This window comes from Diuraphis noxia, unplaced genomic scaffold (genome assembly GCF_037042655.1).
Source record: "Diuraphis noxia isolate RWA-SAM2 unplaced genomic scaffold, SU_Dnox_SAM2 contig0001, whole genome shotgun sequence".
NCBI classification, from domain to species: domain Eukaryota; kingdom Metazoa; phylum Arthropoda; class Insecta; order Hemiptera; family Aphididae; genus Diuraphis; species Diuraphis noxia.
The window spans coordinates 66,027,060-66,167,654 of NW_028301711.1; the positions used below are offsets into that span (position 1 = coordinate 66,027,060).

General features: G+C 28.3%; 3 protein-coding genes and 1 pseudogene across 4 annotated transcripts; 3 read left to right on the plus strand and 1 right to left on the minus strand.

Annotated features, from left to right (window-relative positions):
• The first annotated feature begins 13,770 nt into the window (after positions 1–13,770).
• On the plus strand, positions 13,771–103,543 carry LOC107168652 (galactosylgalactosylxylosylprotein 3-beta-glucuronosyltransferase P-like). 2 transcript variants are annotated; one of them, XR_016189522.1, is made up of 7 exons: positions 13,771–14,423; positions 70,141–70,724; positions 89,581–89,738; positions 91,781–91,957; positions 96,530–96,643; positions 98,533–98,724; positions 99,142–103,543. XR_016189522.1 is itself a non-coding variant. In XM_089216420.1 (6 exons), the coding sequence occupies exons 2-6, from the start codon at positions 70,187–70,189 to the stop codon at positions 98,638–98,640; spliced, it is 1,095 nt and encodes a 364-aa protein (XP_089072546.1). In that variant the 5' UTR covers positions 13,772–14,423; positions 70,141–70,186; the 3' UTR covers positions 98,641–103,543. The 2 variants fall into 2 exon arrangements, 1 of the variants encoding a protein (XP_089072546.1); XM_089216420.1 differs by having other exon boundaries at positions 13,772–14,423; positions 98,533–103,543.
• On the plus strand, positions 47,927–51,746 carry LOC149061352 (uncharacterized). The gene is made up of 2 exons (XM_089216426.1): positions 47,927–51,134; positions 51,197–51,746. The coding sequence occupies exon 1, from the start codon at positions 48,290–48,292 to the stop codon at positions 50,729–50,731; it is 2,442 nt and encodes an 813-aa protein (XP_089072552.1). The 5' UTR covers positions 47,927–48,289; the 3' UTR covers positions 50,732–51,134; positions 51,197–51,746.
• A 9,259-nt stretch (positions 103,544–112,802) lies between the features above and the next one.
• LOC107171877 (uncharacterized) lies at positions 112,803–113,790 on the plus strand (annotated as a pseudogene).
• Positions 113,791–133,263: 19,473 nt separating this feature from the next.
• LOC149061353 (ubiquitin carboxyl-terminal hydrolase 48-like) lies at positions 133,264–134,759 on the minus strand. The gene is made up of 2 exons (XM_089214954.1): positions 134,216–134,759; positions 133,264–133,457 (listed from the first exon to the last, which is right to left on the minus strand). The coding sequence occupies exons 1-2, from the start codon at positions 134,757–134,759 to the stop codon at positions 133,264–133,266; spliced, it is 738 nt and encodes a 245-aa protein (XP_089071080.1).
• Between the last annotated feature and the right edge of the window lie 5,836 nt (positions 134,760–140,595).

A 140,595-nucleotide genomic window follows, 5' to 3' on the forward strand; every position in this document is an offset into this window, starting at 1 on the left:
AAAAACACTCTTTCCTATAAAAACATATTAAAAAATATATAAATATATATAAATATATTATATATTAAATTATACTCAAAAATAATGAAAAATTTAAAAATGTGTGATGCATCATACAAAACATTTAAAGCCGAGCTAAGTTCCACATACACTTCTTTGTTTAAACCTGTTTATAAGATAGTGACTGGGAGTATATGTCAAGTGTAAGAACACCACACACTTTTAAATTTTTCATTATTTTTTTAAATATGATTTTTTTTAATGTTTTTTAGAAAAGTGTTTTAAAAAAAAAATTTTTTACACACTTTTCTTAAGGTCACTTTCACGTTTGTTTGTCTGTTTGTTTGTCTGTAATCAAATCTTGCACGCTCGATTTGAGGCATTTTCTGACGATGAAAAATTCTGAAAATTGGTATAGACTTTGGTCTTGGATGACAATACTATAATCCGTTGTCATTTTGGGACACGGACCTCCAGGAAGGCGTTGACGAGTGTGCAAAGTCATCTCTGAAGAAGTAAAGGTACGAAGGGTTTCTCTGTGTCAAGGCGGGTTAACCTATAGACAAGGTCTATACCAATTTTCAGAATTTTTCATCGTCAAAAAGTGTCTCAAATCGATCGCGCAAGATTTGATTACAGACAAACAAACAGACGTAACAAAAAAAAAACCTAACCTAACCTAATAATTGCAGTTTAGCACTCAATGTAGTTTTTTTTGAAAAATTGAAACATATGTATTTCAACTAGAAGTTATATCCTTCCAAACTTTGCGATTTTACGTTTTTACATATGCGTGGGATACCTACTATATACTTTAATGTCATGCGGAGGTAGCCACTTTATAATATACTTATGTTACTTTTACAGGCGATTGAGTCTGGCGACCGGTTAGGTTTGGTTAAGGGGTAAGGGCGATTAAGTGAGGGTACCCGCCCACCTAAAGGGTAGATATGCTATCCCCCGTGACCCCGATTAGGTTAGCTATTTTAGTCCCGGGGGGGGATTGGGGGCCGAGCCCTCATCCAACTGGTGACCGGACCTGGTAGGCGAAGAGATCCATCATACTTGATAATTTTGTTATTTAACTGTTAGCTCTGTTTTAAAAAAAGAAAATATGTCAATAGTAAATATCAATAAACTTAAAAATATGGGCAAAAAGTAAAGTTGTAAAGCCGGGTTCACATGGAATCGTAAACTGGTCGAGAATACTACTCGTTCTGGGCATGTCTCACGACTGCTTGATTTTCACGACCGATAATATACGACCTACAGTTCACACGAATCGTGGTCTGAAAGGCGTTGCGACCAGAAACGAACCGCCGCTTAGCATCTAGTTGTTTATGGTACGTTTTTTATTTATTTGTGTTTAATCATGGCTAAACGGGAAAATGCAAAAATTGTGTGTGAACTTATTAATTAATGAATTAAAACGTTTGAAAAATGTTTAAAAAAAAGAAACGTGTGTTACACACGGTGTGTAGGTCCGTGATTGAATAAAAAACGAAGTACTCTTGGTGCCACTAATAATATATGTCGAGAATTATCATTGGAAGATAAAGTGGCTATAGAAACTTTTTTAGAACGGATCTAAGTCTACATTTATGTTTGCTCAGTAAAATAAATAAAGTAAGATAATGTTTTTGACTCCTTTTCGTTTGACAAATTTACTTCGACTTGGTTATTTAAAACACAGCTGTCTTTGTCTTCTAGTTGCTTTGATGTATTGTCACATTGAACTGGTGAATTATAAAGATTAGATATGGTTTCATTCTTTCTGGATTTTGTTTCAGAAATGAATGAACAATCGTAAACCACGGTACCTTAGACTGATAAATATCAATTGAAGATACTCCTGATTTTTTAGAGTTATTTTTTTTTTTAGTTCTTGATAATAAGCTGATCTAATATTTTTAATCTTCTGGGCTACTTCGCGAATACCAAAACCATCGATACTCATTTCATCGCATATTTTCAAGGCTCGCATCGTGACACAACTCAACAAATTGAATTGCTTGTTTTGTATTCATTTTGTACACTGACATTTTTTACGCTGACGAAGGGAATGTTATTAATTATAGTAAATTTTATTATTTCACCCGTACAAAAATCAAAACAATTACGTGTATATACACTAGAAATTTTACATTTGGTGGGTGTTTCATGGCTAAACCGGTCGTGTTCACTCCAATATGCCGGAGTAATTACGACCGATCTATTTTTGGTCGTTGGCGACTCCCACTACCACGACTACCTGTTCACACCAAATAGTGAACACGAATAACTCTCCTAATAGTAGTATTCTCGCCTAGTTTACGACTCAGTGTGAACCCGGCTTAAATGGTTGATTCGAATGCGGGTCTTGATAATCTAGACCCCAATCACCACCACTGCACCACAATTCAATGACGAAAACTTTAATGAAATACTTATGTTTACGTGGGTTATAACTCAAAAACTAATGATTTGCGCTAATTTTTTTTTGGCACCAAATTTTTAAAATGCTTAAAATTGAGGATTTCAAAAAAAAAAAAACGTAAAAAAAAGGGTGCCCGGTAAAGTAAAAATGTTCCAAAAAATCTGGGACCGGTGTTTATAAATTTGCTCGTGTAAACGAAAACTACTTGTAAATGGTTAAAGACTTAGAGACTCCGTGTAGCGTGCATCGTCTACGTGGAAATAAACGTATTAAAAAAAATATATTTTCGGCTTAATTGTTGTAAACAGCAATAATTATAGTACACAAAATATCTTGACAACACGTTATTGTTTAATTAATTTATTAAATTATCATAAGTTTTGTAAAAATTAAAATAACCTAATAAAATGTGTCTTGTATGCTATTTTTCGTTATTTTCCTTCGTGGTTTACCTCGGAGCATCGTTTAATCTGCATAAATATTTTATGAAAGTTGTGAGAACTTTAAAATTCTCTGTCAACTCTATTTTATTTCAAGCACGAAACGATCCAGATGATGTCTGTTTCGCACCACCTCCACGGCGGAGAATACGTTAAAGCTGAATTGTGCACTACCTACATTCCGAAGAAATTATATTTGTCGTTGAAACGGTTGAAATAAACAAGTTGTATGACTGAATGCTTGGACAAAATAATAAAATTGATAAATGTAAAAATCTTCCGGTCAGTTGTTGTTGAATGCACCCTACTTTCCCTACTTCTATAATGTGTTTTTTTTATGATACTCGGTATTAAGAGGAACGCCTTCACCAACTACCTACTGCATACAGAATATCTGTCGTATACAAATAATAATGACAAATAACATTTAAAATGTTTTACATAAATGAAGTATTACCTAATAATATTATGGATATTATAAAACATAAACACACATATAAATAAATTATAGTACGAAATACGCATGTATTTTACAAGGAACTAGTCGGTACGCGATGGGATTGTACTATTAATATCAAAATATAAAAAAATATGATATTATTAGGTAAACCTACGTTTTACCTCACCGGCAATAAAATAACACGACATAAATAGTTTTATATATTATAACCACTTAAATAGCGTTTTTCTTTTTCATCCTAACCTTTAGGTTACTTATTATTCTAAATTATTATATCTATTTTAATATAATTATTCTGAATTACATGAACAAAAAAAATTAATAAATTAATACTTCTCAGTATTCATAATCGGGATAACAGGTATAAAATAGTATTCTCTTATCTCCTAATATTTTGTTGCTAAGACTTATTAGCATGGAGTGCTGACTAAAGGTGGTCCCACACGACTGGTTTACTTGGCCAATGTGGTGAATGGTAGCACTTGACAAATATTGGGCTGGTCGTTGGTTATATCTCCCACACAACTGGTGTTCTTAACAATTGTTATAGACTAGTAGTACTTGGAAAATATTGGGCTGGCCGTTGATCATATCTCCCTCATAGATGGTATAGTATACCAAATAACTTTTTCTATTCATTTTTAATCAGTTCAAAATGGACAGTGCTGTATAGTTTAATTATTTAACTATCGTTTGCGGCGAGCTCGTCGATTAGTAGAAAACGTGTTTGGGATTATGTCATCCGTTATTCGTGTGTTAAGAAAACCGTTGCTAGTAGAACCAAAAAATGCAACAAATATCGTTATGACATGCGTTTAACTTCATAACTTTTTAATAAAAAGTAGGACATCTTCCAAAATTTATTCGTCGCCTGGAGTTTTGGATTATAAAAATGCAGGAGAAATCATCCCAGGTACATGGCGAGGTGAAATAGAGTCGCTAGGAAATCGGCGATCGAGGCAAAACAAATTAGGGACGAATTCGAAAATTATTTTATAACAAATAGTAAGTTACCATGGCAGGATAAATATTGTTAAATAATACTTATTTTTAAAATAAATACATACCTCTGTGTTAATTGTGGTTCTTTTTTCATAAACGTCTCTTAAGAACATGTCCATCTTATTATAAGCAAACTAATTTGATTTGAAATCATTGTCTGGAGCAGTACCGGTTCGCATACTCTCTTTAACCTTTTGATGCAACGGCCGAAATGTTGACATCAGGGTTTCTTTTTTTTTTTTAAACTGTTACATCATATGATAAACTGAGTCCTTAAGAATCCTCTTCCATGCATCGTTTACAAAATTTCGATTGTTATGAGATTTGTTTTTAGGATTCCATATCACACTTTCTTTTTCATACGCATCCAAAAATTCCATCGTCATTTCATTCGACCAATCCATTTTAATTAAATTATATTAAGCATTAACATTCACAACTATATTATATCAATTAAACGAATGTGTACTGCGCAATACACACGTTTTGAACAACATACAAATGTATACTAAATTATTATTTCTCCTTGAGCCTAATATTGTATAACATATTAATATTCAATAATTAATACTATAAATAAATATACTATAGAAGTATTTGGATAATTTTGAGGGCGTATATCGATTCCGCCGATTTTATATCGATTCCGCCGGCTATTGACTCCGCCGGCTACTGTTTATTTATTCCGTACGTATTGCTGTAAATCGTATATTTCCTATATATTACCGACTCTGTATTCTACTATATGAAATACATATACAAGGGTGGGGGATAAACAGTGTCCGGCGGAATCAATATGTAAATAATATTAACAGTAGCCGGCGGAATCGATATGTAGATATTTTAAACAGTAGCCGGCGGAATCGATACAAACCTTTTTTCTAAACAGGTAGTTTCGGCGGAATCAATAATTCTCCAATTTTGAAACCGGAAATATTTTGTAAATACTCCCAAAATAGTTTTATAAAATATAACTATAGGTAGGTACTGCAGGTAAATATTATTTACAGTCAACATTTTTAAAATTTAATTAATACCCATATAACTTGGGTAATATCTATGTAGGTACGTATGTATACGTAGTTTTACCATAATAATAATTTTTATAGGTTTGCCTATATACAATTATTAAGGAACATATTATATCCTTTATTACCTCACACATTGAAACATAATAATACGTCATTATCATTTTCAAATCTTCAATTCAAACGTTTTTAAATAATTTAAATATTCTTTATTAAATTAGCGAAATATTTTATATTAAAGTCCAGTAATCTGAAAGTCACTTGCCAAGTCGTGTGGGAACTGTCACCAATGCACATCATAATTACTGGCCGTTCTTTGACTTGTGCACCATTTACCGTCAATCGACGGGAAACGGCCAGTGACCAACATTAATTGTACCAGCTCAAATTCCCACACGGCTGGTCACTGACCACCAATGACCAACATTGGCCAAGTACACCAGTTGTGTGGGACAGCCTTAAGAAGTAAGGATTAAACATTAAACGAATTTAATGTACCATAACTCATAGGAAAACGTAATATATGTCTTTTTTCTACCCCGAATATGGGTGAAATAATGATCGTACGTATACTTCGACCATAGACCATTTTTGAATTGACGCCAAAATACCAGAAACTCGAGTTTTGTAATGACTGAACGAAAACTCAGTCAAATACTTGCATATTTCTTATGAAGTCTTATGAAACCTTTGACACCGAACAGACCAGCGTCCGCGGCCAAGTGTTACCTACATTTCTCTCGGCCCACAGGTCGGGAATTGCTGCTATACTGCCTATACTCAATGACACATTAGCCGAACCCGAAAATATAGTTTTTTATACATTATAACTTAACTTTATTTTGGAAATCACACTTTTACTAGTACCAACTTTTACTGATGCTGTAATCCTAAAAGTGTTCACAAGCGTTTCATAGATTGTAATTGTAGTTTACATGTTAAAGTATACACAAGTTTAATCCGACATGGCATAAAATTAACAATAGATTTAAGAATTTTGTGTTTAGCTTCAAATCGAATTACAATTGTCAACATTATTAGTCCGTTTTTAAATAATAATCTACCATAATGAGTAAAAATATGAAATTTTGGTTTAAATGGAGTTTCTGAATATTGTTTGTATGATTAATTGTGTTCAGCAATAAAAGAATCAAAATTCAAGCTGCAAACTCAAATATAAACACCATACATTAGTTTCTCTAGGTATCTGATCTCCAATTATAAGTCCGAAATGGCGCACTAGATATTAGCATTTCTGATTTAGAAATAATATTAAAACCATTTTTTAAAAATTATTTTGGCCAACACTGGGAGTAGTATTATGGTTTGCAATTAATTTAATAACATTAAATTAGAAAGAATAAACGTACTTATTGTACAACAAAATAGAAATCAAGATGTAATACACACAAGTGCTAAAAGCATACTAATTTTATTGTATCAAAAATGCTGAATGACCAAACGCGATACTCATATAGTCATATATCATAAGTTATTACAGATAACCATTATTGTAGATACCAAGTATACTACTGTGTAACAGCTCAATTAGTTTGAGAAGATTAGTTGCATCCAACTTGTTTTCATAAATCATGCATTCATGCATATTAATGATTTTGATTGAAAAATGTTCAATTATGTATTTGAGAGTGAAAGATAGGTCTCTATTTGGGATAGTAGTTTCAGATGCTATTTAAAGTTGTTCATCGAATTTATCATTGGAGTTCGTGAAGGGGAAGTAGATCTAGATCGAAGTTTCGGATGAATGTATTGATTTTTATTGATTTTGCGTGTGCGTGTGTATTGTCGAAATAATGTTTCGATTTTAAACTTCAGTAGCTTTTCCGATTGAAAACTGAAACTAGTTGGTGCATTGGGGAGGTAAATATTCCAAATAGTTTTCAAAAACGCCGGAAAAATCTATACAAACACCATTTTAGATTCTGAGCGGAGCGATGAATGTATTGATTTTACCATGATGTGTGTGTTTTTTTTTGTGTGTCTGTCATTATGTTTTGGGGCAGTAAAAGTGCTTCGATTTTTAACTTCAGTACCTCGTTCGATCAGAAAGTGAATCATAAAAGAAAGTTCGATCAGAAAGTCAAAAATAAAAAATTCTTAATACTTTTCAAAATAATCGAAAATAACAAACTAAAAATTAACGGAAAAACGGGAAATTTTACACACAATCAGTTTTCATCAAAATCGATTTTGGTTTTTGATGTAACATTAAAACAAATGACCATAGATACATGACATTTTCACCGAACGTTTATATAAGTATATTCTATCCCTGTGTGCAAAAATCATTCTCAGAGATGTTATATAGCAGTTATTTTGTGTCATGTGAAGTTTAATATTAATGCCTATAGTTATCGCGGAGATGTCTTAGGCACCGTTAATATCTCTACCTGTGAAGTTACTGAATGAGATGTCGCAAAACAATGTTCTATGTTTCATCACAATGTTACTTCCATAAGCAATCAGATTGAGAGACATGAGATTTCCCAATACCAGCACAGTGACTTCGCATAGACTTCACAAAGTGTCAGAAAAAATGAAAAAAAATATTCCACATGCATTAACTCGGAGGGAGCCCCCGGACGGATTTGAATCCTCTACCCCTAACCTATTTGACCTACGCCTAACCTACTGGGACACACCAAACAGATACTCTTGTGACAATAACATAGTGTATTTAGACTTGTATAATAGTCGGTCGTTATTGGTAAGTAATATACTGTATAAGCAACCCTGAGTAATTTGCCAGCCTTGGCTTTTAGAAAAAATCAAATTTTAAAATTCTCACAACTTGTTAAAAAATTAAAATATCAATAAAATGCTAATATGGTGCTATACTGATATGAATTGGCAATTTCACTTTAATATTAAACAACATTCTTTAGAACATAATAATTACAACCTAACAACTATAATTAAGAAGAATGGGTGGGATCCAACATTCAAAAAATATTCCAAATGAATTTAATAATATAAATCTAGTTAAAACTTATACAGAATAATAATAAAATTAATTTTTCTAAGGGCATATTTAACCGCATATTTTTAATTTTTTGACGCATAAGTGCATATTTGATGATTTTTAGTGCATGAAAGTCCTTGCTTTAGTAATAATTATTACCTTACCAAACAACTTTATTTGTTAGTTTGTTATGCAGTCATATAAAGTTTTACTTTATTTCTTTATTTGGTTATTAAAATTAAATTATGTAGGTAGATTTAAACACAAGCAATAAATAAAACAATTTGGTATTCATTTCAATTTTTGACAAAATTAAATTCTTTATTAATAGTTTAACTTAACTATCAACTATCTTATCATTCTTAACTATTAAAAGTACAGAAATTATTAATTATTAGCATTAAAAAAACAAATTATACTTCATGAAGTAAAGCAATATCAATAGATTTGCTACCTGTTGGTATATACAAACATTTACTTTTTAAACAGTCTAAGCCAATTGATTTATAAAAATTATCATTATTATTGTCAATATAAAATGATTTCATTAAACAAGATGAAATGGGATCTTGATACATAATGCTATATAATTTAATGGAGTCACGACACAATGACAAGATTGAGATGTCTATGTGTTATCGCATTTGGCAATTGCATTATTGCTAATTGATAAATCTATACGAAATCGCTTACAAAAACTCACATAGTAATCGAATACTTATTTCTATTCGTTATTACAAAATTAAATTGCATAGAAATCACTTTGTGAAATCTTAGAGAACATACTTTTAAACACTTTTTTTCATAACATCTATTGGAAATCACATTGTAGTAGTTATGTGATGTCACATTTGAGACTTATAAATACAATCGCTGGGATATCAAAATCACATTAATGCACACAGGGATCCATCATGCAATTTTCAAAAATGTTCGACTTAAATTGAACTATTCATAGGTATTTGCAATTTTCGATCATTATTAGTTTTTTTTTAAATTAATATCGATAAAAATGTATTTAAGCTTGAAAATTTAATACAAGGCTCTTAACATATTGTTACATTAGCAATTGAAAAATAAAATAAATTAATAGTCACAATTTTTTTTTTTATAAGCATTCAAAGTTTGAATTTTGACAACATATTATGTAAAAATCACGAAAATTCGTAAATTATTTTATGCTAGAAATTCATAAAAAATTTTCCTTTTATATCTCAGATTTAAAAATTTAATACAAGATTCCTTAAAAGTTTTTCAATTTTTATCACAAATAAAAAGTCCACCGAAAATTCAAATTAAATTTTTATGAGCGATTGAAATTTAAATTTTTACAACATTGGATTTTCACTGGATTTCACATTTAGCGATTTTCTTATTTTGGTGTAACTCTAAATGAGCGCAGATACTTGAAATTTTCACTGAATGTTTATATAGGCATTTTATATATTCCATAAAATTTTCAAAATATTTTGATTTGTTTTGAGCTGTTTACTGACATTTTAATTTTTCAACTTTTTTAGTTTTTTTTTTTCTATAAATATCGATAAAAATTTATTTGTTGGGTAGAAAAGCTTGAAAATTTAATACAAGGCTTCTAACACATTTTAACAATAGCAGTTAAAAAATATTAAAAATACATAGGCACAATTTTTTTTTACAAACAATCAAATTTTAATTTTAACAACATACGTAAAAATCACGAAAATTCGCAAATTATTTTCAACTTCAGTAGCTTTTCCGGTTGGAAAGTGAATCTAGTTGGTGTGTTTGGGAATTCAAATTTTAAATTACAACAAAAAAAAATTAAGGAAAACGGAAATTTTTACGCAAAATAAACTTTCGAGAAAATCGAATTTTGATATTAGTGATCTTTTTAAATCTAAGATTTGAAAATTCAATACAAGATTCTACATGAATTTGGCTAATTTTATCGAATAAAAAATTTCTAACAGAAAGTCAAATTAAATTTTTATGAGCATTTGCATTACAACATTGAATATTCACTTAATTTCTCATATAAGGACCTACCGATATTCTTATTCGTTTGTGAATAACTATTGAAACTTGAAATTCACACCATATCAATTCTTACACTTGATAAAATGTTCAAATATTTCAACAATTTTTAAGTTGTTTATAGATATTTGAAATTTTCCGTTTTTTTAGATTTTTAGTATTTAAACCTCAATAAACTTTTATTCGCTGGATCACAAAACTTAAAAATTTAATTCAAGGTTATTATTTAGGTTCTCCATAAGTTAGTATAATAGCAGTTGGAAAATATTAAAATACATAGGTAATTTTTTTTATATATAACTGTTTATTGTTCAAATGTTGACATGTTTTAATTTTATAGTTAAGAATTGAGTGTAATAAAAAAGTGGTAAATTCTGCTGCGAAAAAAATCTAAAAACTATCAAACATAATTTTATTTTATAATTATTTTAAGTTGAAATTTGGATTAAATTACATATTGAATAATCAAGAATAACAATTTTAGTTATATTGTTATATTACTTGTAATTTAAAAAGATTCGTGGCCCGTGGGTGCTTAAATTTCTGGAGTATACTTTATATTCTAATATTAATATTTAATAACGTTAATGACTTATATTAATACTTTATAGTAAATTGTATATTTACCTACTCGGGTAGGTACCTACATAATGAATTTGATTTGATTAGTTTGGAATTTATTTTAAATGTATATTTACATTTTTTTTTTTTTTTTTATGAAATAATAACAATATAATTATTATTATATAATTAATTAATATTATAAGTATAACATATCCTGGACCAGACTAACAAACTGTCTTCACTCAGAATCGTTTTCCGTATACAATGATACAGGGGGACTTAAGTTCTTTGCTTGGGGGGGATATTTTTTTGTATGTATATATTTACGCTATAATAAAATTAGGCAGAAAGTGTTTATATAATATAGCAATAGCAAGAATTTGTGTATTAAGTACATTATTATTTAGAGTAAAAATTAACAGTGTATTTACTATTTATATAATACATAAAAAAATATATACAAATATTAATATTAATGAAATAAAAAAATAGGTAAGTATCTGGTATATATAGCCTTGAAAATAGGCATATTTTTGGAAAGTTCAAATCCTGAAATAAAATGATTAAGAATTGTAATATTACTATTGCAGTTTTGATTCTAATAAGGTTTATATTAGAAATTTAAATTACCTTTATTGTTGTTACTTATAACTTATAAAACCGTGTTTTAGATTAAAATATTATCACATAATAATTAATATGATACAATAGTTATACATGATTAAATCAATGAAAATATTTGACAAAATAAAGAGTAACATGTCTTGGGGGGGGGGGGGGCATGGGCATAATGGCCCCTGTTAAAAGCAGTCCCTGTAATGATATCATGTAATTGAATTAAAATTTAATACCATCCATTACAGTAAACTACTTGCAACCTACTGTACAGCAGAGCGATATCCTCTTACCCACCATTTTCTTGAATATGTTATGTAGTTATATAGTATTATTCATAAACGTGTGCAGACTTAGTTCTTTAAATCGCAATGGAATAATAATACTACACATATAAGACTTTAAGTTTAATTTTGAGTGATTATTCAAGACGTTCTAAAAACGAGACGAATTGGTTCGAATCGCCTAATGTGTTAAGTAAAAAGTGAGATGGTACTTAATGTATATTAAAACGATGTTTTAATTGAAAACTTTTACATATTCTAATATAAATTATATAAAAGGAAATATTAAAGGAAAAAATAAAAAGTTAAGGTTAAAAAATGATGATTTATTTCACTTGCAATAGCATTTATCTTATTAGTTATTGCTAATAACTTATTAGTTATCACGTGATTAGTTGACGTAGTCAGACCTTATTAGTGAAAAAAACGTCGGTAGTATTAAAAATATACGAGTTTATTGTTTTTCAACCCCAACGAATCATATTTAAATTAAAAAGTGATTGTTATATGCCACTGTGGTGGAATCTACCAAATGTAATTATATACTTACTAGACTAGATAATTACCTATTTGTTTTACATTTAATTGTAAATTATTATAAATATAATATAATATACCTCTATATAAGTCTGAATACAAATTATCACCTATGCTTTTATATAATTTATTATAATTTAATTATTAAATTATTATATTATTTTCATGGGTATTATTTCCACTGGTTTTTTTTTCTACTGAGTATTATTTCCACGGGTATTTTTACCAGTGGGCATTTTTTACAAGGTATTTTTTCAATGGTTATTTTTTCCTCGGGTGTTTTTTCCAATTACCCTGTGGTGTGTATCTTGCACGGATTCTTAATCTTAATTTCTGATTTTCGACTTAAGGATATCTTATTCTTCTCCTCTAAAATATAATATTTAAATCGAGTGTTGTATGTACATATGCATGGGTAGCACCGCCCATTTCGGTTTTGTCCCTATCTATAGTTTTTCTCGCGTTGTTTCCAAAAGCTTAAATACGTAAGGCTGAAAAAAAGTCAGTGAACGGTAATAATAATAATATATGATGTGAATTAACCGGAAATACGGATAAAAAACGTTGGTTTAATCTTTTATGGTCGAAATTCGATTAATCACAAATCGGAGCCGCACATAGTGCACCCACTTACATAATGTATATTATATACATTGTATATATCATACGATTATAGCGCGTCATTTATTCCATTAGTTACACAAATATATAGGTACACACAATACTTTAAGGTGGGAGGGGTGACTTATCGAATGGCAGTCGCTATTGTGTGCTCGGGCAAACGTATAAAAGCTACTATAATACGGTGATGGGGGTGTGGAATTTCGACGAAACGTTTTGTACTGCAAAGGGCGACGTGTGCGAAAAGACTATATAGCGCGGGGATAAAAGACTTGCTGCCGGATAACGTTTGGTCTGCAGGAGCAGGAGCAGTACGAGGCGGCGGCGTGAAGAGAAAATGTGTAGCGAGAGAATAGCGTTTCCGTCTGGCGACGGTGAAAAACGGTTGGACGACGCGCGCACGCGCCCGACACAAAGTCCCGCTGCAGCCGGCGTCGGCGGCGCGCGCGGCGTGTATTTCCGATATACACCGTGAGCGCAACGACGGCGCGTAAATGGCACACCGGTGGTGGCGATTTTTCGGCGCTCTCCGTTTGCTGACGAGCACGCGAGCGCGCGCACGCGTTCACGCACACACACGCACACACGCTTCGCCACACCGTGTAACGCTCTCTAGCCGCCGTTACTGCACATGTATATATAAATAAATACTCATCGGTGGGTGACGAAGGGCGGCAGGTGCTGACTGGCGGTTGGTGGCGGTGGACCCTGCGCGGGGCGAGGCGGCGGACACACCATAATACGCGGGTTAGGGAAACGCGAGCGCGAATCTACGCCACCGCCGCCGCCGGTCGCAACACACGATTTACGGGGCCATACGCGCACGCACACCGGACGCAGCACGACGTGGTACGACCGCGAGACGACGACACCGCGCGACCGACGGTTTCGTTTCGGCGGATTTTCGTCGGGTGAAAAAATTTCCAGTAAAACCGTCACACTCGTGTCGACAACAGGCCGAACACCGTCCCCGGACGACGACGATAACATTAACATTATTTCATCAGACCCACCAACGCCGTCCTTCGGTCGCATTTTCACTGGCACTTTGAGGACCCTCCGCGGTGTATATATACATATATGTACAATATTATATCGGAATAAATTTGATTTTTTATTGAACTACCAAACGGCCGGCACTGGCAGTAAATCGCCGGAAACAAAACAAGCACACCGCGACCCATTATAGTAATAAAATATTTCGAAAAAATATCGATTTTCCAAAACTCGCAGCAACTTTCTTTGCCACTATAATCGCCGTCGACACGTTATAGTGGTGCAGGTGGTGGTCGTCGTTTCAAAATTATAATGTATGCGTAATATCATCCAAAACTTTCGATAATCAGTATCGTTGCTAAGCCGGTCGCGGCTCTGTCCAAAGCGATTGTAATATTCACCACATTGACGATGTTTAAGCGATACAGCCATAACGAGATGTCTGTCGTGATTTTGTGCAGGTAATTTTTATTTTTTATAATTGTAATTATTTTTACTTTTGTTGCGATTGTTGTTTTTATCTTATTAGGTTTTTTGAGAAATTCAAAGAATAGAAATTTGTGTGAGGGGGGTTCACATTAAGCGCCGACGGTGGTTTAAAGTTGTATTAGAATTTTGAAAATCTAATACTTTTAATAATTTAATCAACAAAATGAAAAAAATAAATATTACTCATCGAACATAATACAACATAATTATTATTCCTAACTATAAAATATTATAATATTATCTATTGTTTATATTATAATATTATTGTTGTCAACTGTGTAATAATGTTTTCAAATGCTATTCATTATAACGATAACGATAATTACAATTTATGTAAGCTAATTTATTTACGTATTATTTCAATATAAAACATACATTGTACAATATTAATTAATATAATATCACAATAATTATAGTATTGTGATAATAAACATCTTGCGTTATGATTGCGACAGTGAATTGTCTAAGTGTACATTAAAATGTAAGCACTCCGTTAAATTCAATTCAATTCAATCAAATTATACTATTTTTATATATATATATATATAGTAGGTAAGTAGAAAGCAGGGCATTTTTAGTGACATTTTACTAGGTGTCCACTTTAAAAAAAAAAATTAGCTCACCTTTATTAATTAAAAAACAAACAACAAATTATAAAATAATTATATAATATAAACATATAACAAATATTAATTAAATTATATTATATTATATTACCTAGGTACCTATCAATTATTACAATTTTTAAGGTGATATAAGGTAATAAATGAAGGTAATTATTGGGCATAACATAAATAATGTTTTAAATTTTGTTTTTTTCAATAAATAAATAGATACCTAGGTAGGTCTGTCAAAATATTTCAGTTGGTACTTCAAAATGTATTTTACTTTTTTACAGTAAGTATATGCAATAAATAAATTGTGGAGTATTCATCTTAATATGAATTACTCTATACTTTATACTGATCATAAAAACATAACATGTTGAGATGAAAAATTTACCTCATTACTGCTACTTTCATTTTTATTTGTCTTTGATTTTTTGTTGAAATAAAACAGACAACAGTAAATTCTTTTTTCTTTTTTCCATCGTTAAATTTCAAAATGTATTAATTTTAATATTAAAATTACGACGTGTTTATTCTTTACACTACGTAATTCAAATTTTAAACTTTATAATGTGATAATAAATAATGACAATTAAAACAGATTAGATAGATAATAGTATCACAGAACAGATGAAATTACTTCAAATCGGAACGGATGCTCTCCGAAAAGTCTGATAACCACCTAAAGTGACCAGTTTTGTCTTGCAATAAAACTATTTTTATTTTCCGATGATTAAGTTTAAAAAAATTAAATCTGAAATAAATAATTAATAATATTACCAACTAACAATCGTTAGATACAGGATATCAGGACACCCAGTGGGTGAATTATTTCATTACTGGGTGTCCAACTAGTCTTAACTGGGTGTCCATTTGGACACAGAAAATATACTTTTAAAATGCCCTGGTAGAAAGTACCTACATATTACATTATAAATGCAGTAATTTTACAAGATAATTTTTTCAAACGCTTTTAATTTGAGTGACTTATTTTTTAAATATGATGATAACTATGATACTAATTAATATAATGGATGTTAGGTACATTAGTTACACTTTTGTTTGTATTTTATCATATTATGCTTATTTATCATTTTAGTTGTAAGTAGTTGAACAAACTTGATTAATACTGAAAAAAATCAGTGCTCGAAAATGTCTTTAAAAAGGGGACTAATTTACGAATCAATTTCATCTTGTTAAAAAGTAACAAAAACCTTTCCCGTTCCTAAATATTCGGAATGATTTGAAATATTTTCGTTCAATAATAATTCGTTTATCTATGTATGCAGTAAACAACTAAAGTTTAATCGTACCGAAAAAAAGATATTGCAATATTGAATTAATAGCCACATACTGTTTACATATTAAAAACTTAAAATAATAACAAATAATCAGTTATAATATTGTTAATAAAACATTTTCCTCAACATTTTCGTACTCGGTTTTCTAGTCGCTGACTATGTCCCACCAATAAGACCGCGGCGACTCACTCAATTTTTTGTAAACATCGTCAATAATGATTGGCATAAATCAGAATTTTAAGCAAATTTTAATAATTATAACATATTGAAACCAGTGGCGGTGACGTTGGTGGTTGTATAACGCATTATATATGTATATATATGTTACGGTAAAAGTACGAATACCGGTTAAACCTAGGATTTAGAGGTAAATCCTAGGTTTCGTCGACTACTGTTGGTAAAACCTAGGATACACAACATCGTTTGGTCAAACCCCGAATGATTTTTATAGTTCGGACTTTTACAAACGAGATTTGGTAAATCTTAGGATAAACAATCAGTGTTAGTAAAAGTCCAAAAATTTTTACCAAATTTATTAATTATTATTATTATTTAAGTTTATTAGGTAGGTACCTACTACCTAGGCACTACATGCCTATAATATATTAAATACACACATTTATATTATTGTTATATATTATGACAACTAAACTGCGATCGGCTTTTTTCTTGATTATCATAATTATTATTATTTAAGTATTGACTTTGGGAATTTTCATTTCGATTTTCATATACATCATGATAATGGAAAACCTTGACACGTGTACCTAAATATTCATACAATCAAATCACTATCAATACAATCAATAAATTAGCCAAAAAGGTACCTAGATATGTGATAAGTCGATCGAAGTAAAGTTGATGCCCGCACATTAATGGCTAAGGTGTTACAAGTTGTGGATGGAGATTTTTATCGCCTGAGTACAAAAGCGAGAACACTCTCACGACTGTTCACTCGCAATCAGTTCACCTTATGTGAAGAAAATTTTCTAGAATCGGCAATTATACCAGATAATGTAATTGGTATTCGACAAGCAGTATCGCAACTGTCTTTGACTGGTGGACAAGGACTAATAAGGTGTGACTGTTTGAAAAATATGTGTAACAAACAGATGTAAATGCCGATCCAAAAATGTATTGTGCAATTCGAGATGTCACAGTAGCCAAGCCTGCACAAATAAATAATTTAATAATAAAATAATAATAAATTTAATCATAATAAAAATAATATACTAGTAAAAATGTTCCTAGTGCATTTAATATGTCAATTTTTGCATTAGTATTTAATAATAATAACAACAATAATAATAAACAGCATTACAGCAATAATATTGTGTAATAATTATATAAATTTGTTGTCATAATATATAACAATAATATAAATGTGTGTATTTAATATATTATAGGCATTTATGTAGTACCTACCTAAATAAACTTAAATAATAATATTTTTAACTTATATAAGCTTAAATAATAATAATAATAATAATTAATAAATTTGGTAAAAATGTTTGGACTTTTACTAACACTGATTGTTTATCCTAAGATTTACCAAATCTCGTTTGTAAAAGTCCGAACTATAAAAATCATTCGGGGTTTGACCAAACGATGTTGTGTATCCTAGGTTTTACCAACAGTAGTCGGCAAAACCTAGGATTTACCTCTAAATCCTAGGTTTAACCGGTATTCGTACTTTTACCGTAACATATATATATATTGGAAAAATATCTTAAGAAAAAATATAAAATCTTTTTAAAAGTTATTTAAATTTCCTATTACTAAGAATAAATTAATGAATACAGGAACAAAACAATCATTCATATTCCTCTAAAAATTGAACGACTTTATAATATTTTCCTTCACACGAATTATTTTCCTGATAATGATAATTTACTGATAATTAAACAAAAACAATGAAACGAGTTCCTTCCATGCAATACATAATAATATATGCAAATATGATATTTATATTTCATGGTAATTTTTAATTCTCTATTCATTTAAAACATTTTTTTTAAATGTCAAAAACAATTAAGTAGGTATAGTTAAATTTTTAACAAATTATCAAATGTTGGTTATTTATGGTTATATATTGGTTAATATTTAATATTGCTGAATTTACAAAAACGTATGATTGTTATTTAACAATTTTTTATATTTTCCCACCATAATAAATACGTACAACAATTTTAAATCGAATGAGAGAGTAATAAATCCGAGAATAACAAAGTTATATTTTTAAAAGCCAAATTTGAAATTAAAATGCAATAACTAAAGTACCTAGGTAGGTACATTATTTCCACATATGTTTGATATTACTGTTTAATGATTTTTTTTTTTTTTTTAACAATAAAAGTTTTTACTAAAAGCTTATAAAATAAAATATGACCTATTATACATCATTTAGCATTTGGTTTACGTGATGATACATTATTATTATTTATATTTGCCTACTACCTATAAAATAAAAATCTCGATAAAAATTGATTTGATTTTCTCATTGAGAATATGTATTATTACGTTAACCGTTTGATTATTGGCTGTATTTAAATAATAATGTTTAAGTTAATCAACTATTTATGTTTGAAATTTTATCAACGTAATCTGAAGAAAAAAATAGAATTTAATACATTCGACAATTGTCTACACTTGGCGTACACTAAATTCGAATTTTCCCTGTGTAAAATTGGAAGATTACGTTGTTTAGTAGTTCGATGGTCATTGCCAAAAGGGCTTATTGCCAAACACTTCAGTGAAAAATTATTTTCCAAACACGTTTTCATGTTGAACATTATTATCAACAAGATTTTTATCTATTATTTGTTTAAATATGACAGTCAAAAAATAAACCAAAGAAATAGAGTATGTCGCTATGACAGTGAGGTATTACTGATTTTGAATCAAAAATAAAATGCTATGCTTACTCATATGATATTTTCATTTTATGAAGTATATTAGACAAAGTTATCAAATTGTAAATATGTACATTTTAAAATGCATGAACTATATATAAATTTCTAAAACTAGCTCCATACGACTTATTCAACTAGTAATTTATTAGGCACATTACACACGTAAGTAATATTTATTTTAAATGCATTTTAATTGTTTTAATACTTGCATTCATATTAATTTACCTAATCAATGTTTTACTGTAGTGTAAATGAAAAATTATATTTTTATAGTTTTATATTTTTGATTTTTGATTTTGAATAATTTGCCGTCAGGTGATGAACGATAAATAATTTTAGCCGTTTGCCCATGAACGCGTTATATTAAAATTGTAATCATATTATTTAGCATTTAAAATTGGTGCCTACCTACTTAGTTAACATATAATTTAATATTGACGCAAATACTAACCAGTAATTGTAAAAGGAAATCGCACTGTAATTTTAGTTTAATAAACGTAGCTTTTATTTAACTCGTTGGTTTTTTGTCTTTATTTATAATGCTTACGTGGTGGCATAATGAGTTTACTGCTGTTTGTACGATAGTGTGTCTTAAATGTATACCGAGAGTTTAAAAAGATCTCAATCTGCTACCTGTGTTACAACTTACGGTTTACAAAACAAAACATTTCGTTTTAATGGGGAGTAAAAAAATAAATTTTTCTTTCTGTTTTACAAATGACAATGTAGGAGAAAATTACGTTTGTATAAAATGGTTTACTATTCACTAAAAATGTGAATGTTTAATAATCGAACAAAACAATATGCCTGAAGTTCATAATTTTGTTCATATATTTATGATGTACTAATCATATATAATAGTGTTCGTTTGAAATATAACTTAAGTCCGCTGGCCTTCAGAAAGATAGAAGCAAAAAAAAACTAATGAATTCCATTAAATGAAAGTATTTATTTACTCTGAAATAAATTGATCAGTAAAACATTACGGGTATTAAGCTCAATGTATTAAGGTACCTACCTAAATTATCGAGCGTTAAAAAAGCGAAACACAAAACATGTCAACTCTGTACGAATATACTAAAATCCTTTGAAATCGGTTGTTTAAATCTGGAAAAAATTCCACTTTAGTCGTAATGTAGAAAACCATCAATTGCATGTTTAGGTGCCTGAATAAATCCTGACACTATTGATAATTTTAATCACTGAACGTCAATGTGTCATCATGAAGATCCGTGAACAATGAATTATTTTCTATTCGGTTGAACTTAAAAGCTAACCCAGATGGTCAGAGTTAACCCGAGTGAAAAGCGTTTTAAAATCCTTAAATTAAAAATATACGCTGTATAAATTGTATATGTTAAGTTTTTAATTAACAAAAAAGGAATTTTTGTACTTAACGATTCAAATATAATTTTAAATTAAATAATTCTACTAAAAGCAACAGATAAATTGAAATTTCTTAATAATATATACTTTTCATTAAATTATACATTATCACATAAGACATAATTCACATCCAAATCTATTAAGTAGGTATTCATAAACGTGAATTAAACATTAGTACTTACCCAATTATTTTCACGTGGCACTTAGTAATTGTATATTAATTTTTTTAAAGTTATGTCGAGTGTTAAATTGTTTTAATATACACCTAATACCTACCATGATTTTATTGTTTGTCAATTTATTTATTTTTATTTTTGATTCATTTTTCCAATGGAATTATTGGGTAAGTTATAGTGGCTAAATCATTTTTTACGTACTTATTTGTATATATATATATATATATAGTTTTCAAAATCAATCGGTATTTTCGAGGAAAAAGAATTTTCCTGTGTGGAGTAATCCTGTGATTATCTTTTGTAAGCTTTCATAAACTTTATGTATATCTATATGTCTATAAACACATGTTTTCGTCTTCAATTTTTATGTTGAGGAATGATTTTTTTTTGATAAAATTTCAATAATATTTTATGTTTATCACGCTATGACATTATCATCGATATTTATAACAAACTCTGTATGAAATTATATTTATGTAAATGAAATGTGATAAATGATAAATTCTATCCTAACAAAATGTAATACTTCAACTATAGATTATGGAAATACATTTACTTTACGTTTAACTCTATCGAGTTTGGTATTTAATATATTTAAAGTTTGGGATCTCATTCTGTATGCAAAATTTTAGGACGGGCATTATATTATAGATCAAGATATTTCATGACGTAACTTCTCCTTCTCCTACTCAATGACCACCATAGCTGTTATTTAATGTATAAGTAAGTAGGTTACCTGACATTTTAATAAATATTAAACAGTGCATTTTTATACATACCTACTTCAAATTAAGAGAATAATAATGTTATTATAATATTCGTTGTGTTGAGAGAAATCTAACGTTATTTATTGTAATTTAAAACCTTAGTGATGGATTATTCTTACCCAACATCATTAAATAAACTGTATAAATGTATAATAAAAAACCTTTCAAGAAACATTATAGATTTTGAGCGGAATGAGTGTGTACATTATTTTCATTTTATATTCATTTTCTAGTGTTCTATAAATGCGTCATGTTTGAATTAATTTTCAATCTTTAAAAAGCTACTGAGGGTATCTATATATTTTGTAATTTATTACTCAGGTTTATTAAAACAATATAACTATTCAAAATAACTACATTAACAATTATATCCTACCTATTTATGCAGTTATCGAGTTGTACAGTTCTTAGTTTTTTTACACTTAAAAAACTAATTACTTTTTATGAAAAAATAATTTATGTCCATATAAGTATTACCTAATAGTTATTTAACAAATTATATTAATTTATCAATTCGTTAACATATCTTGTTATTATCTATTTTACTCATATTAAAATACAACCAATTTCATGATTCAAATAAATTAAGCAAATTTAAAAATTCAAATTTGTTAATCTTTTACGTTCATATTACCTATTTATAGGTAATACTGATTGGTTTTATAATAATGTATTAGTTTTCGCGCACTTTTTCATTGACAATTTTTAGCGCATCTTAAGTACCTACATAAGATGCTTCGTAAAGTATTTTTAGATAAGTATTTAAAATGAACCATGCATTTCGCACTTGACGCATATAATTTTAAAAATATAACAAAGCTGAAAAATGTAATAAGCTATCGTTAAAAAAAATATATTGACCATATTGGGTAAATCAAATTCTAATTTCAATAATTTTTTTAAAGCCACATAAATAATTGTTTATTTCTAAATGCTTGAAATGTTAAAACGATCGTTCAAACCACTGCACTTTTATACCTAGCTTTTTTTTTTGGATCTTTGCTCGTTATTTTTGTAGAGCTCGTAGGTCGATGATAAATCATATATAATTTGTTTAGTCAGGTGTAATTTATCTGTGTTATGCATTTACATAATTTTATACTTTTAGTAATAAAACTTATATCATGATTATAACATTAGACTGTATCCTGATTATTTGTTCTATTTAATTATCGTTAAATCCACAGATAACCAATTATATTATTTTTTCACCTACTTATGTGCGCATCACGTAACTAAAATGAGTTGATGTGATATAGTTTTCTTTTTTTTTCTATAAACATTTTTATTTCATCAAAATGTTAAAAGTGAGCAATGAAATTGGTTAAATATAATGAATTTATTAATATGGAAACATTCCAATTTCATTTTCTCAAAACACTCGTACATTTTTATAATAAAATAAAAAAATAGGTTTTTTTTGCGAACGAATCAGTATTTGTTGGCTTTTTGTCGCTTTTTTTGGATGGTATCCAAAAATCTAAACTTAGTTGATCTATTCAATGAAGTCATTATTACAACCTGCATTAACAAGAAAATATTGCACTCTTAATAGATTTCGTCCATTTAAACTTTATTTGTTTAAAGGTAATGTAAAATTTATTTAAAAAAACAATAATTCCGATATTTATTGTTTAACTTTTAAATGCACTGTTATTTATTGTTATGTTTAAATCCAATGAGACGTGACTATGCGTTTTTTTAATACAAAAAAAAAAAATGATTTTACTACCTTTCAAATATAATCCATATTATTTGGAATTTTAAATGATTGTTAATTTATAAAAGAAATTATATGAATTTTGAAATAGCACTGTCAATCGACAAAATAATATGTTGACATTTAAATATATTGTGATGTATTCGGCGTAGTACCATATCATAGGTATTTCTATATTAATACTATATCAAATATAATATTGCTGTAAATAAAAAAATCATTCAGATAATAAAAGCTGTATCTCGACAAGCATTGTATTTTTACAAACCTACAGCTTATATGAGTAAGGCCGTGTTAAAAAGCGAGTAAGTCGGGGATGTCGCTGTGCTGTACAGTAGGTTACAAATGGGTTACTGTAATGGATGAAATTAAATTTGAATCAAATGATATTATATAATTGTATACGAAACATGATTCTGAGCGGAGACGGTTTATCTGCCTAGCTAGGATATATTATAGATTATTAAAATTTTCAAATCTTAGATTTAAAAATAAAAACTTTTGTGAATAATTCCTATCTAAGATAATTTGAAAATTGCCGTAATTTTTACGTATTTAGTTAAAATTTGAATTTTAAATGCTTATAAAAAAAATTACCTCTCAAAGTACCAGCTCAAGAACATTACCGTTCAGAATAGATGCTACACTTGATACTTTTGAGCAAGTTTAGTGGGAAAAAAGTGTTTACAGAATAAAGAAAAAGAAATAAACATCATTGTAAAACTAATAAATTCCTCGCTCCGCTCAGAATCTAAAATTTAACATTTGTGTAATGCGTATCGATTAAACGTTTAATATAATACATTATTATGGTAGTACTTAAATTTGAAATTTTTTGTATAAACAATTTAATAAATCCATTAAATGAGATTAAAATGTTTTTAGATATATAATTAATTTATAAATGTATTATCATTAATTTTTTTTTACGTGCATACGTTATATATTTTAAATTTTTAATATTTCTGGTTTGTAGATCGACCAATTTATTGTTGATACATATTTATTAATAATTGAATATTTATGCATGATAGGTATGCATATTTAAGCTTAGTTTTTATTTTAATTTATGATTAATTCTTCTGTTTGTGCATTCCTAAACACTACGATGGAAGTTTTAGAAAATATTAAGAAAATCTAGTTACAAAACAATTAAAAGTGTTTTTATTTAGTAGTATAAAATATCAAGTTTAAATTAAAATTTTTTTTCTCTATTTTAATTATATAATAGGTAGTATATATTTAAGTGGTATAAAAAAATTATTTATTTACTACAATTTCCTTAAGAAACTAATTTATATTATAATTTGGATTGAATTTAATTACTTAAGTTTAGTTATGAATTAAAATGATTCGTCTCATCAACTTTAATAGTTCCTCAAATTAGTTAATTTTTTTCATACACTCATTCAGCATGACTTGATCGATGCTTGAATATTTCAGTTGTTCTTTTTTGGAACCAGAGATAAATTTCAAAAGACAAGAATGGGTATAGTGAGTAGTTGGTGACATCTCATTGTGCCACCCTCCAGCAGTATTTGATGTCCTTGGCATTTCATTTAATATCCTCGACTGAACTGTCAACATTTCAATAGAATATATATATATATATATATATATATATATATATATATATATGTATATGTATATATACAGGAGAGTTTTGCTTGATTACAATGTTCTTACAAAGTCTTCATTTTTCCCAGATATAAAATCAAGTTTTATTCTTCCCTTTTCAAACAAAACAGTGATTTTTTTAAACTTGAATTGCCCAATAAGTAGGTTTTTAAAGAGGAAAAAAATCACTTTTGTTATATATTTTTTAGTTTATCACCTTGCAAAATTGAATCCATGTAAATTTAAATCGTCATATTATCACTAGACTATTTAATTTATTTGTGAACAATAAAAACTGGACACAATTAAAAGTTTAATCCATTTTTCAAAAGTCCAAATTTTAAATAATTCATTGTTTTTTCATATTTACGAATGGTATTTCTAAATATTTGATAAATTGAAGTAGACATTTAGTTTCTATTGATTAGTTTTTATAAATAATGTTAAATTTATTAATTTCACTAACTAATTACTACAGTACTTACATTTTGATGAGGTATGATCACTTTAATAAATATTTTTATTAATATTTAAATTTTCAGATGTCTTGCATGTAACAAAAAAACCTGTTATGTTACTTTAAAGTTTAAAATTAAAATATAAAAAAAACCTAGAAGTAGTATTAATAATGTTGTTACCTCTAAATTTGGCAAATGGTCAATTCGCTCTTAACATCGAAACAAATGAAACTGTACGTGAACTTTTAATTGTAAAGTATGCAATTTGTTGTTCCGCGTTCGAAATACAGATACGATTCCATCCTATTTATTTATTTTTATTAAATTAGTTATAAATTATTAGTCGATAACAGTTCCGGTAGAACCAATGTAATACCAAGCTTAACTCGGTATATTTTAATGGATTAATTTTTAAACAGATTTTGGGCTAGTAAAAGTTGTAAAATTTAGAGGCTTAATATTATATCTAGCGCTATTCGATAAGTAATAAATTATAATAGATATCCGTATATCATAATCCACGGGCACCACTATTATATTGCAGTCGTGAAATAGTGTACTTCGAGTGGGCGATTCCACCACTCCATCCGTTCTCTTAGATCTGATTTTTAAAAGACAATGTAATGTAAGATGTTATAAAATCCAAATGTTTGAAATCGTTTCATTTTCAAAGAAAAATAATGTAGATATTATAAAAATTATTATTAACTATTTATTAAAATATCGACGTGTGATAATTATAAATTTCATTTTAGATTGGATGTTAAAATTTAAGTATTACATTTTTTTTTACATAAACTATTTAAATCTTGTCATATAAAAAAAAATTATAATGTTTATCTATGGAGATTTAAAAATTATAATTGATTGACTTTATTCAACACAATTCGCAATAATAAATAACTGCTTTATATATTTGTTATTTTTTTATAACAGTTTTAAATATAAAATAATGTCCATTGATAAATCAATAATAACATTCTTTTTGCAAAAAATTGTGTCCTTCATAAAAATTAAAATTAATCACCTTAAAATATAAAATCTATTTTTTCATATTGCATATTTGTACTATAATGTGTACAAAATAATTAAAAACCACATAAATAATTCAAGTTAATGACTATATTAACAGCAAAAAATAAGCAAATTTACCATGGAACTTATTATTATAACAATTTAATAAATAACATAAATTTGTATTAAAGGCGTAATTTATAATTATATTCTATTTAAATTATTCCACTCTTACGTATTATTAAATGGCTTTAACATCTTTGTACACATTATGTGATTATTACTCATAGATTAAATAAGACTTACCGATTTGGTACTTATAAATATTTATCATGAGATTACTATCGATAATGATCATAGACATAATATAATATAATATAATATCTATATTATGTCTATGATAATGATAAAGTTATTAATTGTTTTTATAAGTTTAAAATAAATTTTGATCGTCAATTTTGTAAACAAGTCAATTTTTTAGAGTTAGGTTTCCTTTCACTTATTTCTTTATTTCTTATAAAAAATTTTGTATAAAATAAATTAAACAAATTATAATTGTGAAATTTAATAGAAAGCATAAGGTACAACCAGGTTTATTATAAAAATAATATTACCAAACAAACATCTTGGTTATTTTTTTTTTCATGCAATCGCCAACAAATTCAATATTGGCAAATAAAAATTAAGTAGTTATAATAATATAAACGTGCCCGATCCTAATGTACCTGTATGAACTACCACTTAAAAATGTAACCATATTGTAAGGATATATATATGTATTATAATATTTTTAATGCAATGATAGACTCTTTGATTGTGAAGTTGTAATCCCTTAACGTTGTGAATGTGTCATTTTATTTAAAAACAAATCCAGACTTAAAGTAGTTAAACGCTTTGTTGAAATAAATCATGTATTAATGAACTGTAATATCGATTGATAATATTTTTTTTAAATTATTTCTATAAGAAAAAAAATTCTTATAATCAACCAAAGTCAAGGATACCTAACCATTATTGGTGCTTCAAAAGGAGGTAGGTGGCACTTATAAATGTTGAGACCCACTTATATGGATATTATACAAACTGCGAAGAGTGCGTATAACATACGTAATATATTATATTTACCAATCAAAAGCAAATAAAGAAAAAACTGCGTCAACAAGACCGGAAGTGTATCCCCTTGGCGTTATAGTGACTGACAGTAAATAAAATAACCATCGCAGAATATACCTACATATCATTGACACTGTATACGACCGCGCCGTGATTGTGCCAGATGTAGTTTTTACAATATATGCATTATCAGTGTTTGGTAAGTTAATTTGAAAGAGTACCTTTTACTGTGGTCTGTGGTTGTACTATACCATTGAAGTGAAATTACTTTTATAAAAAGATTTGATATTGTTATTATTTGTTGTGCTGACTTAATTAGGTATAAATTAAATAACTATACCGACCTAATATAATCATCGAAGTTTAAACTTGACGTCAGTTGTGAAATGAATCAAAAATTATTTACAATTTTAACTTGCTTATAAATTAAAATATAAATTTTTTTTATTAGGTTCATTTGATAATATGTTAATTCGTTCCAATATTAATCATGGCCGTGTTTGATCAATTATTCAGAACGTACCTACAATTTTCCATGTTACGCGTTTGTTAAATGGAGACCACATATACGGGTGTGGTGTTATAAAGAACTACCTATTATTATTTTTATTGTTATTATATTTTTCAATAAAATATAAAATTAAATATTGAACGCATATAATTTGGTTGAATATTGTTTTTCCTATTCCACTTGATTCTTAAATGACGTGATTCCTCGCATGTTTAAGAATGGCGTAAATGGGGATCCAATCATAAATACATTTTCCCAATGATTTTTAATATAGAAGACTAACAAAAATGTATAAGAAAACATTATGTGAGATATAATTATAATTTTATATAAACATCAGAATAACATATAACTTTTCAACCACATCACAAGCGTCTAACTTATATCCGGATTTACATTTATTTGTTTTAAGTTCTAACTACAATAGAAACTGTTTAAATTGACACTGGTTGTAGTGACGTAGGTATTAGATTTGAAAATTGATTCCTATATTGTATATTCTAATAATTATTGTATCGATTATTACGACGACTGTTAATGATAATCTACCTATATGGATATATTATGAGGTAACGGTCATTTTTTGAAAAATCTTTTGTCTAAAAATATCACACATTGATTATAATACAATATTGTGTTCGTCTATTTAATTTAAAACAATATAATTAATATTCTTTATATACTTTAGGAAAAAATTTTAATTAATAAAATAATTATCAACTAATGAGTATTGGCAGATATCGAAGATGTTTATTAGATCAATAAAAAAAAATGTATATTATGTGTTCATATTAATATTAAATTTATAAATGCAAACAAGTTTTTAAATTTAACTTGAGCCTCGACAACTAAGGTTATTGGCATACATTAATACAATATTACGATATGATTTGTTAATTAGAGAAAAAATAAGAATTTAACAAAAGAAAAAAGAAAATTGAATTAGATAAGGTTTTAACAGTTTTATTTGAGTTTTCATGATTAGATCCTAGTAAATTATTGTAGGTGATTCCGTATAGACAATTGATTAAATTATAACTAATAATACCAATGAACCAGAGTTGACATTTTTAAAACATCAAGTTTAAAACACATGTTTTAAACGTTTAAAACATATATTTTAAACAGATAAATAAAATCATTCGTTTAAAACATTTTTTTTTTTAATAAATAAAAAGAAACTTATAAAAATTAATTTTACAATCATTACCAAGGGAATTAATTGATTTCATAAAATCATTGATATCGTAGGGTTGATGGTTAAATTCTGAACATTATGTCAATATGTCATAATATACTACCATATTCCTACGTGGCTAGGTTCTAAAATACTAATATTTTATCAATTAATAAGTTGAAAAACAATTAAAATAATTATGCACAAAATAAGAATGAATACAATGAACACGTTACACGACTGAACAAAGATAGGTAATAATAATTGCGGGAATACGAAATACGAATAAAGAATAAAAATAAACGTCAAACGTGAAAGTGAAACGGTCAAACATTCGAACGTTATCACTTACCAGTAATCAGTTATTAGTGTTACTGTGATACTGTGATATCAAATTGATTATTATTTATTTGGAGGTAATGTACTTCCATAGATAACAAAACCAATGAATTGGACATCAGGTTGGTTGATTAATCGGTTGGTTAGATGTAAAACGAGTTTTAACTTTCATTTAATATTAAACAATAAAACAAGAGTTTTAAACAGTTTAAAACAGTTAAAAACATTTAAAAAAACATTTAACAACAAACATGTTTAAAACATAAAAATCATGTTTAAAACATAAAAAACTGTTTTTTTGTTTATTTAAAAACAACATGTTTTTTACCAACGCTGCTATGAACCAATAAAATTATGATATATTATCAGAAACATTACTTTCTGGTTTTGGGCGACATTGATAAAACGTATTAATTTGTTGAGTCAAACAATGTTTCATAATAATACATTTATATAACATTATAATATAATAAAATTACTAATGTATGTTACTTCAAATTAACATCAAAGGTAACAACTATATCAAGTAACTTAGGTACGTTATGTCATTATAGTTACAACTTACTAGTTACTTTCTGCCGCTCGTTCTGAAGCTCGGAGATAGATCAAAAACAGTAATTATAGGTGCTTGGAAATAAAATATTAATAGTACGTTTCATTTACATTTATTGTCTGCGTCTTTCAAGTTGTTCACGTTTAGTTCGTAAGTTTTTAGATTAGAGAGACGAGCACTTACGCCGTGTTGAATTTTTTTAGGAATATTAATTAAAAGTAATATTTTTTAGTGTACATTCACTTATTAACAGGTATGTGAATTTATTGAAATATTTAATTATTATTAAATCTTCAACTTCTTCAAAAAATCTTATATTTTATCTGTTTAAGTTAAATAACTTATGTTTATTAATAGTAAACACCTATCCAAATAAATTAAATATTTTTTAGATATTTTTAAATAAAAATAATTTAAAAGCAAAGTTTTTTCTTTTCAATAAACAAAATTTTAATTTTGTAGCTTTTTTCATAGTTTCATAATTAGTTCCAACACTTAAGTAATGATATCATTTTTTTAATATTATTATTACTCTATAATATATTTATAATCTACAAACATAATATTACAATAAGTATATAATTATTATGATGGCATTACTGCATTAGTACTAGACGTGACAAGCGTGAGGGAAGGAACATCTAGTGACACTACTTCCACTAGTAATGAAATCATGATATTTTTTTCATATTTATTGCCTATTAACTAAAAAGTCTCACATACGTATATTCAATTTAATATTTACATCTAAAATGTAAAAATATTTTTCTTGGGTATATTTAATGACATATTAAATTTAACTCGAAGTAACTCGCATATATTTGTCGTTTTTTATAAACTTAATAACTTAATAAGAGCTAGTAACAAAATAAAGCATATTTTTAATTGTTATATAATATTATAGGTAAGCGATGTTTTCGGGAAAAAATAATTGAACATATACGTACCAATTATTATTGATAAGTACGGTATTAGTAATACAAAAATAAATTACTACGAAGGCGGGCTGATAAATGTATTGTAAATTAAATTATCTTTATTTACATACTATTATTTTTCAACATAACTACCTTTTAGACTTTCTATAGTGATATTATATTTCTGTAAACAATTTATAGGTTGAGAAATTCCGTTCAAATACAATTCTTTGGCTTGAACATTGAACTATTGTTTAACTTCAGCTATACATTTCTGGTAAGAATTGTTTTTTTTATCATTGGGAAATCGAAAAAAAATCACATGTAGCCAAATCTAGGCTGTACTTAGGGTGGATTTGGAATGACTTGAAATCCCAGTGATTCAATTATTGCTGTCATTGTGTCACGACATTTACAATAACCTATCCTAACTATTCGTTGTCGTTTTAGTCGATAAATTAACCATCCAAGATATGTTTGACTTGTTTATGAAGAATAAAATTGCACTTGTCTACAATATCTTTTAAACTCATAAATAATGTAAACGAAGTTTTGAATATCACACCCTCGAAATTTATATTGTTGATTTTGATATTTTCTTTTTCGTGTAAACATACCTGGACTGTCAACTTGCACGAGAATGTTATGTTTCAAATGCCTGTGGTACATTTTGAATGAAGAAGATTGATGTACTATTTTTATTTTTTTTTACTCACTTAATAACCTAAAGTTTTGCTTTCAATTAATTTACTTAAGTTTTTTATTTATTAATTCATTAAATTGTATAGGTAGTTGAATTGTTTACCAGTAAATGGTCTTCTATATTTATTGTGAAATGTCCATTTTTTGTATCATTGTACGTAGCATTTCAATAGTTATGTTTGTATGCCGTACATTGTGAAACTCGCGTATTACACGCAATTATTTTTGCAGCCTACTTAAAAATGTTTTTAATTTATTTTTATTTGTAGCGTATTAATCATTTTACTTTCATTGTTGTATTTTCTCAACGTAAGTATTTTTGTTGTTTACCTAAATACCTGTGTTTGACAATTTTCCTATCCTTTTTTCTCCCTAAGAATGGGTTGCGAAATATGTCTTTGTATTGCAATATTGGATGGAAAATATTTTTTAAGTTTCCTAAATAAAAAATAAATATAATAAAATATTGCTAAATAAATTATAAAAAAAATCCAATAAGTAGTATCAAAGGTATTGATTCGAACTATTGACAGTATAATATTCAAATATTATTATTGAAGTAAAAAATTATTTATATTCGTGGAGTGTCAGACAAGCAGTAAGTATTAACAATTAGATACTAAAAAGCAATACAATGTTTGTATTAGAAATTTTTTGTAAAGATTTCATTTTGAATAATGTGATTTCTATATAATGTTGATACGGGATCGATTTTTCAGGTTGATTACTTGTACAATCCGCGTACTCAGGCAATTTTTAATTTGGGTCGTATATGAGTGTTATTGGTGTACCTACAAACGGATATCAAAAATATTAATTTTAGTACTTTTTGAGAATTGCATTTTTTCGGCTTGAACGTTCAAAGAGAAATTACCGTTAAAAGAATCTTCAAACATATACGAAAAGTCTTTGTAAGACTATTCGAAAGCCTCCGGTTGGTAGAAACTTTGGCCTTCGTTTGAAAGTTCCAAGGAATATTCTCATATCGATGACATAGAGGCTAATGTCATGGACTACGACTCATACCGGCTTTCGCTACGTGCTAGATTACTTTTGAAATACGCCGGTTGCAATTACGTAAAATTAAGATATTGATTTTAGCCCCTCTTGACGTACGCTTTTTATCAAAGAATCCTATAGAGATGACCTCGGACAGAATTTTTAATCCTGAGGTAGGGTGTTGAAAAATCGACACGCTTTTTGATTTATATCGTATTTCCGTGATTATTTTTATAATATGCACTTGTCTTTTAAAAATTGTAATAAATCAAGTATTGATCCGAGAGCTTTGCAAATTATATGAAAAGATTCTTCGTGTTAGGTTTGTGCTATTGTGTCAAAATCATAACCCGTCCCTCAAAAGGATATTTCAAAAGATTTTTAGTTTTTGTTCCATGTATCATCTAAAACTTGAGAAAATGGTAGTATGGAGGTCAGTGATCAAATTTGGCGTCCAGTATCGATACTGTATGAGCAGTTTTTCTTCCTCTATTTGGGCTTTTAAAATTTAAAATTTGCATTTATCTCGCCCGGAGCCTTTGTTTTTTTTTTATCGGATAATATTTTAATGTCATATCCCCCCCCCCCCACATGAACTTTTTTATGCGTAATTTATAGTTCTTCGATAGTTTTGGTTTACTCAGAAAAAAAAATGTAGTGTGTAATGTGTACCTACCTAATTAGTTTTAATTTAATTTAATTTTTTAGCTATGTTAAATATTATCATGACAAAATAAATAATTATTTTGTCGTGCATATATTATTATAAAGTATGTATAATTCATAGACCTAAGGCACTAGTATGAGGTCTATTGTATAATTATGTTTACAGCATGATAACACAGTCTTTAATAATGATAACACGTTTCCTAATCTAAAAATTAACGAATTGCCGTTGTGTAGAGTGTAGACTAAAATAACTCAAAGCGTAATCGTGCACGACAGTGTAAGTGTCTATCGAATTCGAATTTTCCATATTTACTGTTGATAGTTCATGTTGAATAACAATTTTTACAATTATGTCAAAACGTACTCTCGGTGATTATTTTTCTTGTTGGCAGTAAATATCAATGTTACACCAGATGAAGTCTGAGGTGAAATGTCCAAAAAGCCAAGAAAACTTGAAATAGTACTTTAGGTTAGGTAATTGTAACATCTCTGAAATCTTAATTTACATTCTATAAAATGTTAATTTTGAATAATATGTTACCTGTATTATGTATATAATATAACATTGTGATTTGTACCTCATTATCCATTCCTAATTCCTAAACGGAGTGTTAGATAAGATGGCCAAGAAGCCAAGGAAAATAGAAATTTTTTTTTAGTAAATAAAAATTATATAGTTAATATACAGTAAATATTATATAGTAAACTATATAGTTAAAATAATATATTAAACTTACATGTATATTATGTATTTACGAACGGCAAACATTTATTTATTAATATTTCAATTTGAAAGTCTAAATTTATTAAAAAGTTTGAAGTTTAAAGTTGAAGATTAAAATGTTTATCCTAAGTTGTTCAGGGGGATAACGTAAATTAAAATATAAATCCAGTGGAAGGAGGGGGTGTGAGAGGGCGAAGTCCCCCACGGGTCTGTGACAAGTCAAAACTGAATATCCCCCTCCTTTCGAAAAAGCTGAGCACGCCACTGTTCTTGGCACCCACATTACGTATATATTTTTCGATATTCTGCAAGTTTACAAAGTGTGTTGGACTTGTTCTTTAGATATTCTTCCCAAAGCTACTGCTATTTCTGATTATTTAATTCTCCAATTTCCATGGATCAAATCATCGACATGTTGTTTAAGGGTCTCATCAGTACTCGCCACTGGGCGCTCACTTCGATCCTGATCGGTAATAATCGTCTTTCTGACTTAAAAATTTTCAACAAGGAGAAAGGCTTATTATATCGAGAGTTTAGTTTCAATAAACCACTAACAGACGTATATAAATATTGACTGGTTTCATATTTCTTGCAACAAGAAATTCAATATCAGCAGCAAGCTTTTTGAACCACACATCTAAAAAACTGTCATAATAGATTGCGTAAATAATAAAATTATAACATAACACTTTCATAGTTTCATGTTTTCACACACACTAAACCAACGACATTAGCTATTAAAATATTAAATCCACAGCTAATTCAAATCGTTTTGTAAATCTTACAATGGATAACATTGAGTTGAGTTCCAAATATTGAATTGAGTCCCTCAAATACTTTTGGGTTATGAGTCCGACCAATATTTTTAGGTTGTTTGAGTTGAGTCCCTTCAGCTTTTTAGCGTTACCCAGAAGACACATCACGTTGGCTGAGTAATCTCCCAAATATGTGTGTGATTGTATTTTTTAATCATAATAATAATAAAAAGTATATGGTCACCCTAGTGCTCTAAAGTTACGTAATAAATAATACACAGTAATAGTAACTCGTATAATATTAACTTTATTAAAGGTGACACATATATTGAAAATAATACACAATATTAATATAACAAGTTCGCACGATATACACATAAGAATTCACAGTAGATATAAGTATAAAATAATAAAACGAACACTCGTATAATTTGCGTTAACCACACGACAGTTAACGCGGGACAACTGACTTAAAAACTAATTAATACGAAAATATAAATATTATAGTTAATACCGCACCGTCTTTACGATAATCGTGACGAGCGACGGTCGCGGTCCGCGACAATCTTATTCTTATTAATATTTATACATAATACGAACATTGAAAATTATGCAATGAAGACGTTAATAACGTTACCTAACCAAAACTTAATAATTAGCACGAAATATAAAATAAATGATAATAATAATTATATTAATGGCAATATTTCCCCACAAGTATAAAGAGTTAATTAATTAAAAAATATTAAAAATAATAATTATTTTTTTTTTTATTAGAAATAAGGGCGTATGTAATTTGCGACAAAATCAACCCCCCAAAAAAAATATATGTAATTTGCGCCACATCGAAAAATGTATTTTGGTAATTTGTGCCAAATAAAATTAAATAAAAAGGAATTATGTAATCTGTGCCCTAGAGTACCTACTAAAATTGTAATTTGCGCTTTTTTCCATCTTATTAAAATAGTAATTTGCGCCACTTATAATAATATAAATAACTCCATATATATTAAATATGTAAATTATCGTTAAGTAATAAAACATATTATAAAAATCAGTCATATTAAACTCGTAATTATAAATAAATGTATATAAAAAATCAAACTCCATGCATATTAAACATCTAAATTGTTGTTAATTAATAAAACATATAAAAATCAGTCATAATTATAAATTAATAATTCGACGATATTGAGACGATATGTGACACGCGTCGGACGCATCAGAACGTATTATTTTATATCTTATGCGATATCGCTAAATTTATCTGATGGTAAATTCCAACTGCTATTAAGGTTGAAAGTGTGGCGCAAATTACATATTCGATTTTGTTTTCTTTAGTGGTGCAAAATACCAAAATTAATTAGTATGTGTGGTGCAAAATACATGTTATATTTTTATATTTTGGCGCAAATTACATACGTACTTAAATGTACCTATTCGTGGTGCAAATTACAAGTAGGTAATAAAAGTGGCGCAAAATACCATCTCCCAGAAATAAGGCTTCGACATCGCCGGTCATTAGCCTGGAGTAGGTTTACAGTATAAAAGAGATATAAGTTAGTTGAGTTAGAACAGGAAAAAAAAAGAAAAGAAAAAAGGTTCATTACAATTATTACAAATTTTAGGGTCTTAAAAATACGGAGCAGGATTTATACAATGTTAAAATTTATTTATAAGGTTTTAGTATTGGTTAGAAATAGGATAATTTTATTGATATTTTTTTTCATTAAGCGCTTCTTCAATATTCGGTGGTATTACCAGGTGGTTTCTTATGCGGCAGTATTTTGTGCAATGTAATATGATGTGTTGGACAGTGAGGTTAGCGTGGCATTCATCACAGGTGGGTGGGGGAATTTTGTTGATGAGGAAGGAATGAGTAGAGAATGTGTAATTATATAATAATAAATAATTATTATTATGTATGATTGTATAAATACACTGTTTTTTTTTTTTTTTTTTTTTTTTTTTAATCATATAGATAATAAATAATAATAAGTACTTATAAAGAGTGAGTTAGAAATAATAATAATTATGTGTAATTAAATAATGTTAATAATTAAATAGTTGCTGGTAAAATTTAAATGATACATATTTTAAAAAGTCAAATCTGCCAATTTGCATATTTATATATTTGTTTGTCTGCTCTCGTAAAAATTTTCTTTTTCTAATGGTTTTTTACATGGTGTCTTTGTTAAGCTTAGTGATTTACAATAGTTAATATGTTGAAATACTTTTACATAAATATTCGACTCTTTCACGGGCAACAACAAAAACACAAGAGGGACACATGAATCTTTATAGTAACCACAAATTGTAAAAATTTGGGTAAAGTATTTAGGATAGCTCTTAAACGTTCCGTCAATATATATATTTTTACATCACACAAAACATCTAAATTAATTTTTATTGAAAATCTTAATATCGAATTTTCGAAATCATTCTAAAACATAAAGTTTTCGTCATTTTTTGTTATAATATTCATTGATTTTAATGCATTTTGAGTCTCATGGGTACCTTTAGGTAATTTTGGATGAAGCCGCGAACAAGCATGGTGAATTTTTGTTTGATTAAAATAACGTCGTTTGTCGTGAAAGTTGAAATGTCACAATTTTTTAACTCATTATATAAAATCTTCGATGGCCGGACAGAAATATCATCCACAGGTTTTTCTTTTTATCAGTGTTAATAATTTTCTGTGTAGTAAGTACATTTTCGTCACACTTATCATGTCTATGTTCATTGAAGATTTCTGACATAACATTATCTGCAGTGGTTAATTTAAAAAAAAAACACACACGAGTTTTTACAACATGTCCATCGTTGAACCTCGCATTGCAACATTTTATGGAATCAAAACTTAAAACCTTTAATAATTTTTATTGTTTTTTGTTTTCCACCTAACATACACTCCATTTTTCACTCGTAATAATTTGATAATTATAATGAAAGTATTATCTGATTGTGTGTTTACGAAGTATTTGGCACGGCTGATTGATTTTTAACGAGTACCTTTATACCACCGGGCCGTTTATGAATAGCCGTTATTGTTGCGTATCAGGTATAATATGATGTGCAAGGTTCAAGGTCGCCAGCTTAGGAAGTAGTTATGACATTTTATCAATACGGACTCAATTCAAAGATATAAAGATTTTAAGATAATACGCTGGACTCAATTCAAACACATAAAAGTAGCTAGGAGTCAATTCAATATCATCGCTTAAAATAACTATGATATAAGAGACATTACTTATCAGCCTGCCCTCCTGTATCAAGGATAGGTCAGTATTTTTCTTAGAATATTTTAAAAGATCCTTAGAAATATATGCAACTCCACCATTTCACTCAGACTCGTTTTCTACGTATTCAATAATTGATGATAGATTTAAATTTTATTTAATTCCTATACTAACGAAACGCACTCAAAACCTACTGTAGGTATTAGAATTGACTTCCACAATTACTTTTCACTTGAAAAAATTTTATTATTTTTTTCCTATGATTTATAGTACCTATACAGTTTTCGTCTTCATGTATTTTGTAATAACATTCATTTTTGATAACGCGTCATGTATTAATCGTATTAATTTAGGAACTTCCAGTAGAATTTGATCAATTGATTAGTTATAGTGAATGAAGAATTATCGTTATTATTTTTTTTACATATTTATATTTTTGCTAGCTTATCTTTTTGGAATTAGATAATATTGGTCATTATCGTATTTATACGATTTTACTGCATGGGCTGTTATGATTTTTAGAATTATGTTCAATAATGGATATAATATTGTACATTAAAACAAAACAAAAAAATGTGCCACTTTTTACGGATAGTTATTTACATCGTATAATAAAATTTCATAATTCTTTATGTCCACAAAATGCAACCATCTTTGATCTAAGGGTTGGTCGAACTGTTTGAAGGACATGTAGTCGATTATTATATTTTTTTTTATTCTAGCTTTTAGATGAGAGACCTAGGCTAGCCTTTATCAAAAGTAATAACTAAATATTTTACTCCTGAGGAAGAAGGAATATGTATTCTTTCATAATAGAAAGGGGGGCATTCTATTCATTCGGTCTTTTTAAAGTGAAAATGAAATGTACCGATTTTTGGGATTGATTTTTATTCACCATTTAAATATTTTATTTTACTTTTTTTTTCGTTCTCTTCGACATCCAGTGTTGTAAAAAATACTTTTTAAAAAGTATTTAAAATACCACCCAAATACTATCTATAGTAAAGTATTTGACATAATTTTCAAATACTAAACAAAAAAATCAATTTAATTCTGAATCATTCATAATATATTAATATATAATATTAATCGAACATTTGTGTGTTGCATTTTAAGAACATAATTTGTTCGAAATGCTTATCAGTCATATTAGTTCTTTTTTTGGTGATTGTTGCACCACCAACACTAAACACTCTCTCTGCTGACGCACTGCTAGATAGCAGGTACACCGATAACGTACCGTTGCGAATTGCGATCGTCGTCGACGATAAACAGACGGTTTCTCGGAGTAAAACATATTTAGTTAGGCTATTAATAGACGAAAACTAAAACCGATATCGAATTGTTCATAAATGATAAAATAATATTATTATGACATTATTATTATTTGACAATGAATAAAGAATCAAAGGAATAAAAAAAGTATTCAATAAAATAGTATTCAATACTAAAAAAATGTATTTAAAATACCGTTCAAACACTTCAAAAATAAAAGTATTTTAAAAAGTATTCAATACGTAAAAAAGTATTTGAATACTTTTATTCAAATACTTTTACTCAAATACTTTACAACACTGTCGACATCCAATACATTTCCGATTCCTTGATTTTTCAAAACATATACACACATATTTTACATCCATTAAATATATACAAGAATATTAAAAAAAAACCAATAAGCTTCACTCAATTAAGTAATCGTAAAGGTTACTGATAAAGTTTAAACCGTAAAACTAAGAAAACACGCTCGAATAGAACTGCGAATTGCAACATTCGTTATCTATTTCTAAAAAAAAAAAAAACTAATAATAATATTACACCTCGTGTATTGATAGTGTATTTGTCTGAGAACCTATGCGTTTATAGCCGTCTTGAAAGTTGCTCCACTCAAGAACGAAATGATAATCAAAATTACCGTGAAAATAATAAGTAAAAGAACCATTACGGGGAAACATATTGAAACTTCTAGCGGGAAACAATGGGTGAGAGTAAAAATGCTGATTAAGTATACCCTACAGGTATAGCTGGTTATCCGTGTATACGCTATAAACACGTCGATAATTATGTTCGCATCAAACTTTATTATAGAGCGATGTTTTGCTTTTTGAACTTAGTGTGTATCAACAGTGTAATATTATCGAACTCAATTTGTCACGAGTCTCGACTAATAAATTATAAATTATTGTCGTGCGTTATTATTTCTACAACTACACGAAATGTGATAAAATAATAGTCTACATCGGCGTGTGTGACGTTTACAGGTAACAAATTGCATTAGCAATAAAAGCTAGTGAAGCGTAGGATTGAATTCGTATTCGTATCGATCAAGTATCAAAGCGAACTCTAATTTATAAAGTATTTAAAGTTATTTCAAGCGGACTATCCAAATAAGAATTAAATAGCATTCTTTATTTTCATATTATATGTATTGGATACACGTCAATTGATCGCAAACAATTTACCGCACGACAATTTACCGCAAATTATTGATCGCAAGCCAATTGATCGCAATTGCAATTTACCGCACATCAATTGATCGAAAAATAACATTTTCAGTAATATAAAAATATTTTGAATATATATTTAATTTTAATAAATTTGGCACAACTCTGGTTACATGTATGGTTAAAAATATATTTTTCGTCTTAGATTAAAAATGTTTAAAAAATATTGTTCAGTATATAAAAATGAGAAAAATTTAACTTTTAAAATTATAATCTGCAATATAACGACCTTTACAGTGATTTTTTTTGTATTCAGAACATTTCCAGTATGTTTTATTGTCATGTTCTCGTTCTTTTACGTGTAAGAAACCTTGATAAATAAGCATATACTTATTTTTTTCGCTTAATACGTACTCTAAAGCCATATTCTATGTACAGTACTTTCAGCTCAAGTTATTAGTATATACCGATTGACGATTGTGTCAGTACTGATATATTTTCATAGTGTTTCATGGTGATCTATATTCTATAGATAGATAGGGAAAAATACGGACTGATAAAATAGGGTACGAGTATAATGTTAGATAAGACTTAATCGTTAACAATCGAATAAAGTTACAAAAAAATAATATTGGCCTTGCGATCAATTATCGTGCGATAAATTGCAATTGCGATAAATTGGTTTGCGATCAATTGTTTACGGTCAATTGTCGCGCGGTAAATTGTTTACGATAAATTGACGGTACACCATGTAGTATGAATTATACAGTGTCGATAAACTAAAATTGTTGCTATGATATTAATCGCATTGAATTGAAAATACTTTGAAGTCTAAAGTTAAAACATTCTAAAAAAAATCGAAGTTTTAGAATTAAACATAGATAAATAATGTATTCCTTACTATAACCGTTTATAGTGTTTATATTGTTTATAGTGTTTATACCTATTAAGTAATAAAGAGTTTTGTGAAATGCGAAAAAAGTATATTTTTTATACAATGTGGGCTGTTTGGTTTGCAGGAATGAAAAAATGTTCACCATCATGTTAAAAAAAATCTATTCATGCCATGACATTTTATTTGCGTGGTGTATGTAAAAAAAAAAACTAGAGTTTGTCCACAGTGTATATTTTATGAAGTGGATAAAAATGATATGCAATATATGTTTTAAAAAAGCTCCGTCAATGGCACAACATCCGTTCATTTCACAAAAAGAGCGATTTCGCTAAAAGGATGTGAACACACAAAAAGAGTTTTTATGGCCTACAATGAGTTGTAGATCAAGACAGAATATTTATTTGAACAAATAAACCATTTAGAAATATTATTTAAACATATTACATGATGTATGTTTATGTAATAAATATATACATAGATACATTTTAAGGGGTTTATCGTTTATCTTTATTTTATTTATTTATTTATTCAACTAAATTGAATTTTACGTAAATGTATACAATATTAAGTATAAAATATTGTTATCGTATAAACAGATTATATCCAACAGGGTGGATTCGTTGTTGAAAAAATATGTTTGTAGAAAACATTCACGTCATATCATGTCACAAACAAAAATGGAAATGTGAAATTGGATATGTATGCAATATACGTATTATACCAAATGGCATGACACAAGTATTTTATTACAACATTATTCGTAATAACTAATAACTATAAATAATTCTCTCTGTGCATACAATATTAGCACAAGATTAATGTTAATTAATCTTAATCGAGCAATCATAAACACTCCACCATTACGGTATATAATATATAGCTATTTATAGGTACTGACTATAAAAAATAACAGTTTAAATATAAACAGATTATAATTAGTATAAATATACGTATGAATTATCTTCTCATAAATATTCATATTTTGTACGTTAAACTACGAGTGAAATGAGGTTTAAGGAGAGAACACCTCTCTACAAAATATAACAACCTAAAATAATTTCCTTTGAATTAAGTAATTAGTGACGTGCCCTAGTAGAATCCTTTAATTTCGATTTGAAAGATGAGGTTTAAATTACGCACAGTGTGCGATAATATGCAGTATATGTTAAGAATCTATACATTTGAAAATTACTAGGTACTTTGTAGCACACGAGCATAATGAACGATATTTATTTGTTCACTCAAAGAAATATACAAGTTATTTCAATAAAAATGTAGGTTGGTTTGACAAAATATTCGTTAATATACAGTTAATAAAACAGTTATTGATTGAGAAGTAGAAACTTGGTTAATTCAACAAATTAATATTTTAAAATTATTAATTGGTTTGTTGATTTTACAATACTCATTATTAATTGTTTCATTGTGAATTAAAACAAATTAACTAATATTTTGTTGATTTAAAAATATATATTGTTGTAAGAACAACATTACTTTATTAAATCTATTAATTTATATTATTAATTTAAACATACATTGTATCATACCAATAAACCTTTTGTTAAATCCACATTCCATTTAAAAAATACAAAATAGATTTTTGAACATAGGATTTTGTTATTTTTACAAATTATATTTGTCAATAAAATAAAACAAAAAAAATTTAGTAAATCGAAATATTTTTTAATTTTTTATTAAACACCAATTAGGTTGTACAATATTATCACTAAAAAATAATACCTACATACAAATTATGTCTGTTATTTAAATATTAATACATTTAAAACAACAAATAATACATAATACTTATTGAAATTACATAAAAATATTACACATATGAAATAAAAATATATACAGATAGTAATAAATAATATGTTATTGAAATTATTATTTAATCATAAATTTTTCATTAATCAATAATTCATTAATCATTTTTTTTTAATTTTTAAAGTATTAACTTTTATAATTAATCCTAAATACCTATTCATATTAGGTAGGTACCTTGTTAAAGGCTTATTTTGATTAAAATGTTTAAATAAATAAACTGGTGGTCCACTACATTACCTAGGACTTAATATATTTTTTTAAATAATATTTTTGGTTTTATTTATCTGGTATGATTTTAAATGAGAGTTATATAAATCTATTTCAATTTGTTGAACAATTAATTTAACTTTATAGTTTTCTTATATTAGTAATATTTCTAAAATTTCATACAGACACAATTCATTAATAAAATTTGTTAAAAAGTATCCTACTTTATATGTTGTACCCTTAAATTCTATTTGTGAATAACATAAAAACTGGTCACTAGTTAAATTTAAAATTCTTAAAATAAGTTGAGTATAATTACTAGAACTAACATGTATTTTATTTGTAATTATTTCAGTGTTAAATGAGGATTGTAGAATGCTGTATGAAAATTTATATTGACATTTTTTAGCCAACGATAGAGTTATATTTTTACGGGATGTTATTGCATGGACATATAATTTCATTTCTTTATGCTTTGCTTCGTATCTGAAACACTAAAAATGTTTTGGAGGCCCAGAGTATCTTATTACTGTTGGATAATGTATCAATAAAATAATAAATCAATTTTGGTTTTAAATTATCATTGAATAATAAGACATATTCTGAATTATGCTTTTCTATAATTTGTTGAATATGGAAAATATAGCCATCAGATATTTGGTCAGATAACAAATTTTGAATAATTTCTAAAAAAATTAAGAAAAACAACCAAACAGTGTCATCTTCGGGAACCAAGTCTCCTACCATTAACGGAAAATAATAAACAAAAGTCATCATTTCTCGTGCTGACATTTTTAAATGCAATTTGTTTAAATGAACTGATTTAATAGGTAATAGGTAAGATAGTTCCTATTGCAATTGAACCATAATTGAAATGCTGTTTTCTATAGTTTAATAAATCAAGTGAGAAAATATTGACTACATCGGTATAGTAGTTAATATGACACATGTTATAATGACAAATGCCTTCGAATATATCATGCATCTTGTCTACGCTATAGTTAGTTGTAACGTGAAAAGAAACAATTTTATTTAAAATTGATTCTTTTGAAATCCCAGTTAACTTTAAATCATTAATTGCAACATCTTCAGCATAATTAACTAAATTACGAAGTAATAAATTATTTTCTTTGCATTGTTTATTTATTACTGTTTTATGAGCTTTACAAAACCTACAAAAAAAATTGGAAGACAATGATCGGCTAAATTGCGTTTATTCCTAAATTGTCATCAATAAACAGTCCTAAAATAAAATGAACTTTTTTAACACCATTTTAAGTTGTTAATAGCACTAACCTCAATATCATTTAATATATGTATCAATTTATTAAAACATAAATCATTACCAAAATCTTTTACATCAGCAGCTAAATGAATGTTTAGTGATTTTGATTGGTCAGGTAAAGGAAAAATATAGTATACAGCCAAAATGCAATGAACTGATGCATGGGACCCTAACGAGTTATTAATTTCGAAGTCATCTATGTACATAAAATAAGGGATTGTTATTTTACCATGGTAGGGTAAAATTTTTTCTTGCCACAATTTTCCTTGTACAAAATGTTTTATTTGTGTTGCTTGTCAATTGTTCATAGATTGTTAAAGTTTTATCTAATTGGTTATCATGTTCAAAGAATTATTTTAACTGAAAATGTAATGGCAATAATACACCCTTGATAATTTAATTATTATACATAGTTCTACCTGAGTTAGATACTAAGTCAATCTCTCCATTAATAGTAAATTGTTGAATGTTTTCAAATAGGTGGTTTTCAATTAACCAATTGTTTGAAGAATATTCAGTATTACAAAAATTAAACGAATTAGAAATTGCTGTTGTAATTGTTTGAAATGTTACTAATAAAATTGGTTCTTTAATTGTTTCTTTGGTAAAATTAGTAAATAAACTCACAATTGGTTCCAATAAACTTATTTTCATGTTTGGCTGGATAACAAAAACATCTTTTTTAGTGAAGTTATTTTTATTAAGTAATGATAAAGTAAATGTAACTGCAGAAATATGAAATGAGTTAATAATACGGGGTTTTATCGACTCCGCCGTTTTAATATTAATTCCGCCGGCTATCGATTCCGCCGGTTATTTATTTATATTGATGCCGCCGGTTATTTATTTATGTTGATTCGTTGATTCCGCTGACTGTTTATTAAACAATTTTTTTTTTTTTAATTAACAGTATAGGTTATGGTACACTTAGTATGCCATAATAGTATAAAGTAAGTTTTATTTAAATAAAAACAATTCAAACATTGTCAAATTAAAGTAATAAAAATATACAATGTCGTCAAAAACGTTTTCCGTATTATGGTATGGTAAAAAAAAAAAATAAACAATAAAAATTTATATAAAGTGGTCATTTATTTAAATAGTGGTTTGAAGCTAATTTTATATAGGTGAATCTATCGATTATTTATTTATATAATCGTCAAAAATGTTCTATATATATTTTTTTTTCATAATTTTTTTTTTTTTTTGCTTATTTTATTGTTGTTTAGCCCCTTATTATTATATACGAATCAGTTTGTATTTTTAAATTCAATAAATGTGAAAACAAAAATATATTTGGATGGGCTTTTGTGAATTGCGTGTTAAGTTTAGAATGAAACGATCACAACTATTAGTTGTTCGTTCTGAAAAAATTGAAGACGACGCCCATATTTTTGGATTAAATTTTGATGTTTCACCAATGTAATAATCACATAGATAATCACAGAATTGTTTTAACCTCGCGTCATCAGGAACGACTGACATAAAATTTTCAATAAAGCTTTCGCTTACCTCTTCTGCATTTAATAATGGCAAACCGAATATCCATTTTAACCACTGTCCAATTTCACTGTTGGCATCCTTCATCCTTGTATTCAATTGATAAACCTATAATATAGTTAATGTATATACTATGTAATGTATATGCAATAATGTAATAATTAGTAATTACCAAAGTTTTGTATATGCCACCACCAACTTTGAGTAAGGTGAAATCTACATCCAATGATTTTCATTTGTGGCTATACAAACTTTGCTCCAACATGTATAGCTTCTTCAAAATCAGCAACAAGTGTAGTTGGATTGAATTATAAATTTTGGACTGAGCATTTTTCTACAATACATCTAAATGCACTAGCATATGTATTTGCACATTTGTCCGGCAGTAAAAAGTACGATAATGGAATATAATGTCCATTTTTAAAAATGTGAACAGTAAATAGTTGATAAAAATATTTAGGGCAACTATAAAATGTGCCATCTACAAATATTCTGTCACACGAACAAAGCAATTTCAAATTCGAAATTGTAGAGTAAAATAATATATTGTTTGTAGAGTCTACATCGAGGTGAAAATCTTCGTTTTCTATGGTTGTAATCTTCCGATTTTTCATTAATTCGATGACTTCGGAAATGCTTTTTGGTAACGCTGGATAAAATGATCGACGAGACCGATACAAACATTGATATCATATATATGATTTATATCAGTACCATTAAATAATTGAGCTTGTTCAAGATTTTTTTGGATTTTTAGGATTTCTGTATTGATTATTTTTGATGGTCTTTCCAATTCATCTTCACATTTTCGTTTCAATTGATTTGAAAATAATTTTTTGTTTCTTACAGAATCGGTTTCATTTTCGTGATTATGTGAACTTTCATCTTTTACAATCATCTTCATGTCACGATCAACATAATTTTTGCGGTACACTTTTTATCGACACTACGCCATTTATTAGCGTCCAAGTATTTCACATAGCTTTATTATAAAATTTACATTTTTCATATAAGATTAATTGATTTTTGAATTTTTCCGTTCACTAAAAACAATTTCAAAATTCATTTTAATATGGTGTAACACAAGACGCGCACAAGACTACAACGGTCACTAAATGTCGATTATTTGAACACAGAACATAGTGATCAATTTTTACAGGTAAAAAGGTAATTTCGACGCAATCGATATATACGCCCGTCACCCAATAATACTACTTAAGTCAATGGAATTATCTGGACTTTCTGGATGGGGTGGTTAATTATAGTTGGGTATATCATGGCTACAGACAGTATCAATCGGAGTCGGTAAATTGCGTCCCCCAAAAAAGGTCATAGTTATATACTACGTAATTTGCGGCCCATGTACTTTTAAAATATACGTAAATTGCGTTCCGGGTATATTTGAAATGTACGTAAATTGCGGCCTGGAATATTCCGATTTCCGATGTACAATTTAAAGATAAGTATTAATCTTTGTGTGGGCGCGGCAAGTGCCTAAATACAAATAATAGGCTGGCTTGTTCGCCTTAAATGAAAATAAATAAATGAGCCTTATAATAATAAAATGTAATAAAAACAATGATTTATAGAAAAATGATAATAAATATAATAATAATAATTTATGCAATAAGAAATATTTGTGCAATAACAATAATAATAAGTATAATAAGTATAAGACTGTTATCTACAACGAATAGTTTATCGCTCGCATCCTGATGAATCTTTGAAACATTTCAACTTAAAAACTGTGACCTACGGTACAAAGTCTGCTTCCTTTTTGGCAACACGTTGCCTATTCCAACTTGGTTATGAACATCGTGATACTGCAATTGGTCAAACTATTTGTAATGATTTTTATGTAGATGACCTCATTAGTGGAGGTGACTCTGATCAGGATTGTTTTTCAATATATGAACAGCTTCAATCCATTTTGGGCTCTGCTGGTTTTCCTCTACGAAAATGGTGCTCAAGTTCTAAAGATCTCCTCAATCGCCTGCCTCATGCGCAGGATGATCCAAACTTTATGGTCAAATTAAGTGAGGACGATGTAGTGAGTGCCTTGGGACTGTTGTGGCAGCCATCTATTGACAGTTTTCGGTTTTTAATGAAGAAATGGACGCCACCTCAGTTCATTACCAAGCGCAGTCTTTTATCAAATATAAATAGTGTGTATGATCCTATCGGCTTCATTTCTTGTGTGCTAATCAAAGGCAAAATTTTTATGCAACAAGTGTGGAGTTTTAAAATGGATTGGGATGAACCATTGCCTGGAGAATTATATTCAAAGTGGATCAAGTTTTATTCGAGTTTGGGTAACCTTGATAAATTGATCATACCAAGATTAGCACTAGCACATTGTTCTACCAGATATACACTTCATGGCTTCTGTGATGCCTCACAGAATGCATTTGGTGCTTGTGTCTATATCCGTTCAGAGACCAGCGACAATGTTTTTGTTGTAAATTTATATACATCCAGATCTCGAGTTGCACCAATCAAGGCCACTACCATTCCACGCCTTGAATTATGTGGTGCTTTACTATTGGCTGAATTAATTACTGAGGTTAAGGACGAACTCAAAAAATCAAATATTACCGTGACGTCAAATAATACTTATTTATGGACGGACTCAACTATCGTCCTTGCATGGATCAATAGTTTATCTCTCTTTCAAGTCTACGTTGCCAATCGCATTGCTCGAATAAATGATCTAACGCATGCATCACAATGGCATCATACCCCGACTTCTGAAAATCCTGCAGACCTAATCTCCAGAGGTGTAGATGCAGACTCAGTAAGCACTTGTTACATTTGGTGGCACGGTCCAAAATGGTTGAGTAAAGATAAACAAAGTTGGCCCAAAAATCCTACCTTACCATCAGAATTACCAGAAATTCGGCCTATCAATATGGTATTGTCGGCCATAGCAGAAGAAAATTTCTGGATTTTGAATAAATATTCAAGTTGGATTATGCTCATAAGAATCACTGCTTTGGTACGCCGATTTGTCTCCAATTGCAAGGATTCCCTATCAAAACACCCTGAGAGACGTGTTTTTGATTCTATCACACTAAATGAGTTACTGCTAGCTGAACGTTTTTGGTTAATCAAGGCTCAAAGTTCTGCATTTCATGATGAATTGGTGTGCTTGAAGGCTAAAAAAAATGTGCATCGCAAAAGTGCATTGACTTCGCTAAGTCCGTTCATTGACGACGAAGGCTTAATCAGGGTTGGTGGTCGACTTACAAATGCGCATATGCATTGCAGCAGCAAGCATCCAATCGTTCTTCCTTCCCGAGCCACAATAACTAAATTAATATTTCGTTACGAACATTGTCGCCTCATGCATGTAGGCCCTCAAGCTTTACTGGCTCATATATCTATAAAATATTGGGCTATTCGAGGCAGAATTGTAGCCAGAAAGGTTGTCCAGCAATGTGTACAATGTTTTCGAGCGAATCCTAGATTTTCAGCCCCACCAATGGCTCCGTTACCAAAGGAGCGTGTGACAATTGACAGAGCTTTTAATCGCACTGGAGTAGACTTCTGCGGACCAGTTTTAATTAGGAGTGGTATTAGACGAGTCACTGCTATTAAATGTTACATCGCCGTCTTTGTATGCTTTGTTACCAGAGCGGTGCACCTGGAGCTAGTTACTGACCTGACAGCCGATGCATTTATTGCTGCTCTATCAAGGTTCATGTCCAGGAGGGGAATGTGCTCGCATTTGTACAGTGACAATGCTACAAATTTTGTAGGAGCTCACAAGGTGTTGAAACAGTACTTCTCACAAAGTAGCAAAAACCAGCGAGTCACGGATCTGATGGCTAACCAGGGAATACAGTGGCATTTTATTCCTCCTTCTGCACCCCATTTTGGCGGCCTCTGGGAGGCAGCTGTAAAGTCCGCCAAACGGCTTATGCTAAAGATCACAAAGGGTGCACTACTTACTGCGGAAGAGCTGAATACTTTGTTGTGTAAGATCGAAGCTGTTTTAAATTCACGTCCTATGACATCGTTGTCTGATGACCCCAGTGAATATAAGGCCCTTACTCCAAGTCATTTCATTATTGGAGGGAATCTCATGTTGCCACAAGAGCCGGATTTATCGGCCGTTCCTATGAACAGATTGCGTAGATTTCAATTAATGCAAGCACAGCTACAAAGATTCTGGACCCGTTGGAGCATGGAATATTTACCACAGATGCAAAAACGCGGTAGGTGGACTTCTCCAAGCAGAGCTATTCAAGTCGGTGATCTGGCAATACTTAAGGAAGACAATGTCCCCATTCTACAGTGGAAGTTAGTCAGAATCAGTGCCGTGCACCCCGGGGCAGACGGAATCATTCGAGTTGTGACCATCAAACAGAGTGCTGGTGCTGAAATGAAGAGACCTGTCGTCAAACTTGCACTCTTACCCAGTACTGTCGACATTGCAGATTCCGAAGACCCCATTCCTTCTTAATTTCATTGAATTCATTTATTTGTTATCATATTCTTTTTTGGATTACCATTATTTATTTGTTATTATATTTTTTTTTTTTTGGATTGCTATTATCTATTTATTTTTTTTGTTTTCTTTTTTAAATGTTTATAATCTATTTATATTGTTAGCTAATCGAATGTTTATGTTATACTATATCATATTTAATTTGTGTTGAATTGAAACTCCTGCGTCCTTTCAAGGCGGGGAGAATGTTCGCGTTTATATGTCATGGTGTTGCATTCGTTGTTGTTTTCGTTTTAGTATTTTCGCTTACTTCTCGTAGTGTACACATCAATTCGTTTATGTTCCTGTGTCTGCAGCCATTTGTTCTTTTGAAAAACACGTTTTTGTCACCTCTTCGTTTTTGTGAATCGGCCGTCTGGTAAAGTATCGTTCGAGGCAATTTAATATTGTCCAACGTCTAAACCTTTCTTTGTTTTTTAGCTTGCCAGCGGTCGCCTGTGAATAACGTTGTTTTGTCAATTGTGTGATCGTTCTTGGTCTGCAGAGCACAGCAATTTGTATTTTGTCTTCGTTGGTGATTGTGGCTTGGTGGTCGCACGTACTGGACTGTGATCGTTACTTTATAATACTGCTGTGTGCCGTCTTAGGCAGGTCATTACAGTTCTGGTACGGTCGCGTTGGGATTAAATCCGCCATCAATCACAATCACATGTAAGTATTGGTCGACCATATTTGTTTGTTTTTTCATTGTTTAAGGCCGACGGGCCTAGCCGCAAAGGCTATTTATTATTATTATACTTATAAAAATAGTGTTCCTATTAATTATTTATTGTGTGCCGTATGGGCCACATATTTTTCTTGTAATATTTTTATTGCATTATTTTATTGTAGTCATTGTGCAGCTATAAGGCCAGTATTATTATTGTTATTACTCGAATTATTGTTATTATACTTATTATTATTGTTATTGCACAAATATTTCTTATTGCATAAATTATTATTATTATATTTATTATCATTTTTCTATAAATCATTGTTTTTATTACATTTTATTATTATAAGGCTCATTTATTTATTTTCATTTAAGGCGAACAAGCCAGCCTATTATTTGTATTTAGGCACTTGCCGCGCCCACACTTTGAATGATCGATTTAGATGATAATAATAATATGTTCACTAATATAATATATTACTAGCAGTCTGTGTGCATTTGATCGAATACCTTATTTAATAACACATTTTTACTGACACATTATTACTAATTGCTAATAATATATTTTTTAATTAAAAACAAAAAAAAAAAACAGCAAAACCAATATTCTTAATCATACCAATATTGATACAATTATATTGGCAGCTCTAAGTCTGAAAAATGAGAAGGAAAATACTGATTTTAATATTATTGATAAAAAATATTTGGGTAGGTAATAAAAATTATACTCAGGCCGCAATTTACGTATGTGCAAAATATGCCCGGGCCGCAATTTGCATAAAAAATTAAAAATAGGCCGCAATTTACAGCGACCCGTATCAATAGGGGTTTAAGTTATAGTGCTTGTGTTAATATTATTAGAATTATTAAGTGTTGATGTAGGTAAACTAAAGTATTTTTTAAGTGCTTTATTGTAACGTGTCTTTTATAACTACTTAAATTGGGAACAATTTGAGTGCATTGATTTTCTACGCATTCATATGAACTTGAAGACTTTAATAAAGTAATTATTTTTAAATGAACTACCGGTGCTGAAAAATTTGAAAAATTTGTTATTAATGTTGAATAAAATAATCATAAAAATAGGTAATAATAAGTTGTTTAGTGATCTACATGCATACACAACATAAACTGAAAATAACGTTTATAATTGATATTAAGGTATTTACTTTTTTGTAGACTGTAAACTAATTAAATATAGGTAAGTAAAAAACTTAAACCGCATACGAGCAATACTACAATGCTACGTTTCACAAGTTCACAACACGAATGAGAAAAATCAATTGATCAATTGAACTTTTTGTGTATAAATAATCATGATATGTAATCAAATTAATGATACCTATATATTATCGAAACAATAATTATTATTTTTGATTTGCTACAAATTAAGATATAAATAGAATACGAATTTCAAATTTTCCGGAGACCAGTTAATAATAGCATTTATCAATCAAAAGTCTGCTTATTGTTAAAATTATAATGCATTTATTAATTTAATATAACGTAATGTTATTTTAAATACATAACTTTTAAAATCAACAATGAAATTATTTATCAACACATTATTTAAATAATCATGATTGTTAAAATATGAAAATACGTATTAATGTATTATTAATTTCAATTAATCCATTTGTTGTTTTTAACTAATGATTTATTCATATTTGTAATAAAAATAATAAAAAAAGAATTGATTCAATAAATGTCAAATTGTTAAAAATTGATAATTGTTTATTATTATTAATTTTACTCATAATATTTGGTCCAGTGTTATTTATTTTATACGTATCAACATTAAATCAATATATTATTTGACAACTCGTAATAGAAACTACTCTAAATTATTTATACGTAACGAATTATCTACTAAAAATATTGTAGGACATACAGATACGTACAATGATTCATCGTATAAATGTTCCACAAAATATTGCATATTATATTATTTAATATTTTATTATATAATATTAATACTAAACTTTGTTAATATTTTTAAGTCACACTACACACTTCTTTAAACGGAATATTTGTTTAGCTTGTAACTGTGACCAAATAACGAATTATCATAACGTTATGTCAGAAAATTTTCAACCAGGAACCGAATTTAAATAATGCGATGTCATAATATACATATTTAATTTTAACATGAAAGACAAAAAGCTGATTCGAAAAATTATTATATAGATTTGTAATATAATATAATGTCGGTAGCCGGTAGGTACAACATAATCTACAAGGTTAGTGAAATACATAAGAAATTATTTGGTATGTTAGTTTTGTCATTTCCATCGCACGTCAGCAAAATGTAGCGCAAAAAAAACCGTAGTGGCGTACAGTGGCATGGGATTTGAATAAAATATATACGATTCAAAGCGAGAACTCGTGTGTATGTATTGTTTTTATTTACATTCGTACAAAGCCGCTTGGTGTCTATTGATTGACGGTAAATACGTATTTTTGGATTTAAATGTCTATGGTGGTTCTGTTATTGCTTTACTATACGATATATTATGAATTTCGGAATTACTTCCGACGGCGTACGATTGATATATTCTATTACACTCGTAGTAGCAACATACGCTTGTATGTTATATACCTATTAATATTAATGTGAACAGTTGGTAAGTAACCTAGGAGATAGCTCCATACCACAGTTTATTATGATTATCAGATATTGGAAAAAAATATTATGCGTCCTCATTTTTCGTAACTATAATGCATTTTGTCGGAACGCCTAATGATTATATGGTTATATTATCTGGGCATTATGTTATTATACTTTCACGTTTAATAAACATTTAATTAAATATTACCTGAACTAAAACGTGTATTGTCACGTTACCAACTGCAAGCTCTTCTCGGATAGGAGTTGATGTACATTACTCTGCTCATCTAAACGTTATGACTACTCATTGAAAAATTTGATTCATTTAAATTAAAAATTTTAGAGTAATTCTGCTTTGGAACAAAATATATATATATATATATATATGTTACAGTTAAAACCCAAAAACCGTCACAAATCTCTTTAGTAACTTCTGGTTTTAACTAGTTAAAACTATAATAACTAAGACCATCGCCATCAAAACTAGTTTTAACTTATTTTTGTTTAGTTAGAACTAGTTGTGTCTAAAATATATTGGCGAAAACTAGAATTATCTAGTAAAAATCCGTAATGTTTATAATGATAGACTAAATTAGTTTTAACTAGGGAAAAGTAGAAATAAATACATAATAATAAATATTATATTATTTATTTTGACATGAAAAACTGTCATGGCATTTAGAATTTCATATACTCGTAGTATTTTTTTTTTTTTGCATATTAAACAACGATTTGTTCCACAGAATTTTTTGCATGTGCATCTTACAAAGCCTTGCCCTGAACCTGTCGATGCTATTGTTGCAAGCTGCACGGAGCGAAATGTATTGGTTTGGAACTTGATTTTCTCTGATTGAATTTTCTTCACAAGTATTAAATTCAGATCTGAAATAATTTTTTCTAATTACTAATTAATAAATAAATTAGTTTATTTTATTTGGTGAATGAAAAAGTGATAATATCGACAATAAAGTTTTTCTAGAATTCCATCCTTACTACCGATTCTATATGTTTTTTCTAGCGCCAATCCGATGAGATTGGTATGTTCTGTTTTGCCTTTGTCAACAACTGGAATGCGGATTACGTTGACACCAAGGATCAACCGCGGGAAATTTGTTTTCGAATCGAGTCATCATTCAGGCTGCCTGTTTTTCCATATTTGAATGAGCTTCTTTTCTAATTGTATCTATAAAAGAGGTTTCTGAAACATATCAAAAAAATAAATCTATTTGATAGGACGCATAATAGGCTGTAGGACACATTATTCAAACTGCGGCAATTTATTTTATATATAATATATATATATATATATTTTACTTAACCTAATCTAACCTACCCAAGTTATTATACTAATAATAACATATTATATACCTATGTACCTAACCTATCGATGTATATCGTTTAATTAATTATGTTATGTTATTATTGTTTTATTTTTGAATAACATTCTTTTTTAGATTCAGAGCGGAGCGATGAAAGTATTGGTTTTACAATGATGTGTGTGTGTTTTTTTTATTTTTTTTGTATCTGTCATCAAGGTTTTAGGTAGTAGGACTGCTTCGATTTTCTTCAACAGTATCTTGTTTGATGGCAAAGTGAATCGATTTGGTGCTTTAGGGAAGTCATTTTTAAATTTCCCAATATTTTCAAAAGCGGGGGAAAAACAAACAAAATATTAAGGAAAACGGGAATTTATAAAACCGATTTCGGTTTTTAGTATAACTCAAAAACAAATGACCGTAGACATATGACATTTTCACAGGTTGTTTATATTAGCGTTTTATATTTACGATAAAGTTTTCAAAATATTATGATTTATTTTGAACTGTTTAGGAACTTTTTTTATAAGCATTTCAATTTCGAATTTTGAAAAAATATTTAAAAATCACGAAAATGTGTAGATTATTTTGTGTAAGAAATTCATAAAAAAAATGTAGTTTTAAATCTAAGATTTGAAAATTTAATACAAGATTTCTCATAAGTTTGTCTAATTTTATCCAAAAAAAAAATGAATATTGAATATTATATAATCATTTTCTATTTACTATACAATTGTGAAAATATTTTAACTTAGTTTAAGCTGTTTAGGCACATTTAAAATTTAAAATTTTGTTTAGTTTTTGTCCTTATTAATGTCAATAAAATGTTATTAGTTGGGTCGAAAAGCGTGAAAATTAAATTAAAGACTCCTGATACATTTTTAAAATATCAATTAAAAAATATTAAAAATACATAAGTATAGGGACGATTTTTTTTTTTATAAGCTTTTAATGTTCGAACTCTGACTAAATTTATCGAAATAGAAATTAAAAAATGATTTTGTAGTTAAAAATGTAGGTATAAAATGTTCAACTTTTATAGCTAAGGATTGAAAATTTAAAATAATGTTCCACGTATAAGTTGTCAATTATATAACCAAAAAATCTAAAAAATATATTAACGGGATTTTTTTATTTTTATTTTTTTTAAATCTGAACGAAGTTATATACCAACACAAAGAATAACGATTTTAATAATTTTATGGATACTTAAAAATATCATTCATTGGTATATGAATTTTTTAAAGTATATTTTATACACTTAATGACATTTGGAAAAACTAATTTAACCTATTATAGAATACATGACTAATAAGTAATAATCAATAATAATCAAAAGATGTGGATTTGGGAATATTAAAATAAATTTGAATATCAAATGTAATATAATTTTTAATAAAAATAATAAAAATATTTATCTGCAGTTTCTTGGTGCTCAATCCTATTTTCACGTCCAGTTTGTAGTTGGAGCCTTGTATTAAATGTTCATGATTTTTTACCCAACAAATAAAATTTTATTGTTATTTAAAAAAAAAAAAACAAAAATTGGAAAATGAAAATGAAAATGTCTGTAAACAGTCCAAAAAAATGTACTTACATTTATAGTAGTCCTGATGACATTTTCAAAAACAAAGTTTTTAGCCTCATCTTCGTAAACACTATTTTAAAATTATGTATAGCCTAGGATGTCTAAGATTTTCATTTCGAGGAAATAGATCTGGTATGGACACAAAACAAAATTATCAGCGAACGGGTTTCCAAAAATCTGTGGTGCTGTCTCTATGGATTAGGTGTTCCGAGTATCTGTAGAAACAGTATAATAGCGTAATTGTATTATTCTACGTATTCTATGTACGGTGTATTTGGACGGGGAAGTTTTGTTTGGGGGGGTTCAGGAATATAACGTAAATTATTAATCGGTTTTAAGTATTTATGAAAAACTTTATGTAAAATTACTTTAAATCCAATAATGGCATTTTAACTCCTCGTGACAGTATTCAGACAGGGTCTGTAGAAACAGAGCTACACAGTTATAAAATAATGTATGTATATATGTAGAATATTCAATAACGGTGTAGCCTTGTTTCTACCTACCTCCGAAAGTGGAGGGTCATTTTTCCTGCAATACTATGCAATTTAACAAATCAATTCTGTAGTGCACGAGCCATTGATCAGTTTGCCGTTTTCAAATTTTTGCGGACAAGAAAACCGTGGAAGTATTTGGGCGGGGAAATTTGACGCGCGCGGGGGAATTTCAATCAAAAAAAAATTTTTTCTATCGATTTCTCGACACCCTACCTGAGGACCAAAAATGCTCCCCGGATCATGTTCTATGAGATAAGTTGATAAAACCCGTAGATCACGAGGGGTTAAAATTCCATTATTAGATTTTAAGTAATTTTACGTAAGTTTTTCATAAATACTTGTGTTTAGGAAACCGTAGTAAGTTGAGTTTTGTACTTAGAGCTCTGCACGTAGTATGGTCGCATTCGGGAGGATCTAAGGTATCTGGGAATTTCAATTTCTAATTAAGTAATAACTCGAAAATTTAAGAGGACGCCACACCCGCATGTGTTGTCTCCGTCTTACAAACTTATAACATTATAGCAAAATCTGTTTAGCGCGGGACAACTTTACTCCCTTTGTATTTATAGTAGAATTACCAAAATTCCACAACGCATAGGTAAAAACTTTATCTGTGTCATAGCGTCGTTATTTTTTTTAAAACATAAATACAATTAATGTTATAAGCTTAAGAAAATACATTTATTTTTTATTTTTTCATTAAATTACTTAAAACTATTGGTTTGTGCTATCAAAAAAATAACGACGTTATGACACAGATAAAGTTCTTACCTATGCGTTGTGAAATTTTGAAAATTCCATTATAAATATTGAGGGAGAAAAGTTGTCCCGCAGATTTTGCTATGTTCTACGTTTGTAAGACGGAGACAACACATACGGGTGTGGCGTCCTCTTAAGAGGAATTATTAAATCATTTTTGTGAAAAAAAATAATGAAAGTTAATTCTATTTTATGATTCTAAATTAAAATATAATAATCAGAATGCCGAGGGTATTCATTTTAAATTTTAAATATAAAAATCGGAGGAAATGATTTTGATCTCTTCCGAGATTTTTAGTTGCATAAAAGTTATTTGAGTATCAAATAAGAAATATTATATAAGTACTTTAATTGAGATCTGACAAATTCGAATTACACTTTTCTCATAGCACTGAAATTATTAATATCTGAATACATACCTACGTATAATCTTATCTTAGATTTAAAAAAGCTCAACTTACTTATAATCTTTTTGTTATGAGTTTATGACATAGCTTTGATTAAAAAGTAATTCCTAAGTTAAATAATTAATGCTCTGGCTATGGAAACATTGGCTTCAAATCAAAAATAATACTAGATTTTTTTGTAACATTAAATATTAAAAATTGAATTTTTCCATATTAAAACATAATCTGTTTTAATAAATCCAGCTATCAAAATTACTTATATCTTCCTGTTAAGTACAACAATGAATTGAGTCTATTGTTTTGAATAATTTAGCGTTATCGGTGAACAATAAAATGTTGGACTCGTTTTAAAGTTAATACCGATTGAATGTCATGTAAAAAAAAAGCACATTGTTTTTGAATTATTGATAGTTTGTAGACTGAAAGAATACAGATATAGGCTCCGATAGAAAATGTTTGTTTTGTTGCTGCGTAGTTTTATGAAAACTGTTAACCCATTTCTGTTCAGAGGTTCAAATAAAATAATGAAATGTTCTTATTTATTATGTTTTTAATATGGGTTAAAATGACGTAAATTAAATACTTATGACTAGGGCTAGGATTTAGGTATATGCATTTGCATGTTTTTTTCCTTTAGTCCAAATTGATTGGTTATCAGATTTGTCCATGATTTGGCTTATTCTCGTTTAAATCGGACCAATTTTTTTTTGCATATTTTTGCATATTTTGGACATAATGCATATAATTGCATATTCATAATTTTTTTAGAATTCGATATTTTTTAACTAACATTTTTTAATTTTTATAAGTTATTGTTAATTTTAAATGGTACTTCACGAAACCGACAGTTTTTGGTTTAAAATTTTTGTAAATATATAGCATAAATACTACCTATTTTATCTTAGGTCAGATGATATCCGTTTGTTACCTTATCGTTGGTTGGACGGCCGGTAGAATTATGTAGTTACACATTGTTATACAGTGAGATAGCACAGAAAAATTGTATTAGTGTGTTGCGTAAATGTGCTGACGTTTCTACTTAATAATTTGAATGGTTTTAATAACAGTGCCCAGTATGTCGAAAGTTCAAAGTGAAAGTGCCAAGTTACGTCTAATAAAACTAATATTTAATGTAATAATATGAGCTAATAATAAGTAATAATAATAAATAATAATAAAAATTTGTTTTTGCATATTTTGGTAAATAAAATGCATATTTTACAATTGTTTATTGCATATAAATCCTAGCCCTACTTATGACAAAAGTGAAATTTGCAAACAAATCAAATTATATTATTTTACGATTAAGGTTATTGTTACCTATTATGCAATGGGATCCAACAAATTCTTAATAACGATATTTAACTGATGGTTTTTAAAATGAATAATGTAATTTATTTGAATTAGTATAGGTAGGACAGGTAGGTATATCATAATTGATTATTTATGTATAATCAAGTTACAATAAAAATTTATATTGGTATCCAAGTACAAAACATCAATTTATTATCCATAAAAAAACTCCATGCAAAATGTCCATACAAAAATGTCTTTATTACTCATCGACTATGAACTGCAATAATGTTATCATTCTATCACAACAATGGGTTTCAAATACAACAATAACTAGACAATAATGTATGTATTATTTGAACTCAATTCAGTATAGTAATACGCATTTTTCATCAATTAACACAAAGATAACAGTTAAACTGACATTTGATTAACTTCGATGAACATTTCGAAAAAAATAATAGCGATATTTCAGGTACCTACAATTAAATATAATAATAAATATAATCAAATAAATCAAAAAACTAGGAAGTCTTTCTGCTCTAGTGTAGGTTTCAAGTATACCGCACCAATGAGTAGGTCACTAGATATCAACCTATATACACAATACATCCTGTTAACTACCATTAACCACTCTCAAAGTTGAAGACTGAAATAGTTTTCGTTCTTCAATACGCAAGATACCTAACCTAACCAGAGAAGTGGTTGTGCTGTATAGTAGGTATGGTATTTATCATCGTCAAGATATCACTGAGTGATGTGTTATATTTTAATTTTATATAAAAAGCAATATTCTAAATAGAGATTGTCAGCTTATACTTCTAAGGATATTTCAAAATGTATTTATATTGTTATTATTAATAAATTATTCTGCAATCATTAGTAGGTACTTAGTATGTTGAACTAAGTTTTTCCAAAAGCATCGCATAGATTTTATTTATATAACCTACCTAATACGTATAATATCATAAATAATTTACTATAAATTGTTACGTGTTAACTCATATCGTTATGAAAATTGTTTGATTTAGGTTCATCATATTCATTAAATTGGTTATTTTTCGTTAAGATATCCAAGGTCGTCAAATATCTAACTTCTATAAAAATTTGAATATTTTGATGTGGTGTCAAAGTTTTTAGAATATTTTAATTTAAACCTATGGTATGAAAATCTTTGTATTAAATGTTCAAACATGAGCTATTAATTTAAAGCCGTTAGTTTCATTTTTATCCAATATTTAACATTTTTGTTTATCTGTTTTCAGGAATCAGGTTTAAAATACAATGATTATTTTTGTTATGAATTTGATTTTCCTGAATGGAAGTTTTTGTAAAATTTCAGTGCTATGAGTTCAACCACCCAAAATATTTTAATTAAATATCAAAAATATTGTTCAATAACCTAATCTACTACATATCGTAAACAGTTTTTGACACTTATATATTTAATTTTGAGATTAGAATTTAATCTATGTAAGAATAAAATCTTAAAGCATTTAATTTTGGAGTCAATATTTAAATATATTAAAAACGAAAAATGCAGATAAAATAGTAAAAGTTGAAAATAAAAAAACAAAAGTACCTACTTAATTTAATATCATAATATATATATATATATATATATAATATTTCAACATCTATACACTGAATAAAACCCAATATTATATGTATAAATTAGTATAACAAATTATCTAAAATAATATAAATATATATATATATATATATATGTATTTAGGCTTTACATATTTTCAAGAACTTACTTTCTTTAAATATAATTCTTAAAAATGTTCAATGATATAATAGGTATTTCGAATATTTGATATTTTTTTCCATCCAATACCCGTTTATTCAAACGTAAAAAATATTCACGTTTTTTTCTGAAAATGTGCAATTGACAGTTTTATGATTTTATTGAAATTAAATAAGACAAAAATTAAGGTAAAAGTATAATATTTTATATCATGACTATTTTTAATCAAATTAAATGTCAAAATCTAGCTGTCATCATTTCGTTTACGTATAGTCTGAATGCCTTTTATAACATGACATAGGTACGTTTCGATAATTATATATGATAGTTTCTAATTTAATCAAATATTCTGACAACTGATCGTTGGGCAAACTCAAAGTAGTGGTCTACGCGTGTGGTGAATGATATAAGTTAGTATTTATTGAATATAAATTTATAATTAAACTTTTACTTGAGTTCTAAAGTTTAAATTAAAAAGTGTCGTTAATATTCAAATTTCGATAGTTTATAAAAAACGATTGGTGATAAAAAATATTATATATTTAATTATACTAGTGATAATTGCAATTTAGGTCAGCTCTGCATTAATGTAAAAATGTCTAAATTGAAAAACTGCGTATAGTCAAATATAATAACCTAAGAATTCCAAGGGCGTTTAAATACCTATATAATTATTTCATACCTTCGATAACTACTGTTATAAATATAGCTTAATTTTTTTTGACGATTGTATTTCCGGTATACGTGTGCAAAAACACGGTGGAAATATCCGTTTATGAAATTTGATACTTTTTTATTGCGCATTCATTCGCATATAAAAATAAACAAGTACTCGAAATAAAATCAAACGAAACTTTATTTAAAAACATTTACTTTTTATTGTTAATCAATCACAAATTCGTAGATATTATATTTTAGTATCAGTACCTAATTGAAGTAGGGACCTACTTAATAGATTGTCAGCTTATTAAAAAGCGAAAATCGGCATTTAAGTACCTTTGAATGAAATGAAATATACTAAGCAGGAATACTTAACGATGTGAAAGTATGATATTTTTTATTGTCTAAAACTTATTTTAAACGTGTATTAAATTATTATGGTAGATAAACTAGACACAGTTACTTTTTGTATAATACCTATAAAACTTAATTTATTTTACAGATTACATAAATTACATAAACATTGTTGAAAATGCATTAACATTTAACAATGATAAAATTAAATTAAAGAAGACTTGTGTTCTGTATATAATATTAAGATTGCCAGATAGATACAGTTACTTTTTTTAATGTGTAATAATTTCACTTTGGTTAGTCCGGTCACTATTTGAAGCTTTTCAAATTGCCCATATCAAAACAAGAAGATCACCAACTTGACTGTGTAATCCGCATTATGTCACCCTACCGACCCATGCATCTCATTAATTCTTTCGTAGCAATAGCTGTTTCCATAGTTATTATGTGCATATTTTAGATAACCCCTTGTTTTTTGCATAGGACTGCCTAAAAAATGTTCCGATCACTCACAATAACTTTATCAGCAATATTCAAGAATTCAAGTAATTCATTAAAGGATATTTGGCAATACAATAGAAATGCTCAAAAGACAGTGATGCATACATTTTTAACTACAAATTTTGAGAACTGAATGTAGGCCATTGTTCGCTGTGATTGGTTGATCCCTCTTTCGATCTCTATTAAGACGATGCAATTTTTTTTTTATATAATATGTAGGTTATTATCGAGTGTATTATCCCTTTATGGATAGATCGATTTTTTTTTGGTTAGACATCCTAATCTCGTGCAATATTTCAACGGAATTATTGATTAGTATTTATCAATAGTTATAGCTATAATAATAATAATGGATACTTATGTAGTTTCTTAAATAATTTTTTTAAATAACTGAATGGTTTATACTATTATGAATAAAATTATAAATACTATTACTATATAACTGTAATCTTTATAAATTATGGTATTGGTTTAGTTGATGCCTGCCTCTTATATTTGTCGTGTTTTCAATGTTCTGATCATCATTCATTCTGTATTTATACTTTTTAGTTAATAAATTTAAAATTATAATAAAATAATAGTAAAAAAGTAATTAATTCCTCAACCAATTATGAAATCTAATGAAATAATTGTATGGGTTTGTTGGCCTAATGGTCCACAACTAAATTATAATCAAATCCATTATTATATCATATATATATATCATATCAAACATTATTCAATTGAAATATATAGGTCAACTTAAATTTACAATACAAATAAATATAAATAATACAATCTTCAAATTTGACAGTCTTGGGTAGTATTCGGAATAAAGTATTCCAAATACAATATTCGGAATACTATTTAGGTATTCAGAATACTTTTGAAAATACTTTTCCTAAAAGTATTTTATGCAGTATTCAGAATACCTTCGAAAGTATTCCAAATACTATATTCGGAATACTTTAATAGCAGTGCTCGACTTGACAAAATTAAAGTAGGGAGACTCTGTTAACTTTAAAAAAAAGAGCGTCCCCACCACTTGTCAAACGTTACAAAGCCGTGGGGGCTATGCCCTGTCTAGATGTATACAAGGGTAAAAACATATGTATTTTGGTTACTTATTGCCATCTATCACATCATTCAAACAAAAATATGATGATATTCTATCGAAAAAAAAAATTAATATTTCCAGGTTATTTTGTTTAAATAAATACTTTTTACATTCCTTATTTAGTATGTATTGTATTCAACTGTGCCTGTCCTGGTAAAAGATTTTATACTTTAATAATATTATTAATATTATTCATAGAAGATAATAATTGCAGACAATCATTATAAATATTATAAAAAATTATTATAATATAATATTTAAATCATAAACAGTTATAGTTAGGTATATATTATAATTTTAATTTGCAAACAATATATTATAATATATTTAAACATTGGCTATAATTTCCCAAAAGCAATTATTATTTTATTAATATCTATAACAAAAAATATTTTAAAAGTATTTGGAATATTTTTATAATATTCTAAATACTTTATTCAGAATACTATTTTTTGGATGTATTCGAATACATATTCGGAATACTATTTGTCATGAATATCCGAGAATTTATTCCAAATACTTTTAAAAAGTATTTTACCCAAGACTGAGAAATTTGATAAACAAAATAATGTTTAAGTAAAACTCTTACGCATTAATTTAGGAATAACAAACTTATTACTACGAAAACAAATGGTAGTTTACCATATAGCTATATATGAGTCCTTTAAAATGGATAGGTTTTATGAGGCCATTAGTAGCAAGGTAAACGATCGGTAGAATTACATTGATATTTATCTTTTTATCTAATGCACTATTGCCCGTATGCATAGTTATTTTATGTATCACATAAAGCATATTTATGTGACACATAATTTCATTTATCAATTTTTTCTTGCATAGTTATATTTATGTGTTACATAGGCTTTAAACAAACACATAAAGTTATGTGCTCAAATTCCGCCCCACAATTCTTAAGTGATACATACATTTATTATTTTTTGTGCTCAAATATAAGTTTTAAATAGTTGTATTATAAAAATATAGTAGTATGGACGATTTTAATGACTTTGTTAATTATGTGGCAATGGTTTATGAATATTTCGACTAATTTGATGTTGAACAAATTCCAAGAAGGTATATTCGTAATATGGAAGATCCGTTTAAAAAATACAATGACAATACATTTTTGAAACGTTATCAATTTCCAAAACTTATTGTTATGGATCAATTAGTAGATTTATTAGGTATTCACTATAACAATAATCGAGGATTGCCTATACCTCCCATTCTACAGTTATTGACAACATTACGTTTTTATGTAACAGCAAACTTTCAAGTAAAATACCTACCTAACTTTAATTTTTAAAAATTATTTAATTATTAATTAAAAATAAGTATTTAATTTAATATTTAAAAACCTAACCAGATAATAATAATAATATATACTATATTTTTTTTTAATAATAAATAAAAAATAATAATAAAATTAAATAATTAATACATTTCTTTAGGATATGCATGCAAACCTTACATATTTACACCTTTACTTAATCCAGTAACAAATGCAGAGAAAAATTATAATAAAGCTCATATCAAACCCCGTAATATTGTAGAGGGAGTGTTTGGTGTATTTTTTCTGAATTGCTCGTCATTATTTATAATATTTTTATTAAATCAGAAAACAAAATGAAATAATATGAATAATTATACAAATTTTAAAATATTACTTTTATTCGTTATCTCACAAATTTTCACTAATATGAACTTAGTAACACTGATAACAATGGTTATTATCACATACACTTTTACATAACTATGGAATACATAAATATCGTTTATGCAAGACACAATTTATGTGGTACACAAAAATAGTTAAGAGTTACATAAAAATATTATTGGCCACTTAGTTATTGGTCACATGAGCAATTATATGTGACACATAACAACAGGACTATGCATACGGGCATGGCTGGGGGTCATTTGTTTCCCAACGAATTGTCGAGTCCAGAATGAGACCATGGTCTTTACTCCTTTCCACCATGATGCGTTGTTACGTTATAGCTATTTCCCGATTATATACATTTTAATAACCTATTTTACCAATAATAATTTAGTTGCATTTTTTTTTGTGTTTTAATTTTATTGAGTCGCGTACATTAGCTCAAAATAAGTTTGGAGTATAATATATTACAATATTATGTTTATATTTTAGTTTATTTTACTCTTGCTATGTTAAAATAAATATACACTAAAATTAATACTCTCGAGTTACTCATTTTTTAAATTTTTTTTAGTAGGTAGATACCTATAATAATATATAAGTATATAACCTATATTTTGATTTTTCTTTAGTATTGAAATAAGTTAGTATTTTATGTTAAAGAAACACATACAACTGATAATATAACTATATTTGATCGTGTTTGTTATATGCTAAAAATTGAATTGACTTTTGTGACATGTTTTTGTTATGTTAAGTGGTCCCGTAGCCCATGGCCGGTTCACTATAATACCATAAATATTTAATTTGTATAGTATACCGTTCAGGGCACTGCGTACTCGTACATTCGATTATTTAACTGTGTATTGGTTGTCAGGAGAAATACAGTTGAATAACGACAGAGACACAATTTATTGATTAAATAAAATACCATATATTATTTTAAGTAATAATTTTAAAATACAAACATTGAAATAAATAATAAAAATGTGTAATAAATTTGAAAACAGGATAAGTAAATTATTCTGCAGAGCTTGCGCTAAAAAAATATTAGAACTGCACAATAATATACTGTTTGTATTACAGAAGTAAAAAATTTGATGCTCGTTTCGCTCGCAAATAAAAAAAAAAAAAAAATATTATATTATACGTCATAATATATGAACATTAACAATTAAAATAACAAATTCTTTTAATTTAATTTAATTTTTTTGGTGACAATCTCTTCATCAGTATCGCTATTTTCCATTTGGTGATGTTTGTTTGTCTTAAAAGCATCTGGAAAGACACCATTCAAATAATTTTGTTGCTTAGTTTTTGTTCTTTTAATAACTCTATGTTTTTTGCTATTCATCCATTTGAGAATTGACATGTTGGGATTCCAATCATATAAGGGAGGCATATTATAATGTATGTAAAGTACAAATTTTCGGTTGAAACACTCATGGAGGAACGTAATGGAGACTTTAATAAATTACTGGCACTTATTAAACGCTCCACATCCACGCTGTGAGGTTTGGCTACAAGTATTCTTGCTAATAAGGTTACAATATTTATACTAAACAAGACCAGGAAACTAATGCATTGTTTAGAAGAGTGTATGAGGAACTGTGACCATCGAACTTCAAATACTTTAGGCAGTTTTAGCAACGGAAGATTATATTTAGAAAAAATATTATTTAACTTTCGTGTTCGCAAACCTGACTTTCGGAAAAATGTTGTCAATCCAATCAGTTTTTGAAACTTATCTTCTTATTGTCACGTTAAAATTATTTTTTTTAAATGTTTATATGTCATCACAATTCATAGAGTTAACCTTAATTTGAACACAATCACAATATTTGGCGGCATAACGTAACGAGTCATGGTCACGGTTTTAGAACTGTTTTATGACCGTAGTTTTAATCTTTTGATAATCATAGATAAACATTTATTATCAATGTTTTAATCATAATTTCTAATAAATTCAGGAAACACAATGTCAAATGGTATACCTATGTTACAACTTACAAGTTCATAGACATAAATTATGTCACATAATATAAAACTAATTATTGAAAATTCAAATCATAATATTTTTATGAACTGCACAACATTTAAATAAGGACTGCACATTTTTATTTAGAACTGTAGGTTAGGCGCTGTACATTAGCGCAAGCTCTGTTATTCTGTTTGAGATCATATAGTTTCTTATACTGGAAATTAACCAATACATAATGTCCCAGCGCAACACTACCTTTTTTCCATTCCAATCAAAAAACAAGGAAAGGATGGAAACTGTATCAGAATACATACTGCTACTTAGTTCCGTATCGTTTATTTGCAATTTTAAATATACGTTATACATATATGGGTGCTTCTAACCACCTTGAATAGTTGGCCTTCAGCCCACAAAATTAAACTACATATTATTTTAACCTAACCATCCACCACTTGCCTGTCTGTTACAATCTGCCTAAGTATCATCTTCACCATCCTGCTAAATGCCAGTCTCACCGTTGTATAATCAATATCAGAATGATGTTAGTGACATCCACGAGCCAAAAAAATAAAATAAAATGTAAGGACTAAACAGTTATGTAACTTACTAAGTCCACGATTTACACAAGTCCTACGATGAAAGTAGAAATGTGTGACTACTTACTCGTATTTATATGCTGCTAGCTATAGTGGTGTGAACGCGTGGTGATAGATTTAGGCTTTCCTTTATTATAAACGGATGGCATTCGTGATTCGTATACTGCAAAAATAGAGACGTAATAATATGCATTTTACTTATAATTAGTCATAACAATATCAATGGCTATTGTGTTTTGCTATGTGATTCCTTTTTTATTGAGCATATTTAAACAGTAAATACACTACAAATCTATGTTTTTCATAAATAATTTTAATTTGCTTCATGGACTCTATATATGTTTTATATCAACTACAGGACAGCACGTTTATGAGATTTTTCAGGAGCAATCCACAAGTATTCAAAAACATTTAGTGTTTTGTTATTTTAATAACACGAACGAGCCTCAGATTAAATGATTATTAATGACGATCTGTCTCTGTCATCTGAATACTTTTTATGTAAGAATGCGATTATTTATAAACCAAAATAATTTATTGTTAAAAAGGCAAAAATAATAAAACCAAGATTGATAGTTAAATTACTTCGCTCGATAAAGGACAAAAAAACGTTTTTAAAGCGTGACATATACTCATAAAATCGATTTTAAATAAATCCATACAATAAATATAATCTTTAAACAGGTACTAATAAAAAAACGCACTCGTTAAACAAATTATTATTGCTTTCAGTAAATTTGAAATTAACTTCTTTATCATTTTCAAAAACTTTAATACATAAGTAGACAATTCAATAATCGAAAAAGTTTAAATTTGTTTTGTTATTTGTAATATTTTTGATTGCAGTTAATCATTTTTTAAGCAGATAAAAAAGAATTGATATTATGGAATAGTAAAAAAAAAATATATATATATATATATGTATAATGAATATACAGGGCGTAACAAAAATATGTGACTAACACAAAAATTATAATAGCTTAACTTGTTAATATGGGTGATGAATACTGATGATTTAATAAATGTTTGTTTGAAAATTCTTTAAATATCTATAAATAGCCCGATATTAGCTCTAATTATTTTGTAAAATCGTGCATCCTTTACGGTCATTTGATTTTGTTAAATCGCATTCAAATTTATTATAAATCAATGAAGTTAAAAACTAGTAATAAAAATCACGTGTTTTCTCAATTGTTTTTTCTTGATTATTTGGTAAAGTATAGGCCAAGTAGGTAGGTAGGTACATAGAATTTTCGATCATGACCTTCTAAAAGTATTGAACGTAACAAATTTTCTACTAATAAAACACGCTCAACAAAAAAATACGAGTATAACAACAAATATTACTTCGCTCCACTCAGGAAGAAACATGATTATAACATGTACAATGTACATAGTGTTATGTAATAAACCCACCTAATGTTTTTATAAATAATTTTACATTTCTTAATTTATTGGTAAGAGGTAGATTTTCCCAAAAATCCTGCCATTCTTCCATTATTTTCTGGTGAATTGTGTTGAAAGTTTCAAATGATGATGATATTGTGTTGATTTGTATGGATGGTGGAGATGAGGTGGTTTTTTAGACTATCGTATAATATATAATATTACCTATGATGACGCATTTTGTTGTTTCGTGTTTTCAGAGCGTGGACGCGGAGGCTCGCAGACTAATGGCACCCGTCCACCGCGATGTTGCCCGTATCCATACAGATGCGCATCCTGTGGACGTTGGCCATGGGCACCGTGTTTGTGGTGCTGTTGCAGTACCAATCGTCCGGTGCCTGGTCGCAGCAACAGGGCCAGCCAGTGGCCCGCCCCGACCTGGTGGCCGAAGACCTGGTGTCGATGGCCCTGTCCAAGGTGGTGGTGGACGAGAGCGCTGGCGTGTCTCGGGACCTGCTGATGGGCATCTCCCGGCAGATAGCCCGGTACGTGGTGTACAGCGCCAGTTGCAGCAACGTCGGCGGTGGTGTCTTCGGTAACGGCGTCAGCGGTGGTGGTGGCTATGGCGGTGGCCCCGGGATGACCACCGTCGAACCGAGCACCGTTTACGTCATCACGCCCACGTATCGGCGGCCCGAACAAGTGGCCGACCTCACCAGGCTGGCGCAAACGCTTATGCTGGTCAGAGACATACACTGGCTGGTCGTCGAAGACTCACACGTTAAATCGCCTCACCTCGGTGTCCTGCTGCAGTCGTTCGGCGTTAGATACAATCATTTAATCGGTAAGTTCCGCCTTTGTTTTAATCGTTATAATAATACAGTGTTCGGAACGGTCACTAAAAAGAAAATCTAATTTTTTGTTTATAAATAGTTTACTAGCAGTTTATATGAAAACCCATATATACATATAGGACTCAACCCATCACCCAAAAATAAAAACACTATTTAGACTTTAGATCATATACATTTTCTAAAGTATCCAAATGATATACATATATTTATTAAATAATAAATAGTAAATAAATTGAGCGTCTTAACATTTTTTCAAATTCATTAAAAATTTAAACGCCGTTCATGTGCACGTTCTATTTGAAAAAAAAACGAATGACGTTCGCGTATCGTTCACTAAATATTAAAAGGTGACTTTAATTTTTAAACTTTTCATTTTAACATTGGCTTATTTTCAGTTTATAATAATATTAGGCACGTGCACGAAAACGCATAGTTTCCTGCCATAGTTATATAATAATTGATGATAAACAACAAGGGTGGAGTAGTAACAAAATTCAGGCCGGTAGATTGAAAATTATCCAGGCCAGCCACCATTCACCAAAAAAAATTTTCTCTCTGCGCTCCAATGATATATATATATATATATATATATATATATATATATATATTTACTTATTTCAATAGAATGATATAAATACATATAATTTTATTTATAATAATATTTATACTTTCAATTTTAATAAAACTATAAAAGTATTTCAATCACTAGGTTATTTTCTTATGTGTTATATTAATACATCACTAATACAAGAAAACATTTTATTAGGTAGTATACCTAGTTTAATAGTTAAAACTTGACATAAACGCAATATTAATTACTATATATTGTGTTTTAATAGTTCAGATATACTTAATAAGTGACAAACATACCTATATATTATATATATAATATATATATATAATGAAAAAATATATTAATTATAAACAATACCTTTAATAAATTATTCAAAATTATATAAAAAAAAAGAATTATACATTTATGGTAATAATTTAGATAGTAGCATTAGTAGCTTAGATTTTTCACTAACTGCATTTATTATAATATTATTATCCATTTCCATCAGCATTTTATTCCCAATAGCCATTAGCTTAAAAGACTCAAGATTTTCATTGGTTCATTTTAATGCTTTTTCCCTAGACCACCAACGGGTTTTGCCAATTTTTTTAAGTTCCTTAGTTTATTCTGGCCAGTTCCTAATTGTTTTTGTTATATTTTTCAAACATTCGTTCTTTTATAAGAGTCAGAAAAGAATGTTGATAGACTATTTAATAATCCAAATAGTTTAATATATATCATCACAAGTATCACAAATGCATAAATTTAGGACGTGAGCATAACGCAATTTGTAAATACCTACTGTTTTTAATTTATTTTGTTATATACGCATGAAGTCCATTGAAATTTCCTCGCATTCGACACTGTTAAAAGACTCACAAATTTGTTTTTAAAATTGTCGCCACCTTACGCAGTACACAGGTACACACACATTTGCAATATGTTGAATTTATTTATAGATACGTCGCTATCCATAACGTATAATCCCTGATAGGACTATAATTGAAAACGTTTAAAGAGACAAAATATTTTTAATTGTTTTTAATTTATATGATAATATAGTAGGTATATATGTGTACTATGTAATATATACTCTTAACATCTATGTTTAAACAAAAGATATACAATAACTAGACACCTAGTATGTGCTATACCACGTTAAGTAAACGTTCAATATTTTTCACAAAACTATTCGTATTTTACCTAATTGTAACTACCTATCACACAAAACAAATCGTGGTCAAAACGTATATCTAAATTCTACCACTATTTTTTACGAACATAAAACATTGTATACACACATGGCTACGACTAGTGTAGGTATAACTTGACTTAAAAGCGGGACGTTTTACTTACACGCACGAATAAAAAGAACAAGATTCTCAACATATAATATGAAGTATAGTAGTAGCCTGTCCCAACTTTGTAAATATTTCAAGAATTATTCGCTAGGTTCACTGTAAGTCCGGGCGAGCCTAACCCCTAACACTATTTGTGTCTATTGCCTATTACCTATATAAGCTGTAGTGTGTAACGGCCGCCGCTGTCCACACGTCAAATATAATAAAGTAATATTATAATAGTAAGATTATAAAAAAAGAGCAAATATGCCGGGTCAGCCGTTACTGATGGTGTATATGATATTTGAGCTTACTTACCAGCATATCCATTAAACGAAAATATTGAATGATATTATATTATACTATCGGAAATTTACAACAGGCACAGTACTGTATTAGTACTAACTAGTAATGGCCCACTATTGGCAACCAATACTGGTACCTGTAATGGCATATATCTGAGATCATAACGCTTTTCTGTACTGGATTTTCAGTACTTGGCCAGTACTGACGTTCAATAAAGACACATTACTGACTATACCTACTGGATTTCCTATACTTGAGCATTACTGACATACATTACCGTTGTAATACTGGTATAATAACAATTTCCCTACTGGACTGCTATACTGTCATAAATTTGGCTATTATAACTATTATAACTATTACACTATTCTGTACAAAACTACCTATAGCCTATTATTATTGTTGGTCAGTACCCCCAATTAGTACTCTACCAATATTTACAATTTTAGATTTAGAAATACAATTTTCTTCAGATAATATACATATATTTAACTGTATCAAATCTCAAACTTCATAAAATAATGAATATAATGATTTTACTTTGACATTATTCTGTATTAGAAAGTAAAAATAATAATAAGAAAAATAAGAAAAATTCAATTTCTTAACTCCATGTCTCCATTAGTTTCTCTGCCAAAAGCACTGTAGAGTAGATATACGGGTTTCGACAATATTTTGGGAATAACAGATGTTAGGTTTTCTGATAATTTTGCAGAACTTTTAATATTAAGCACCATGAAAAATTTCTGAAAAAATGAATTAAAAAATAAATTGTACATATTATAAATAATTTATATTTATTAGATTTTTCATTAATTCAATGTCATTTTTCAATCCATCATCAAAATCTATAAAACTTGATAAATCCATTTTTGGTAAATCAGTCATAGTTTGCTCTTGAAATATTTTTTCGATATTAACATAACTAATATTTGTAGCAAATAATGCTCTAGTTAGTATGGCTTCTTCTTTGATTCTGTCCATGCTTCTTCGCAATGACTCAATATGAGCCTTGGATTCAGGGGCATGTTTAGCTGTAATGAAAAATTTAAATTTAACATAATATTTAAAAAAAAATTACCTTAACATTAACAATTTTAATATTAATTATCAAAATTTACCCTAACCTGCAGAGCCAGATGTTGGACAATATTTTTAATTTTTTTGAAGAATTGCTGTATCTGTAACAAACATTTATAAATTTAGAAACTAATGAAAATAATAGTAAAGAAATGTTTGTTTAAAAGTAGAAAAAATTTCAGTTACAAAATTTGAACTTGGTCAAACGCAGGTCTGGGCATAAACGCGTTAAAAAGTTAAAAGTTAAGTTAATTTTAACTTTTAACTTAACTTTTTAAAATTTAATTTTCATAAACTTAATTTTTAACTTAACTTATTTTAATTGATATAAACTTAATAAATAACGAGTTATTTTTAATCAAATTCGAGTTAAGTTAATTTATAAATAATTAAATAATAAATATAATGAAGTATATAGTTGGCTATATTCTCAAACAGTTTTAGACTTTTAGTTTCCTGAAAAAGTATTCAGAGTACATTCTTAAATACCATGTTATTTTTATTTAATAATTTAAAAAAAATGCATAATACTTATCAGTTGTCTGTATTAGTTTGTTAATAAATCAAAAGATTGTATTTGTTTCGGCATTTTCAATTTTGTATTTTTTTCATACCTACTACATAATTCTATTAATTCAATACCTATGTATAGAAAAGCTATTGGCTATTTCCTGTGGTCAATAATATTTATGATTTTTATTATTTATATAGATATTATATAAAAAAAAAATAACTTAACTTAAGTTAATAAGTTAATTGAAAATGTTCATATAACTTTTAACTTAACTGAGTTAAAAAAAGAATTAGATTAACTATTAACTTTAAACTTTTTAAAATGTTTTCCATTAACTTAACTTAACTCAGTTAAAAATGATCATTAACTTGCCCAGGCTTGGGTCAAAGTATTAACTACTGTAAAATGTCTTACCTTTTTTCTTCATTTGTATAACTGAAGACTTTTTCATTTTTTTTAATGCTCTGGGAGATGAACTTGGAGAAGAAGGATTATTCTTCTCTCTTGAACGCTCTAAACAATAATAATTCATGAAAATAAATATGCACAATAATTTAGGTATATTAAGTTTGGAACTTACTGAACTTATTGGATACATAATTTAAATTAAGTGATGATGACCAGCATCATTCATTGAAAAGTCAATATTTGTTTCAAAATCTGCAGACTAAACTTTCATTATCTATTGAATAGAAAATGAATTTAAATTAAAAAACATAAATACATATTAATATGTTTAATGACAATACAGTTCATAATTTAAGATTTACCAGATATTCTCTACTTTCGATGGTATTTAAGGGTGGGACATTCAAATATTGTCTAAGATCATCATTACTTAACTGTATAATATCTTCTTCTTCTTTTGAACTACCTATTTACATCATCTATATTACTACTATGTACTACTACATCTGAATATGCCTTTTTCATTCGCCTTAATTCTTGTTCATAACTGTCTAGAAATATAAAATTACCATCTAAATTAAATTGATTTTTTAGTCATTACGATTTTTAATAGTAGTGTGAATACTATTACGGGCTTCTTTTACTATGCTAATTTCAAAGCTTCTCCATGTTGCTTTATACATCAAGGATTTTTGCTCATAACATCTATTTTATTGTATTTATTTTTGCCTGGGTATTTACAATATAATTTTTTTTCATCATCATAATATATCCATGTAATAGGTACTAGATCAATAGATTGTTTTGCATTCCCAGTATCTTGTTTAAATTTGATAACAATTGTGCCTTTTTTGTAATTCATGTTTATTTATACTACCAATACAAAATATATTAAATAATAATAATAAATATATATGTTATAACTTTTACTGTAATAACTTTGGTATAAATTCTATAAATATTTACAAATTCGTTCAATAATGATTATTATTATTAGCTTAAGATTCATGAAGATTTGTGATACCAAATATATTTTTGTTTTCAAAAAGAACACATTTTTGAGAACATTTTCTAAAAGAACCACTCTTACAGTTTTTGATAATCGTCCTAATTTTACGATTCCAATTTTTGTTGATTGGCAGTGAAACTCAAAATCGTCAGTTACATCTTTGAAAATATTTCCATGAAAAATAATGTTGTGTTCCTCACATCTAAATTATCCTTGTAATAAGAAGAATCTCACCAGTGTTAATTTTTACAACATTATTGGGTTTAGATGAATTTAATTCAATACCTCGAAAAATAATACTTTTTAAATCACATTTATGTTCATGTAAAATATCATTGTAAAAAATTACAGATTTTTGTTTCAGAACTTTGTTTAATCCTTTATTAATACAATATTTTAACGAATATGGCAACGCATCTTTCTTATTATTATTCTTATAATTATTCCTAAGGATAAGCTGAATTACCCGATATGTTGCTTGATAAGAAAATTATGAGTGTTCAATTCCTTTTGATGTTACTCTTTGTAAAAACTATGCCTTTTTAAGTACAAATCACCCGAAATAACGGTTTTAAATATTTTAATAATTTTTAATGTATTGTAACAGTTTAAATATTGTTGAATCTATAATTAGGCCTTGCCGTACTTATAATATGTATTTTTAATACTCTTGTAATAAGTCCATTATTATTGTAATACCCACATAATTCTATAATTCTATATACATTTTACATGGATTAGGTGTCTTTTATAGTGTTTACTATCACACAATTACAATTAAATTTTAAATTGAAAAAGTAATGATATTAATAGTTAGGAAGAAACGAAGTATTGCTAAACATTTTTTTTTAAAGGCTTTTAAGAATCGTATATCTAAATACTTTTTCTCTCATAATTCCTTAAAATCTCTTAATTAAATTTAATTTCAAAAACTTATTGCATATTACATTCCCAATTTGAATATGATAAACCAAAACCAATGAAACTAAATATTAATAAATTAGATAAAATTTAAAAAATAAATATTTGATGAAAGCAATTAAATTCGAAAATACTATATTATGATTGATGTCGGTTGTCATCGCGCATCACTATTGTTAATATTGACCTAGTTTGTAAGACGATTGGGCATTGTTTGATTTTTGGGTTATACATAAGGTGACCATACGTCCCGTTTTGAACGGGACAGTCCCGTTTTTTAAATCTGTGTCCCGTTGTCCCCTGGGAAATCTTGGGGACACTAAAATGTCCCGTTTTCAAAAAGTAGACAAAAAAAATAATGAAAATAAATGTTCGTTGACGAAATATCGTTTTTATTATATCTTATTTCTTATGTGTGCGTGTGTGGTGTGTGTTTGACGTTATTGACCGTGAATGGCATCTAGATAAGATAACGAGACAACGGTAAAATATAAAAATAATTACTGTCGCGACGTATTAACACTAATTAATCTAATGTATTATATAATCGCTGTGATATCAGCACTAAAACAAAATTCCCAAAATATTTTCTATGAGTATTGACCTTATTGTTACTGTTACACTGTTACAGTATTAGTAGTATTAGTATTATAGTAACCGTCAACTGTTTTAGATGCTCTTGCTTATAATTATATTGTGTGGTACCTATTTTAAATCGTATAAGTATATTAAATAATATAACTATTAAATAAGTTGTACTGTGTTCTCGTACATTTATATATTCGAGATGCCGAAACGTAAGTGTATATTTAATAAAACTCTCCAAGAGAAATATCCATTTATAAAATTAAGAGGCATTTGCCCATCTGATGTACTGTGTGAAAAATGTTCGACACAATTTTCTGTATCACACGGGGGTGGGAGTGATGTAGAACAACATTTAAGATCTGAAAAACATAAAAATGCTGACCGTGCTGCAGCAGCAAGCCATCCTTTGCAGAGATATTTCAAAAATGTTAACACGCCAACTTCTAAAGATCTTGAAATTGCAGCAGCAGAAGGAGTTTGGGCTTACCATACCGTTCAAGAAAATCACAGCTTTCGATCAAATGATTGTGCGTCCAAACTAATCCAATCGTGTTTTGACTCGAAATTTAGATGCGCGCGTACAAAAACAGAGGCAATAATAAAAAACGTATTTGCGCCGAAAGCAATATCCGATTTGAAAAAGCACCTTACTACTGCTACTTGGGTATCTATTTCAACTGATGCATCAAATCACGGATCACAAAAAATGTTTCCTATTCTTGTACGATATTTTTTACCATATGACGGAGTGCAAGTCAAAATTTTGGAGTTTAAAGAGTTATTCGGCGAAAACTCAGATATTATTGTATCTTACGTTGCCGATGTGCTGAGAGAACACAATATTTTATCCAAAATTGTTGCTTTCTGCGGAGATAATACGAATTGCAACTTTGGCGGTTCAGAAAGAAAAGGAAAGAATAACGTGTTTGCAAAATTACATCAAATTACGGGTAGATCATTAATAGGAATTGGATGTGTCGCCCACGTGATTCACAACGCTATAAAATGTGCTACAGATTGCTTGCCATTTGATATAGAATGTATAATTGTTAAAATTTACTCTTTTTTCTACATTTACACGGTGCGAGAGGAAGCCTTAAAACAATTTTGCGAGGCAGCTGGAACTGAGTACCAGAAATTACTGGGCTATAGTAAAACCAGATGGCTCGCATTAATGCCGGCCATCGAAAGAGTTTTGCAGTTATATGTACCACTGAAAAAGTATTTCTTAAGTATAAAAAAATGTCCAACAGTTTTAAAAAATTTCTTCGAGTGCCCTACCTCCGAGTTGTGGCTTTTTTTCGTACACAGTCAGTCGGTAACTTTTCATACAGCAGTATTAAGGATTGAAGGTCAGAATATTTCAGCGATTGAAGCTGCCAAAGTAATCAATGAGTTACGAGCAAATTTAGAAGAAAAACTGAGTTCTATATTTCTACCTTATTCTGTCCGTCGATTACTCTCTGACTTGCAAAAAAAAGGAGAGGTTCAAGAAGACTACGTGAAATCAATTGCTTCGGATTTCTATAAGACAACTACTGAATACCTTCAGCAGTGGACTTCGTACAATCAGTCTGAATTGCAGGTATTTAAATGGGTCGATTTGAGGAAAATCTTAACGTGGGTAGAAGTACAGAAGTCAATGGATGTGCTAATTGAAAAAGGTTTAATCGGTTCTGAGCAGGACACTGAGGCATTTGATGAATTTACACTAATTTCATCGTATGTATCAGATAAAAAAGTGGAAGAGTGGAATTCAGATTCTTCGAATAAATATGCGGAGCATCGTTGGATAGAAGTGTTTCAGTACTTCCGAGACAACAATTTAAACCACACCATTTTTCAAAAAATTGTTGAGTATGTTCTTTGCATGCCTGCTACAAATGCACCAGTCGAACGAATTTTTTCATTAATGAACAATTTATGGACGGCCGAAAAAACACAGCTACAAGTGTCAAGTTTAAAAGCAATGTTACTAACAAAAGTTAACTTTAAAATGTCTTGTACAGAATTTTACTCGTTCCTGAAGTCATCGCCAGATTTACTACAACAAATTTGTTCAAACGAAAAATATACAAGTATTTAATTTTGTAATTATTACACGAAAACATTTTGTTAATAATAATAAAATTACCTAGGAAGTGTAATAAGTTAATTTAATTTTTTTGTGCTTTAAAAACATTGTAAGTACCACAGAAATTTGCTAATAATATTATTAAATTAAAAATATTTATTTGTAACAAATAATTATGATTTTTTTTTTTTTTGTCCCGTTTTGATTAAAAAAATATATGGTCACTTTAGTTATACATCGTTTACGCATTGACCGTTTAAAAGGTCCTACATCATTTGCGCATCATTATTATTTAACAATATAAATGAAAAAAACACCCAAAGCGCAAATTGTTTTCTAACTTTGGTCTTAAATTTCTAAATAATATTCACATGATATTACATTTTCAAATATTGTATAGATATAATGTGATACCAATTATAAATGTTATGTTTTAGAATTAAGTTTTCGATTTCTGATGAATATTGTCGAAATTTGAACTTAAAATATTTATGTATGTTAATTATTTTTATTTTTAAGTTTAAAAATCTTAAATTATTCATTCTCTATATATGTAATATTAATTATTATACATCATGTAATATCATTTTTATATCCTTTTACTGTTCAGAATATTGATTCGCATTTGATGTACGATAATTTGGTGCTGGCAAATAGAAAATTCGCAGATGTACGATATTTTTGAACAGGTAAACAGACGATGCGCAAATGATAATATACGGCCATAATTAAAGTAGGTGCATTATAACCAGTGTTGTAAAAAATACTTTTAAAAAGTATTTAAGTAATTACTCAAATACTTATAAATAAAGTATTTAAAATACCAGCCAAATACTATCTATAGTAAAATATTTGACATAATTTTCAAATACAAAACAAAAAAATCAATTTAATTCTGAATCATTCATAATATATTAATATATAATATTAATCGAACATTTGTGTGTTGCATTTTAAGAACATAATTTGTTCGAAATGCTTATCAGTCATATTAGTTCTTTTTTTGGTGATTGTTGCACCACCAACACTAAACACTCTCTCTACTGACGCACTGCTAGGTAGTAGGTACACCGATAACGTACCGTTGCGAATTGCGATCGTCGTCGACGATAAACAGACGGTTTCTCGGAGTAAAACATATTTAGTTAGGCTATTAATAGACGAAAACTAAAACCGATATCGAATTGTTCATAAATGATAAAATAATATTATATTTATAATATTATTATGACATTATTATTATTTGACAATGAATAAAGAATCAAAGGAATAAAAAAAGTATTCAATACTAAAAAAATGTATTTAAAATACCGTTCAAACACTTCAAAAATAAAAGTATTCAATACGTAAAAAAGTATTTGAATATTTTTATTCAAATACTTTTACTCAAATACTTTACAACACTGATTATAACCCCACTTTACCCCTTATACAGTTACATGAGTACATGACATTTAGTGTGATACTTTTAAAACTAATAAAATTGTATTGAATGTATACTGTACATAAATTATATTACATGTTTTATGAATATCTACGAACTAATTCGTGAGTTCAATTATTTAATGTAGTTATTTAATATGATAATTTGAGTTGCATAGACAAAAAATACCTAACACGAAATACTGTATGAGAGGTTATTGCATTTTTAATAGATTATTTATTTGTTAAGTAATTGATGTAACTATTACTGCGAAAAAACGAGTCAGTAGAAAAACACATATTATGTGCGTACCACGTCCGTGTTTTCAAACGTATATCGAGTGTGTGTAATTTAGCGTTTCGCAGAGTTAACGATTTCCCTCGAAGCATGGACAATAAAAACTATTACTTATCCCAATACGAAAGCAACTACAATTAATGAGCGTGTAGGTAACGATAATATAATTGGTAGGTACATAGTAGTGGAAACACTCTGTATAACACGAACGCTTATCCCATATAGATTACGTTTAATGCTTTTTAAACGAACGAAAGCATTTATGCCACAACGTTGTTCTTTGTCCTTGATAGCAATGATGCTGATTTTAATCATTACGTTTTTGTACGTTATTCTTCAATAGTTAGGTACACTTGAAGCTGAGTATAGAGTAGGCACCACCTACCTACTCCTTAGTGTGCACAAGAATTCGTGTTATTTATACATTAAAAATTATTTTGTTGATAATAATTTTATTAAACAATAAATAATAATAATAATAGGTAATAGTATTCAAATTATCCCAGCTAGGTATCCGCTGCTGTGGACAAATTACCCCCGTACAGTTATTAGTGTTATTAGTATATTTATTGAGCTAATGAGTAACAAAACATGTAGATTAGGTTAGATTATCCTATTTTAGAAATACTTGACAACATTTTTAACACTGTCTAGAGGTACTCAAATAAATGTAACCAGTTGTCAGAGAGACGTCTCTAGTCGTCCAGATGAATAAAACCCATAATAGTTATAATTTCAATTGTTAGCATATACTTATAGGCAATGCTTAGAGTTTAAGGATCAGTTAGGTTAGTGGGCGTTTGTAAATTTTTAACCTAACGAAAAAATATATAAAAACTTAACTACTTTTTATTAACTAACCAAGCAACCCGAAATAATATTTTTGAAGAACACTGATAGCCACCTCGTCGAGTTGTCCTCTGGGTAATACTGAATAAATATCTGAAAATAATATCTCTATTGGGCGCAATTTACTATATAGAAATTTGTACCTTAAAAAATATCGGGCTCAATTTACTTCACAGAAATTTATACCTGAAAAATACTGGGCGCAATTTAAAATTTTTTCCCTTCGTTTGGCGCAATTTACGTTTGTCCAGGTTAGTAACTGCTAACTAACTAACTAACTGTTAGTTGAATAGGTAGCAAAGAATCTAAAATTTTTGAAGATTGCTCTTAACAATATGTGTTAATTAGTTGACAAATGACACTTCATATAATTAATTTTAATGCATTTGATTTATAAATCAAATGTTTATATTAAATACTAAAATATACTATATATACCTAATAGAATACTGATATTTTTATGAAAAGTTGACTAATATTTTATAATGCTTTTAAAGTACATTGATTTTTCATCTGCTGTATGGCTTAAAATTTAGTTAAAATCAATTGATTTTGAAATTATTAAAGTTAAAATAAAAATATATTTGTATAAATATTAAGTTTGCCTCATCATTGATTAAGTCAATAAATAATTACATTGATTATGGTTGAGTTAATTTGAATTTAATTAGAAATCATTTTACATATACGAAAAACGATTCTGAGCCCAAACAGCCAGTTAGCCTATTATATTTCTAAGGATATTTTATTTTATATTTTCCTATTAGTTGAAAAGTTGAATGATAATTTATTTCCTCGAAAGAAAACAGATAATGTTCTTAAATTTAACTTAAAAATATTAGGTCAATTTCTTCTAATACTAAAACTAACGATACATACACAATGTTGGTTTTGTTGAACACATATTTGCTATATTGCACGTAAATTGGAGAAAAAACAAATTGTGTACTGATATCCTCTTAAGTAAAAATATTAATTTACACACCTACCTTAGAATAAATAAAAAATATTTTGAAAATTGTATTGTGAATAAAGTAAATACAGAATATCTAAAACAGGGGTGTCCAACCTTTAGTGAAGACTGGGCCGCATAATTTTTATTGATAATACATAATATACAAATGTAATGATTAAATTATATTCTATAATACAGCAATAATTTTTTTCATAATACAGATAAAACACTAATATAGTTTATTTTTATTTAATGTTTAATATTTTGTAGTTTTATATTCTTAAAATAAATATACTCGTATATACAATTAATTAATGGTGTTTAAATTGATGTGAGGGCCGCATCAAAATCTATAACGGGTTTGACACCCCTGTTCTAAAAGATACAATAATTATTATCTACGAATAAAATTTTATTGAATAATTACAATAAAATAAAATCATTATTTTATGTTTGAAATCTTTAAAAATCTAATTTTGTTAAATGTTAAATTGAAATGTATTTATAAAAATAAATATTGATGCGTAAGCTTTTTGAGAATTTTAAGTTGCTTTAGCCTGTAAGAATAAGATAGAGCCAAGAGCTAGTACTAAAGATGAACACTTATAAATATCAAGCTAAAATAATTTGTTAGTTTTTGTGATTTTGACAAAATGTGTAAAAATTTAAACTTCAAACACTTAAAAAAATTATTGTGCATTATATATTTTTCGATATTTTTAATTTGTGATATAGGTAAATAGTACTACTTGTGAGGAATATTTTTGACTCAATATAGGTATAGAGATTATTTTCGACGTATAAAGAAAAACAACTAGAAAATGTAAATGTCTATAAAATATAGTATATAGTATAAATATTTGACATGTCTACGCCTATTTATTTTTGAATCACACACAAAAAAAATATTATCGTCGAAATAAATGGTCCTGCGTAAAAATTCCAGTTGATCCCAATCTTTTTTGTCTGTGATATTTTTAAAATCACTAGGACTGTTACATTTTTTCTTCACACAATATCGTGTGGCTTAAGACACAAAGAAAACTCAACTCATAAACTATTACTATTTACTATTAATATATTAAGCAAACTTAATTCATTCTCGACATCTATGATATCATTCATAGCGAATCTGTGCATATATGTATAATCTATCTGGTAACAAAGGTGCATAATTGCATAATTGCATAATAAAGAATCACTATTAATATTTACAACTTCGAGGTTATTTGTATAACTAAAAAGCCAACCGGGTCGTTTACAGCCATTTCATTTAAAGATTCATCAGTAAATAGGATCCCAGATTAGCTGTATTTAAAGTATCGATTCAACTTAACGAGAGGTATTCTAAATCAACGGTTCCCAACCTTATAGTTTCGCGGACCACTAATTTTGTAAAAAATTATTTGAGGCCCACCCATAGCATACCTATATACGTTTTCATAAAATTATAATATATATTATATACATATATACATTATACATGTATAAATAGTTATTAGGAGTAAACAATTTTAAAAATTAAAAAAAAAATGTTTATTACAAAAAAACTTAATTATATTATATATATACATATAAAATATTTAATATTATACCTATGGCTCACGGCCCAGTGCCATGCTGCTCAAGGCCCTGCACGGGCTGGGAACCGCTGTTCTAAATTATTTAAATTAATATTATAATAATATTGTCGATAGACAGGTACCTAATTTTTATCTGAATATTGAGTTGTAACGTAATGAAAAAAAATCACGATTTGCTAAGTAAATAATGATGAATGATGAATGAGTGACTTATTCCTCTTGCCCCGGAATATGCCCCTCAAAACGGTATTGTAAGTTTGTAAATAATCTGTAAAACACTGGTTGACGGTGATATAAAACAAATGTGTATACGATAATAAAATTATTATTATTAGTCATACCACTGGATCGCTTTAGACACGTGTTGTTATAGCTACCTACTTAATGTCGTTCTCTGGAAATTGTCAAAGCGGAAAAATAATTAATAATATTATGCACTATTAAATAATTTACGCTGCATGCACAACACTCGTTTGGTGTATATAACATATCCACGTCCTTCGTATTTATCTGCATAAAAATATAATACTGCTGTCGGTTTTACAATTATCTAAGCTGGAAACGCCTACGCTCGTGTCTAACCGACAAATTTAAAATTCCTGCATATCTTTATGTCATTCAGATTAACACAAACCGTCGTTTGTTAAATAATAATAATAATAATAAAAATATATAATAAAGTAAATAAATGAAACGTAACAGAATCGAGTTAGCGACCTACTCCTAAAATCAATTTATCTAACTAGGGTATGCTGTACAACTATAAAATATTATGCTACCTACCTATATCAAAACAGTTTTTTGAAATATTTTAATATTTTTTCATTGATTTTTTATGATATCCAAATGTTATTTTAAACTATAGACTTAACTAATTACTATTTGTAAATATTTTCGTTTACCTGATAAACCTGCCTGGGTTAAAATATATTGTTTAATTTTACGATGTCGATAAAATACAACTTCTATAACAATTAACAATGATAATATGTTACGAAATCGTAAACTGCAAGCTGGTCTGTTTTAAAGAACATCATGAATATATAGGTACCGATATTACATACATGGCAATTTTCATTAAGTAAATAATAACCACTGAATTAGCAAATTGTTTAACAAAATATGCATAAGTAAGTGCTCCACATCTGGCACAGGTCGATTTTCAGTATTACTTACAAATTAAAAATTAATTTTTAAATTAAAATATTTTACCGTTAATATTTAATTTTAATTTCATAAATTTCAAACAAACTTTCAATTGATTAATACGATTTTAATTTTAATTTCTAATCAATCACACATTTTTTACCAGTAATTCGAAAATACATATGGAAAATATAATTTCGAAATGTATATTAATAAATAACTACCAATAGGTAATAATACAATAATACGTGCATACATATATAGGTAATAATACATTTAAAAAATGAAATAATAATTATAATATACTGTACGTCACCGTCATCGTCTTATAATAAAATATGTAGATTGTCATTGTAAATAATATTATGTTATTGTTGCGTAAATAATTTTTTTTAAATATCACAATGCCAAACATTTTGATGTTTATGTTAAATGCGTCATATTATTATTATTATTTTATAAGTCAAATTTAATTAAAGTTTAATACAAAAAAAGACCGTTTTAGTAAATCGACTGTGAGCATATTTTATTATCACAATATTGAAAAATATTTTTAAAAAAATAGTAAAATAATCAATAATTATTGAAAATTTAATTCAATTTTCTAGAGGTGCCAATTGCATGGTAAATTTTACGAATACTTCTTTCTAATCGATTTGATGGAATAAATTATAAAAATATAAAAATTATTTTTTCGATAATAATTATGATGATCTCATCTTATAGGAATATATTATATACGCATAGTTTATGTACACCCACTAATACTGGTCGTTGAGTTTTTTTATTGCAATGATTTGATGTATGACAATGACGGATTCGCAGGAAAAAACAATATAGTCGCTCGGTCTCGGAACTCCACAAAGCCCATCAATTTCCTAAAAATCATTACAACATAATTTATATATATATATATAACTTTAGTAAATATATTATATACATATGACAGAATTTGCGACATTAAATTTAAATTATTTAAATGTGTTGGTTTTATTGTCATTACAAATTACATTTTCGATTGTAATATATACGTATGTGCACGATACCTTGTTGGTTGGTACCTATCATGCTGTAGAGTATCCACATTCCGCTTAATTTTTTGATTGGTCAAAACGTTAATACTTTATCGACCTTGTCGAAAATGCGTAAAATTAAATTGAGTTTTTATTGTACAAAACTGTGCGTGGTTGATGTTATTATTTTTCGGTTTTATGGTTCTTAAAATTGTATTTTATATATTCTTGTAAAAAAGAAATTGTGTTTATAGATTTTTTATAATCTATATATTACATATACAATAAATGAATGTTATGAAAACATTTTGTAATACAGATTTGAAGGATAACTCACAATCAATTCACCTTTTTAAATTAATTTAATGCACTATATAAGCATGTCTTATAAGTTCTGTTTAGAGATGGTTCAATTACCACAAATACCTATTTCGATAAAAAAAAAACCATGTATAAATATAATTTAATGGATTTGGAAAGTTTTTAAATGTGCAAACGTACCGTTTCGCTGTGACGCAAATTTGTTTTGATGTTAAAGTTCGATAAACGCTGTAAGTTCTGGAATAATCTATTTCTAAAATTGGTAGCTAAACATTGTAATAATATAAGTAATAAATCTTTTACTATCTTTTGCCTCACTTTTCTTATAAATAGGTATGCTAAATTTGAGTAAACAATGTCTACATTATATACTCGTATTATTATATGCATAAAAAAAATGAACAATTCGCTAAAAGAAATACTGCTGATTGTTTAAGATTAAATATAACTAAGTAGTATAAGTATGAAACGACATACAATTATAATAATAAATATAATAATATCATAGTTACTATATTATTATAATTATACTTTCGAAACATTACTAAAGAAGAAAAGTTTCAGCTATCATTGCTATAACACAGCTAGCGTTCATCGTTGTTTCCATTTTCCTCATAATAATAATCGTTCGCAAAGTGTAGGAACCTTATTTATCTCTCCTCACACATTGTTAGAATAATATTATAATTTTTTTATTGAATACATTGTATAGACTTTCAGAGGAAAATGATTTACGTAATATCATAAAAATAGTTGAAAATAAACATTTACCTGTATATCTCCGCTCGCGGGATGAATATTTTCTGAACGCGTTAGAATATTGTAATATGCAAACAACTTTTATGATGAAACTCAAATCACGTATTTTATATGCAGTATTGGATGCATATTATATATATATATATATGTATATGAATGTTCGATAACAAATTTCTATGCATGAACTATTATTAGGATGGTAGAAAAAAAAATTATTTTTTTTATATTTGTATTCATGAATATGATAATATTATATAGGCCGTAGGCTAAAGCATTTGTTTTATCCTTGCACGTAGTTTTATCAATGTTAATGATTATGATACTTATTGATAACAACACTGAATGCGTTTTAGATAAAAAGTGGATCATAAGAAAGGTATGTTATACATAACTGGTAATATGTAGGTAATGATAAAAACGATGAAACAATAAATTTGTGAACAAAATATAATTTTGTTCGTTATTATAATATAACCTAATAAACAAACATTACGAGACCAGACCCAACCTATATCAAGTTATTGGTTGCATTAGAATGGTACATAAATGCATCAATCGGTATTTTAATGTTATAGTAAGTAAACCTATAGTAACTCTTTAAATTAGATGGATAGGTGTAAACGAAAAAGTTATTTGTTCTTTTGTTTGTTTCTTATTGTATGAATAATTAATCCCAATTAGTATTATTTCGTAACTATTCGTATTTGATTGTTTTTACACAGATCCGAAAGTCTTATACCTGCAATGAATAATTGACAAAATAAATTATATATTCTAGTTACAACTTGTATTGTTTAACGATGAATATTAGTGATAAGTATATCTTAATGTATTATAAAACTGAAATATTTAAATGAAAAGCTCTGTCTAGGTACATGTTTTTGAAAAAAAATTTTAAAAAAGATAAAATAAAAACTATAATCCTTGAAAAAATAAGATTTATTTTAATATTTTTTCAAGAAAATATACTAAAAATGAATAAAAGTAAAACTTTTACCTATTGATAATCCTTATTGTTTATATATAAAATTATAAATATGTAAAAGAATATAATATAGATGTGGGCCTTTTTTATGTATTTTATTTAATACGCTTATAATAAGGTTTTGTTATACATTTTATTGCTCTTACGTGCAACATGATATAAATTTCGTGATAATCACAATTATATATATATAATATTATGACCACGTAGGGTGGTAAATCCATCGATCGAGGTTTGGCTCTATCTGGGTGAATTGTTAAGGTCACTGGGGACCAACGGGGCGAAGTACTATTCGCTGTGTGTATAAGCTGATAAAGTTATATATACCGCGTTGGACTAGTGTAAGGGTTACAAAGGGGAGTATAACTTGTGTAAAATAACGCTTTTCGAAACATTGATTTTTTTTCTTCTTACGAATAAGTATATAGACGTAAGCTTGCAGTGCGGTTTACATATACACTCACTTCAGCGAATGAGTCTGTGTACGTAATATACAAAGCCGCAAGGACGAAATTAATTAAATAATGTATCAACATATTGGGGCGGGGGCTTAATTTGCAATAGGGAGTTTCCCTCCCCTACCGTGGGCCAACACCGTGTAATATAATTGGTAGCGGCTTTTCAAACACTACCTTTACGATTGACTCGTTACTATACTGTCTTAATACATAATATTAATATATACTACCTATCTTACAATGCGTTTAAACATTTTTCAGCGCCGATGCCGGAAAGATTTAAGAAAATCCGCGGTGCCAAGCCCAAAGGTGTGGCCAATCGAAATAGAGGTCTAAAATGGATCCGACAGAACGCCGTTGAAGGCGTAGTGTATTTCGCCGATGATGATAACACTTACGACGTCAGACTGTTCAATGAGGTTAATATTTTTATTTATAATTTAATAATTAATTATTTATTTAACGTGGTGTTGTCAAATAGAAGGGTATAATCGGTGGTTTCTAGTATTTATAATCAATGGTGTTATTACTTTATGCTCGCCGCTCGACAATTTGTTATTGTTTTGTACGAAATGATTTGTTGACAAATAATCAATTTCAGAGACACAATACAACAATAATCGTTTAATCTATATATATATATATATATATATATTATTAAAAATAAATTTATAGCTTAGCTCAGTAGAGTTCAGTTATATTAATATATTATTTTAGTATGTACAATCAATATCACGATTGTATTATGCTGTTAACGTAATATAATTTATTTTTTTTAATTATAATATTTAAATTTCAAATAACTTATCATTATAATTTACTAAATTAATTGAGTTTTACAACTGACAAAGGAAATACTTCTTATAGGTAAATTTTCTCGACTATTTTTATTTAGAGTGTGTATACCTATTATTGTCTCACGTTGGGATATTTTTGTTTAATAAATATGGTACCTAGGTAAGTACTTCATAATAGCCCAAATTTAATAAATTTCATAATTTACATTCAACTAATATTTAAAATTTTTTAACAAACTGTAGTAAAATATTACATGTTCAGGTTATATCCTCTATGAAAAAACAACGATCTTTATCACCAATGTTTGTGTCATCAGGTAATAAATAAACTTCAGTATAATAAAACAAAGTTTTGAATAATTTTAATCGGGTTGAATTCTAAAAAAGCAGAAAAAAATATATTGTACAGTTGGTTTTCTCTTAATGAGGACTTGATTACCCCTCCTCCCCTATTTGCACCAATGAAGGTACTTTTATGTAGTTCATACTACTCCAGAGTTGTTCAATTTATATTAATATTTACCTTCCCAATGGGTATTTACCAGAGGCACATCAATTTGTTATTTTTTCAATATTTTTTATTTTTCCGTTTTAATTTTTATTTCTTTAGAAAATTAAACAATACTGTACTAGCTTATACTAGCCTTGTATATTATTCTAAATTAGAATTAGAATTCAAGTTGAATTATAATACTTATACGTAGTTGGCTAGTTATATAATATATAATATCATTGTTCGTTTTGTTTTTTTTCTTGATTTTAATAGTAATGAACTTTAAATAGACTTTTTAGAGAATCAAAAATTTGTATAATTATACCGAAAATATTAACTCCTAAATTATTCTTATAAGAATATTAATATTAGAAACGTACACAATGTAAAAAACTTTCTCTACTAGAATTTTTTCGGGCGTGATGATTATAAAAATTTAATATTTACTATTTTAAATAACACATCAAACGATCAAACTAACCGAGCAAGATGGGTGCTTAACCTTAGATGAGTGCCCGGCCTCTTTCAATCTTGAAAAAATATTTGTTCTTAGTTTTTACCGGAAAAACAATTTGTAGATATGCTTATTGCTTATAACAATGCGAATTTAATTAATTAAATAATATTTTACAATACTATATTGCACATAGTTTTACAATTTAATTTATTGCAGGATGTCTATTGAGTGACACCTACGTAGAAGATAAAAACTATAATCTTGCGTCTTTAGTACACCACCACCAAAATATAAATTGATAAAAAAAAAAAAATGTTTGTTAATGCCTAATGGAATCGCAACGAGAAAATTAGTATTTACAAATGTTTTAAAATAATTAAATATAATAATATTCATATTCATTTGGAATTTATAATTTTATACGAAAATAATGTAATTACAATCCAATAGTTAATTTTCTATACTCACTCAGATTTACCATATTATATTTCTACTGCTCTAATATTATCAACAAAATATTTTTCCACAGTCGATCGGATATCCTATCCAGTTTTTTTTTTTATTACCCCAAATAGGTTTTTAATAATTTTTTCCCTATTTGTTATTGTCTTTTATTTTAAAAGATGTAATACATTGATTTATATTTTTACGAATTATTTATTTTATTAACTCAAGTTCATTTTTACTTCATGATAATGTATTATGTGCACACAGATGCGTAATACGCAAAAGGTATCCATGTGGCCCGTAGGATTGTGCACAAGGACTGGTTTAAGTACACCAATCGTGAAGAATGGCCAATTAGTTGGCTTTTACGACGGTTGGATTGCCGGCAGGAAGTTTCCAGTCGACATGGCTGGGTTTGCGGTTAGCGTCAAATTCCTACTAGAAGTAAGTCAACATTTTTGACCTATATATGTTTTAAAGAAAACATGTGAAAATGACCGACAAAAAATGCCAAGGAAATAAATAAAAAAATATGGAGTGAAAACTAATAATGTAATATTACCGCTTTCTAATTTTCTCGAATGTTATATACACGCCGGGGTTAATTAGATTGTAAATGCCCATTTAAAAAAATTAGCACCTTGTTGTGGTTGAACAATTTGTAATTCAGACTCACTAACATATCAGTGACTGGCAACAAGACTATTTTGTCACACAAATAAATAATATAAAAAATGAAAATGTCTACATAGGGAATATCCAGAAATAAAAACTTATCTAGATACGCGGTAGCGTGTCAAGCCGTGTGTAATATTACACGAACCATTTGGAACCACTTTGACTCCCTCATAACTCAAAAACTATTCCACATAAACATGTCAAATTTGGCTCATATATTGAGACTTACAAGATACATATATGCTAAAATTTCATAAACATACCTCAAACTGTTATTTAGATATATTAACGTCCCAAAATCGTCATTTTTATCACTGACTGACCTATAGATCAAAATTCTAACCCAGTTCCAGGTGACCTAGAAAGTTCAAATTTGGCATACAGATAGGTAGTTAGGTATAAAAAGGAAAAAATCAGAAACTAGACAATTTTTAATTTTTAAATTTTTAAATTTTAAATTTTTTAATCAATTGATTTTATTATAATTTTTCAATTATTTGATCTATTATTAATTTTTCAATTAATTAATTAAGTGCCTCTAATTTAATGTAATGTGGTCTTAAATATCTGCGCTTACCTTTCCCATATCGCTATTCCAAAAATACGTCCAGTCAAATATGTGTCGATATTTGTGACCCGCGCGCAACATACTTTTTTCTATGTATGTAATTAATAATTAATATTAATATTAAATAATTTATCTTACGATTATGAATTACCCATCCATCAGATGATAAAGTTATGATACTTAAAAATGTACTCAAAAAGAGATAAAATAATTTTATATTTTATACTCTGTAGGTATACAACAGAAAATATTTTATAATAAATATTATTAAATGTCAGTAACTGAATTATAGTATATAGTAATAAACTTTATTTATAGAATACGAGCAATTTTGTTGTGTTAAATTTGATTAAGCATAGTATAAAATTATATACTCAACTTTTCAGTACTAATTCCCAAATCCCAATACAGTAGTGACACACTTAATATAATTTAATTTAATTATACATTTTATATTTTATAATATTAAATATATGATTTAACAACAAAATATTAAATAATAATAAAATAAATTATTGAATAAAATATTAAAATTTGATTTTGAATAAATACATTTATAAATTATTGATTATTCCTTATAATCAAAATGTTATAACTACTTATAACTTATTAGAGATATACGAAGATCGGTTGAAAATTTTTGTAATGGTGTAAAATTAATAATTTAGGTACCTATTTAAAAACTAAAATTATTAGGTACCTATATACCTATATACCTACCTATATTTTTAAACTAGAATAGTAGAATATAAAGCTTAAATCATAAATATATTTATAATATTACAATGAATATTATTTTAAATTCTACAGTTATATACCAATTACAAATAGTGTTCACATCATTCAGTGTAGTATTTACATAAATTATTTTAAATATGCATAAGAACCTACATTTTTTTTTTTTTTTTAATTATAGCAATATAATTATTCAAGTATAAAACTACAAAATATATCCTAGACTGCAAACCGTCTCCGCTCAGATTATATACAAAGGTATAAATCATTAAATTCGAATTTAATACCATCCATTACAGAAATTCACTTGTAACCTACTTTACAGCAGTGACATCTACTTACCCGCAATTTTTAGTTCTACGTATGTTGTTTGTTATATTAAATTAAATATAACAGACAATGCATTTACTAATAAGCAATTAGTTGGAACAATATCTTGATAGAGCTAACTCAGCATAGGCGTGCGCAGAACTTTTACAGGTATGGCACAACTTTTTCTTAATAGGTGCTCAGTAGTTAGTTTAGGTAGTGGTTATTTTGTAGCAATACTGAGTTAAAATAAACAATTAAAAAAAAATAAAAATATTTTTAAATAAAAAAATCTTTCATTCAAAAACACATTATAGTTATAACTTTATAAGGTTAATCGGCAATTCCCTGGAACAAATACTTTGATTTCTTCAATTATTTCTCTATAATCCAGTTTCGTACAATACTCATAAGCTTTTAAGACGCTCTTGGTTCATATACTTACCCGAAGTTTAGACTTAACAATATTTAGCTTAGAAAAAACTCTCTCACAGGAACAACTTGTGACAGGTATTATACTAAATAATTCGATTGTTTTATAGAAATTATTAAAAATATTTCCTCTATCAGATTGACCTAGCCATCGAAGCCACTGAGTAATAGTCACCGTTGATGAACCTTTGGGCATTTCTATATTTGGAATATTTTTTAATAGTCTGATTACTCTGATTTCACATTTTAATTCATCAATACTAATATTAAATGTTTTAAACAAATAAGTATAATCATTTCCAATGCTTGTCCGATTGATTAAGTTTCCAACTGCAGAAATTAAATTTAAAGTTTCTTAATTAAAACGTAAATTTAATTGATAATAATTCAAAATCCGAATCTTATCTATTGCGTTACATTTTGGCGCGAATCACCTTATCAGAATTGAGTTACCAACATAGATAATAAATAAAAAGATAGAACCGTGATTTTACAGAATATTTTGTAGAACATGTTTTCTAACATTCTCAATTCTCAGATATAATACAAAAATTTTATAAAAAAAATAAAACATAATTTTTTTAGAGAAAGTTAAGAAATCACACTCAGGTACGGCACAGGCCGTATAGGCCGCACCCGTGCGCACGCCTATGGAGCTAAGTAAGTGTGGTTTGTTTTCGGTCGTCGTTCCTAGAAATATAATTTAATATAGTTTTATCTTTTATGCGTAATCTTGTTGCTTAAAACGATGTTTTCATAATTTTTTGAAACGTGAATCATTGTAGTAAAAGTTACCAAATGCATAACTTACTGATCACGATGTATTATAACACGTAATATATTTACGATTTACCTAATGTATCTAATTTTTTCATGTTTTTTTTTTTTTAAAGTAATTATTGTCACATTTAAAATAAGTTGTTTCGAGAAGTGATTAGTTATTTGAACGAGTACGTCAACAAAATTGATGTTATCGTTTTTTTAAATTTTAGATCAAAATTTCAAGTCCTAACCTAAGTTTACTTTATTTTATCAAAAAAAAAAAAAAAAATGTGACATGTTTGCTGAAGTTATAACCCAAACATAATTGACCCTACTTTTGTACACTCACACCAGTCACACCTGGATTTATGTAGATGCAAATGACCATTTTAAAAGTTGAAAATTTTCACACATTTTCTATGTTTATTTTTATAAAATCCATTGACTTAACAAATCTCATGAATTTAAACTTTTACGTCAAACAATGTAGTTAGAATATGAAATAGCAATATCAGCTCAAATTGTTCTTTCCATACTTAAACAACCCACTCAATACTTAAAATAGTAACCAGTTCCACTCGTTATGTCCCCCTTCATATGTATGATATATTTTTAGTTACATATACCTACCTAGTATTTAAACTCTTATATTATCATGTATAGCAAATATACTAACATAACTGACAAATACAATATATCGTCCTTAAGTACCTACTAGTTGCTCGAGTAGGTTCTTGATAGTTATATTTAATATAAACATTGTAACTTAGAAGTACCTAATATTAGTTTATACAGTACAATGTGCATACATTATTTATTTATTGTTTATATTACATACGGGATAAAATATTAAAGTTTTCGAATGATTTTTAATCGTTTGCCACTTAAATAATTCAAAGTACCTACTTAAATATAATTCTTAGATAATCAAAAAATGTTTGGAAATATTTAAGCATTCAAGCTTCAAAGGTTTCTTGTTTATATACTTTAGTTCGCCTTTAATATTTTGGATATTACTTTCTCAATGTGATGAACTGATGAATAATTGTTTTAGTTGTTTGTGAAGTTTAAGACCTTCCGAGAAATCTTGATAGCATCAAGCTCTTCGCATAATTTTTCATCAAATAATCATATTTCCCAAGGCAAAACCAAAATACAGAAATAGATAATAGATGACAGATGTTAGTAATTAACAAAAACAAGAGTAGTAACATTTTAGCTGTCTATACATTCGTAAATGTTTTATTATTTATAGTGCTATGAAAACAATATTCTTCTTAACGTCAAATATCAGTGAATTTTGTTATCAAATTATCTACAGATTATTTTAAATTTGTATACTTGATAACATAATTGAAATACAAACAGCTACAAAAATACATTTAAATTGATAATTTAGTGGATTTTCGTGTATATATGGATATTTTATTTAAGTTGTAAAATTATTCTGATATCCGTATAATTCCCAGTACTGTATACGCATTACGGATGTTCTACATAGAATATTTATTTTTCGCATGTTTTTTTTTTAGAGACCTAATGCTCAAATGCCCTACAAGCCAGGTTTCGAAGAAGATGGTTTTTTAAGAACCTTAGCTCCTTTTGAACCCCATCAAATCGAATTAAAAGCAGATAATTGCACCAAAGTAAGTACAGTGCAGTGTATTAATTAATTATTAACTGGTTAATTCTTTAAATTTGCTTTGATCACATATTGCTGGTCTCAAAAATTCAATGTACAAAAACTGTTAACATATAATAAATAATGTCATAATGGCACATTTTATTTAATAACGTAGTATGAATTTAAATAACACGTGATAATAATAGTATAAAATATATCCAATAACACATTTTGTGATCATTTTGGATATTGATTTAAACTAATGTACCTATTTACTAGATTTATGATTTGAAAACAAAAAATATCATATATGTAATACAGGGTGATTTATTTATCAAACAACACTAATTTTTCAAAAAGTATTGACTTTTTTCAAAACTGTAGATTTACACTCTTCTTGAATTGTATATTTTTTTAATATTTTTCACCCTTATATTTATTAGGTAAACCACTATCAACTTTTGATTTTCAAATGGTAAACTATACTTAAAATTTCATAAATTAATAAAGCTATTTTTTTAAATTAATTATTACGTTATAATTTCGAATTTAGCGCTAGTAGTTTATGAGTTATAGGTATTTAAAGTTTTTGATTGGCGTAGTGGAGTGGTACGGGGTTACCCCGCAAAATGTTGGTCCACTACTCCGCTTGTCTAAACTTAAAATACTTATAACTCATAAACTACTCGTCCTAAATTCAATTTTTATGAATCAAAATACTTAGAAAAATATTTTACTTAGGAATATGAAATTAAAAAACTATTTTGTCATTCAAAAAAGTAAAAAACTTAAAAAATGATAAGGATAAAAAATATTTAAAAATATAATTTTTTAATAAAAGCGTTGGTTTTTTGGTTTTACAGTAGGGTCTCGATTATCCGAACACAGGCTAATCCGAAAGACGCGGTAATCCGAACGGGCTTGAGAATTGTCTTATCGCCATAATATGTACATACTACATAATATGTACATATTATGTATGTATTTATAAATAATATTTTCCGGTAATAAAGTTTTTCAATTATGTGGGACAAGGCTACCAATTCATAACGGGAACCAATGTACAAAAAAAAATCAATATTTTAAATGGTAAAGTTCATAATTAATATTAATATTTTTATGTATTCAATGTCTTTTGAAATAACGAGTTTTTACACGATTAATACAAATAAAAATAAAATTTCATATTTTAAATAAAAATAAAATTGATGTTTTTTTTTTAAGCCATAGGTAATCCGAACGACCCCTTTCCCCAATCTCGTTCGGATTATCGAGACCCTACTGTACTTGAAACTATTTAAAAAAATATTTTGAAAAAAGTCAATACTTTTTTAAATAATGAGTGTTGTTTGATAAAAGAATCACCCTGTATACTATTTAGATAACTACCTATTTATCATTATTATTTATTTATTTACGGGTAATAACCCTACTAGATACATAAATATTGTAATTTAGTACATAATATAGGTATGGTAAAACATTTGATAAATAACATTTGAAAAAATAAATTAATGAATAACTAAGATAGTATTACTTAATATTCTAATAATACAAAAAACACAATATAGTAAAAATAACAATTGGAGGAAATACGAAAAATACGAAAAACTCAATACAGTAGTAAAATTAATAACAAAAATAAATCTAATAATTTTTTTTTCTTACAAAACTATCGAAAAATCGATAGAATTATACAGAAATGAAAAACAGCCGCCGAAATGTTTTGTTCTATATACGTTCAGCAGTGTGTAATATTTGTTATGGTTTTTGTACATAATTTACTATTGAGCAAAATGTTCCGATCTGATTTATTGTTGTGTATCAAACTTTTGAATTTCTTTCAGCACTTTATATGTATCGTATTTATGCAACTCATACATAATGACATATTTTGTTTATTGTTTAAAGATATTAGTGTGGCACACGCAGACGAAGAAGAACGAACCGTCGCTGAATGTGGACAAGGAAAAATACAAAAACACAAACATACTTAGCCTGAAGGAAATCATAGTCTGACACACTAGAGCCGTCGTAGCTGAAGGATTTTCGTTGGAAACAGTTTATATATATATATATATATATACCTACGCCATGTCACGTGTAGGTATATGTAATTTGTTTTCGCCGTGATCCCCAATTTTTTAACGAGAAAAACGGAGTTTGCTCATTCAAGGTTTTTAATTACCTAGTATTGTTTTCCTGGACATTATTATTTCATCTTTCATTTGTATTTTTATTGTTTGCGTCCTGGATTTATGTAGATACGTTTCTTAGTTTCAAGTACCTACCTATTGTTTATAAGTTGTATGTACCTACATTAATATTATTTTATCATTAATAGGTATTACCCATTATAAAATGTTATTTTATATTTTGTTAATCAATTTGTTGTCTCAAACTACTAGTCAGTCGTGTTCCCTGCCACAGCTATGGTTGGTGAGAAGGTGAACCCCCACCCCCTCTCCCCCGGCCATAAGTTTACTAATCAGTTATATTTGTATTGTTATTATTTTGTAGGTGTCGTTAAACTGATGTGTCGAACTTACACAATATTCAAAACATTTAGTAACGTGAAAAAAACAGAAAAGTACGACACATGGCTGATTGTTATTTTTCTAAGGCTATATTCCAACAAACCTAAAGGAAAATCGAACTTAATTTTACAAACCTATTTATATTGAGTTTAATATTTTTAGTCGCAAACGTATTTTTTTTTAAATAATAATTCAATATTGCATATTGCAGTACAGTCTGGGTACAGTCTGCGTGTCCCGCAACGATACATAATATTATTTTTATACGGTCGCATTTTGAAATAGTCCCTGTTTTAACCGTGTTACGACGTTACCTAGGTACTTACGAACGTACAGAAATCAAATTTCCATTTACGTTTGCCTATATTACGGTTAATGCCAGTATACGATGTAAAATATTTCATTCATTTAGAGTCAGGTGGGAGTTGGGGGATTCCGGATTAAGGATAAAGGGAATATTCTTTGGATGAAATAAACGGTGTCCAACGCGATCGAGCCACCGATTAAGATCAAAATAATTACAATAGGGCCGACGTTTGTGTGTCGTTTCTACAATCATGCTAACTACTAATTAGTTCATTCCAAGAAGTCGTGAGTGTTATAAAAACTTACACTAAAACGAAATAGTTACGACAACGTTAATAAACAATAATCGCGTTTGTTGACTTCTGGACTATTGATAGAATACAAAAACTGCTTGCATTATTTCACTGGGGGTGCAGTGTATCATGTTCAGTAAAAAGGCACCTACTTAACTGACTGAAGTAATGTATACTTGTAATGGCTTAGTATTCAGGTCATAATTAATAGTGGACGTTTGGACTTAGTGTATAATGTTATATAAATGATTTATACAATTTGCCAAATACCTCTGTGTTATATACTATATGTATAAATTATATTACCTACACGATTCCTGATTGTTGGCCATAATTATTAGTTTGGAAGTTAATCAAAATATTTTTAATCTATCAATATCAATTATTCGAAATAAATTTTAACATGTAATGATTTACATTATTGTAGAAAATATTTATCAATCAATTTTCCTATACGCAATTGTAGGTACTTACCTTAAGTACTTATGGAAAATACATGTAACAAATGTATTGACTTTAAAAATTTGAGTCGTTGAATGAGTGATGGTTAAAAATATTTAAGTAGGTGTCTATAACAGCGGTTCCCAACCTTTTTAGCCGGCGGTGCTCTTTTGTTTGTACACATTTTGTTAGTTGCCCTGCTGTGAATATTACGAGGAACGTGATAAAAATAAACACTTGTTTTCATTCATAGCTGATTTAAATAATTTTATTGAACATGTTATTATCAAATTATAATTTTATAGTTGAAAGTAAAAAGAAAAAATTCTGCTTTAACAGTGAAAAACTAATAATTAATGAGATATTTGAGACTGCTAATTTTTGAAAAATTCGGCAATATTTTTATCTGTTATTATCTATTCTTGAATTATTCAACACATATTAGAAACACTATATTTAATATTAGATGTATAGTTAGTATGCTAAGTAATTTTGTACGTAATACAATTTTTTGTCTTTTCAACTAAAATTAATTTTTAATATATAATTTAATAATTTTTTTCATTCTCGGATGAGCTGTGGTGCTCCTTAAATGAGCTCGTGGTGCCCTTAGGTTGGGAACCGCTGGTCTAGAACATAGAACAGATATCCAGTTATGATAGTCGGCTCACCTACTTATGTACCTATATACCTACTTTATATTTAAATATTGCTTAAACTGAATTCGGATAGGTATTTATTTTGAAAATTATAATTTATACTAGTCAATACGGTATGTATAAAAGCTTATTTTTAGATTATCTCGGTCGACCAAATATATTTTATTAATTTCTTGATTTAATAGTATTATATTATACGAAACCTACTCAACCCTTTCATAGAATATTTTGTTTAAAGTAAAATATATTAATTAACATTTGTAAAAACTATTTATACTTCCGTAATTAAAAGTTTTCTTTTTTATTGAATAATACACATTTATGTACGTATGTATACATTGTACATGTAGGTACCTATTTATTTATTCATTATTGTTAATCTCGCTGTTACATTTTTAAATCATGATATTCAAACATATCCAACATTTTTTTAACCATATCATCAAATTGTAAAATTAATGATTAATGACAAAAGTGTATTTTATTATTTATTATTATTATTATTATTAAACATAGGTACATGATGTTTATTCCTAAATATTGTTGTTTTAGTTAATGGTTTATTTTAAATAATTTGTTAAGAACTTTTTACATTGTACAATTCAAAAAACAACATTATTTTGATATTAGATATTATGTATAATCGACAAAATGGTATACATTTAGACAAAAAAAATATATCACTATTATAATAGATTATGTTATTTATATATTATAATATCATTTTTTCATGTATTTCACAATAACTTTTTTAAATGTAAGATTGATGTGATATTGGCACTCTAAATAATATCTTTTGTTGTATTTGAAATTACTTCTTAATACATTAATAGCACAAATAATAAGCTACAGGGTGCCATAAAATAAACTTGATAAGAGTTTTGCATGTGATAATCTTAGATGTTGTCAATCGTCTTCATCGCACAACATATTTTTTTACATCTTTAAATTGTTATATTATGCTAAAAAATCAAACTTGTATTACAAATTTATACGATCCTAGTATTGATGTCAGTTTACAACAATAATCCAATGTCAACTAAATAGTTTCTATGGAAAAGGATTGGTTTATTAATATCTATTGTCATTGTAATATGTATAATTATTTATCCATCATCATAGAAATAATATATAATATCGACTTGTTGATTAGGTTAGGATTATTAAGATTATTTTAAGTTTAAGTATTTAATTTTAGAATTAGTTTATAAAAAAAAACATACTTTAAGCTATTTAATGAATTACCTATATACTCATTTATAACAGTTATACTCACATTTATACTTACACTTATCTTCAACATTTAAAACTGTAAGTATCATTTATAACAATAATGATGAATGATATGATAAATCAATTATACATTTATAACTAGGTACTTACTCAAAAATGTTTGGTAAGTACCTACTATAAACTTAATACTGATATATATGAAAATATTTTAATTTAAAATTATTACTTGCTTAATTATTTATTATATTCTAGCAGATATCAAAAACCAAATATAATGCATTTAAATTAAATTAATGATTACTATTATAATAATAATTATTATTATAACAATCAAAATTATTATTTTTGTATTCATCGTAACCTATAAATCACACTGAAATTTGTAATTTTCATCTCCCACAAACAAATGTGGAAGGTGACAAAAACATGTACCTATATCAGATAATATATCTAAGTTTAAACTGTAATGTGATTTTAGAAAAAATAGAAAATTAAACAATATTTTAAAATGTGCTTAATAGACTTGAGCATTTTTACATAAAGTCTTACACATAAATAAGTTAATGATTGAGATGTTGGACAAATCGAATGTTCAGTGTATTATTTCATTTTATTAGACAAAAAACCAAACAATCACAATTAAATGATTCCAATGAAAATATTGTTTTCTTTTGTTTAACGATACATAATATTTTATATTTTAAAATTTAAATAATTTTATGATTTAATACAAACATTCAATCTGAAATTGTTATAAATTAAGTCAGTGTGAGTTGAAAAGATGAAAATGGAAAATTTTTGAGCATCCTACTCTTAAATCTTAAATAATTTTCAATCGATATGGACATACAATTTATTACCTATTCATAGTTGCAAAAGCATTTGACTATAATTTTATTTGATTTAACTTAGCTTTAGATAAGATTTGTCGTTACTAATTTGTTCAATAAGAAATAACATGTAATTAAGACCATTTATTTAATATTAACTATTAAATCCTTGTATGTAGCTGCTCAAGAGATGAGTTAGGTGTAAATATCATTGATTTAATATAATTTAAGTGATTACACTATTCGAACATCATTAAGCTATTTAACAACTAGGTATCAATAATAATGTTGTACCATGAATCATAGTATGTTAATTTATTTATCTATGATGAATATTAGATTTGTATTATTGAAAGTATATTGTACAAAACTGCAATAATAAAAAATAAAAAAACTGTATAGGTTTATTATATTATATTATATACATATTTATAAACAAGAACATTTTTTTGTAATTATTTTTTTCTTGCATAAATATTTGTATGATTTCACTTACTTAATGAAATTATGTACCTATATGTTTCCATTTACTGGATCGAAACATAACATATAAGAATGATTTTGTAATGAACATTATTTTTAAATGAAAGAAAAAAACCTGAATAAACTGTTGCTTGATATAATTTTGTGTATTTGTTTGCCTATATTACAGTATTACCTAATTAAAATATGATTCTTTAATATCAAATATATTTTATAGGCACCTATCATTTAAAATACCAACTATTCAATTTCTGTTTGTGATAAGTTGCAATGTATATTAATTTTGACTTTTCCTTATTTTATTACATCTTATATTTTAATTAAACATAAAAGTTAATTTATAATCGTTAATTATTAAATTTAAAAAAAATGCATCAAAAGTATTGTATGTAATTGTAAGTATATTTCTGATTTATCACTATTTTGTTCAATTTAACAATTTAACAACTTAACACGTATGAAATTTTGTAATATTAACAATAATTTTGTTAACTTTATATAATACTCAATTAAATTAATATACCCCTTTATCTAAACAATAAAAATATATTGTTGATATAATTTTGTTTTTTGCTATATTTACTTGCCTCTTTCATTGCAAACAACAATTTTGTCTTGCAACTTTGGAAGAGGTTAATGTACTAGGCAAAAATTGTCTTTCCTCCACTCATCATGTAAGTAATACACATGTCGCATTGTGAGATTTATATTAGCATTAGCTGGTAAAGAACATGAATTTTCTTGCACTAAAAGTTTATTTTCATGCAAATGCTTGGGTTAACCATTTTCAAAGTATTCCAAAAATACATTATTAATCTGCAACATTTCATTACTATCATAGATACCAAAAAATAAAAATGCACATAATATTTAATAATAATTAATTATTAAAAATGGAAAAATTTATATAATATCTTAACGTTTTCTGAATTACTATTAAATTGCAATGCTCAACTATCCTAATTTTTATACATTCAATATCAAAATATCTTAATTCAATTTTTGAAATGTACCTAGTTTAAATAATGCATACACATAATAAAGTGAGCTTAAATCACTTCAACCAGTTAAAATTGAGTCGTTATAAATTGTTAGATTAATTATATTTATTTATGTAATATATACAACTGTGCTGATCAAACCTCTAATAGTGATTTAATTATATAATTTTAATATAAAGGTATTCCTGAATTCCTAGTAAACCAAGTACTTAGGGAAAATACTGTACTGATATTATCTGACAAATATAAGTATGAAATATGAATATATGATTATATATTAATTACTATCATAGAAATTTACATAAATTAAAAATTCGATAATGCCTATATATTAATTTTATTTATAGGTGCATTTATACTGTTATTTTTAACCCAGAATAGATTTTATTTTTAATTCTAAAAATTTATTTATTAAAACAGTCACCCCAGGTTAAAATACCTTAGTTCAGCGTTTCCCAAACCATGGGTCGTGACTCGCGGTTACGATTACAGCTATTTTAGTCGTAAATTGATAAATAGTATAAATAACTAGTATTGTAGAATAAATGACGGAACAAATGCACTTTACCACGCCCCTCACGAATTTCAATTTTTTTTTTTTTTTAAAAAACGTGTTTTTCAACGCTGATTTCGAAACTGAATTTTTGTGCGGAAACCATTATTTTGGAAGTTATAGCCTTCCAAAGTTTGCGATTTTACGTTTATACGCATGCGCTCAGCATCACTATGCATTACCGCTGCGCGGAGCGTATATAACCTATTTAAATTCTTTTTACGGGGACAATAATTTTAAAGTTGAAATTCAATTTTTTTATTTTATTGTATATTATACTTATACACAGTGTTAAATATTTAATAAACAATATTATCATCAGTTTCTTCATCTGTTTCTTCATCATCTGTATCACTTGAGTTTTGCTCAACATTAATTGGGACATTTGCGTTGTACAAATGTCCAGCTAATTTGAAAAACTCTATTAAGGCGTCATTTTTATTTTTATTTTGTTTTAAAAACATGTGTTTGGCGAGATATCTTCCTATAAAATCTTTCTTCCTATGATATTGAGGTAGTGAAAATTTGGCATGTCTCCAAAGGCCTTCAATTGTATTTGTATGCTGCTGAGTTTCGGGATCTTTAAAATTAATACTATGATTAACCTTAAAATGCACATATCCTTCGTCATTCAAACAGTCGTATGCCTAATATATTTAAGTATTAAAAAATATTAAATTTATTAAATTTTAAAAAATATTAAATTTATTAAATTTTAAATAATTACCTTCCAACAGTCAGAAATGATCGTTGTCCCTGGTAAAATCCACTCTTTTATAATGTTGAGTAATGTCGTTTTGTCTCTTTTCTCCACTGGGACAAGAAAACATTTATTGGTCCCTCGCTCGACACCTCCAAATACCCACTGACCTTCAACTGCGTGCCCCCTATGGTATTTCCGCTTTCCAAATTTACTTTCGTCAATTTCCACTTCAACACCCACTCCACCGATTTTAACTTTATGAGCAACTAGTCCATCATACTGTATGATTTCTTAAGTATAAAAAAATGTCCAACAGTTTTAAAAAATTTCTTCGAGTGCCCTACCTCCGAGTTGTGGCTTTTTTCGTACACAGTCAGTCGGTAACTTTTCATACAGCAGTATTAAGGATTGAAGGTCAGAATATTTCAGCGATTGAAGCTGCCAAAGTAATCAATGAGTTACGAGCAAATTTAGAAGAAAAACTGAGTTCTATATTTCTACCTTATTCTGTCCGTCGATTACTCTCTGACTTGCAAAAAAAAGGAGAGGTTCAAGAAGACTACGTGAAATCAATTGCTTCGGATTTCTATAAGACAACTACTGAATACCTTCAGCAGTGGACTTCGTACAATCAGTCTGAATTGCAGGTATTTAAATGGGTCGATTTGAGGAAAATCTTAACGTGGGTAGAAGTACAGAAGTCAATGGATGTGCTAATTGAAAAAGGTTTAATCGGTTCTGAGCAGGACACTGAGGCATTTGATGAATTTACACTAATTTCATCGTATGTATCAGATAAAAAAGTGGAAGAGTGGAATTCAGATTCTTCGAATAAATATGCGGAGCATCGTTGGATAGAAGTGTTTCAGTACTTCCGAGACAACAATTTAAACCACACCATTTTTCAAAAAATTGTTGAGTATGTTCTTTGCATGCCTGCTACAAATGCACCAGTCGAACGAATTTTTTCATTAATGAACAATTTATGGACGGCCGAAAAAACACAGCTACAAGTGTCAAGTTTAAAAGCAATGTTACTAACAAAAGTTAACTTTAAAATGTCTTGTACAGAATTTTACTCGTTCCTGAAGTCATCGCCAGATTTACTACAACAAATTTGTTCAAACGAAAAATATACAAGTATTTAATTTTGTAATTATTACACGAAAACATTTTGTTAATAATAATAAAATTACCTAGGAAGTGTAATAAGTTAATTTAATTTTTTTGTGCTTTAAAAACATTGTAAGTACCACAGAAATTTGCTAATAATATTATTAAATTAAAAATATTTATTTGTAACAAATAATTATGATTTTTTTTTTTTTTGTCCCGTTTTGATTAAAAAAATATATGGTCACTTTAATCATACATAACTTCTCGACAGAAATTTGACCAATCAACAATAGTATGACGGCTAATTTCTAACTCACTCATAATGAATGACTGCGTGGTGTGTTGGAGGCACAAATAAGACAACGCAACTATCTTAAATATTGAAAGGTGTGACTTTTCGGAAAATGTATTTTTCCTCATCGATACCTGATAGTTACACTTAGTAGCTTTTTGATTCCTAACCGAACATTTCTCACGGCACCTGGGTTAAAAAAGGATCGATTTAGAACGTACTTACTAGATAGCCAGATAGGTACTTACCTCCAAACAAAGCCATCAATATAATCATTCCGTGACACTAGTTTTAAATTATGACCACGAGGGCATTTGTACTCTCCACTTTTTGGAATTAAATTCCACTCTTGGAGTAGAATAATAATATCCTCATTAATTTTCCCGGAGGTTTCGCAATTAAATATTTTAAAAATTTATAAAAGATTTAAATTTGACATAATAACAGTAAACTGTTTAAATATATTAAAATAAGAATTTCTTAAAAACCTACTCGCTATTGCACTTTCGGGCAGACTGATTTTATCGTATTTATCGTACTAAGTACCTTATAATTATATCAATATCGCTATTTTATAACTATTTCATTATAACTAAATTGTATATTATTACAAATATTGTTATATTCAAATATCTTGATGATAATTATATCAGGTAGATAAGCTAATGAGTATATATTGTAGTACCTACTATACCTATATACCTATATACCTCTGCTCCGCAAATCGAAAATATCCCCCGACTTGCTGTGCAACACCTCCCCAAGTGGGTCACAGGGTTAAGAAAATTGCATTTTTGTTGCACCGAGCCACCAATTTGAAAAAACATCGTACAGTGATGCGGTGCTAGCGGCACTCGTCGCTACGCTCCTCGGCGCCGTCGCTCCGATCCGCAAATCGAAAATATCCCCCGACTTGCTGTGCAACACCTCCCCAAGTGGGTCACAGGGTTAAGAAAATTGCATTTTTGTTGCACCGAGCCACCAATTTGAAAAAACATCGTACAGTGATGCGGTGCTAGCGGCACTCGTCGCTACGCTCCTCGGCGCCGTCGCTCCGCTCCGCAAATCGAAAATATCCCCCGACTTGCTGTGCAACACCTCCCCAAGTGGGTCACAGGGTTAAGAAAATTGCATTTTTGTTGCAGTTATGTTGTATAGTATGGGCAGTGATCCCTTGTTAGCGGCACTCGTCGCTGCGCTCCTCGGCGCCGTCGCTCCGCGCGGCGGTAATGCATAGTGGTGCTGAGCGCATGCGTATAAACATATAAACTTCCAAAATAATGGTTTCCGCACAAAAATTCAAACAGTTTCGAAATCAGCGTTGAAAAACACGTATTTAAAAAAAAAAAAATCGTAATTCGTGAGGGGCGTGGTAAAGTGCATTTTTGCCTAAATGATGTAAAGTTATTATAATTCTAGAATTTTTTTATCTTATCGGTAAAAGTGCTAATGACTAGTGACTAGTCGATACGATCGGTCCCGGTCGTTTGTCCATAATCCATAATATGCAGTCGAGCAACGAGCGGTACAAAACGCGGTATTTTATAAACAACATAATGATAAAATGGATTATAGTAAAAATCTTATTTAATTAGGGCATACTTTTTTTAGGGGGGGGGGATCGCGTACCTAATAAAGATTAAATTTATGGGTCGCCATTGCAAAAAGGTTGGGAAACGCTGCCTTAGTTAATTTATGAGAAGTATTTAATAAATATGAAAATATAATAATATGTTTGGAGGTTATTCTTTTTCATATTCTGTAGTTAGTATGAGAACCAATATCAAACATTTGATTTTATCCAATTTTCTTCAACAGTATAAAATAAGATATAAATAAAACAACTTCTGTCTCGAGTAAAAGACATTTATAAATCATAAAATATTCATACTTCACTTTTTGTTCTTAAAAATTGTAAAGCATCACATGAGATAATTGCATGATTATGAGTCCATACAATTTTGATTGAAGCAGTTAGTGGTGGCGAATGCTTTAAGTAATCATCATTCTTCCTGGTATTTTTGTTATTTTTTTTTTAATATAATATAAATTGAAGATAAGTAACCAGTATCATGTTCAGTAAATTGATTAGTACTATTTTTCTTTTTTGGAAGAATGGTGAAAGATAAAATACTTATGAAAAATTACCCTAAACGATGTAAAAGTATCGTTTTTTAATATATCTTATAAGGTTTTGCATTCAAATATTATATTACTTGGTTGGATTTTGCAATTCAAAATTAAATAGGTATACCTATATGATATATTTGTGACTGTTTTGAAGAAGTGTATGCACTTTTTGGCAGATTCATTACCTATCGTCAATATTATTTGCCCTAACAATATACCTACACAAAAGATTATACATCACTTTATTCGTCGATAATGCACACAAAATTGTCTTTAACTTGACATAGATACTCATTTAATAAGTCAAAATTCGTTTTCTTAATTAAAAGTTGAAAATATGTTTAATTTAAAAGTTCAAACTTTTAACTCATAAAATATTTAACTTATAGGTATCATTTTTGTATGATATTTGATGGGTGACATTTCACTACTGCCAAAATCCAAACTTTTCAGGAAAGCAGAAAAACTGTTTTTGGTATCAATATATATGTTAGTTAACATCTATGATTTTTTATCCATACATATATTATAAAAAAGAAATAGCTTTTAAGTCAAAATACAACTTTTTAAGTTTTAAGATAATTAATCAATAGGTTCTAAACTAACATTTTGGATCAAAACAAACTATTGCCAACATATAGCACATTTTCGATTGAACTGGGCAATAGTTTATTTTGTTACGGATTAAATCATTATTAATTCAAAACGTATTATACTAGATTTAATAAATATAATGGAAATTAATTGTTTGCAAAATACAAGTATATTGTCTGTCATTAATATTAACCAGATAAAAAAAATATGAACAAACAAATGTTATTATTATAATTTTGTATTTGTAATGTATTATAACAATATCAATGAGTTCAATTAATTAATATGTAATAGGTAAGTTGGAAGACGAAAAAAAAGTCCCGACGTAAAACTTCCCACCTTTAATAATATAGACTTGATTTTAATTTATACCTTTTATTTGTGTACCTAATGATTGGTAGTCGAACACATACTGATAATCGTATCCAGGGACGCCTGCAGCAATGTAGCTCAGGGGGGGGGGGCAAAAAATTGCAAGTACCTAAATACTTATGGGAAGATTTATCTTTGTAATAATATCATTAATAATTTTTTAAAAATCAAAACTAATTTAAGTTAATATAAAATTACACTATTAGTTCTAATATTTATAAGAAAAAACATAAGAATATTTAAACAAAAAACAACTTTATTTGATTTGAATGTACATATTAAATCATATTTATACATCATATTATATTTTATCAAAAGGTAATAACAATCTCCTTTTGTTGAAACAAATAAAGTAATTGATTTATCAATTTGTTGATTAAATAATTTTTTGTCATCATACCTTTGGCGGTGTATATTAATTAACCCCAAGCTACTCAGTCTTTTGTTTCCCGTCATATTTTTAACCCATGTCTTTAAACGGCGTAGAGTACTAGAGTGCTGAAACGCCTGAAACATAATAGAAAAATTATCGTTAAATATGAATTTACATACAGAACAATATTTGTAAAAATATTTATTTAAAAACCATACCTAAACGATCTTTATACTGAGCAGGAAGTTACAGGTAAAGTAATTGCAATTTGTATTGCTTGGCATACCGCTAGGTAATATGTGGCGTAATCTAGAAAATCAATTAATTTCATGTGGGTTCGACTTCTTTCTTTTTCCATATAGGTACTTATGTACACTATTGTAATTGTATTGTATTATTATATTAATTCATTTTTGATAAAATGTTAACAAAAATTAAATTAAATTAATCAAATGTAAGAAAATCTATTTGTATTTTACAACATACTTACTTCTTTAAAATTAGCTACATCAGTAGGTATGGTCAGAAACAAATGTAGGGTCTTCTACTAGTTCTACTTTATGATGATCGATTGCAGCAAGTGACTGCTAGAAAATACAATACATTACAAAATAAATTTAAATTTAAAGAAAGAGTCTTACTTTTAAATAATTAAAAAAACTACCTACATGATAATATAATTTATAACTGGATTAATAATTAGATATTTAATTAATAGTTGGACGGTTTTGGTGAGAAAGGGTATAAGTCATTTTTTGGATAATTTGGGGTTATTAATCAATTTTATAGGATTTTTTACGCCACATCGTTTGGTGGCACTGTAATTTTTCTATGTGTTACTGTTATCGTGCTATTTATACGTGCGGCTGGGTGCAAGTCAAAACAAAAACAATTTATTTGGTGAGAAAGGGGATAAGTCGCTCAAAGCAAAAACTTTTTGTTATATTAATAAATTGTTATTAATGTGATCGACGATTCGTCTTCATAGGTAACATAACCAAGTACCTACTTAATAAGATGTAAAGTCAATAGAAAATATTGGCTAGTTTACATATTTAGCAAGAAATCAAACATAATTATTAAAGATGTTTACATTACATTTTTACTATATTATTTAAAGTTACCTAACCACAAATTCATGGTACCAGGGCACACGCGAATGGAGTGCGACTCTGACCATGCACGTATAGAAAAAGCTAAGAAACGTTTCTCTGCTCCTATGAACCATCCTCATGATTGGGCACAATTGATTTGTTATGCTGGGAAAGATAAATTTAGAGTCATTGAAACAGATCAAACTAATTTTCTAGATTTCAATAGCTTATTAAAATCAAAATATCAATTTAAAAAAAAAATGTTGCTGGGCAGTTGTTTTTGTTCAGAAATGCCAAGTGTTTCAGATATAAAAGTTTTCATTTAATGTTATTCCTAAAGTAAGGATCTCACTAAGTTGTATAAGCTTTATTATTTAATAAATTAATAAATGTTAAAAATTATTATAAAATAATATGTTTTTACTTCTAATACTTCTATCTTAATATTATTAACATTTAATATTTTTTTTGTTATTTATATTTTATTCATAAACTCAACATTTATTTTCCTGAGAAAAGAATTTCTATTGGTTTGTATTCAATTATTTTGAAATATGAGTTAATAATATTATATTATTTTTAAAAAGCAATTTCATTTTTTTGTTACTTATACCCTTTCTCACAAATAGTATTGAAATTTATTGGTGATAAAAGTATTAAGTCAAATGTGATACAAGACATAAGTCAATACATTTTAAAATATCTTGTGCAAATGGACATAGGTCAGAACTGGGGGCCTATTTTTGAAATTATGTGACTAATTCTCGCATGTGATAAAAGTCACAGATTTTATCGAAGGTGATTAATTTTAATCGCATGCGACTTATTATTGGTATTCTTGAACTAAATCGATAAGATTTTATCACTTATCGAATACGATAAACTATTCAGAATAAACCATTGTGGTAACAACAAAAAATCTAGATTTTAACCTCAAATAAGGGGTTATACTAGTTATCCCGCGGAGTGTGATAAGAATTTTAATAAAAGAAAAAAAACAAATTACATAAAATGTTTATTTTTTTTTTTATCAGTCATTAGTCAATGTTAACAATGATAAATTTACTTTATAAATAGTTACCTATTTAGAATTTAGTATATTTTATTTTTTATTATATTTTTCTTTGGTGAATTTTGTTTTAACTTTTTAAGTACCATTCATAATTTTAAAATGTTTAAAAACTCTAAAGCGAGACCAACTCAAACCCAGATTTGGTTGATCTAATGGGCAATAGCTAATGATCAATTATTGTGTTCGGGCAAGTTTACTAAAACTTTTAATCATACAATTGCTCAACAGAGATGGGAAAGCATCTCTGTTCAATTAAATGCATTACCAGGTGCGGAGAAGAGTTGGAGTAAGTGGAAGAAAGTAAGTTACGTAGTTTGGTGGATATATTACATGTTTAAATAAATATTATTTGAAGTTGGGACTCAAAACTGATTTAAGTTGATTAGGTATTACAATATACATTTTTAGTAAAGTATTAGCCTGTGAATTAACCTTTTTAATTTAAAAAAAATTATTTATTTTTAAATAAATTGTATTGTAATATTTTAGACATGACAAGTCACTAGAAACATTACAAAATCTAAAGCGGCAGCTATCAAAAGGCACATAGGTGGTACAGACGGTGGATCAAAATGTGAAATTGAACTCAATGAAGTTCAAAAAATTTTTTACCTTTATTCAGCTAAGCAACTATTACCGGTCACTTTAATTCTGAAAAGTCAATTGTTGAGTTTGACTTTGATGATACAACCAAAGAAGTGTTAAATGGTAAATTAATATATGTTTCATTTATTCTAATAATATTCAATCTTACATGAATTTATTACACACTATATTCTTTGAATTAAATATATTTTTTATTTATTTAAGTGTTACCAATACATGTATTATTGTATGTAATTTACATTTTGTTATGAAATGATCAACTATAGTAGTATTTTTTTTTACTGTGTTGTTTTTAGATGCTAATGAATTATGTATTGAAGATTTGGTAGAGACAATCACTTACAATGGTTCTGAAAATGGAAAAAATGAATCTTCATTAACCACTTTAGCTGTGGATGAAAATTATTATGAGCCTTCAACTTTTGAACCATCAACAACTTCAAGTGCTCATAATCCAAGTAATAACTTCCAAATAAGTTGATCTTTAAGCAATTAAAATGTTTAGAATATATATAGGCAGCATTTTTTTAAAAGCATTTATAAAGTTAAATATTTCTGAAATTCATCAAATTTATTTTTACTAAGAATGTAATATTATAGATTTAAAGAGAAAACTAACTGCTGGTGCCAAATTAGAGGAAAGCAATTCAATCGTAGATAGACTGGCTAAAATTTCAGAGGAAAAATGTCGAGTTAAAGCAGTATATTATGACAAAAATTTAAGCTATTGATAGAAAACATATAATCTTAAAAAATATAGAAACAGTATTCTATACTTTTGTACATGAAAAGTATAAAACTGAAAATGAAACTAAATATTGGAGAATTTATTTTGAATGATAAATAATTTAATTATATGACTGATTAGTACAAAATAATTGGGTGGCGTTTCTAAGCCTATATCATAGAGTTCTTTTAGAATTTCTCTATTATGATCAATATTAAAATCAGGTAAACAATTCATATTATCTTCTTTGACATTAATATCTTCACAATTTAATAATTCTTTGAATTTTCTATCAAAGTATTTTTTATACAAAGTATCATTATTTGGCAGTGTATCTTCAAATCTACTTACTGGCACACGGGTTGTAAAAAAGATTTCTGTTTGGTCCAAAGATTCAACATTTCCACCGGATGATTTGACACAATGATACATCAATAATTTTTTGAATGCAGCACTGAAATGCCTGGGTGTTGGATTAACACACCAACCACCTCGAGCTCTTATGGCATTAAAAAATAGCTCTATATGATCCTGGGAAAATTTATAGGTAAGTAGATACTTAAATTGATCAGGATTTTGATCGATTACCTTTCTATATATATCTATAACACTTATTGATGAAATTACAATTCCTATAAATATAAAAAAAGTATAGATTAGGTAGGTACCTACATTAATAATATTTTCTATAACAATTTCTTTTAAACTTTTTTTTTTAATAAATAACTTAGTTATGAATTATATAGGTATAATATATTTTTAAACTTTACCTAAAAAGCCAGTCTTTTTTGGATGTTCAACCATTAATCCTTTGCATGGTCCCCATGTTATTTTTAATATATAATTTTTTATTTCATTTAAATCTTTTGTTCTCTGATCAATGTTAGTAGATCTTAATTAACTTTTATAACCAACACCATGCGGATTTCTGGAATTGAAAATATCAAACCATCTATTACTCGTATAAACTGAGTAGTTGCTTCGCAGTCTTCAAATCCTTTGATATTAAGGCTTCTACAAAAATCGATAGCATCTGCAACACTCGAGCTTAAAGTTTGGGCTGCTATATTAACTTTCATTGGTGATTGTTTCCATTCCAAATGTCTCCTCCTCAACTTATTACTTGCATGAAGTCCTTCATTCTCTTGTAAAGTAACAAGTTTTTCAATGTATCCCCAGTCAATTTTGTTATTATCACCATCATAAATTACACGCATAGAAGGCCAAGCATTTCTCACTAGCTTCAAAGCATGGCAAGAGTCTATTATGCAGTGAACACATTTTGTAGGGTCATTTGGATGTGGAAAAAATGTTTTCATATTTGTGGTTGATAAATTTGCTCCTAATGTGTGGGCCATAGAAAAATGAGATGCAGGATCATCAAAAATTAAAGACGGAACTTGAATATCTGAAAAGTAAAATAATTAAATTGGAGTTTTTTTGAATTTATTTATAAAATATATAAAAAAAACTTACCAATTTCATAAAGTTTTTTTAAAGCTTCTAATATTAATTTTCCTTTGTCTTTTCCATTTAGACCTTTATGAAAAAAATAGCCTATTGGAACTTTCCATGCAGAATCAAAAACAACCACTAAAATAACCAAGACTTGTGTAGCTGCTCTAAGTACAGGATTATTTGATGTACTGCAATTACCAATACTACTAAAACCATGTAATTTTTTGCGATCCCACTCGATTTGTCGTTTTATATGCATTTCGTCAAATATCATTGAGCAATATAAATTTTTACCATTTTGTCTATACTCTAAAGATTTATATTTGAGAGCAATAAATGATTCTTCTGTGAATCCTTCTTCTACTTTAATCTCGTGGTACCATGATCTTAAAGTTGCTGCATGAGGAATGCTTAAACCAAATTGTTCTCTGATAAAATTGTATACTTTGAGTGAGTAAAAATTTAAAGTTAGAGAAAAAGCTCTTAATGATGGCGAATAACATTTTCTCCCCCCCTTTTTATATCTTTTCTTGAAAACCGCATTTTCTTTTTAGATTACTCAATAAAAATTTAATTTTTTTAATCACTTTTATTTGACGTCTACACTTTTGTACCATTCTCCTTAACTTAGTTTGACTAATTTTTATATTTTTAGAGTTTTTGATTTTGTGTTTAATCAACTTTGAAGGAGATGATATATATGAATGGTCAAGGATAAAGGCACGTCTTGCTAGTGACTTTGGTGTTAATGTAGAAAAATGTTCATTACATGTATCCGACAGTGCTATAAATTAATTAAAAACATAAATAATTAAACCTATAAGGCTATAACATATTTTTAATTCGAAACATAATTATCAATTGTTTACTTGAGTTGAGGTTTTCATTATTTTGACATGTACAAGACAAAGGTAGCTTACTTTCTTCTTCTTTTATTTCAGCTAGTTTTTTAATATAATATTCTTTGGCTCTCAAAATCTCATGTTTTTTATTACAATAAACGCAAGAAGTTTCTAGATTGCTAATCAAAGGCTGTTAAACATAATAAATAATAATTATACCACACCACCTAATAAATAATACATTATAAGTAAGTTAGAATCTCGAAATTCGGCATGAAGCAATGTTTTATCGCACATATAACAGAAAAATTCCGAAAACCTTAAATTTTTAGTTAGATCACATATTTTTTTTTCAAATAATTTTAAACTTCTAATCCTTTTCCTCATGAACGCGTATTTATGATCCTCCAGCTTTCCATATTTTGATGTTATAAATTTCATTTTGCGATAAAAATACCATAACTATGACTCGATTGTCGTGATGGGTGAACTTTTACTTATATACCTACAAGTTTGTACGGAACCCTCTGTGCGCGAGTCCAACTCGCGGTTTTTTTTTTACATGCATTCAAATTTTAATTTTGACAACATACGTAAAAATCACGAAAATTCGCAAATTATTATAAGCTAGAAATTCATAAAAAATTTTCTTTTTAAATCTAAGATTTGAAAATTTAATACAAATTTGTCAATCTTTATCACAAAAAAAATGTCCACCCGAAATTCGAATTAAATTGTTATTAGCATTTGAATTTCAAATATTGACAAAAATTCGTCAAAACCATGAATATTTGCAAATTATTTTGTACAGAGCCCAATTTAGGAATTTTGGGGCCCGGGTAAAATTTTTTAATGGGGCCCCAAAATTAATTATTATCTAAATTTTAAATAATCAACTTAAATTATAAATGTAGTCTTTATGCTATATTCAATTTATTTAAGATTATAAATCAATTATACCATAATAATAATATATTCCTAATTTTAAAACTGAAGATCGACATATATTTATTTATTTGCATTTTTTTATACTAGAACATAAAGTTCATACAATATAATGTATCGTGTATACTACACTTTTATCGCGATCGACCAACAGTCCAATAAAGATCGACTGATTGGTGACGCTTCTTAATTCCTGATTTTGATTTGTAAAAGTTTTGTAACAATTTAGAAAAAAAGTTGACAATACATTTGGTTTTGGTTATTTTCGATTGAATATTTGTAAAAAATTTGGAACGGTCGCGACGTTTAGACGCTGTTTGTAAAACCGTTTTGACGCAGCGTTTGAATGCCGCGTCTAGTGTCGACTAACCGCAAGGTCCGGACGCTGTAAGGAAAACGTACCTTAATTACTTAATAAATATTAATAAAAATGTAACGATGAAATTAAAAATATGAATATAAATAAAGAAATGTAATAAAGTGCTTTTGACCAACTTTATCTTAAAACTTATTAGCTTATGTTATCAATTAGAAAATAATTTATTATAAATTCCATTACGATACCTACGTGACTAACGAAACTACGTAACCAATAATACCATACAATTATTTCAAAATGCCACTTTAATAATTAAATATCAACAGAGGCTCGGGGCCCCAAATAATATCGGGGCCCGGGGCTGCAGCCCCCCTAGCCCCCCCCCCTAAGTTGGGCTCTGATTTTGTAGTTCAAAATTCATAATATTGTTTGTATTTATATCTAAGGTTATAGATTTAACACCAAGTTTTCCATAAGTTTTGCTTCAAATAGCTATAGAGAAAATTTGAAGCGTCATTATAGGAAAAATGTGTTGAGCGTTTGAGTTTTAAATTTTTATGAAATCGCGTAATGATAACGATTTATCCTCAAACCAGGTATTCGTATATCTATGATAGTATAAGGTATTATGAATTATGATAACTACATGATAACTACACTAATTGATTAACCATGCCTTATGCAAAATGCGTCTTAATTGAAAAATAAAATATTTGTTTCAAAATAGAATATATGACAATATTTAAACATAATATATCCTAGACTGACAAATCATCTCCGTTCAGAATCGTTTTTCGTATACAATGATACCTATCATTGCATTCAAATTTAATCCCATCCATTACAGTAACCTACTGTACAGCAGAGCGACATTCATGAGCTACTCGCTTTTTTTTCTTTTAAAAATATCCATTTAAATATTTTCTCAACCTCAAGACTCAGTCTCAAATACAAAAAAAAGTTAAAACCGAAATCAATAACTAGCATTACTGTATACAGTTGAACATTTAACAGTCATGTACTAGTGTATCCAGACCGTGTGTTTGAGAATTGTGAGTTGATGAAAATGAATACAACAATATGTCAACATCCAATAATAGATGCGATTATGCGAACCGTACTGTCGTCTATAGGTTATTCAGAAAACTGGTCGTCACCACTCCATGCCATGCCAACTGTAATTATTTGCCTTCAATAGTTATAAAAATAGTTCATATTTCTCAATAATTGTATCAGTTGGCAGATACCCACATAATATTATTATAGGGATTGCGATAAGAATCATAAATCAATTCGACAATGCAATATAATATTATAAGAACAAAATAAACAATGCATGACATTTTTTTTTCTAGATAAAAGTTGTAAACCACTAGATTTAATACATTGGATTCGTCCAATGACCTTAGAAGCCGTGCACTTGATTTTGTTAATATATATATAAAAAAAAAAAAAAAACATCGGTGTACCGACCGGCGTCTTTGGATATTGCAGGGGCAGCCCAGGCACCCTAGGCTGCCACCGTAGACACGCTTATGAACTGAATCCACTTCTTAACAAATGTTTTTAATTATTTTAACTTAAAAATTATTTAATTTGTAAATTGTAGGGCTACACCAGTCAACATTTAACAATACGTGGACTTGGAAAACACAATATTTCGTTAATCGTTTGATAATAATTTATAAATAATAATCGCACAACACTCAACAATCTGTGGACTTGGAAAACACAATACTTCGTTAATCGTTTGATAACGATTTATAAATAGTAATTTCACATTTCTACCCATGATAGCTGAACACATTACCCAGAATACGATTAATAAAATAATAATAATGTAATAATGTCTGTCAAAAGGTTTCTATTTCCGTCGACGACAGGCTGCTTACATAATATGACTTGTTAGATACAACGATTGTCGCATATTCTCTAAATACCTAAGACCAGCTTTATGTAAAAAACTTATAATTTTGTGACTGATATATACATATTATACAGGCCTAGCTACATAATATGTATGTATGTGTGGTATGATAAAGCATGGACTTTATAATATAATAGTATAATAGTATACCTTAGTATAAAATCTATGAATAAAAGTAATATTACATTACATTTTATTTATTGACGAACAAATAGCATATAATTTCTTAGTCATTTTTTAGTTTGCAAGGAATATATTTTTTATGCACTTTTTGCTGTTCGATTTCATATAATTCTTACAAGTTTTGTAATTTTCAAGGAATAAACTTTTTTTTATATATTTTTTGGTGTTTGATTTCATTATGCCCCTCCCTGCTAAATTTCCTGCGGGCGCCCATGGATACTAGGTACATTATGTCGAATATCGGTACGTATTCATATAATATACTATAGGTATTATATTATATTTAGTAACGTACGCCGTCATATCTTTATCGGTCGATCACCGGTCATTAAGATATTCGACATCATTATAGAATTTTCTAGAACCCCCGCTCGTCCGCTCATCCGTTATCATTATCGGTGTGTGACGGTGACACCGGCAAACTTTAGAGACGGGCGAGTTAGTTGTTGCCGATGCGAGTGGCGAGTCAGTCGATGCCGAGGCGGTGTGCCAGTGATTGCAAAGATTTAGTGCATTGAATGTAAATTTCTGGTGCATTGTATGCAACGTCCGTCCCTGAGCTTAGCGCCAAGGATCGTCGTCTTCGGTAGTTTTTTCTCGTCATTAACGAATGCTATTATTATTCAAGCCAATGGTCGACGTGTTTGTCTGCAGTGTCAGTATTGCGTGCAATTTATTTTGCTTCCACCTCGTCTGCAAAAGGCGAGTATGTTGAATTATTGAGACAGCCATTGGGATTTCACTACGGATTGGCCTCATGTACGAGTATGTTGTCTATTGGATAATAATTGGGTGCCCAGCTATATGTATGTGTTTATTTCGTAATATTATTATTCATAAATTGTGAATAGTCGGCGGCGCTTCGTTCCCGTATTTAAAATCAACAGTATTTTCGTGCTCTTTTTTCGATATCTACTATAGTATGTAAGGTGTTTGTATGTTATATGTTTATATTTTTATGTCCACCTTTCTCCCGTGGATTACCGTGGTGCCTAGTAAAGGTAAGTTGGATCAATCGTGCCGACATAGACGCCACAATTATTATATTATTTAAAGTGTAGTAGGATCGGTCGATGACTCTGGGTCGACTGGTTGACAGTAAGGGTTCGTGCCACAATTATTGGGCTTGGTTATAGATTTGCATTTTAAGGTATTTGCAAAAAATAGTTATTTTGCTATTGATATATTTATGCTATTTTTGACATTATTCATTATTATATTATTTTCAAAATCATTTAAATATTTATTTAATTTTTTAGTTGTATTCAAATGTAGCAAAGTTAGGGAAATTAATTAACTAATTTACAAAAAATCTATTTTTAATTTTATCCTTTTATAATATCACTAGATAATAGGTATAATAAAACATTTTCAACATAAATGTATTATTATAAATACAAAATTATTAAATTATTATTTTAAATTTAATAGGTAATTTAATTTAGTATAGAACTGCTATTAAAATAGTTGTTTTATATTTTGCTTAAACAATTATAATAATTCATAATAATTTTTCAATACATTTTAATTATATTGTTTCAATTATAATTATTAATTTTATTTAATATTTATTATGACTTTGGTATACTTTATTGTGTATATATTTTCATTATGGTTAAATCAAAATAAGTGGAGCTGAAAATATAAAAAAAGCATTAGAACAAACTAAAACCATTGAAAAGTCATGAAGCAAACTAAAAAAATTGATACTACAAAACTACATCAACCTGATTAAATGCATTATCTCTTTTAAACATAGAAAATTAACTACTTCAAAGTTAGGATTATTCTGATATAGTAACTGAATTTACTACCAGCAAGTCCAGAAAGGCAACAACTTTTTTTATAATTTTTTCATTGATAATTTTTTTTTCTTATAAAATTCTAAATATCTAGGTAATTACCAATTGTTTTTCTGAATTTTATATAAATATTAATTTAATTCACACGTTAAAAAAAAAAATGTGCCATTTATTTATGGGCCTAGGGGCACCAAATCTCTTAATCCGGCACTGACCTTTAGGCCATGAGTATTTGGAAATATTGATTGGGTTTTCAATTCAAGTAATATTGTGTGGTTACTTAACTTTATATTTTTATATACAGAGTATAATTTAATTTTTCTAGTCTGTAAGATGAGCTACTATCTTCATTTGATGTGTCATTAGTTGATCCATAATAAGGAATTTCAACTTTGATTATCAATTTCAATCTTTTTCTCTAATTTATATATTAAAATGAAACATAGAATTTGACCTTTGTTTAAGTATATCAAAATAGATACATAAATGTTTTTAGATAACGTTTTAATTTGTATGTATCAATTAATACAATTTACAAATATTTTAGAAAATTAAAACTATATTTTATGCAATTTTATTCATTATAATTTAGATTTAAACAAATTCAAGTCATTGTTGCTTATTATCTTCCATCTTGAGTTAAAAAGGATACTCAGCATCCAGTATATGACCATAAATTATGATGGCTAAAAGATCAAAAAATAAATAAACTAGTATTTCAAGTTTAAAATAGTTGTATTTATTTTAATTTAATATTTATCTTTATATTTCAAGGTATTAATTACAAAATATTCTTAACATTTTAAACATAATGGTACTTTTTATGTATATATAAGTTTATATATTTATAACATTACTAACTGACTTGGAAAACGTGATTTTTCCATAGGTATAAATTATTTCTATGGAATTTTTAGTGTAGAAAAAAAATAATTAACTTATTGTAAGTGTGTAAGGAAGTGGTAAATGAGTGACAAAAGGCATGAAGCGCTGTGAACGATGAAGATAAAAATAACAAAACACCAAACATTAAATTTTAAATTTATTATAATTATTTCTCAAAATTATTTATAATTAATTAATCACGACAGTAACACTAACAAACAATATCAATTTCTTAATGCTATATCGTGAACAATTTTTTTTGTTAGCTCATCTTTAGCTAACACAAACTGAATGGTTTGCCCACTCGAGGGCATGCCACGTATAATTGTCCGTGTGAAAAACATTGTGTGCTCAATCTAAGCCACAAACATACATCGTTTGGCTTTGTGACTTATTGATAGTTATTGCAAATGCCAATCTAATAGGAAACTGAATACGTTTAAATTGAATTGACACATCTGTAGGTATAATAGGGATCGTGGTATTAAAATATTTTCACCTCGGAACTTGCCATTTAAAATTTTGGCTTCGATAACGTTTTTCATTAATTTTTGAATGATTCATCGCGTACCGTCGCACAGTTGTGACGGGTTCAAATTACGAAGCACAATAATCGGAGATCCAACCTTAAATTGTAAATTATGCAGTGGCATGCCAGGCAAATTTAGTGAGTTCGAAAAACTGTTAGAAAATGTACAGCTTCGCTTGCATCACAAACTGTATCAATAGATTTGTATGATACCAAGTTCCCTGGCAACAACTGTTGTACCTTGTAATTTAAATCGTCAACGTCTACGTTTTTTCACGCTCATGATTTATGTACTGTGTGTGTACATCCGGAAATATTTGTTCAATGAGAGCATCTTGTGAATTAATGATTGTGCAGAAATCGGTCGGTAATTTTATGCATCCAGTTTCACCGATAATAACTTTTCCATCGCCGATATCTAAGAGTTGTTTTTAGAATGTTTTGGCGAATGGATCTTGAAGCATTTGAACGTACATATTTACTTTCAGCTGTACTTTTTCAAAATTACGCAACAATGAGGATGATTTTAATCAAATGTTGATTGCATCAGCGTATGTTGAACGTGGAATGACGGTAAGTGTTTGTCTGAAATCACCTGAAAGGACCAACAGAGTGCCGCCAAATAGCTTTTCGTTGTTTTTAATATCTTTCAATGTCAGTTCAACGCCTCAAGCGAATGCTCGTGTGCCATATTGCATTCATCCTAGATGATAATTTTACACTGTTTCAGCACTGTGACCATTGACGATTGTTTTTTTATGTTTCACACTGCGTTAGAATTATTTTGATTAAGTGGTAGCTAAAATACTGAATAAGCTGTTTTTCCCCCATCCAATAAAGTTGCCGCAATGCCCGATGATGCAACGGCCAATGCGATGCTATTATATGATCGTATTTCGGTGAGAATTATCGAAATAAGAAATATTTTGCCAGTTCCACCTGATGCATCCGAAAAGGAGAACCCACCTTGTCCTGCTGAAATTGCGAGTATAATGTGGTCGTAAATGGTTCTTTGTTCCTCATTCATTAGTGGAACATCGGGAGTAACAAACGCTGCCATTTCTAAAGTGTTGCACTGCAGTTCCTAATTCATTTCAGTGTTCATTAAATCAGATGCAGTTCGATTTGGCGAATTCATACCGAAATGACTGAGTGGTAAGTTGTCAATGTTAATGCAAAGATCCTCAATAGCATTCAATGGATCATTGTACATAGCGTCGTGGAATTTTATCCTTAGACGGGCACCGTGAATGGTGTTGATGCTGTATATCATCAGTCACAATCTTTGTGATTATCCCACAATATCTCTGCTCGGGATGGGAAACATGTAGTTAACACTTTAGCGAATAGTGGTACTCGGAAAAACAGACCAAGGAAAAAAAGAACAATTTTTAAAAATTAAAAATAATAATATATTATCACCAAAAAAATAATTGATATCTAATCACATTTCATCTATTCTGTGATCTAATTATTACTATTTATCACCGGTAACACTGCAAGCCCGTGAAGCTGATAAGTCAAATTGTTTATTAAATATTGTCATATTGACTAATAAATAATAAGTCACATTTCAATTTCACATAAATGCTTCGTCCCAAAGTATTATAAATCATAAACATAAATAAAAATAAATAAAACAAGTTAAAATTAAATAATCAATGATATTGTATTGTGTGTGATACGGCAGTTAAGAAATGTTCAATTTTTGTTGTCCTCGCATAAAGTTACTAGTCTTATTTGCATTTTTCAGTGTTTTTTTTTTTTTGGTTCATATGCACCTATATCATCTTGAGCCAACTTTGTTTCATCGGATGCAACTTCCAGGCGAATTTTTGAAACTAAAGTCCATACCGTGGGATGATTATGTCCAACCAGCTTACTAAATCTTTGATTTCAGCCTTCAGTTTTGTTGTTTGTTCTGTCCTCATTGTTCAAATTTATTTTATGAACATTCCATGTACTTGGAGGAAATAAAGGTAGACAGTTTATTACAGTGATACCCAAATCTGTGGTTTGTGAATTCGTTAAATGTACTATGCACATAAGTTGAGCCAAAGTATGATACTTAGTCTATGCCTCTATGGCATCATAACACATCACACTTTTCAAATAATCAATGCCCAATTTGACGTTTGTAGTAGGTAAAAAAGCTAATGCTTCTAATTTCCTACAATATTCACAAAACGCTTCGTCATTCCTATACAAATGTTCTAAACCTTCCGATGGACAGTCCGAGTAAGGTGATAAAAACAACCTTTGATCTCCTAAAATACTTTTAATATCTAAAATCATGGCCCTTACAAAATCCACATGTACAGATACTGGATCTGGAAACAAATTGTTTTCTTCACACTTTTTATAATTGTATTTAACATTGAATCATATGTTGACATGCTTTTTCTTTGTAATAAACAATAACTGCTGTAGTAGAAACTACTATTATTAACTTGCACTCGTATAACATACAGTTGTTGAAATTGTTTTGGTGTCCGGGAAAAGTTTCCATTCATGTACCAGGTTGATGCAGATGCTAAATTTTTAAGCCCTTGATCTGTTGAAAATATTATAATTCTCTCATTGGCGTCTATTCCATTGTCAGCGAGCAATAAACGTTTGTGAATGGTTTTACGGTTGTACATCAAACGTCTTAAGGTAAATAATCAATAAGCAATTATTTTAAAGCAAAAAAAAAGTAATCCTCACTAATATTGTTATCAGGTTCAAATAATTTTATTTTCTCGTCATCCTTTTCAGTATCGATTTTTATTACATTCTCGTGGACCATGGTATTGTTTGCTCTTATTAATGATACACAAGGGGAAATTAACTCTTTATGGTTCATTGGCAATATTGCATCGGGCAGTATATCGTTAAATTTAAGGAAACGATGTAACATTTTCAAATATTTCGTCTGCCAATATTCAAACGATTCTATTCCTAACCAATATGTCTGTAAGTCGTTTTTATCATCTGAATAATTATTTATGGAGTCACATTATGAAATCTCTGATATTATTCGTCTGTTCATTGGTCAGGTCACTCATACGCAGTATGCCATATCTATTTATAACTCATGGCTCACATAATGACGAATTTAACCTAAGTCTTGAATGTTCTTGATATAAACCATACAGTTAATCAGCCAGTTCTGTTCCAATGTATTTGGTTAAGTGTAATGTATTATGATTCAGTTTGTTATGCGAACACACTATCGATTTTTTGTTTATTTCATCAACTTTCTCATCAGGGCTTGCTTCTGTCAATGATATTATCCAATTTAACGAAATAGCATTGCTATAGTCGTTGACTACTTAAGTAGATTTTATTTCTGTTATCAAATTTGATAAAAATAACTCATTTTTTTGATTTTTAATTTCTAATCTTAATCTATTTTCATACATTTTGTTGTAGATGTTAACACAATATTTAGTCAGTCATGTCGATTCTGTTTTTAGCTTCATTACTGTAGAAGCCCTTACATAAACTATTATAGTTTCATAAGCATCAGTTGTTTTGTACTCGTCCTTTAGAATGTTGATATGTTTGTTTGATGTTAATCCCTTAAATGTTTTTCCATTGTTTGAATAGTAAGTGTTCAACATTTTCACGTTTGCATCGTTCATTTCATACCATTTTTCTGTTTTGACATCTTTAATTTGTGTAATGTAATGACCAGCATTTGTATTTTGGACTGAGTACTAATACTCCATATAAATTATATACGTGTTTTCCTTTTGATGGTTCATGGGATAAATCTAAATAATTTTCCATGTCTATAGTATATGGACATCTTATCAATTTTGGTACACATAAGGACTTCGATTTATTTATACGTGTATTTACGTAATACAAATATACAATATTAAATATTACTAACTTAAATGATTGATATTATAAAAGTTATATTATTCCAAATCATTATCAGATTCAGATTTACTAGAATCGCTTTCTTGGTTTTCAGGTATTATTATTAAAAATAATCTGAATATGTCTGTAATTTTTTCGGTTGAATGTTTCGCATGGACGATATTAATGGGTCGGATGAAACTAGCAACATGTTAATGAGATCTTCATTAATTTTCACTCTGGATAATTTTTTTGTGTGATGTTCCCTGTAGTTTTTGTAATTTTTATTTTGGATTCTTGAGCTTCTTCAGAGAATTGGCCTTTAAAAAAAAAAGATTTTTTTTATAAATATACATTGTACATATTATACACACAAAAATAATAAATAATATTCAAAAATGCCAATTGGTAAGATTGCATGCCGGATAACATCAGCTCCATGAAGCAAAATTTTATGTACAGATGGAGTTACCAGGGGTAGAGTTCAACAAACAATTTAACTGTTTGAATACCATACGTTTCAAAAGCGTCTGTATTTATTTCATACCCACTTGCCATGACAATTAAAATCGTTCCAAATCGTTTGATTAAATCGATGTTCAAACCAGTAATATTGGCCGATTTTTCTGCATTTTTAAAGAATTTCTTGGCTGTTTATCCATTATTTGTTGTACCGCTACCTATTTTACCGATATTAGAATTTAAATTAAAAATAGTCACAAAATATTTTAATTTTTAAACTAGAATAGGTAATATAATATACCTTGTAATACTATATCTACTAATAATCCCATTTCGGAACGAAATTTTTCTTGTACTTCTTTTTTTTTGTTTGAAAACTTCAATTTGTTTTCAGTAGTTTTCACCTATAACGTATCATTTTACGTTTTATTTAAAATTTAGTTCATATAAGGTATACATAAGTATAATTCCTAATTATAATAATTATTACCTACCAAGTTTTGAAGTCTAAACCTTATGACACATGTAATAGACATTCAAAAAATCTAATCCATGCGTGTAATGTCGATAAACCAAATTTAAAATGTTATGGTTTAGTACTCAACTTTAATACTTAATCAATATCATTTGCTTGTTTTGGAGTATAACCACAGATACAACACGTTTGACTTGATGTAAAATTCATCGAACTGCGCACCTTTTTTTTTTTGTAATCGATGACTGGGGGTGGGTGGCACTGACGTTAGTATTTCACCCCCCAGCCAAAGAAAGAATGGTAGACGTCGTCCGTGGGGTGATTACAGTACCAGCAAGCAGGAGAGTTAATATTCTCAAATCTATGTAGGTAGGCTGGGAAACATCCGTGGCCGGAGAGGAACTGCGACATGTGTTAGTTGACGTCGCCGTGTTTTCGGTTCATCCATCGATCGATAGACGGAATGAGGTTGTAGGTCCATCTTTCTTTGGACGATGCGTCCCAACTCACCTACCAGGCTTTCAGGGAGAGAGCTCTCGCCTTGATTCTGGCTTCGGGGTCGTTTTAGTTGTTATACACGTAAAGCCGCTCGTTGCCCAATATGTCTACAGGAGGCATTGAGGCGATCACCAATTCTGCATCCTCAGAGACAGTGCAGAAAGCAGATGCAACTCTAAGCACCGTCCTCCGCTGGACCTCGGCCAATTCGGTTTTTCCCTTGCAGCTTATCCGGCTAGCCCATACCGGAGTACCAAAAACTAGAAGAGAATGGACTACATTGACAAGCAGCCTCCTTTAACTGGCTGATGCAGCGCTGATGTTAGGCATAATCCTGCTCAGGTTCCTGGCGGCGTTGCTGGCATTGATTGCGGCTATAGAGGCGTGCTTTGTGAAGCTCAACACTAACGTCGATATGAATGCCGAGGTAACGTAGACTGCTCTTAGCTGGCACTGCAGATCCATCGACGTGGACGCTGACTTCATTATGCAGTCTGCTTTTTGTTATAACCAGCACTTCCAATTTCTGTGGGGGAATACCTACAAATTATGATAAAGTTTTGTTAGTTTAAGGAGGGTTATGTGGGAATATAAACTATGGTAAATAGAGACCGAGATTATAGATAATTTTTTTTTTTTTTTGAGAATTATTATTAAATAAAGACTTAAAGGTGATAATAAACAGAGGATTAAGTATTGTTATTTTTAGATAGGCAAATGGTATTTATTTATTTTTTTTTTTGAAAACGAAAAAATAATTGTTAAATTAAGTTATTTAAATAGGTTAGCAAGAAAGGTATGTTTAAATAGCACTTACATCGATATCACCGCCAATTGTTCTTCTCGCTGAAATTCCACCATGAAATCGAATGATGTTTTTTTAGGTAGTGTTCCACATTCTCACGCTTCATTCAATAAAAACCAAACAATTAACTGGGATATTTTTTTTAGAATTAATCTGATAAAAACTGTGATTTTTCTTGTCTTCTAGATCAACATTTATTGAATAGATCCAAAATAGATACGTTGCAAGGGGCAATGGCTCATATAGCAGTTTTTAGCTGACCAAGGCCTGTCCAACTGCTTTCATAGTAAAAACCATAAATATTTTTAGTTAATTGTTCTTTAGTTTTCCTTTAGTTGGAAAAAATTTGAGTCTCTGGTAAATTCCCTCTCACTCAACTCACTCCGATAAGGCATCATAATCTACAAATTATATATGTACGAAAATAGTTATTTAGTATGTAGATATGTTAAATAGGGCTTGGAACTTATTAGAGTTGCATTTATTATGTAATTATGTATGCTCTCGATTTACAGCAGAACAACCTAGAAATCTGTGCTATAATACACCAACAGTTAAGGTTAACAATTTTAAATGCATACGCCGAATATTTTATAAATTTTAAGGATAAATTACGTACGCCTTGATCTTCGTGTACATTTAATATTTTAATTCTTAACTAATATATTTTGAATAGTATTGAGTAAAACTATTAAAATATTGGTGGTTCAACGCGACAACTCAATAAGTATTTATTTATCTCGTATTTTCCTTTACACATAATAAAAACTATTTTTTTCAGTTCAAAAACTTTTGAAATACTAATTCATTAAGTGATAAATGTAATGTCAATGTCATCAATGATGTTTAAAAGTATTTATTTGAGTAGAATACATACTATGCTTTATTTGATAGAAATATATAAAGTTGTGCTTAAATACACCATATTATTATGTTCAAGAAATTTTCAATTTTGAAAAAATATCGGGAAGAATATTAAGGTCTTCCATGGTTGCTTCATTGTTTAACAACACAACACCATCTGGAATTTTTAAATATTGATTCCTATGCTTAACATGAAATATTTCCATGATTTTTACTCTCAGATGAGTCAAGGTTGTGTGGGAAGAAATCACAACGGATTCAATTTTTGGCATTAGTTTTCGTTTACTCTTTCTAGCTCCGTGGTGAGTTTCATAATTGTCTTTGTTGCTGAATGAAGTAGAGGTTTACTCCTAGTCACTTGTGCCAGTCACAAGTACGGCAGCGTCGTCTCGTTTTTAATTTCTTTGAACAGTTGCCATACATGGCATTTTGATCTTCGACATCGTACACTTAAATGAATACTTTCGCATTATAATATTTATTGCATACTTTTGGAATCTACTTTTGAAAATTTCCGTTTTCATCAAAATATACAAATATTCGACAATCAGGTTGATAATAATCCATCAGACTTAACCATTTATTTTTAGTTATTATCACTGATGCGCATTCATCTGTTGAGAAAAAAATTAGACTTAGGTTCAAATAGTAATTCATTGCGATCTTTACAAAGGAGTGATTCGTTTATCGATTTGAGCTTAGGTGCTTCGGTACAGGAAAACGCTATAAATCTTCACCAAGATTCAAGTTATTCTCTGGGGATAAAAAATAATGGGAAATTTTCAATCGTGGCATAGACCATTCTTAAATTATTATTCACCAAAATTTAAAAAAAATGTTTTCTGTAAATTACCATCTACAGAATGTATAATTTTTTGGAGGTATGCATCTTTATAATGTGTTTTGCACAGACTACATGGTTTGGCGTTTTTACCAAAAAAATTCTACTTTAGGAAAGTAAAGTTTTAATACATTTTTCATTTTTTCCGGGACTAACCTCATCGTCTCTTTAGCTATACTCATGTTACCATGTGGGCACCTGCTACATCGGCGTACACATATAAAGAACATACAGCGCGTGGTTGGAGGCTTGCAGCCAGAGGGCTGTAGGAGATTGCTTTAACAAAGGAAGCCCCCAAGTCGCGTCCGTCTCATATGGTGTCTCTACTTTAGTAGTCCCGGTATCCGGTTGTGTCGGTGTGTCTGCGCTAGGTTCGAACTCCACAATCTCAACGGGCTGCTTCGCCCACAGCTTGATGATAGATTTGGCCCTGTCCGCTACTGCCTTCGCCGATCCGGGTGTTATTTTCGTGTCCTTACGGATGTTGTCCATCCGTTTACCCTTCGTATTGGGTAAGTTAGGTTGTGCCATGACCCAGTGGTATATTGCTATTACCCATTGGCCATTTGCGGTTGTTGGCTCCTCTCTCTAACACCCTTAGGATCCTTCTGTGGTCGTGTAAAATCTTCCTGCCGAACTCTGCTGCACGGGCAGTTAGGGCGTATGTCCTTTTGTTCTTCCTCTCAGTGGATACTACCTTCCTCGACTTCCCGGGCTTGTCTCCGCTTTCCTGGTGCCGGTGCGTATTCACGCGGGTACTGTCTATATCACGGGTCGGCTCTGAGGGTAGATCCAGATCTGTGTGAATTATCTAAATATAACAGGTTCCTTAACCCCCCTACATTTTGGTGGAGGCGCCGTATCGACTAACATCTGAAACTAGGTCAAATATTAGATTTGAGTGTTAATTTTATTATAGTAGGGTAAGTATATTTAATTGATATTGAGTGGAAGAAATCGGATAGGGACCTACATATTATGATAAAGTTTTGTTAGTTTAAGGAGGGTTATGTGGGAATATATACTATGGTAAATAGAGACCGAGATTATAGATAATTTTTTTTTTTTTTTTGAGAATTATTATTAAATAAAGACTTAAAGGTGATAATAAACAGAGGATTAAGTATTGTTAGTTTTAGATAGGCAAATGGTATTTATTTTATTTTTTTTTTGAAAACGAAAAAATAATAGTTAAATTAAGTTATTTAAATAGGTTAGCAAGAAAGGTATGTTTAAATAGCACTTACATCGATATCACCGCCAATTGTTCTTCTCGCTGAAATTCCACCATGAAATCGAATGATGTTTTTTTAGGTAGTGTTCCACATTCTCACGCTTCATTCAATAAAAACCAAACAATTAACTGGGATATTTTTTTTAGAATTAATCTGATAAAAACTGTGATTTTTCTTGTCTTCTAGATTAACATTTATTGAATAGATCCAAAATAGATACGTTGCAAGGGGCAATGGCTCATATAGCAGTTTTTAGCTGACCAAGGCCTGTCCAACTGCTTTCATAGTAAAAACCATAAATATTTTTAGTTAATTGTTCTTTAGTTTTCCTTTAGTTGGAAAAAATTTGAGTCTCTGGTAAATTCCCTCTCACTCAACTCACTCCGATAAGGCATCATAATCTACAAATTATATATGTACGAAAATAGTTATTTAGTATGTAGATATGTTAAATAGGGCTTGGAACTTATTAGAGTTGCATTTATTATGTAATTATGTATGCTCTCGATTTACAGCAGAACAACCTAGAAATCTGTGCTATAATACACCAACAGTTAAGGTTAACAATTTTAAATGCATACGCCGAATATTTTATAAATTTTAAGGATAAATTACGTACGCCTTGATCTTCGTGTACATTTAATATTTTAATTCTTAACTAATATATTTTGAATAGTATTGAGTAAAACTATTAAAATATTGGTGGTTCAACGCGACAACTCAATAAGTATTTATTTATCTCGTATTTTCCTTTACACATAATAAAAACTATTTTTTTCAGTTCAAAAACTTTTGAAATATTAATTCATTAAGTGATAAATATAATGTCAATGTCATCAATGATGTTTAAAAGTATTTATTTGAGTAGAGTACATACTATGCTTTATTTGATAGAAATATATAAAGTTGAGCTTAAATAATATGGTGTATTTATATTTATATTTATATTTAATAAATCTTCAAATGTGTAGTCATTATGTCCGTCAGAACTTGTACCAGCTAAAATAAATATAACTTTAAAATACTGTGTATTTTAGTATAGAAAAATAATTTATGATAATCGATCAATTATGAAACGCTTCAAAAATTGACTTTTAGCAAACTAGAAATGGGTTTCATCTCACTGTGCGTCGTTTTTATCATATGAATAATTATTTATAGAGTCAAATTCTGAAATCTCTGATATTATTCGTCATGTCCATTGTTCAGGTTACTCATACATAGTATGACATATCTATTTATAACACATGGCTCACATAATGACGAATTTAACCTAAGTCTTGAACCTTCTTGATAAAAACCATATAGTTAATCAGCCAGTTCTGTTCCAATGTATTTGGTTAAGTGTAATGTATTATGATTCAGTTTGTTATGCGAAAACACTATCGATTTTTTGTTTATTTCATCGATTTTCTCATCAGGGCTTGCTTCTGTCAATGATTTTATCCAATTTAACGAAATAGCATTGCCATAGTCGTTGACTACTTTAGTAGATTTTATTTCTGTTATCAAATTTGATAAAAATAACTCATTTTTTTGATTTCTAATTTCTAATCTTAATCTATTTTCATACATTTTGTTGTAGATGTTAACACAATATTTAGTCAGTCATGTCGATTCTGTTTTTAGCTTCATTACTGTAGAAGCCCTTACATAAACTATTATAGTTTCATAAGCATCAGTTGTTTTGTACTCGTCCTTTAGAATGTTGATATGTTTGTTTGATGTTAATCCCTTAAATGTTTTTCCATTGTTTGAATAGTAAGTATTCAACATTTTCACGTTTGCATCGTCCATTTTTCTGTTTTGAGATCTTTAATGTGTGTAATGTAATGACCAACATTTGTGCTTTGGCCTTTGTGTATCAGAACTCCATATAAATTATATACGTGTTTTCCTTTTGACGATTCAAGGGGTAAATCTAAATAATTTTCCATATCTATAGTATATGGACATCTTATGTTTGTGTTTAATTTTGTTGCCCTCTTCAAATTGCCATCATACACATAGCGTATGAGTTTCAGATGTATTAGATGAGGTAATGAAGTTAATACAATTTGGCGATCAGCGTTTTGTTTGCTATCACATTGGGTACAAAAATATTTTTCGTTTTCTGACATTTTTTCTTTTTTAAAATATTCTTTTAAACTGTCAATTAAGTTTCTATGGCCTTCAATGTTAAAATATATTTCCCTAAATTCTGAAGAAGTTGCTGTTTCGGTTTTACATGTTAAACATTTAATTATACTCTTATATTCACCTTGAAAATTGTCTCTTACCATTTTTCCAATAGACTCATTTGATTGTGAATTTAGCTGATCTTCGAATAATGTTAATAAACAATTTTGAAACTCTTCTGAATCCCCTTCAACATTAACATCAATATTGAGACTCCTTACGAATAATTGAGGACTTATTACTGACTGGTTGCCAAACTCCACTAAAGCAAATATGAATTGGAGAAGATTTAGTTCATTCCAAGACCGAGAAACGTCTTCAATGGTATTACAGTGGGTTTTATATTCATCTTTATCATCTTTGGGATTCCAATTTAATATTGCGTTTTTAATATTTGTATTGTGAAACCATAGTTGGAGTACACTGTTAATATAACAGGTGTTCCCTAAATTTTTTAATCCAACAAAAGTATTTGCTTGTCGAAACTTCAGTTCTGGCTCTACATTCACAATTAACTCGTGAATGATAGATAGACAATACGGATTGTCACAATCTTGATTTTCACATTTTGGTTCACACTTAGGATAACCTATCTTATAAGTTTCCAAAACATTTGTCATGTCCATCTCTTCAGGGAGAATGTTTGCAGATTCCAAAGCTTAATCTTTTTTTCAATTTTATACCAAAAATTAGATTTAATAAATTATCTGTTTTTAAATGGATTGTGATTGTTTGTAGTTCAGCATTTAACGGTGTTTTTCTGAAACAATAAAAAAAAAATTAATGAACATAGAAAATAGCTATTTTAATAATTGTTATGAATAAGAATTTTGAAACATAGGAAGTAAGAAAGAATGGTATAGTTAGTAAACAATTAGAAATTTAGTATTTGTAATACAAATAGAATTAAGAAACTATTTGATTATTGTAAAATAGTATAAACAGGTACAATCCCGAAACTGCGTATAAGAACTTTTTATATAGGAGGGATTGTCCTAGATAAGTTTAGATATAAGGAACATGAAGATGTAAAGATAGGGAGTGGAGAATGGACAGTGCCATTGTCTGCATATGTTAACTCAATAAACCTTATAACTGAACAGAGACGTGTGTTTCTTAATTTATTTACTTATTCTACATTGAAAATCTACAAGTACGAGGCTACGGTCAACAGATTTGTAACATAATTATCAAAATTAAAAAATATTGAAATACTACAACATTAAAAACATTAGAAAAATGTTTTGGTTGTTACTAGTTATTTAATTTTAATTTTTTAAAATGAATAATACCAATATTTATGACGACCAATTAAGTCGCTTAACATAAAATCAATATCAAAATTATTCTGATATGAATAAAAATTGACATTCGATCATTAATAATAATTAGACTGTTTCTCACTGAAATAATAAAGCTCGTAACTAAAATGTATAGGTTTGAATATCGATATCACCGACAATTGTTCTCGCTGAAATTCCACCATGAAATCGAATGATGTTTTTTTAGGTAGTGTTCCACATTCTCACGCTTCATTCAATAAAAACCAAACAATTAACTGGGATATTTTTTTTAGAATTAATCTGATAAAAACTGTGATTTTTCTTGTCTTCTAGATTAACATTTATTGAATAGATCCAAAATAGATACGTTGCAAGGGGCAATGGCTCATATAGCAGTTTTTAGCTGACCAAGGCCTGTCCAACTGCTTTCATAGTAAAAACCATAAATATTTTTAGTTAATTGTTCTTTAGTTTTCCTTTAGTTGGAAAAAATTTGAGTCTCTGGTAAATTCCCTCTCACTCAACTCACTCCGATAAGGCATCATAATCTACAAATTATATATGTACGAAAATAGTTATTTAGTATGTAGATATGTTAAATAGGGCTTGGAACTTATTAGAGTTGCATTTATTATGTAATTATGTATGCTCTCGATTTACAGCAGAACAACCTAGAAATCTGTGCTATAATACACCAACAGTTAAGGTTAACAATTTTAAATGCATACGCCGAATATTTTATAAATTTTAAGGATAAATTACGTACGCCTTGATCTTCGTGTACATTTAATATTTTAATTCTTAACTAATATATTTTGAATAGTATTGAGTAAAACTATTAAAATATTGGTGGTTCAACGCGACAACTCAATAAGTATTTATTTATCTCGTATTTTCCTTTACACATAATAAAAACTATTTTTTTCAGTTCAAAAACTTTTGAAATATTAATTCATTAAGTGATAAATATAATGTCAATGTCATCAATGATGTTTAAAAGTATTTATTTGAGTAGAGTACATACTATGCTTTATTTGATAGAAATATATAAAGTTGAGCTTAAATAATATGGTGTATTTATATTTATATTTATATTTAATAAATCTTCAAATGTGTAGTCATTATGTCCGTCAGAACTTGTACCAGCTAAAATAAATATAACTTTAAAATACTGTGTATTTTAGTATAGAAAAATAATTTATGATAATCGATCAATTATGAAACGCTTCAAAAATTGACTTTTAGCAAACTAGAAATGGGTTTCATCTCACTGTGCGTCGTTTTTATCATATGAATAATTATTTATAGAGTCAAATTCTGAAATCTCTGATATTATTCGTCATGTCCATTGTTCAGGTTACTCATACATAGTATGACATATCTATTTATAACACATGGCTCACATAATGACGAATTTAACCTAAGTCTTGAACCTTCTTGATAAAAACCATATAGTTTATCAGCCAGTTCTGTTCCAATGTATTTGGTTAAGTGTAATGTATTATGATTCAGTTTGTTATGCGAAAACACTATCGATTTTTTGTTTATTTCATCGATTTTCTCATCAGGGCTTGCTTCTGTCAATGATTTTATCCAATTTAACGAAATAGCATTGCCATAGTCGTTGACTACTTTAGTAGATTTTATTTCTGTTATCAAATTTGATAAAAATAACTCATTTTTTTGATTTCTAATTTCTAATCTTAATCTATTTTCATACATTTTGTTGTAGATGTTAACACAATATTTAGTCAGTCATGTCGATTCTGTTTTTAGCTTCATTACTGTAGAAGCCCTTACATAAACTATTATAGTTTCATAAGCATCAGTTGTTTTGTACTCGTCCTTTAGAATGTTGATATGTTTGTTTGATGTTAATCCCTTAAATGTTTTTCCATTGTTTGAATAGTAAGTATTCAACATTTTCACGTTTGCATCGTCCATTTTTCTGTTTTGAGATCTTTAATGTGTGTAATGTAATGACCAACATTTGTGCTTTGGCCTTTGTGTATCAGAACTCCATATAAATTATATACGTGTTTTCCTTTTGACGATTCAAGGGGTAAATCTAAATAATTTTCCATATCTATAGTATATGGACATCTTATGTTTGTGTTTAATTTTGTTGCCCTCTTCAAATTGCCATCATACACATAGCGTATGAGTTTCAGATGTATTAGATGAGGTAATGAAGTTAATACAATTTGGCGATCAGCGTTTTGTTTGCTATCACATTGGGTACAAAAATATTTTTCGTTTTCTGACATTTTTTCTTTTTTAAAATATTCTTTTAAACTGTCAATTAAGTTTCTATGGCCTTCAATGTTAAAATATATTTCCCTAAATTCTGAAGAAGTTGCTGTTTCGGTTTTACATGTTAAACATTTAATTATACTCTTATATTCACCTTGAAAATTGTCTCTTACCATTTTTCCAATAGACTCATTTGATTGTGAATTTAGCTGATCTTCGAATAATGTTAATAAACAATTTTGAAACTCTTCTGAATCCCCTTCAACATTAACATCAATATTGAGACTCCTTACGAATAATTGAGGACTTATTACTGACTGGTTGCCAAACTCCACTAAAGCAAATATGAATTGGAGAAGATTTAGTTCATTCCAAGACCGAGAAACGTCTTCAATGGTATTACAGTGGGTTTTATATTCATCTTTATCATCTTTGGGATTCCAATTTAATATTGCGTTTTTAATATTTGTATTGTGAAACCATAGTTGGAGTACACTGTTAATATAACAGGTGTTCCCTAAATTTTTTAATCCAACAAAAGTATTTGCTTGTCGAAACTTCAGTTCTGGCTCTACATTCACAATTAACTCGTGAATGATAGATAGACAATACGGATTGTCACAATCTTGATTTTCACATTTTGGTTCACACTTAGGATAACCTATCTTATAAGTTTCCAAAACATTTGTCATGTCCATCTCTTCAGGGAGAATGTTTGCAGATTCCAAAGCTTAATCTTTTTTTCAATTTTATACCAAAAATTAGATTTAATAAATTATCTGTTTTTAAATGGATTGTGATTGTTTGTAGTTCAGCATTTAACGGTGTTTTTCTGAAACAATAAAAAAAAAATTAATGAACATAGAAAATAGCTATTTTAATAATTGTTATGAATAAGAATTTTGAAACATAGGAAGTAAGAAAGAATGGTATAGTTAGTAAACAATTAGAAATTTAGTATTTGTAATACAAATAGAATTAAGAAACTATTTGATTATTGTAAAATAGTATAAACAGGTACAATCCCGAAACTGCGTATAAGAACTTTTTATATAGGAGCGATTGTCCTAGATAAGTTTAGATATAAGGAACATGAAGATGTAAAGATAGGGAGTGGAGAATGGACAGTGCCATTGTCTGCATATGTTAACTCAATAAACCTTATAACTGAACAGAGACGTGTGTTTCTTAATTTATTTACTTATTCTACATTGAAAATCTACAAGTACGAGGCTACGGTCAACAGATTTGTAACATAATTATCAAAATTAAAAAATATTGAAATACTACAACATTAAAAACATTAGAAAAATGTTTTGGTTGTTACTAGTTATTTAATTTTAATTTTTTAAAATGAATAATACCAATATTTATGACGACCAATTAAGTCGCTTAACATAAAATCAATATCAAAATTATTCTGATATGAATAAAAATTGACATTCGATCATTAATAATAATTAGACTGTTTCTCACTGAAATAATAAAGCTCGTAACTAAAATGTATAGGTTTGAATATCGATATCACCGACAATTGTTCTCGCTGAAATTCCACCATGAAATCGAATGATGTTTTTTTAGGTAGTGTTCCACATTCTCACGCTTCATTCAATAAAAACCAAACAATTAACTGGGATATTTTTTTTAGAATTAATCTGATAAAAACTGTGATTTTTCTTGTCTTCTAGATTAACATTTATTGAATAGATCCAAAATAGATACGTTGCAAGGGGCAATGGCTCATATAGCAGTTTTTAGCTGACCAAGGCCTGTCCAACTGCTTTCATAGTAAAAACCATAAATATTTTTAGTTAATTGTTCTTTAGTTTTCCTTTAGTTGGAAAAAATTTGAGTCTCTGGTAAATTCCCTCTCACTCAACTCACTCCGATAAGGCATCATAATCTACAAATTATATATGTACGAAAATAGTTATTTAGTATGTAGATATGTTAAATAGGGCTTGGAACTTATTAGAGTTGCATTTATTATGTAATTATGTATGCTCTCGATTTACAGCAGAACAACCTAGAAATCTGTGCTATAATACACCAACAGTTAAGGTTAACAATTTTAAATGCATACGCCGAATATTTTATAAATTTTAAGGATAAATTACGTACGCCTTGATCTTCGTGTACATTTAATATTTTAATTCTTAACTAATATATTTTGAATAGTATTGAGTAAAACTATTAAAATATTGGTGGTTCAACGCGACAACTCAATAAGTATTTATTTATCTCGTATTTTCCTTTACACATAATAAAAACTATTTTTTTCAGTTCAAAAACTTTTGAAATATTAATTCATTAAGTGATAAATATAATGTCAATGTCATCAATGATGTTTAAAAGTATTTATTTGAGTAGAGTACATACTATGCTTTATTTGATAGAAATATATAAAGTTGAGCTTAAATAATATGGTGTATTTATATTTATATTTATATTTAATAAATCTTCAAATGTGTAGTCATTATGTCCGTCAGAACTTGTACCAGCTAAAATAAATATAACTTTAAAATACTGTGTATTTTAGTATAGAAAAATAATTTATGATAATCGATCAATTATGAAACGCTTCAAAAATTGACTTTTAGCAAACTAGAAATGGGTTTCATCTCACTGTGCGTCGTTTTTATCATATGAATAATTATTTATAGAGTCAAATTCTGAAATCTCTGATATTATTCGTCATGTCCATTGTTCAGGTTACTCATACATAGTATGACATATCTATTTATAACACATGGCTCACATAATGACGAATTTAACCTAAGTCTTGAACCTTCTTGATAAAAACCATATAGTTTATCAGCCAGTTCTGTTCCAATGTATTTGGTTAAGTGTAATGTATTATGATTCAGTTTGTTATGCGAAAACACTATCGATTTTTTGTTTATTTCATCGATTTTCTCATCAGGGC

What these genes read in the sequence shown, in the direction of transcription:
- LOC149061352 (XM_089216426.1), top strand. Translation starts at nt 48,290, where the DNA reads ATGGTCAAATTAAGTGAGGACGATGTAGTGAGTGCCTTGGGACTGTTG.
- LOC149061353 (XM_089214954.1), bottom strand. Translation starts at nt 134,759, where the DNA reads ATGGACATGACAAATGTTTTGGAAACTTATAAGATAGGTTATCCTAAG. An exon ending in GGTAAGAGACAATTTTCAAG is followed by an intron (nt 133,458 to 134,215) that starts GTGAATATAAGA and finishes ATTTGATAACAG; the next exon opens with AAATAAAATCTACTAAAGTA.
- LOC107168652 (XM_089216420.1), top strand. Translation starts at nt 70,187, where the DNA reads ATGTTGCCCGTATCCATACAGATGCGCATCCTGTGGACGTTGGCCATG. An exon ending in GCGTCAAATTCCTACTAGAA is followed by an intron (nt 91,958 to 96,529) that starts GTAAGTCAACAT and finishes TTTTTTTTTTAG; the next exon opens with AGACCTAATGCTCAAATGCC. An exon ending in AAGCAGATAATTGCACCAAA is followed by an intron (nt 96,644 to 98,532) that starts GTAAGTACAGTG and finishes TATTGTTTAAAG; the next exon opens with ATATTAGTGTGGCACACGCA.